Source organism: Pipistrellus kuhlii, unplaced genomic scaffold, assembly GCF_014108245.1.
Source record: "Pipistrellus kuhlii isolate mPipKuh1 unplaced genomic scaffold, mPipKuh1.p scaffold_m20_p_7, whole genome shotgun sequence".
Classification (NCBI taxonomy): domain Eukaryota; kingdom Metazoa; phylum Chordata; class Mammalia; order Chiroptera; family Vespertilionidae; genus Pipistrellus; species Pipistrellus kuhlii.
In genome coordinates, this window is record NW_023425573.1 from 36,464,326 (window position 1) to 36,608,504 (window position 144,179).

The following is a 144,179-nucleotide window of genomic DNA, read 5'->3' on the forward strand; positions in this document are numbered from 1 at the left end:
GGGTCCTTGGTGATATGTTCAGTCAATAAGCTATTCATGACTCTAGCAAGTAGCTAGGCTTTTAAACCAATAGGAATTTGGTGGACAACTTTCCTTTGCTACCTTTAGCTACATGGCTAGAATCTATAAACTATTCTTTTTCCAAGAAACAAAGGATGAACAAGCAGCTAGCAGGGTCTGTGGCAGACCCATTCATTGCCCTGTTGAAGAAGCACGGGCACATATTTACTCTTAAATGTAACTAAAGTGAGGTTGCCCTGTGATAGTTGGCGAGAGGGTAGGGAGTAGGGAGGGGGAAGTGGAATACCACGATAAGTGATCAGTACAGTGTTAGTCCCCCAATTTTTTTTTTTTTTTTTGATGTGTAATTTTGAAGAGCCACATGAATTTCATTGTCTTTCCAGAATGGCAATAAAGCCTAGAGAAAGAACTCTCCCCCTCAGTAAATCAAAGGTTCTCAGACAAAAGGTCAAAATGCCCAAAGCCACAAGAACATTAACACTTTGGATATAAAGACTCCTTAAGAAACAAATGCTCGCCCTCACTTTGGGGAGAGCAGACACCTTATCTTTGTGAGTTTACAAAATGGAGCCAAACTGTACCCGTGGCCACTTTAACTAAACCAAGGCCTGGATCTTTTAGCAGCCCACAGTCATTAAAGCTCTCAGAAAGCCTCCCAGGAGCTGATGTGCTTGCTTAAGTATATGCTGTAAAAGGTCCCAGAGATTTACAAGGGACTGCTCCACGCTAAACCAGGCACCATCTGATAAACAAGCAATTTTAGCTGCAGGCTAAATGATGCTCTTTGAGGCTTTGATTTACAATGCTGAAGATGATGTATTTGTAGTTCGGGGATAGGTTCTGCTAGGAGCTTGCTGTGATTACTCACCCCGGAGCAGAATTCAGGGCTCAAGCCTTCAACCTGGAGGTCAGGAAATTGTTAGTGGAATGAAGCATGTTGATAAGGTTTATGGAGATGCTAAATAGATAGATTAAAAAAAAAAACTTATTAAGCCAGTGATTTTGAACATGTCTTAAACTTTCTGGGGACTACAGTTTTTGTTAGTTTGCTTAAGTCTCAAAGATACGAAAATAATCTGTGCAATTGATCTGGTGGTCTAATTTTACCTTCATTACGTTTTAAAGGCAAATGCAGGCTTAGTTTATTATTGCTGACATCTAAAAATAAGACAGAATGTCCAATTTAGCATTTATGCAATTGCATGAAAGCTAAGAAATCTGAAGGCAACTTTGAAGCAAATCTAATCACCTTCAAGAACACTGAGGAGCAGACTCAGAGTACTCTAAGCTGCATTAGGAACTGCAAAAATGCTTTTAAAATTCACGGTTCCAAGAAGTGATTTGGCAAACTCTTTTGCCTGAGAGTTTTGTGTTTAATAACTATGTGGGTGTTGACGAATTCTGGCACTGTACTAGTACAAAGTTAAATAAAATATAGTCTCTCTTTAAGAAGTTTACTGTTCAGTGGAGAAAACCATGGATAATGTCAGCAAAATGTGAGAAGCCTTAAGGAGCTCTGTAAGAAGCTGAGGGGGCACACGAGAAGAACTAACTTGCTGGATTTAAAGGGAACATAATAGGCAGGTCTTACTGGGTACCCTTCTTCCTGTTTCATGATTGGCCGGGCAGCCACGCACGAGAGAAGACCAGGGGAGGAGATATTTAGCACCACTGGTATTCTAGGCTTCAGCACATTCAGAGCTGTGGCCCCCTGTGTCTTTACTGAGAAGCCTTCAGGCTCCTGGAGTTCTGGTTCAGGCAACACAAGGCAGATTCAGACATTGCAGACACAACTTACTAGTAGAGGAATCAGTGGCTAATCTATGTATTTAAAAGCCTAAGTGACCATTCCGATTGAACAATTGGATGACTGGAATGACCGATCAACTAGTTGCTATGATGCATACTGACCACCAGGGGGCAGATGCTCAATGCAGGAGCTGCCTTCTGGTTGTCAGTGCACTCCCACAACCAATCTCCTGTGGTTCCCCCACACCTCCTCTCCGTTAGCCAACCTCACACGCCGCCCCCCTCCCCATGCCTGGCTGGCCCCTGATCAGCCCCACTGGGGGGACCACCCAGGCAACCTCCTGGAGTTCCTCCCCATAGCTTGCTGGCACCCTGATAGGCCTCGATCACTGGCCAGGCCAAGGAACCCCACCCATGCCTGAATTTGTGCACTGGACCTCTAGTTATTCATAAGGCAGTAGGTATAGCCTTAAGGTCAGAGCTGGCTCTAGGCTTTTCGGTCCAACCTTGGCTTTTCGGTCCATCCTTTCTTTGGAGGGGACAGGGAATAGTCTCTCCCTCTTCTCTCAGGAAAGGACCTGATAAAGATTGTGGCGTGCCTGCCGGGCACTTGGAATGGTATATATCTTTCCCAGGCAACTTTTATTGTTAGAGAGTCCAAAACCACAGGACTTAGATGATACCATTAGAGCAGAGATTTTTCAACTGGTGTGCTTCAAGAATTAAAAAAGCAACAACAAAAACTTTGTTGTTGCAAGTATTACAGATGTCCCCTGTTTTTTCCCATTGATCCTTTCTAGCCCATACCCACCCACTGCCCCAGGCCTTCACCATACTATTGTCTGGTCCATGGGTTATGCATATGTGCATACAAGTTTTTGGTTTATCTCTTCCCGCCATCCACCCACCCCCACCTTCCCTCTGAGATTCATTAGTCTGTTCCATGCTTCTTTGTCTCTGTATCTATTTTAATCATCAGCTTATGTTGCTCATTAGATTCCACATGAGAGTTCATGTGATACTTATCCTTCTCTGACTGGCTTATTTCACTTAGCACAATACTTTCCAGGTCCCTCCATGCTGTCTCAAAGGATGCTGCAATAGTTTTTAAAACATGTAATACCTGACTATTTAGTGAGGAGCATGGACCTATTTTTTCTTAGTTTGTTGAATAAAAAAATAACAACAGCCACCACAACAATAGCCACCCACTGTGAATGAATCAAAATTTATATATATATATATATATATATATATATATATATATATATATATATTTGTCAGATTGGCAAAAAAAAATTTTTTTTGGTGTGCTGCAGAATTTTAGTAATTAGTTTATTTGTGCCATGAGATGAAAAAGGTTAAAAATCACTGCAATAGAGTATGATGGAACTGCCTTTGGGGGAGAGAGAAGTAATTTTAACCAGAGTGCACTATTTCTTATGGATAATATAGCCCTGGCCGAGCTGAAAGGTTAGTAATAAGTGCTTACTATGTGCCAGGGACTGTTCAAAGGGTCTTAGATTCAGTCATTTAATATTTAAAGCAACCCCATAAGGTCGCTACTTTGTCATCTCTATTTTACACATGAGGAAACTGTTAAACTTGCTCATGGTCACACGGTTGATGAGCACACTCAGCCACCTCCCAGGACAGTGACTGCAGCAGCAAATTTTGCAGACAAGGACCTCTAGGTTGGAAATTCAGGGCATTCCAGCTTGACTCCCTAACACCTGAATCTGTAGATTGGAGTTTCAAGTCAGCAGCCAGAAAGCCATCCTTTTTATTTATTTTTATTTTTTAAATTTTATTTTACTGTTTAAAGTATTAGAAATAGTACATATGTCTTCTTTGCCCCCCACCATTGACCTTTTCCCTGCCTCCCCTAACCCCAGCGCATACCGCCCCCCCCATGTCTTGCGTCCATTGGTTATCCTTATATGCATGCATGAAAGTCCTTCTGTTGATCTCTTACCTCTCTCCTGCCCCCAACCCTCCCAGTGTTCCTGCTGTAGTTTGACAGTCTGTTTGATGCTTCCCTGCCTCTGTATCTATTTTTGTTAATCAGTTTATAATCTTTATTATTTATAAATTAGTGAGATTATGAGGTATTTTTCTTTCATTGACTGGCTTATTTTGCTCAGCATAATGCTCTCCAGTTCCATCCATGCTGTTGCAAATGGTAAAGGTTCCTTTTTTATGGCAGCGTAGTATTCCATTGTGTAGATCTACCACCGTTTTCTAATTCACTCATCTGCTGACGGGCACCTAGGCTGTTTCCAAATCTTAGCTATTGTAATTTGTGCTGCTGTGAACATAGGGGTGTATATACTTTATGATTGGTGTTTTTGTTTTCTTGGGATATATTCCTAGAAGTGGTATTACTGGGTAAAATGGGAGCTCCATTTGTAATTTTTAGAGGAAATGCCATACTGTTCTCCACAGTGGCTGCACCAGTCTGCATTCCCACCAGCAGTGCAAGAGGGTTCCTTTTTCTCTGCATTCCCCCTAGCACTTGTCGTTTGTTGAGTTGTTGATGATAGCCATTCTGACAGGTGTGAGATGGTGCCTCAGTGCTGTTTTGATTTGCATCTCTCAGATGATTAGTGACTTTGAGCATGTTTTCATATGTCTCTTGGCTTTCTGAATGTCCTTTTTCGAAAAGTGTCTATATAGGTCCTTCGCCCATTTTTGGATTGGATTATCTTTCTTTTGTTATGTGAGTTCCCTGTAAATGCTGGAAATTAAACCCTTATCGGAGATAACATTGGCAAATATGTTCTCCCATGCAGTGGAAGAAAGCTGTCCACTTTAGTCATCCCTGACCCTTCGCCACATTGCTTCTTTAAGCCTCAATTTTAGAGTCTGGGGGAAAAAAAAAAGCCCCCCTTCTACTCCTAAAATAATTGGAACATCAGCTGTATAATGCCTGTAAAACACTTAAGACTATGCAAATGAAGGATATTACAGAGACACAAGGTGATGGTATTTTATAGCAGCCCATTAAGACATATCATTGTAGAGATAGTGGGTTGCACTGAGTTGCACCTTTAGCCAGTTCCTTTCCTGAATTTTAGTACGGGATTGCATATGCTTTTAAAATTTGCCCAAGCTAATTGTCTTTATGAACACAGACTTCTGCACAAGCTTGACTAAATCTAATAAATTCCCCTGGCCAAAATGTTTTTCAAGCATTATAGTGTAATTCACTTTATCATGTCCAGTCTCAGCCTAATAATGCACAGCTCCCAGGAGCCAAGTATATTTCATGAAGCTTACAATTACTTTTATAAAACTTGCAGTAAAGTATAATGATTTTTAATGGCATCAATGATACCATTGTATATATCGGTTTCAGTTTTGAAGTAGACTTAAGTTCAAAGACCCAAGGGGACCATTCTCCTCTCGATGCACTTGTGTTACTCCCATTAATGCTAATGGGACAGACAAATGCTGCTCTGGAGGAGAATATATCTGCCCTTAGGAAGGTAACAGGTTTTAATTAGTAATGCTTTGAATCACACCACAGCAGCTTGCCCTCTGTAAACAGCCAGCGTTCTCAGAGATGGGAGCAGGGATCACAACCCGGGGTTGCTTACGGGGAATCTTCAAGTCTGAGCTTTGTAAATGGTGAACATAGGGCTCTTGTCAACTGAACATGAAAGAAGGGGCCTTGATTTGTTGAAATAAAATCACAGAACTAATATTTGTTATATTTCCACGTGCCTGAATGCCAAGCAGATCTCTGTAGTGGGTTATTATAAGGACTCTGTCTTTAAAAGGGAAACTCAGCTAATCTGATTCTCTGGAAGTGATTGCCTGATGGGGCAGGGTCCATCTTTTATTTGATCATAGGCTTTAAACATTAAAAGTGAAAAGTGTAGCAAGACATAGCCAGCTGGAGGGGTCAGGGGTGGATATGCTAAAGCTTGGGCAACAGAGCACCTTCCCGGGAAGTGATTCTTAGGCTGGAAAAACAGACACTGGGCGGAGGAAGGAAAATACAAAAGAGTGAGCATTTTGGCGTGTTGGCTGCTCTGTGTCACTGTCTGGGCAGGTGTCTCAATCCTGGCTTCAGAGTGAGGAGGCTGGAGGGTGAGTTTCCACCTCTGAGTAGAAATATGTAGCCTGCTTTCAAGAAATCTATAAATTTTTTATTTTAAAAAATAGAAATATATTTGGCATTGGATTTGTAAATTTAAGGTGTACAACATGTTGATTTGATAGATTTATATATTATGATATGATTGCTATTGTAGCAATAATTAGCACCTCTTTCATGTCACATAACTATAATCTCTTTTTAGTAATTGGAATAATTCAGATTTAACAAAACTAAATAAAAACACATATAAAAGAAACATATATGTGAAAATACAATTTTTAGGTGTGACTATTCACCCTATATAATACACCACAGATTTCAGTAAGAGTTTCAAAAATATAATATTTTCAACACTGAATTTTGGAAGTACCTTAAATCTGTCACGAAGTGAGATAAATTTGTATGTGTTGCCTAGTTTAGATTTTGTAAGGCTAGGTCCAATTTATCATAGATTTTGTGTTGACATTTAATGTACCAGCCTGGTTTTATCTCTGAACAAGTAGACTGAATTAGAATAACAATAATATAGAAGTAGTTATATATCTTTCCTTTTAGTTTTTTTTTTTTTATAAAAACTTTTTAGATAGGGAGAGGTTAACAAAAAGCAGGATTCATTATGCTTGACTATGAGGACTGGAACAAGAAGCTCAGTGTTGGAAAGAATATTCAAAGGAGACTCTGATTAGAATAACATTCTACTGGTTATAAGCATAACTTTTTTCCATATAAATATTTGGGGAATACTCTGCTTTAAAAAGATTTTGAAGCAGTTCAGTTATGGGAGAAGATACTTTTTTGCCATTTCACAAAGAAAAATATAAATATGAGAGGTGAACAGTGTTTCTGTGTGCTCCTGCTGCTGTCTCTCTTCCCCTCTTGCGCCTCTGAAAATTGTCCCATTTATGTAAGTGTTAGCTGATAGTAGGAGAAATGTCATAGGCACATTCTCGAGCACATGAATTTGTTATCATACATATTCAGGCTGGAGATGTGAGGTGTAATGTCCTTTTCTCTGGGGCCCCCCAAAAGATACACTCTGCTGTCAGGATGATTTCATTTAGACCTAGCTTCCCCAGATCTTTGGATGTTGCAGATGACTACCTCTGTTCTCTCCACATTTCCTCTTCTGACTTTCAGGAGACTATAAATATTATTAATTGGAAGTGTCTCTCCACAGTCCGTCACCCTCTCCTACCCCCCCGTCCAACAAAAGTTGAGGTTTTAAGTTTGCACATTGGAAACAGCCCTGCAAAGTCTTTTCAAGCTTGAAGCAACCCCCCTGTACAATACACCACAAGAGGCTGAACGCAAACATCGGTCTTATTTCTGCCCCAATAGCAGCAAACCCCTTAACATAAACTTCTTGCTGCGTTTCAGTATGGTTGTGTCCTTTACGCTACTTTCCATTGTTTTTCTCCCTGTTTAGCTTTGATGTTTTCCACGCCAAATGTTCTTCATCATAACATATCAAGTTCTCAGGGGAACTCGGGGACATCCTGTGAAAACACTCTGGATTACAGAATTCATTTGGATGTGTGGGGATACACATGGTTTGGGATATTTAAGCAAACTCAAGGCCATGGTAATTTCTTCACCTAAACATTGGACACCTTAAGATCGTGATACCCAATTTATTCTGCCATTGCCATTGCTTGCGGGACTGTAGCAATGCATGAAACTGCATCTGCTCTCTTGGATCCAGAAATGGGATCCGAGCATAGAGAATAATAGAACTACTCTACCAGCCTCTGGACTGTTATTACATTAAATAAATACCTAATTCTGGTTTAAGTGACTCTAGCTTTTGGGACTCTGATACCTTAGCCTGCACACTTATACAATTCATATGAAAACTGAGTAGGAAAAACCATGTTGTGGATTGTGCACAGTGTTTGAGTGAAGGCAGGAGTTAGATGGGCATATGGGTATCTGAGGCTGGGGGCAGGGGTTCAGAACTACAGATCAAACCAGCGAGGGTGTGTCTTCTCATACATAGATTAGCTTGGCTCTCACTGACTTGGAGTTTGGAAAGATTTAGCTGCTGGAAGGCAGCTCTTAAAAACCTGCGGCTGTGCCAAGACCGGTTTGGCTCAGTGGATAGAGCGTCGACCTGCAAACTGAAAGGTCCCAGGTTCGATTCCGGTCAAGGGTATGTACCTTGGTTGTGGGCACATCCCCAGTAGGGATTGTACAAGAGGCAGCTGATCGATGTTTCTAACTCTCTATTCCTCTCTGTAAAAAATTAATAAAATATATTAAAAAACAACAACAACAAAAAACAAAACCTGCAGCTGTGCAGTCAGAGACTGACACTGGTAGCCACTTGTGCATTGTATAATGACACCACTTCACTTCATGTCTTGTTTCATCATCTCAGCTAAATTGGGAGTTACCTGAGGGCAGATTCCATGACTCCCACTTTGGTATTGCTTATTGTGCCAAATATGTTTTCCATTTAATAGGGGCTCAGTAGTGATGGTCCGTTAAATTACTTAAGTGGGTGATACATACATTAGAGCAAGAGTTAAATAACTGTAAACACCCAGGCGCATTACTGTCTTTCTCATCCATAGAGCTGAAAAGAAACAACTTACAGGATCCTCTATTTCAGCCTTCATTTTACAGATGAGCAAACTGAGGTCTAAAGGGTAAAGTGATTTACCCAAGGTCAAGTAGTTAAGAGCAGCTGAGCCCCACTACCCACACCTTCTCTCTTATAAGAATAGCTGTTCATTCTGACTGTGGTTCCATTCAGAAGCTGCTCATGGGTCAGCTCGCAGGTGTAGAACTACCCTGTTCTGCCCTTCACATTTAAAGTGGCAGCCATATAATAAAACATATTTAAAGGGAACATTCTTTTTAATATTTAAGCAGGAGAAAGTGATTTTTTTTTTTCCAGAGTAGCTATAATTTGGCAAAATTAGAAGGATTCTTTGGGGAAAATATTTTTATTCCTTTGGAAGAGGACTTACCTAATGGGCTCTTGCTTTATTTATACTTAGCTGGATTCCCAGAGAAGAAAATCTCTGAGGCACCCTTAAAGCAAGAAGGACTCCTGAAACTCTTAACATTACAATGCCAATGTTAAAATGTTGAAGGATGGGGGAAGGCAGTATTGAACTCATAATCAAAATATTCAAGATAAAGTTTAGTAACAGTCCAGAGATAGGAAGTCAGACTGTGTCACTTCAGACTCCTTAGGAGGAGCCATGAATAGTATCATGTCTAATCATTGAAAGGCCCCCACTAAACACGAAGCTATAATCTAGGACTCTGTATTTCCCAAAGCATCCCGCGGTCTCTTTAGTGGGTTCTGTCTTCTGGAAAGTATCAGTGCATTAAGGAAACAATGAACTGTTACTTGGATATATGACCTCTGAAGGGCTTTTTGAAAATCCCCACTGGACCTTTATTTCTCAGAGACTAACTTGGCTCATATGAATATTTAAATGTTTCCTAAAACTTGATAACACAGGACATGGTTTACAATAAAAAAAAAAAAATTTAAACATGAATGCTTTCTTACAAAGGGGTGTTGGTAGTGGGCAGTGCTGAGGAAAGAGAACCAGTGGGCACTTAAAACCTTAAACTTCAACAGGAAAAGTACATCCTGTCAGTCAAGCTTCAGGAAAATTAGGTATCCACCGACAATGGTTTTTACAGATATGAGCATGTCTAAGTGAAATCCAATTATGTAAATGGCAAAGCTTTTTCTAATTTGCTTTCTCATTCCATCAGTAAACTTTGGTCTAGTCGTTATTGCTTTTGGCCAAAGGCCAATGCATGACTTACCGAGCAATGAGCAGGTTCAGTGTGATCTTCAGAAGAAATGACAATTAAAACAATATGGTTGTGCAGTGCGTTCCAGGGACTAAACTAGCTAATGGGTTAAACAGGGTACAGGTTTTTATTTCAACTAGCAGGCTTATCCTACGATTGGCCAGGGTCCTAGCAAACATGGGTTAACAGAGACTCAGGGGCTCCCAGTGGCAGAGGGATCGCTTACAGCAGGGAGGGAGATTTGCTTTTCTTTCTCTTCCTGTGGGCTGACCCCGTCCTGGCTGCCAGTGTATGTCAGCAAGTTCACAGACTCTAATTCATTGTAAGCCCCAAGTTATTGCAGAGCAGCATACTTTCAAGGAGAGAGATCACAGAAATCCAAATTATATAATGGGATGCCATTACTAAACAAATCTTATTGTAGTGGTACTGCCCCATAGCCACTAGGATGATGCTACCAAGACACAGCACTTCTACAATAACATTTCCTACATGATTGGACACAATCTGTGAGGTATTCTTCTTCACAAAAGCTTACCTTCAATATGTGGCAAAAAGGACCAAGTCTGGGCTGTCACCCAGGGCCTTCTAAACACTTGCTGTTTTTCTTGGAAGTAAAATGTGCGTAATGGTGTCAAACACGCTGTGGTTATAGCTGAACACTACTGCTTCTCAGTGTTGTGGTATATGGTACGCCAAGCCCAGGAGTGGCTCAGAGGACCCAGACCTTGGGGCATGAATCAGTGAAGACTACGAGCTTCTATTACCTTAAGAAGAAGATAATGTTGGAGACACCTCATCTATCTTCAGGAGGGATGCCAATTGTTAGATTCTGGGTGGTTGGGAGGACAGTGAATTTTTATAACTTGTCATCCAACTTGTTCTTCATTCTTAGGGAGAGAGGTGAGATGTAACCATCCTCTTCAAAACTTGGTGGCATAATGTAGCAATCATTTCATTGTGCTCATTGATTCTGTGAGTAAGGAATTCAGAAAGAGCAAAGGGCTCTTCTGTTTAATTTTGTCTGAAGTATCTCAGACAACCGGAGATGTCTCAAGTGGTTGAGGCGGAAAGAGCTGGGGCTGAGGATCCACCTCCAAGGTAGCTTCTTTACTCACGTATCTGGCACCTGGCTGGGATGATTGAAGGATTCCCTCCTGGGATTGTTGATAGCATATCTGTGTGGTTTCTCTAGCATGGTGGTCTCAGGGTAGCTGGAGTTCTAACGTGGTAGCTCAGGGCTCCATTGTGACTGTTGTAGGTAACAAATGGAAGCTACATGGCCTTTTATGAACCCCCCACCCCTTTCTGAGGGCACGAGCATCACTTCTGGAATTCTTTATGAATCAAAGTAGACACAAGCCTTCCCCTACTCATGGAGAGGAGGCATAGGTCCTATCTCTTGATGTGAGAAATGTCATAAAATTTTCAGTCATATTTTAAAATTTCTATATGACATTTCAAGCTGGTCTAGGAAATCTCCAAGCACCTGTGGTGGTTTTGGATAGAGCTGCCCATTCATAAACAAATCTCTTTTCTAATCCTACCCTAAGGTAGGGGACTGCCTCCCATACCTTAGGGTACTAGTTAGGGTAAAGCCTGAGTTATTGAAACATAAACATTCCAGAATATGATGACTCAGCTAAGATAGTTTATTTTTCTCTCATAATGGTCAGATGCAGGTAGTGAGATCCAGAGAAGTTGTACCTCTGCTCCATAAAGTCATTCAGGCATTCATATTCCTTCCATCTTATTGTTTTATCCTTCCTCAGGGTATTAGTTTCTCTTGTGTTGTCAAGGGTAGCCTCTCACCAACCGCTTTGCATTCCAGCATTTGGGAAGGGGCAAGAGAAAGTGGAAGGTAAACAACTTCCTTTTAGGAAAGTGACACAGAAGTTGCACACATCACACCGAAACCGGTTTGGCTCAGTGGTAGAGCGTCGGTCTGCGCACTGAAGGGTTCCAGGTTCGATTCCGGTCAAGGGCATGTACCTTGGTTGCGGGCACATCCCCGGTAGGGGGTGTGCAAGAGGCAGCTGGACGATGTTTCTCTCTCATCAATGTTTCTAGCTATCCCTCTCTCCTCCTCTCTGTAAAAAAAAACAAACCAATAAAATACATTAAAAAATACATACAAAGTTAAATTTTAAAAAATAAAATAAAAAAATAAAAAATAAACATTACTTATTCTTAAAAAAAAGAAAAAAAAAAGAAGTTGCACACATCACTTCCATTCATAGTCCATTGGCAATAATTTTGCCACATGGATATGCTTAGCTAACAAGGATGATAGGTAATACAGTCTCTGACTGGGTTTCCATAAGACCTGCTAAAAATTGTGTGTGTGTAGAAACCTATCACTAAAAAGCAAAAAAGCAAAATGTATACTGGGAGATAGTACTTTCTGCTATTAGCTTTTGAAATATCTCTGGAATATTTGCGAGGCATATTCAAAAACAGAAGTTGGCAAATTTTTTCCGTAAAGGAGCAAATAGTAAATATTTTAGGCTTTTTGGGTTATATGGTCTCGGTCTATATTAGTTTTCTATTGTTGCTATAAGACATTACCACAAGCTTAGCGGCTTAAAACACAAGTCTTTACCTTACAGTTCTAGAGGGAAGAAGTCGGACACAGGTCTTGAGGGCCAAAATCACAGCTTCGTTACTTTCTGGGGGCTCCAGGGGAGGAGTAGTTTCCTCCCTCATTGGGGTTGTGGACAGAATTCAGTTCCTTATACACAGGCTTCTCCATCTCAGGTCCAGCATTGAGGCATCACTTCCAAATATTCTCCACTTTCAAGGACTCAGGTGCTTAATTTGAGCCATGTGACATAACATATTAGCAAGTTCTGGGTATTATGAGGTTGATACTTCTGGGGAGAAGGGCAGGCATCAACTTACCTGTAGTAGCTAACAAGTAGCCACCACAGCCTGTAAATGAATGGGCATGGCTGTGTGCCAATATAACTTTTATTTACAAAAACAGACAGTGGATGTGCTTGGCGGTTGGATTGTAGTTTGCCAACCATTTTCTCACGAGTATGGAAACCCGTTGTTGACTTAGGGCTCTCAGGAAGGCAGAAAGCTCCCTGGCAGTTGGTGTGCCAGCTTCTGTGTTATCAGGGCAGCAGTCAGTTGCTTTAAGTCACCTTTATACTGAATTGTAATGTCTTCCTTCAGTGTCTGTTTTTTGTCTTCATATTGTGAGCATATTAGAAGCAGGAACCTTGTCTAATTCATCTTTGTACCTTCCCTAGTGCCTCAAAACATCTAACATTTAGTAAATACTCAGTAAATATTCATTAAATAGAGGAAACCTTAAGTAATAATTTAATGAGGGAGACATGAGTTGAAACATGAAAACATGGGTATTTTGTGTGTGTGTGTGTGTGTGTGTGTGTGTGTGTGTGTGTGTGCTGGGAGAATATATTTTCTCTGGGAAGGTATTCAGTTTTGATAAGGTTTGGCTGTTTGGGTTTTATGCTACAGATTAAGTCTGACACCTGTGAATTTCCATAATGAGTTCCAGAAGATAGATCTTTAAAATAAGTTTAAAACCAATTTTTTGTTGTTCTAATGAAAATTAAAGGGCAAAGCCAGAATTATACATAGCTGCTGGAGCCAGTAGTATGCATTTGACAGACATTTAATTTCTGCCTGCTTTTGCCAAAATAACAATGTGACCATAAGGAAATTTGAAAATGGAAATAATTTTCCTGAGTGTTTTCCCAGATATTGGACTTCAGTGTGGGTTGAAAAGTGCACAGAAAGGTTTTTGACCTGCCAAGCCATGGGTTCAGCTGTTGTAGGATCAGAACCCTGATGCCATTAACAACATCTGAGGCTGAAGGGGGCCAGGAGTCCATCTCTATCTTATCACTGCAATGTATTCTCACACTCAGAGCCTGTGGCCAAAATAACAACTTTATAGGTTTATAGGTATTTGGAGTCTTTAACCGAAAGGCATCTTATATATCATATATTATAAGAACAACTCCTTTTTATCCCAGATGTTCAATGAAACTAATAGAGTACTTTATCCAACAACCAAAGACCAGTCTTGGGTTGGAACTCAGCATGGATGCTTATTATGTTATATAACTATGTAAGACACGGCCATAAGTGTACTCTACCCAATTGAAATCGGCCCAAGTCTCTTAGGTAGACTGAAGAAAAAGAGCCTCGATTCTCAGTGTGAATGTTATGCATTTAAAAAGCTCACTTATACTTATCTTTCCACTTTAAAGTGGTAGGTCTTGAATTCCCTAAGCTCTCTCCTAATCTAAGGGAACCTTTTACATATCCTACCTGCATACTCTTTGCTTTCCTAGCTTCTATCAAACAAACCTCTTGCCTCAAATTATCGTTGGTGGCACAGTCAGCATGCCCATTAAATCATGGTGCTTGGTAATAAAATCGGCAAGATATCAGACCAAAGGCTGGCTTTTTGGGAATGCTGACATAAACCACTTTATGCTGACATCAAACCACTAACATTACATTTTGGAGCTCAGTCCTAAAACCAACATTAGGGCCCTGCTCATGTCATAAAAGCTTTTATGCTAAAATGATCAGCCTCACTGAAGTCCACTTATATTGTTTCTGTTGCTCTCTCTGCTTTCCTCCCTAGTCCAATAGAATGCCTTGTACAGAAAATGAAAGTCAAAGCTCTTTTTACAAAAAGCCAAAGCCCCATCTGATATGATTTACCCTTCCCAATACTTTATTAACTACCAGCCAGCCCCTTAACCCCTTCTGTGAATTTTTCATGAAGTTGATATTTTTTTCTGGCATAGCTCAGTCCAGTGATTTGCAGGGCATGCTGTGTTGTATATTCCATACCAACTCTTCTCCTCTCAGTTTCCCATCATGTAGACATGCTCTAACGTATTATCTGTTGAACCTGGATATTGTGGTAGATAAATCTTTGAACTCCTATGATAGATATGGGCAGGCCATATTGATTTAAACATAACTGGCTTTTCAGCCCTGGCCGGTGGCTCAGTTGTTTGGAGCATTGGCTGATACACCAAAGGTTTCAATTTCCAGCCAGGGCACATACCTAGGTTGCAGGTTTGATCCCTGGTTGGGGTGATATGGGAGGCAACCAATCAATGTTTCTATCTCTCACAGATGTTTTGTTTCTCTCTAAAAAAGCAGTACAAAATATATACCCTCAGGTGAGGATTAAAAAGAAAGTACCTGGCTTTTCAAAAATATCTTCCAACAATATCCTTACTAATTTTAGTTTGATATTTTACCTTATTATGGCAGGCTTTACATTTTTATTATTTATGATCTTAAATTATTTTTATGAGCTAAATGCAATTAAAAGAAGAGACTTATTAAGTTTTTGTATCTGTAGGGTCATTTACTATTAAGGGTTGAATTTTGCCCTCCATCCCTCAATTCATGTGTTGACATCCTAACCTCCAGTATCTCAGAATGTGACTATATTTGGAGATTGAACCTTTAAAGTGGTAATGAAGGTAAAATGACATTGTTTGGATGGACTCTAAACTAATACGACTAGAATCAGTGTAAGAAGAGATTAGATTAGGGTATAGACACACACAGAAGAAAAACCATGTGAGGACAAAACCAGAAGACTGCCATCTACAAGCCAAAGAGAGAAGCCTCAGAAAAATACCAACCCTGCAAACACCTTGATCTTGAGCTTCCAGTCTCTAGATTGTGGAGAAATTTATTTATTTATTTATTTATTTATTTATTTATTTTATTATTTTTTAAAAATATATTTTATTGATTTTACACAGAGAGGAATTGAGAGGAATAGAGAGTTAGAAACATCGATGAGAGAGAAACATTGACCAGCTGCCTCCTGCACACCCCCCACTGGGGATGTGCCCACAACCAATGTACATGCCCTTGACCGGAATCGAACCCGGGACCCTTGAGTCCCCAGGCCAACAATGCTCTTCCACTGAGCCAAACTGGCTTCGGCAAGAAATTTATTTTTTGTTGTTTAAGTTATCTGGCCTGTTGTATTTGTTATGGTAGCCTTGGCAAACTGATAAAATTACTATTAATTTTGTTTTTTCTTTTCTAATGAACATTGATTATACTTTTAGTGTTTATAAATTACTAGAGGCCCTGTGCACGAATTCGTGCGTGGGTGAGGTTCCTCTGCCTGGCTGGTGATTGGGGCCAATTGGGACCATCTCACCTAGTCCCTATTGGGGCTGGCCAGCTAGGGGGAGTGACTGTGGGAGGTTGGCTGTGGGAGCACACTGACCACCAGGGGGGCAGCTCCTGCACTGAGCATCTGCCCCCTGGTGATCAGTGCAGATCATAGCAACCGGTCGACCAGTTGACTGGTGGTAAGGGTCACTTAGACTTTTATATATTAGAGATGCCTTAAGAGACTGGACAGCATGTACTAGGCACAGGGAAGTGAGACAATTTCAGGTAGAGCATTCATGATTTGTTTTTAAGGGCGCCCAGCAGAGTGACCAGAAACTTCTATCATTACTAGTATCATTATAATAACAATGACCTTAAACCATAACCTGAAGGATGATTTAGTATGGACAATACTTTTCTAGACAGCATGTTTTATAGAATGAGTTATAAAGTGCTATGTTGGGGAAGCTCAAAGGCCATTTTTGTGACACACATGTTTGGCCCACAGAGCAGTTTAAAACAAATTCAGCCACTTAAAAATCCAAATTTCCTGCTGCTCTTAAAAATTTGGAATGTCTATCCTATTTTTCTATGGACAAAACAGCTGCCCTCTTAGTTGGATGCTACTCTGTTCTACTCTCTAGAATGCCCTCCCCCTCCAACATTTACACTTAAACCTATCCTCTTTACTCATTACCCATGCTGCAGATAAAGAGCTTCACAGATAAGAAAAAGCTAAAGGAGTTCATCACCACCAAGCCAATATTACATGAAATGTTTAAGGGTATGTTTAGGAGGAGGAGGAGGAGGAAGTGGAGAATGAAGAAGAAGAAGGAAAAGAAATAGGAGAAGGGGAAGGATAAGGAGAATGACAAAATGGCAGTTAATACATATCTACCAATAATTGGATCTAAAAATAAAAATATCAAACAAGGAATCTAATGAACAAAATAAACATGAATAAAATAGAACTAGAGACATGGAAACATGGAACAGACTAAGGAATCTCAAAGGGAAGGGGAGAGGAGGGTAGAAGAAATTAACTAAAGATCTTATATTTGTATTTGCATTATCTATAGACACAGACAATAGGGTGGTGAAGGCCTGGGATGGGGTGAGAATCATGTGGAGAGAGGCAATGGGAGGGAAGAAAGGAGATATCTGTAACACTCTCAACAATAAAGATTAAAAAAAATAAGTAAATAAAAGTGAAATGTTTTGCTTGTCGTGAAATAAAAATAGATTTTAGCATTGAGAGAACTGTTTTCCAATTACTTCTGTTGTGCTCCAATGTCTTTGTTATTGCACCACAATGAATGCATCACTCTCTTCATATTTCAGGTTAATGATCTGATTGGACTGTAAACATTTTGTTAGACAAAACTTACACTTATTATACTTGCATTCATTTAAAACAAGGAATATGTGCAAATGAACCCAGATATCCTTTTGTATTAGCCATTTTATTAGAGTAATAATGCGCAAATCCTGATTTGCATATTCAACTAAATGATTGCAAACAGTTTTTGACACATAAATTCACCGCTGTTCTACTTGCCTCCACTAAGTTTGACAAAAGTGAATTGGTCTATTTGAGTTATCCTCCTTTGATTTCTCCAAGAAAATCAATATAATAAAGTAATTCTTTCCTGCCATCCTCTTCTTTGCTAAGCTCTTCTGAGAACAGTCCAAAGGTATTTTTCCTTCAATTATTTCAAGCTTGTTTGCATTAAATCCTTTCCAATAGGCGCCAGTAAATGTGTTCCCTTAATAAGGATGCCTCCCTTTGAAATAAGCTAAATAAAATTTTACATTTAAGGTGAGTAAGAACCAGTTATGGAGAAAATTGTTCAATATCTGTTCTATTCTAATTTCTTTTTCCATGCAAAGCATGCTGCAGCTCTGTATTGAGGAACAAGTGTGATGATGTGACATGCATAATTCATGCTTCTGGCCTTCTCCCTACACTTATTTTTCCATCAGAATTCCACATATTTAGATAAGGTCAAAGATTATTCTTTACTGCTATCAATAAAAGTTATTTTTAAAGACAGTAACATAAAAAATATAGACATTTAATTTCTCAGAAGAATGTTTGATTGTGGTACTCTCACAATACAAGATTTTTCTTATAGACACTTTAGATTCTGTTTATTTTGTGAGTTTTTGCTTGTTGTGTTTTATCACAAGACAGGATTTTATTTATCTTACTGGATGACATCCTTGTTTGCAAAGATTCCTAAGATGATAGCTCACTTATTTATTAGAAATTAAGGCAATAATTATGCCACTTCATTCCCAAAGAGTTCATCATTCTGTGTAATTTCTTATATTGTTTTCTTTGCCAAAAAGGTATTTTAATGATACAAAAGTTCAAGTTTTATACTACATAAAGTCCAATTTCCTGTTCTTCTTTCTCAATTCCTTTCACTTCTATTATGGCTATTTTTATACCTCATTAAGACTGCTGCTCTTCTCCATCTAAATAACCACAGGCATTTGCAGCTCAGTATGTTTATAACTAAATACATCATCTTCTTCTCCAAACATGTTTTCACCATGTAATGAGTTGTAGAAAGCCAGAAGCTTGAGTGCCATCTTTGCTTCCTCATTCTTCTTTGCTTTATACATCTAGACAACAGCCAAGTCTTGTCAATTCTGCTTTTTCAATGTCCCTCAAATCTACCCTCTTCTGCTTATTTACTTTTAATTGCCACTTCCTGGCCCAAGCCACCACAATTTCTTTCCTGAATTACAGTGTCACCTCACATTCACACATGTGTGCACATTTCTCCTGCCCACAAACACAGACTCAAAAATCTAAGCCAATTGTCAAAGTGGTTGGAGGGACTGGGAGAACTTCCAGTCTGGCACATTCCCTTGTCCAGCCTTCTCAATTAATCACATTTATAGAATGTTTGCCATGTGGACAGGGCGACTCTATTAGTAGTTATGAAGAATCAAAGAAGTTGTGATTTCTGCCTACAGATAATTTAGATAACCTCGTAGGTTTTTAGTGGAGGGTGTTTGTGGATAGGTATGTATGTATGAAAAGCATTTCTTGTGTCTTAAACACTGTGGTAACATTTCTGCATTTATACTTTTGCTGGAAAAACATTGAAAGGTGTGTATGGCCTTTAAAATGTTCCTAATTTGCAACCTACTACATAGTAATATTCTTAATCATAAATTTTAATCTTTGCAATTATGACCTCAACAGTGAAGGTTGCATCTGATTTCAACAAACATCCAAAGGTCAACACAATACTAAAATTGTTTTATCTCTGCTCTGGTGGTCTGGGGTTATAAAAGTCCCTACTTCATTCTGTTTTCTTTTCAAGATAACTCAGGGCTCTGAACTACAGCAACATCTAGGGAGGAAGATTTTGGGGTCACTTTGTGCAATTCTCTCTTAAGATGCCTTCCCGATAATAATGGATTTTCCTGAGGATCCTGGACATATAGGCACACCATCAGATTTAAAAAAAAATAAAAAAAAATAAATATATATATATATATATATATATATATATATATATATATATATTATTGATTTTTTACAGAGAGGAAAGGAGAGAGATAGAGAGCTAGAAACGTCGATGAGAGAGAAACATGACCAGCTGCCTCTTGCACACCCCCTTCCGGGGATGTGTCTGCAACCAAGGTACATGCCCTTGACCGGAATCCTTCAGTCCGCAGACCGACACTCTACCACTGAGCCAAACCGGTTTCGGCTCAGATTTACATACTAGTATTTCTTCTATACGGTTTCCAAATTATCAGGGAAAGCTTCTTTTTTTTTTTTTTTTTTTTTTTTTATCAATCCTCACCAGAGGACATTTTTTTAGAGAGAGTGGAAGGGAGGGGAAGCAAGAGAGAGAGAAACATCTATGTGAACGAGACACATTGATTGCTTGCCTCCCGCACACACCCTGACCAGGGCCAGGGATTGAGCTTGCACCTGAGGTATGTGCCCTTGACCAGAATAGAACCTATCCTCTACCCTCTTAGCCCAACTGGCTAGGGCTCAGGGAAAGTTTCTTATCTACAGAGTTGTCAGCTTACCCATCTCCTCCCTGTACCCTGACACACACTGGCCACCCTCCCTTTCCTCTCTGTTCAGAGGACTCCAGGAATAGAGCAGCACCATTCCCATTAAACAGGAGCAGATAACTCAGATCAACTCTCCATGGTAAATCAGCTTCTCAGCATCTGGTGCCGTTCCTTTAATGAAGCCTTTTTCTCTCCATGATATGAATCCATTAGACACTGAGAAGCTGGAGTATGTAAAATATTTTGTTTATCTGGCCCTTCTCTAAGGTACTGTCTGTCATCGTGGATGTCTCAGTAAATATAGCAGCAGCACTGGATGTGTGAAGTGATTAGATTTATGAAGCACATAAACTGCAAAGCTCCTAATAACCATAATTCCTAACTTCAATCATAATACTGGTATTAGTGTCGTGCTTTCTGGAGGATTTTATGTTTCTAAAAATATCCTAATTGTGGTTATCATGTTTACCCTGACTTCCTTTAATTTGAAAGTGAAAGGGCTCTGCCAGAGAGAAGCTAATGAAAACAGCCCATCCTTCCAGTGTTTGTATGGTCAGTGGGGCAAGATGGATGGCCTGTCTCACGTGCTCCGCAATTAAATGAGATAAATTTCTCTGGGAAAAAGAGAGTCCACACTAATAAGGAACAACTGATGACAACATCAAATGTGTGGGTGGGGAATAAAGGGTAGGATCTTTATCTTGGCTCCCACTTTCTATCCCCACCCCCATCCCAGGGGGATTTTGTCTGAAGGCCTTTAACACGATCTTCTAATTATTTGGCATCATTTGAAAAACCTTTGAAAGGATGTAAACCAACAATTTTCCTTTTGACCCCAGCCTGAGATACTAGTTCAGGTGGTTGATATGATTCTCTATTTGCTTTTTAGGGATAAAAGGAAGGCAGACCCTCTGAGGTTTATTAGAATATACACACACATGCACACATACATACTAGCAATGGCTATTTTTGCATCTTTGTAGAATTTGGCAGATTTGAAGGAGACTCCAGATTTAGCCATTAAAAGATGATTTCACACATACATCACTGAGTTTAAGACCTGACAAGTGCAATGATGGACTCTGGCCAGAGATAGGGACACTTGTTTAATGGATATTAAAATAACAACAACAAAAACATTTTCTTCCTGAATAGAGGCAGAATAGAAACTTGTCATGTAACATTCAAATGACAGATATGTAAATACATAATTTTACCCTCTAACGATAACCACTGTGAACAACTTGATGTATATCATTTAAAGCTCTTTTGTAATTATGTCCAAACACATTATCATTTTAAATAAATGGAATAACACTATACATGCTGTTTTATGGCTGTCTTTTAAATTTAATAATATTTCATGGACACTTTTTTAGAGAAGTGAATACACACTTGTCTCAATCCTTTCAACTCTTCTATTGCTTTCCATATCATGGTTGGGACAGAACTTATTTACTGGTAAGTATTATAATGGCCTTCAAAATTTTTGTTCTTGCAAGTATTGTTTCTGAGAACATCTTGGTCTATACATCTTTAGATGCCAATGAAAATGTTTCTGCAGGATAAATTCCTAAAAGTGAAATGAAAATATTTATTGTAATTATCAAATTTATAGGTTGGTTTGTGTTAGAAAGATGCTTTAAAATTGTGTACTTCTTTTCAATTTTGCCAATAATATATGAAAGTGCTGTTTCTCCACACTCCAACATGGGGATTAGTCATTTCTGAGGTTATAAAACTCTTAAGTTATCCTCTTACTTTTTTCTAGATGCTCAGATAAAACGATTTCACTGTTGGATTATTACTTGGATTAATAAAAATATGGTGCATTTTTCCAGACAGTACTTGTTCATTCTTATTCTTTATTCATATCCCTTTACTATTTTTATCAGAATTTTATCTTTTCCTTATTAATTTATAGATACTTTTTTCTGTTTATGATAGGAGCTGGAAATTATTTTCTAAGTGTTTTATTTATTTTTCAATTCTATGGTGTGCTTTGTCATAAAGACAGTTAATTTTTGGGAGCAAAATCTGTCAGTCTTACACTTTATGATTTCTTACCTTTGTGTCCTGTTAAGAAATATGTTGTTCACCTTGAGGTGACAAGCATATTACTTCCAGTAATGCTCTAGCTTTTTAAAAAATGCTGAAATCTTTAGTAAATCATTATTTTATAAGAATAAAATAGATAAAAACCTAACTTATTGTTTCTCTTCTAATGGTTCTGAATAGCCTCCACATTATTTAGTGAGTTAACCCTTCTTTCCTTGCTACATTTAAATAATCACTAAAGGCCCATGTACTCATGAATCTGTTTCTTTACTCCTGTTCCATTAATCTCTCCACACCAGTGTCATGTTTTAGTTATAGCCCCTTTAAAATGTATTTGAATCTGGTAGTACAGATTCCTTCTCATTATATTTCATTCAAAAATTTGTCAGGTATTCTAAACATTTACTATTTCAAGTTAAACTTTATTATTAATTTGTAAGGGTTGACTAAAATTGGGATTTTTGGAGTTTTATAAACACAATTAATTTTGAGAATCGTCAGTTTCTTCTAAGAGTATTTCTCTGTCTTTTATTGAATATAGAGGCCCAGCACGTGATTGAAATCCCGCGAGGAGGTGCACCGTGTCCCACCATGCTAGAAGGCACCCCACAGGGGGCCGGGATCCGTGCCTGATTGGCAGTGTTCCCCGGTCCCCTCTGCTTGTGTCTGCTCCCGGGCCACCTAAGCTGCCATGCCAGCTCGGGCAGGCTCCCCTGCCTCCGTCTCCGTCTCATCCGGGCCTCACCTGCGTGCACAACTTCTTCCTGTCTGGTCGTGGCCCATTATAGAGTCCTGGCCTAATTTGCATATTACCTCTTTTGATATATACTATATATGTTGTGGGAACATGACAGATAAGTAAAAGCAATAGTAATATGGGGAAGTGGAAAAGGGCGTAAATGGAGGGAAGGAAGTCTAGAGTGAGTGTATAAAGTGAGAGTGAGGAAGAATGGAAGTGAGTGAAAAAGGAGGAAAGTGAGAAATAAGAAACCTAAGAGAAAGACTGATTGAAGGTAGAAACAATAACTTATGGCTGGATGGGCAGAGAAGGGCTAAAGGGGCTGTAGTGGATCCTATAGTCTCATTCAGGTTGGATTGGACTTTTACAGAACTTGTTGAGCAAGTGGCTCTGAGGTTACAAAACCAGTGGTGGAGAGTGAGCCTGGGAAGGCAAGAGGTGAATGTGGCCCCTTTGCCTATGCTTTTGCTTGTCCAGAAACAATGTTGAGTTCAATCAGCATAGGGAGAAAGATAAATGGGCCAGAGTGGGGCAGGGTAACATGGGCAAGTAAGAGGACCCAGAGCAGAAGATGGAGGAGGGATTTAGATGGAGATACAGGCCTGGTACAGATCCAGCCTAAACACTAGAGTCAGGGGCTTAGTTAGGAACATTTCTGGCCATAACCTTTGTTAAGTCCCCCACCCACTCTCCACTCCTGCCCACTTCCCATTTCCTGGGGCCTGCTCCAGGGTTATATGTGTGCGGTGTAACTTGCCCAGGCTAGTTGACCTGATTTGTGCAGTGGTGTCACTGAACCAAAGCTGGGCCATGCACTCACTTCCCAGGAGAGTTGGCATTGGGACAGAGGGAGCAGATGGACCTTCTCCAGAGCAACTACATTTCAGTACCTAAAGACGGTGACTGTTCTTCAGCAAGAGCCCTGAGAGACAGAGAGAAACAGTCTACTTTAAGAAAGAATAAAACATATATACAGGAAGAGCAGAGACCAATCCTTCCTTCCGGCTTGTTTTTGAGGCTCTGCTGCATTCTATACTTTGAGGTCATTAGGTTACTCTAGAATTGCTCCTTTGATAAAAATGCTGGCTCAAACTGAGTTTGTGATTATATATATATATATATATATATATATATATATATATATATATATATATATATATTCCTAGAAATCTTAAATAATACAGGGACTATGGAATATAGGGTGGCAAAATTATGTATTTCCTTTTAAATAAAAATATACATTCTAAAGTAACAAACTGAAATATCATTGGTAGGACTCCAGAAAGCAGGGTCAACAAGTTAGATCTAGAAATAGAAGTTAGGGCTCTGCATTCAACTAGACCAATCTAATAGTTGAATAGTCCCATAATGGTTTATGAATGTTCATCCTGGAATAGGAATAGTTTAAAAGAAAGAGCACTGGACAGAAAAGGAGAAAGCCAGGCCCAAGGTCATGGAACTCCATAGCCTTGAATGAGAATTACTGGATCCCTATGGACAAAACAGGGTAACTGTGCCTGCTTTATGGTCCTGGCCACGGAGGAATTTCTTGAGATGTGTGGCAGGGACGAGGTGCACTAAGTGGGCTGTAAAATACTGTTTTCATGGAAGTCATTGTTGCAACTGCTTTGTATTATAGAACCTGTATGGTGACTCAGTGCTCTCTAGGGTCAAGGCTTGTAGGTTCAGAAGCTGACTGATGTAGGAAGTAGGAAAAGCAGCATAGGATAAGGCTGAGGTCCGCTGCACCACCTCTGGGTAGCACATCTACAGAAGGTGCCATTCTTACTCTACACAGTTGGAATGGTGCCCTCTGGGACACAACAAAGAATACCATGAGAATGAGCCCCTCCCCCCCACCTCTTCCCCCATCCCTCGCCACCGCCCCAGAGTTGTGTGATGTGGCAGTCCCGGTTCCAGGGTCACATCTAAAGAGAATGAACTCTCATGCTTGGAGTTCTGGCTATGGATAAATGTAAAAACAACCCTCAACTGGAAGAATTTCTCTGGCAGCCTCATCACAGCTGTGTTGTCCAAACCTTTGGGAAAAGGCGAAAACATTAGAAAAAGCATGGATCTGGCTGGTACTTGAAGGCATGCACCCCATAAACCGTGTCAGCACCCCATAAACATGCCACTTTTAATGACGAGTGCATATCCCTATTCACCACCATCATTTATTCTACCACAAAATCTCCCGGAACTTTGTTTCCAGAGCTCCTTTTATCTTAACCATTAAACGAGCCTTGGGGAGATATTGAGGTCAGTAGTCCTGGACCTGAGTCATATCTCCCTCTGACCTCACCTCAGGAGTAATCTAAATAGCAACAAAGGCTGTTGAGTAATACTAACAACTTTGTAGAAGGCTTCCTGACCAGGCTGGCATATGCAGAGAGCCAGACCCATCAATAGTCCCATAATGGTTTATGAATGTTCATCCTGGAATAGGAATAGTTTAAAAGATCTGCTTTGGTGATAATTAACATGTTCAGGTGTCTGGAATTTAGAGGTTACATTAAAAGGACATGCAGAGCATGAAAAGAGGGGTGCTCAGCCAAAGATACACATAAAAATTTGGTATACACTGGGGAATGGTGTCAGGAAAGCTCAAGTTGGAGGTTATAACTGGGAAGGTTGCAAAAATAATGTAAAACAAAGAAATGCCCAATGAAATGAAATGTACCCCTAAGGAAAAATAACTCAGAAAGAAAAATGAAAACTAATTTTTTTGGTCAGTGGGGAGCAAAGAGAACAAAAGAATGGGCCCCCTGCTGATTGGGAAAGCCTGTCCCGGAGCTGAGGTTTGTCCTAAGAGCTGAGTCTCTGTGAAGGACAATGAGCTTCAGACAACAAGGCCCAGGTAGAGCTTGGCTTGGGGGCAGGGAACTGATGTTCATGGGGGACGAGCAAGTCCGCTCTCAGATAAACCACCTGGATTGAGGGGTCCAGGCCCAGGCTGATGACGCCAGAGCACTAACAGGGACAATGACTTGCAAATGTGAGGTGAGAACACTAAAACGGGTCAGCCATTTTTGAAAACTCACAGAAGACAGCAGAGGTGTCAAAGATGAGGGAACAGTTCTGTCTTGATTTCAAAAAAGTTAATTCTGACAAACATAGAAGACAAAAATTGCTGATCTCTTGCCTAATTTTGGAATGGATTCTAACGTGGTGTATAAGCCCCTTGAAGTAGAAAAGACTTGTTTATTAGGAAACTACATGGGTTCATAAGAATAATTCATTTCAATGCATCCAACCCTTCTCTCCTTCCTCTCCTTTGTTTTTTAAAAAAAATATATTTCACTGATTTTTCACAGAGAGGAAGAGAGAGGGATAGAGAGTTAGAAACATCAATGAGAGAGAATTATTGATCAGCTGCCTCTTGCACACCCCCTACTGGGGATATGCCCGCAACCAAGGTACATGCCCTTGACCAGAATTGAACCCGGGACCTTTCAGTCTGCAGGCCGACACTCTATCCACTGAGCCAAACTGGTCCCAGCTCCTTCCTCTCCTTTTTAAGTTAGAAGTTGACCAAGGGAATTCTGGAGATAAAGTATGCTTACTTTTTGCCAAAACCGGTTTGGCTTAGTGGATAGAGTGTCGGCCTGAGGACTAAAAGGTCCCCGGTTCGATTCTGGTCAAGGGCATGTACCTTGGTTGCAGGCACATCCCCAATAGGGGGTGTGCAAGAGGCAGCTGATCGATGTTTCTCTCCCATCGATGTTTCTAACTCTCTGTCCCTCTCTTCCACTCTGTAAAAAATGAATAAAATATATATATATTTTAAAAAAGTATGCTTACTTTCCTAAAAGGCATTTAATATCATTCATATTTTTGTGAATAAGTTGGATAATATATGGGCAATATATTTGTGTATACTAGTTATATCATTTAATTAAAACAATATTATCTACTCAGTATATTATCATAATAATAAAGAGCTAATATGCTAATGGTCAGGACGCCATAACACATATTGACCAACTGATCTCAGGAGGCTGCCTGTGCAGGGCATTGCGCTGGAGATGGGGCGTAAGTGGGATGGTACCTGGAGGAGGTGGAACCATCCTGTGCTGGGGTGGGCGTGGGTGAGAGCCTATAGCACCCCCCTCACCAGTCCTTCGCCACCCACCACTGGCACTCAGAGTACCTCGCCTGCCCACCTGCCAGGGGAAGGAGCACAGCACAGCAGGTGGGAGGCCTCCACGCTCTCCTTGGGTGCCATGACAAGGCAGAGCTGCTGTGCTGCTCTGGAGACAGGGTGGAAGCAGGGAGGCAGGACCAGCCCTAGATGACTTGAGGGACTGAGGGTAGGGCTTGAAGTGGCTAGAGAAGGCCAGAGAGGTAGGGGGCTGGGCCAGGTGCGCTGGAACTTTGTGGAGAGGTTTGAGTGTTAAGGCAGGTGGCAGGTGGGTGGGCAGGGCCACGAAATTTTGAGCTTCTAGCAGCAACATATGCTTATTGCCATAGATTGAATGTTTGTGTCCCCTCCATATGTTGAAGCCTAATTCCTAAAAGATGGTATTTGGAGGTGGGACCTTTAGGAGGTGATTAGGTCATGAAGACAGAGCCCTAATGAATGGGATTGTTGCTTTTACAAAAAAGATACTAGAGAGCTCCACTGTGTCTTTTACCATTTGAGAACACAGTGAGAAGACATCTGTTTACAAACCAGGAAGTGGGTTCTCACCAGACATTGAGTCTGCCAGTGCCATGTCTTGGACTTCAGCATCCAGAACAATGAGAAATAATGTTTGTTGTTTAAGTCACCCAGTCTATGGTATTTTATTATAGCAGCCTGAATGGACTAAGACATAAATATTATAATATATTAAGTATTTTAGAATATTACATTATATGTTATTGACAATAATATATAAGCTTAACATATGATTAATATTTTCATGTAAAAATATTGAAAATATTTGAATAAGATGGAAAAAATTATAGTTAAGTGGCTAACAGGCTGCTTAATGGATTTTAAAAATCCTAATTGTAGGATTTTTTCAAAACCATCTGGGGAACTAATTAGAAGTACAGATTCTGCCCACACCAGACCTATTGAATCACTGGGAGTGGGGCCTGGGAATCACCATTTTAATCATATCTCCAGGTGATTCTCAAGCACACTCACAAGTCTGCATCTTTAGACTTGCCTTCTTCCCTGAGTTCTGAGCTTGTATACCCAACAGCCTTCCCAACATATCCACTTGGGTGTCTAACAGGAATTTCAAATATAACTTGCTCAAGATAGAATTCTTATCTCCCCAAATCTCATCTTCCTTCAGTAAATGATACCTCCATCATTTAAATACTTGGCCAAAATCTAGAAGTCATTCCTCTTTCTCTTAAATCCTATATTGGCTTTACCTCTGAAGGAAATCATGATTCTGCCACATCTCACCATTGCCGCCTCCACCACCCCTAGTCTAAATCATCACCATATCTCCTCTGGGCTACTGTAATTACCATCCCCAATCTCCCTGTCTCAACTTTTGTCCCCTATTCCTTCTTCTTAGAGCAGCCAGTCTGATCTTTGGTACCCTTCAATAACATCTTACTACATGAACAACTGATCCCTTATGTCTTACTTTGGTCTATAAGACCTCAACTTGGTTCCTGGCTATCCTGATTGATGGCCCACTCTCTGAGTGCCCAGGTGCCAGATGGCCAAGTTTGTTTTTGCCTCAGGGCCTTTGTGCTTACTGAACTCCTTTGCATTTAACACAACAACCTCTGTTTTATCATTAAGGCTTCCCCTTAATGGTCATCTTATCAGAGAAGCCTTCCTGACAACAATTCACACTCTACCTCCTTATTGTTTTCTTTTACTGCCTAAAATTCTTAATGATCTATTTATTTGCATGGTTGCTATCTGATTTCTCGATGGACTATATACTCCATGAGAACAGGAAATTTATGCCTAGGACATTGCTTAGCACATCATAGGTACTCAATAAATATTTATTCATGAATGAACCACTGGTGTAACAGGAGGCTGGACTTTGCCATCAGACCTTGGTATAAATCTCTCTTCCATGTTGGTTAATGCTGAGCCTGTGTAAAAACCTGGTTCCTTTGAGACTTCTGCTGTACTGCACCCACCATCTAAACATTTCCTGTTCCTACTCCATGCAACGCCTCTACTAAAGACTTTACCTGCTTCATAATCCTCTCTTTTTCCTAGGACTACCATGACCCTGGGGGACTTCACTGTGCTCATGTTGAAACAGCCAGCATTATAGCATCATTCTCCACAGTGGCCTCGTATTAGAATCATCAAGGGAGCTTTAAAACAACACCAGTGCTGAGGTACCTATTGTACAATGTGGTGCCTAGAGGAGTCTTATAAAGAACGGTTGAAGGAACAAGTTGTACATGGCATGGAGAATAAAAGGCTCGTGGGATGTAAGGAAGGAAATGAGCCATAAGGAATGTCTTCAAGCCTTTGGGGGATCATGATGTACAAGAGAATATATTCATGATAGGTTGCTCCAGAAAGTAATATTGGAGCAAATGACTAAGAGTCATGGGAAAATATTTACACTCTGCTTAAGGAAGAGCCTTTTGGCGATAAACACAAGAAGAGACGAGGCTGCTCTAAGAGCTTTCTGCCCTGAAACTATTAAAGACGAGACTAACTGACTCCTGGGCAAGTGATAGAGGTCTCAGCATTCCTAAGACTAGGAGACAATCCTAACCCGCCATACAAGGGGAAGTGGTTAAACAGGGACATCCCTGACTTCTGCTGCTGGGGATGTAGGTGTGTTTGGTGATGTTGCACAGAAGACAGTTTCTACATAATGAAGAGATCCCATTTTCATCTTTTATTTCAAGCAAGATGTGACTGTTCTCAAACTAGAGAAACTCTAGGCATACAGTTTATTGATACAACAGACAGAGAAGGTTGCGGCTAGAGCCAGAGATTGCTGGCCTAGAGAGAAGAACCAGATATTAAAACAAACAAAAACCAAAACCCAGACAACAGCACCAGCCCCCAGAGCAGTCAGGTTGGAGGGCTTGTTGCTGCCTTCAGCAGAGCCTTCTATGGAAATCATCCAAGAAGGCATTAGCATATAAAGATTGTGCTTCCCCAGAGCACACACCTTTACATGAAGACTTAGCCACAGTGGCCCTCCCAGAAGCAGGCTGTGAACTTGGCCGTGCTGAGTGTGGTGAGATCGATGGGATGCAGAAAAGGACCACACGTAACAGTCTTCTGGGAGCCCTGCAGACTTCCTTGCGGGAGAAGATCCATAGACTGCAAAACCTCTTCATTGCTTGTTGTGGAAATATGAATGACAAAACTTGATTAAATGAAAGAACACTGGTTTGTTTTTAAATCTTTGGGGAGGCAAGGGAGTCCTTGTGGGAATTTCTAACACTAGCGTTAATTTTCTTGTAACCCAGAATTAGAATCCAGTTTAGCAGTTCTCCTTTTTTTCCTCTCATCGGTTCTGGGATTTATTAGGCCCCTGTTCAGGCAGAGGGATGGGCCATGCTGCTTATCTTTTGCTCTCCTTTATTTTTGGACAAGGTTTGCCTCGGTACATTTGAGAGCCTTGTTAGGAGATGATATGGAAGAAGGAGCAGGACTGTGTTAATTACCTGCAGGTCTGCTTAAATGAGCTGCGACACTTGTTTTTGTTTTTTCCCCCTCTCTAGATGCCAAAAATCACTAATGAAGCCAGAAAAGGAATATGGTGTGTTGATTACTCCTTTTTCAATCTGGAAAGAGAAGGCAAACAGACAAAAAACCAACCAACCAAACAAAACACACACCAACCAAACAAAACCCTTTGTTGATCTGAGCTCTTACGGATATTTTGTCACTGCTGATGGTTAATTACTGTCAGATTACACTTTGGGTGATTAATTGACCTTTCTTAGACAAAACAATAAGGGCCATTTTACTAATACAGCAGAAAGCTCAGAGCATGGTTTGTTACACTGTTTTTCTATCACGGGTGATTCTTCCCTTTGCCCCCCTTCTCCTCACTCTTGACCACACCCACTTGGGAAATAATTCTACAGGCACTTCCTCCACTTCATCACGGGTCCTTATCAGAAGGCTTCAAATCTCTTTTTGGAGTCATTAAGACAGATTGTTTTATTCTGAGGACGAGTTGTTTAGTACTAAGTGAAAGAAACCTAGTAACAATGCACAAGACAAAACTATTCTTATTCTCATTTCTAAAATATTTCTGGGTAGCAGTTCACCTCTAACTTTAAGCTGGCACAGACTTCACGTCAGAGCCTGAACCTGTTATCTTGGTGCTGCTGATAGCTCATATGGAACAGTTTGTATATGCAGAATGCTGCAAGGGATGAAACTATGGACTGCCTTGATTTGACCTTTCTACTAGTGGAACTCACCACGTAGCCATGAAGACAGATATACACATAGAGTTTATTTGGGTTGCCCAGGGTCCTCACTCAGGCAGCCTGCACTCTGGCATGGCTTTTCTTGTTGGGTAACAACTGCCTGGTCAGAATGTAGGTAACTCTCCATGTTAAGTTTGGCCCTAGCCTTTCTTCTGAGCTCCACATTTCCAACTGCCTCTCAGCTCTCCAGTGGAAAATGGCTAACATGGAACTCCCATGTTCCCTCCAAATTTGCTTTTTCTCTTGATTTCCTTACCTCAGTAAATGGTGCCTCCAGTCACCTCGAGCCACCTGGGTGTCTGAGACACCACTCTACTGCAGTACGCTTTTGGATTTATCCACTAGTCTTGTCACTTCTCACAGCTCTACCACTATTTCTGCCTTATTTCATCCTCTCCCATCCTCCATTATTTCTCACCTTGACTTCTTAATCTAGTCTCTGACTCCTCCAATATACTTTTCACCTTGCCTGTGGAAGAATGATCTCTGAATGGAAAATCTGATTTCATTATTCTGTGGCTCTTTAAAATTCTTCAGTGATTGTGGACAAAGTAAAAACTCCTTTACAGAGCATAGAAAATTCACTCTGATCTCTCTCATACTTACCATGCATGTGGAACTTTCTGCCTTTCTAGTTTTGGACTCTGTGCCTGGCCCTCAGTGCCCTACCTTTCTACAATTCCATTCTCCATCGTCCACCTTTCATGCCCTACCTTTCTCTCCCATCCCCACCACTCTGATGGATGCCTTTCTCATATAGAGTCACATGAAGTGTGGTCTCCCCGGCGAGCACTTTCTGAGTCCCTGTGTAGATTTTCCTTCTTATGGTGCTCTGCTCCACCTGAACTTGCTTCTGGCACAACACCCTAACAGCACATGAATCTTATTTGTGGAAGGTCTGATTTTCTCATCATCTGTAAAGTCCATTATTGTGGGGTATTACTTGCAGGTTTATCCCTATAATACTAAGCACAATACCTGCACCTAGTGTGTTCAATTAACACATTACTATAGAGTAAGCAATGGATTAATAATATTTTACAAGGCCAGTTTTAAAATAGTAATTTTTAAATAGTAATTCTTAAATAACAACTTTTCTTCTTGTTCTTTTTTCTTCTCTTTTCTTGCTTCAGAGCCTAGGTATTGAATACTTTTCTGCCAGTTACATATTATTTCTTCACTCCACATGCTGTGATGATAGCTGAAAAACAAATACAGAAAAAACCCCACCTCAAATTATATAAAAATAGGTATCAAGATTTAAATGTTTTATTTGAAAAGATACTATGGATATTATATCTCTTTCATTTCACATTAGGCTGTAAAAACAAAAACAAGCAAGCAAACAACAAAAATCTTGGAATGGGCTTGTCAAATGATGAAAATTCATCCTTTCCAGGGAAGCAGAAGACAAGATCTTCTTGCTTCACTGCCTTTTGCATTCTGCTGGGTTTTGATCATTCTTTGAGTCATAGTCTGGATCATTTTCCTTATCTTCTTCCTCTTCCTTATCTACTTCTTCACCTTCTTCATCATAATCATCTTCTTCAGTTGCTGCTCCAATAGAGTATAATATTGATCTTGTGATTATATCATGTAAAAGTGACCAGTTTCAAAGTCTGCAGCAAGGATAGCTTTAGCATCATCATCCAGATCCCCACTCTCAGGTCCTATATGTCAGCACTTCATTTGTGAAATACTCGTTGGGTTCAAAGTGAAATTCTAAAACAAAACTCATAAGCTGGCCAGCATCTGAGAACTTCACTTTAATATCTTTCAAATGCTTCAGAATTGGTTCATCATGTTCCTGAAACATATTACTGAGTAAGTCACCATTCTTAAAAAATCAGTCAACTGAAATTCAGGAATTCCCTGGGGTCTTTTTTATCCTCATCCCTTTTCTCATCTTCAATTTTGGTCTTTTCTTTCAGCGCCTCTGAAATTACATCTTCCTCATCTGGTTTCCATTCACATTTTTCTGTAGGTTCATAAATTGCATTAATGATCTTGAATTGCTTATCAAATAAAAGCTGATAGAGAACAGCATACTTTCTTTTAAGATCATGAACTTCCTTATAGGAGTTGGCTTCTATCTGTGCACATTTAATTTTAAGATTTCTGATAGCATTTCAGTGGATCCTGTTGGTGTTTCTACCAGACCATCAAGTCGTTCTTGGAAGGCTGCAAGAATCTAAGACTTTTGCATCATCTGTGTGCTTTGATTTTTGTTTCTTCACCATTTTTTTTATCTTCTTGTACTTCTTCAACATCATCCAAATCTCCATCAAGTTCAGACTGTTCCTTGTTGTCAGTCTGTAATGTTGTAAGAACTCCAAGTATTGGAGGCTAGCACAGGGAGCCAGGCAGTGGGAGCTGGGTAGTCAGTGACTGCATATGATATCTTAATTCAAAGGTGTTATGAACTAAGTGTTTGCATCTCTCCTCCTCCCCCAAATCCATATGTAAAGTTCTAAGTCTCAAAGTAATGGCATTTGGAGATAATTAGGGTTAAAGGAGGTAATGAGAGTAGGATCTTCATGATGAGATTAGTGCCCTTATAAGAAGAGATATTAGAGAGTTCTCTCCACCCTGTGCATGTGAGCACACAGTTAGATGCCTGCCACCTACAAGCCAAGAGACAAAGCCTCAGAATGAAATCACTTTGTTGGCACCTCGATCTTGGACTTCCCAATCTCCAGAAACATGAGAAAATTCTGTTCTTTAAACCATCATATCTATGGTATTTTGTTGTGGCAGCCTGAGAGAACTAAAGCAAAGGGAATATTTTAATTGGAGAACATTATGTATTAGGGTAAACTGATGAAGAAATGTATTTTTCCAATAGCTCATCTTTCTGTTCCTCTCCTCAAGTCACACCATCTAGGGAGTTACCTTGAATTACTATAAAATATAATTTGATATAATATCCACTAGGATTACTAAATCTGGCCGAGTCCGAGAAAAAAAAGTTAAGTTCTCATAATTCTGAACACATTTCTGGGATGGAATTTTTTGCACTAGCCTAAGAGTTGATCAGGAACCACTTTCTCTTAAACAAGTTTAAGATGACAAATGTATCCCAATGCTAGAAATATCTCTGAAGTGGTCTAATTGTGTAACTGCTCTTTGTAAGCTCATTACTCTTGGGCTTGGGATAGGTCTGATTTCTCTAATCAAACCTAGAGACAGTGAGGACTGCTCTTAGCTTAACAGAAAAATTGACAAAAAAAGAGACAGAGAAAGTTTGCAAATCACAGGATATAACCTTTCAATGTAGATTATTACAAGGTCATGACTGAGACATTCTTTAGAAAATGGTGCTCATCTCTTCCTACTTCTTATTCAGCTGTGGTGATGACAGTAACTTTATTTGTCCTCTACATTGACCACCCCACCTTTCTCCTGCCAAGAAAGCAACTTGGTAACAGGTGTTGGGAGGGGGGAAAAGTGGAGCAAGATTTGAGATGTCCTTTTGTGCTTCAGTGTGAGCCAAGATAGTATTCCAGAGCCAGCAGAGACCACAGGGGATTAGCACGGCTTTCTTGGAGCCATGGTGAAGAAACAGTCCATGCCAAATAAACAAGTTACATTCTCAACTTCTAGCTTGAAAGGGCAGATATTTATGTCATTTTAATGGCAGAGTCCAAATGACATTCGTTGTTATTATCATTAGATCTTCCTTAGACTTGGAAAAGAATTCACCTCTCTCTACCGCATTTGTTTGACCGAAGCGTGTTCCATGTTTTTAGTATTGCTAGGGAATTAATACACAAATAATGGCAATGCATTTCTCACACACATGCATACCTGTTTATTACGATCTATTTAAACTAAAAATCATTAGGAATTATGTATCATAGCACTCTCAAGTCTCACTGCAAGCAATTCAGTTTCTTCTGGTTCTTTTCAACCAGTTCTTATCAAACTGTAAGTGGTGAAGGACCATTTAAAAATTTCCAATCCTTAGTAGATCCATGCTTTTGTAAAATACAATAAAAATGAATCATTAGGGAAAAAGAAATACAAAATACAAATATCAATTTTTCATTATTAGATTCAGCAGAATATCAAATCGCTATAAAATTTTCTCAATGTCTGCTCTCCACTTTTCTTCTTACCTGTCCTTGACCTGTACCACATGTGCAGATGACCACATCTTGAGTAGTGTAGACAATTGAGTGAACAAACAGGTCCATAGGGCTTCTCATTTGCCTTGTCATATGGGCAGAGGGTTCATTATCTTAGAATTGCCCAGAAGTTTCTGGTCTGTTAAAACCTGGGGGCTTTCCTCTGGGCTCCCAATCTCTGGAATCCCTCTTTCCACAGAAGAACAGTGCTTTGGAAACATTGTTCCAGACAGACCGTTTTCAGTTCTCCTTCATGCGGGAGCTGATTAAACGAGGCTGGCACCCAGGTAATGTCGGTGAGCTGTGCCCTAGGAAAATGCAGCAAGGGTGGTGTAATGTCAGGTGCCTTTTACTCCAAATGACCTCTTCTGTGTATTGAAGGCTTTTCAGAAGGAAAACCAAAACACACAAAAGTGATAAAAACAGCAAGAGTTAGTAGCTAAAAGTTAGATTAAGAGTGAGGCCTCAGGAAAATGGGACAAAGGTCACAAGTAGCAGGAATTGGGGATTCACGCAGCAGAGAGAGCAGTGGTGACAAGGATGTCGGGGGTTGATTTTATTAGTAAGGATTTTAACACTTTTTAATAGTTTACCTCAGTGGTATGAAAGCAAGATGCAGTCCACGAACCAGGCCTTCACCCACAGCCCGAGGAAAAACATGGGGTTTAGACAGCAGAAGTCATCTTCTATTGTATTTGGGAAAAATTTAAAAGGGTATATAGTAGCCTGACTCCTTTAGTCCAAAAAAATGTTACTTATCAGATTCATGATATTCTTTACTGTCCATCATGTACAATAGTTGGGAAGCTATTCTTTAATACTCTTGCTTTCAATTTACTCAGCACATTTTATTTTTAAGAATTCCAAATATTGCCTTGGCCAGTGTGACTCGGTTGGTTGGAATTTCGCCAGGTGCACCAAAAGGTAGTGGGTTCAACCCACAGTTGGGGCTCAGAAGGCAACCAATTGATGTTCTCTCCCACAGCGATGTTTCTCTCTCTTTCCCGCTAAAATCAATAAGCATATCCTGGGGTGAGGATTAAAACAAAAAGAATTCCAGATATTTTTACCAATGTTATTTCATTTATACACACATTGTTGTTGAGATATAATTGTTATTCATTGATATATCCAGGCAACAGTTCTTTATAAAGGTTAGCAATCTATATAAAGTGGTAGGAGCCATATCAATTTCTTCCAAATTTGTGAGACTAGACTTCAAGAAGGAAAATATACTTGATGTTTTATATATTTTTAAGATTTAAAAATCCATTATGGGCTTTGATACATGTTCTGAAGTAAAAGCAATAAGACCATCTGTGCTCTTTCCATATGATAAACACTGTTTGCTAGCTTCATAAGGAAGCCTATGAGGTTTACCAACAGGGAAAAACTTTCGAGTGTTTTGAAGCAGTTGCTAAATATGTGTTCCTGATTGCTTTGCATTCGTTGTTAATGTAGGTTCTAATGACATGGGACCTGTCAGTATTAAGGAGATTTTGGCTGAAATTTGTTTTCCTGTGAGAATCACTTCCCCCGTGTATACCCTCGCCCTGATTCAGTGCATTTCCACCCAGTTCTGTGAGATCCTCATCATCCACAGAATGCTGTTAGGTGTTGGGTTCTCTCCTGAAGTTAGGGAGCAATGAGCAGGATCTCCCAATAAAGAGATTAAATGAAGTTGAAATAAACGAGTGCAATTTTCAATTCAATGCATATTAAATTTTGTCTTATACCCAACTAATGCTCAATATGTGTACAATTATAATCATAGAGGGAACATTTTTATTTTTTGGCTTCCCAAATCTGAATCCCATCCCTGTGTTGGAGGAATTCCCCATTTTAGGAGGCAAGGTGAGAAGCAGAGCCCACCCCCACTGTGATGCTGAAAATGCTGAATACCTTTTCTCTCAGTACCCCTGGGGCTCAGCCCATCAGGCACTCCCGCCTGAAATTTGGCATTCTAGGGTCAGGGTGCAAAGAAGCAGGCATGGTGCACAAATCATCCTAGTACAAGTGCTCGTGATGGCTGGGGAAGGGGAGGCAACCAGTGTTTAATGACTGTGGCAGAAGTGTGTTTGGCTGATCCTAAGTGCCATTTTGGTTCTTGTCCTGGCTGTGGATGCACAGTTTTCCTACCTGTTTTCTGAGTGTGGTTTTCCAGTCTTCCCCATGATTCTGTGAGTGACTTACTACATTATTTTCTGCTTTATCTTTTGGAGTTGGTTTCTAGTGATAGCAATTAAGAGCCCTGATACACTATTAAATATGAAAATTATGGGAACTTGGTTATTGGTAAAATGTGTATTGTCCTCATTCCAAATAAACAGAAGGAACACTTGTTTTTAGGTGAGGTCACTTGAGTCTGTGGTAGCCTTGGATGGCAGATAAGTGAAGACCAATATATTTGGGATCAGGAAAAAGAAAGATAAAGCCCTAATACCACTATTCCCTTCCACCAAAACAACAACAACAAAAAACCCAAAACCCCTCTCAAAAGATAAAGCCCACACTCCATAGCTTGAGTAGAAAAGTCTGCACAATTGGAGTCAAATCCAATCATTTTGGTCTCATTTCTAAGAAGGTTCTCCTGAGCCATTCTATCACTCCCTTCAATCCTTCAGCCAATATTTACTAAGTCCTACTGCGTGCTAGAAGCAGTGGCCAAAATAGTTGATTCCTAGTCCCTCCCACATTTTGTCTCCCACTCATGTTCTTCCTCCCTGGAATGAGCCTCCTTTCTACCTCCTTTCTTCTCAAATCTGCTCTTAAGATCCATCTTTATCATGTAACCCTTTATATTTTAATATAAACTCTTCCTGCTCTGAATATGAATACAATTATTTTTGGTGCAATTCATTGGAAAATAGACAAAACTATTTCATTTTGAACTGTTATAAAAATGTTCTTTTTGACTTTTTAAAAACATGTTTTATATTTCTTTCATCTCTCCACTGGATTATAAAATATGAGACCATGTTTTCTAATATTTAGGTATCCTTTGTGAATGCTTTCAAAATAAGCATGAGATGTTTGCTGCTTACAGTCAAAGTCTTAGCTAGTGATATTTGTAAAAAAGGGAAAGGGATACCTTGGCCCTTGTCATGGTGGCAGGCATACAGATTCAAAGTTGAGACACCTCTCCAACCCAGCAATGACTGCTTGGGCAGTATCTTCTTCTAAAGAGAAAGAAAACTTGCTCAAGTGGTCATAAAGGTGATCCCTAGCTTAAATTCCTCTGGAAGAATGAAGAATAAATGAAAGGGAGTGGCTAGCAGGGCATATTCCCAGAAAGCAAGGCCTAATTAAAGTTCACTCTGGAGTTCCTTTTAGAAGCAGTGTTTCTTAATTGCAAGAAATACATAAATGAGTTTCTGAAGGAGCTTTAGTGCAAACTAAAAGGCCAAGTATTGAGCAGAAGGAAGGAAAGGAAGCACATTATCCTCCTTTTCTGTGTGCTCGCAAACCACCTAGTTATCTGACAGTTTTACAATTTCACTTAGAGGTCACCGATGATAACTCATTTCCTAATGCTGGCCACTTAAGTAGAAGCAGATTACTGTGGAAGAGTAGAGTAGATAGAAATACTAATAAAGCCAAGCATCTATTTTTCATTTCCAGCCCGATCACTAAACTTTTACCAAAACTGCATGTGATACATTTTAAAGTGTCCTTACATATCAATAAAATTGATTTGAACAAGTTGAATCAAACCTACAATTAGAGTAAAATTGGCAACACTAATATGTGTTAACGATAGGTGGGCCACCTAATTTTGAGAAATAGTAATGATTAGAATGCAGCCTTGACCTTGTCTGTTCGACTTTTTAGTAAATTTAATCTTACTTCTAGTTTTGGCTAAGGTAACACATGTTTGATAAAAGGAGCTCTTTCTCTGGGTTATAAACGGAATATTCTGCTACTGCTTGAAACCAAACTACTCAATGAATTGTTTTCCAGCTAGAACAAGGATGAAGTGCCATATTTAATTTGGTTCACTGCATTCTCTTTACAAAATCCTTGTGACTAGATTTCATTGGCCAAAGCAAGTCATATGGCTGCTCTGGAGGCCAACAGGGGTGGAGATATATAATTCTCCCAGGAGGTGGTGCATCACAAGTCAGGTGTCCAACCCTAACATTTGTGGGCCAGGTTTGTAAAATCTTTTCACAGAGAGGGCAAGAACATTTTTAAAATATAAAATCTGCCATAAAACATGAATCCATTTTTCCCCCCCATCAACCTTTCAAAAGCTCTTCAAAAACATACTTTTTTTCAAAGCTATAAGTTCTTCATTTCTTTTATTGTTTTCTAAGACATAGTTTTTAATTTCTTTCCATCCTCTGAGCATGCTCTATTTGCATTTGCTGGCCTATGAAGCTTCATGTTTACAGGGACTGTTTTGAGTAGTTTGGTTTTAAGCAGTAGCAGAATCTGTTTTGTTCTCCACCAGATCATCAAGGCCTAGCACAATACTAGCACATAGAAGGCACTCAGTAAATATATATCAAATGAATAAAATGTTCCTTTTAGGTTGTGACCTGATCAATGCACATTGTAATAGAAATATCACCACCCTATTGTAGATCTTGTGTATCTTTTAATATAGTTTAGAATCACATGCATGTGATAATATGACCCTGATTCCATTATTGGCTAAAACATTTTCCATAGTTATTTTCAAACTTTGGTCATATATTATTGTAAGATTAGGTTTTTGAACATATATATACATCTTGACATTTTCCTACTTATAGTAACAGCTTATTCCATTCAGTTCATCACTCTAACTGCTTAATATTTTTTATAATCTTGATTTAGTTACCTGATATATTTACTATTTTCATAAGTGTCATATGCAATCACATGAAAATTAGGGGACTTTACCTTCCATGGCTTTGTTCAACATACTAAAAAAAACAAAAAAAAAAAACAGAGCAGGAAACATCTTCTGTTGGACTGTTTTGTGGCAGGCTATCTGAAATGTCCTTCCAATCTATCAATTTATTATTGTAAACTTAGTTTTTTTTTTTAGAGTTTCCCAGACAAGCAAGCCTGTATGAGCCCTTGGCACTATAGGAGTCTGACTCTGGGCTCCACCATGTACTAGCATATATTTAACATGTGTGAGCCCTGGCTTTCTCTTTGTATAATGGGGGATGATGTGATTGGAGAAGGTAAGTTTGATTCTGTACAGTTATATATGTGAAATGCTAAGCTGAGTATTAGGTTCCTAGTGGGTTCTAGGAACCATGTTTCCTTCCTTTTCTGCTCCTTTGAGTATCCTGTTTGCAGCTCTTCTTGGGTTTATTTTCATTGGGTTCAGAATTACTAGTAGAAGGCAAATTTACTGAGTCGCTTGATTCAAGTACAATCCCCACACCCAGAAATATCCACTCTGGATGTCAGAACATAAATGTAACACCATGCCACTGAAGTGTCCATTTTCAAGTAGCCAGGAATCTTGGAAAAGTTTTCAAATCCATATATAATCCTAGGAATGTCCCTGGATATTTACCTAGGAGAATAACAAACTCTAATGAGACTCTTGGACTATACTATTTCTTTTCCTTTTTAAAAAATAAGACTCTTTTATATCATTGTACTTTGCTCAGGTAGATCCAAATTAGTCTGAGCTGGGTAACAGAGGGAAACACAAGAGGAATTTGGCTCTGGAAATCCATGTTCCAGAAAACCCACTTGTAGCTATAAAGAGGAGCTTAGATGAGATAAGAGTGGGCTCTGGGGATTTCAGGATGTCCCCCTTCTCTTTTAGTCTCTTGATCTCAAATGTCAAGTTAATTTTAACCTAAACTTCTGACTCATTTTAACTAAATGCAATACCTACATGTATTTTCAAGATTACACCACACTAGTAAATTTATGGTCTAGCCATTATTCTTCACTTCAGCTGGATATGGAAGTATATTAAAGGCATTGCACCTCACTTTAAGTACCTTTTTATTTGTACTGGTTCGGTTATTCAGTCATTAGCCTAGTTACAGTCCTTCTGCTTGGGCTCAAACCACACAACTGGGTCCAAGGACTCAGACCTACCCTGGGTCCCGGTGATAAAGGTGCTTTAGAAAAACACATTGGCAGACTTAGCAACATATAGCTTGAGACAAAGGTCGAAGCATTTCTAGCTGAAAGGAAAGCACAGGAAATAAGAAGGCTGGGCCCGGGATTACCCAGGATGAAATGTTTAAGCTTGCAGGATGTGACGTGGATGGGAGGGAAAGTAGCTTTGAGCAACTGAGAGAAAGATCTGTTAAAGTGAAGAGCAATGGGCGGCCTAAAATCTGTGCTGTTGATCTGACAGTTGCTATTATTTTTGTGCCTAGTTTTAGTGGATTCAGAAATTTTTCTTTTCTACATTTTTGAATTAAGTTATATGAGATTATGATGAATTATTTTGTGACATTACATTCCTTTTGTGATAACGAACAAACAACTAAGCAAAAAACACAGTAGGAAGAGCTACAGACCATATCAGATAATTTAAGTCAGATTACAATTGTTCAGAAACATCATTTTATTATATGATAGTTGAACTTCATGAATATGGACTCCAGGAACTCAAAATTTATGAAATGGAGGCAGAGCCGTTCTCCCCCCCCCCCCCCCCCCCCCAGTTTATCTTACATTGAAAGAAAGAAAAAGGATCTGGGGAACAGAAATGATGGAAGTGGGCTTTCATATGAACCTCATTAGGAAGGCATGCTGTTTCCAGTATTTTAGGAGCAAAAATTTATGTAGAAAGTTACTAGGATACTAATTGAAGGCATTATTTTCTATTCATCAGAATAAATATGTAAGCATCTCTGTTTCTGATAATTTGTAAGCCTCTGTCCTTTATTGGGTGTAGTAGTTTTTATTTTATAAGATATTTCTTTTCAGTAGGGGTGGGCTAGAAGGAGTCAATAAGGAAAAAAAGGGGACATCTGTAATACTTTCAACAATAAAGATGAAAAAAAATAACTAATTCAGACTAGGCTATCATGCATTAGTCCAAATCATTAATATTTTATCTTACACTAAAGTGTCTATTGAAGGGTTTATAAACAGACTATTTTTAAAGATATTTGGGATGTGGTCTCTCCTACACAATGGAATAAATTTCTGTACATGGAAATGGAATAAATACACTTATTACAGAGATTATTCTAGAGCATTTAAGAGATTATATTAAGGAAGAGGCAGCAAAAGTGAGAAAAATAAAACAGGATGGGAGGTAACCCATGTGAGGTGATGAAATAAGCCTGTTAGAGAGTTGGTGAGAAACCATATATTGTACAGTATTTTGGTAATTTAAGAATGTACCAGTGAAAAGGAAATAAACTAACAGACGAGAATGAGAAGAACAGTGTCCTTAATAGTACCAGGAGTTGAAGTGAATTTTAGGGGAAAGTATTTAGTCACATACCTGGCTGTTCCCTGAGATATCACATTGCAGCCTCCATTTTCATTTCAAGTAACGGAGTGCAGATGAATGCTTTGGATAGTGGCAAGGGATTGAGAGCATTATATAAAGCGGTGCTATTGAAACTCTCAGTGCAGAGATGAGTTCCAGTTGTCTAGCTTCCATTCTAGAGACCAGAGGAAAAAAAAGAAAGAAAAGATGACTTCATTACCCAAATGCTCAAGTCAATGCAAAATGTTGGGTAGGCTGACAGACGTCATCTCCCTCTCTTCCTCGCTGGATGAATTGTGAACCACATGTGAAAAAATTAGAACCAGATGGCTCTAAAATTAATGCCTCCACTTCTCTGGAATATATATATATATATATATATATATATATATATATATATATATACACACACACACACACACATACGTGTGTGTGTGTGTGTACTTATATTCTGTACATGAATACAAATATGGCTTTGGCATAGTACATATTAAAGACCTATCATTTTATCTTTTAATTACAGGTATGTAAAATTTCAAACATGCACAAAGTAAACAGAATAGTAAAATAAACTCCCATGTACCAATCACTCATTATCATATTTTGTCCTTCTTGCTTCAGATCTACCTCTACTCAATCCCTATCCCCTATTCAATAATTTTCAAGTTTTTCAAGATAAAATTTACATACATCAAAAAGTTTTAACTCTACAATTTTGACAAATGGGTATACCCAATGTAATCCACAGCATCATTTCATTTTAAGCCCCAAGGTTTTCTACAGGGGTCTGAAGACTGAATGACTTGGATCCCACTTTAATGTCAGAATGGCCAACTCATGCCAATGGCTTAGATGGCATGATCATGTGGTACTGGATACATTAAAGGGATGGCAGGGCAGGGAGGGATGAAAATAAATATATATGCTAAAAAGAATCTAGGAGCAGAAAGGAAGAAAATGTACCCTGCAAGAAAAGAAGTTGGACATGGAATAGTCTATAAAGAAGATAAGCAAGCCACGAGAGAGAAGCGACTTCATAACTTTACAGACTCCATGAGGAAAAGAAGACACTTCCTACTTTTCAGCTTTTAGATGACAATCACAGGAATCCCAAGCTTAAGATATTACTTGGACCATAAGTGTCTTAAAGCTTCTCCACAACCTGTTGAAAAGGCCCAGGATAGAGTGTTGCTTATGGTGATACAGAGACTTCAGTGCACGTCTCCCCTCCACCCTACACACCGCACCTTTGGCACGGGCATCCTTTTTATTTCCCGCCTGACTCCCTTACCTGGACATGTTGTTGATCATCACTGATATTCCTATTGCCTCTCAAATCTTAGAGAATTTGGGGAAGATAAGACACTAGCAGATGCATAGTCCAGGAGAAGGCCAAATGCCCACTGTTAGGGTGCCTTCTCTCTATTCTCCTCCTTCCCACACCAATTCCATTTTTAAGGCAGTTGTCTAACCTTCAAGACCCACTACTCTCTTCTACACAGTCCAGCCAAAGCAAACTCCCAGAGGGAATGCATCAAAATGCTGCATTGCTTCCTGGTGAATTCCATCACCCTCAGCTGTTTTCTCTGGATCCCACATACATTTGCCAGGTGATATCTTTGTCTTGGCTCCAAGACTATTCTGGTGATTGGACCTGAGTGCTGTAGCTTGGAACTTTACTCAGGATTGATTCCAGATGGTCCCTCAACTTCTAATTTTTAGGTTTTCCTCTCTTCCATTTGGTTCTGGATTGGTGGTGTGGGCAAAAAACCATTTTCACTGGTATCATCTTCCTTAATGGTAGGCAAAGGCAAGAAAATTTCGGCAAATTACTATAAAAGTTTAAGAGTAGGAGACAAAACCATTTTTTTTTTGTTGATAGAATAATATTAGAGTTTTTTTTCTTTAAGGCATCTGGTTCCCATGTCTGTTGGTTTCCCCAAAATAAACATGTTGTGGTAAAGGTTTAATATAATGCACCCTATTTTTTTATACACTAAATGTAAAGTCAAGTTCAAAGACTCTACTCTATGTCCTCAAGGTGGTACCTTGCTTTGTAGCTTGAGGAAAAATGAGCTTTAATGTGTTTGGTGGGGGAATATGAAGAACCAATATTGATCAATGAGGTGTTATTCATTTTTTAATTTGTTTTTATAAGCTCACACATTTGGTTAAGAATATTAGATTTAGCACATCGATCTAATTATAGCACCTAAGCAGAATTTTGGAGGCTAAGCACAACTAGTAGAAATGTATTTATCAATAGAACAATTTTGGTTTTCTTCAGTAAACTCATTTAGCAATGAAAACGTTAAAATTTTACTATATATATATATATATATATATATATATATATATATAGTAAAATTTTAACAATATATATATATATATATAGTAAAATTTTATAGAAAACAAAATAAACTCATATATGTATATATGAGTTTATTTTGTTTTCTTCCAAAAATTCCAAGAATTGCAGCATTTGGTAAATTGTTATTCACTCTACTTATATATTTTTTCTTTTTAATGTTTTTGTTTTGTCTCTTCATCCCCATTCCAGTCCTTGACTTTCTAGATAAGTACACCCAATATTTCTTGGTCTATAACCACCTAAAACTCCTCTAGCTCCTTGGCCATTTTAAAGAAAAGTCTGGCGTTTTGTTTTGTTCTATTGTTCTTTGTTTCTTTCCTTGAGCAACCCTGTGGTGTAGTTTGTTCTTAGTCCTCCTTTCCTGCTCCCAGTACTTCAAAAGTACAATCAGATCTTTGCTAAACTTAAAATAGATCTTATTTTACTACTCAGTGATACTTATCATCTTTTATTTTTTACACTGCTTACATGTTTCTCTTTTTTTCCCCTCTGCAAGGATTGACTTTCATGGTTTTTAAACTTCTTTATTCTTCATGGTATCTCTTCATCTCCTCCTTTAAAAAAATTCTGGTGCCCACTGACTGCTGGCAGCTTGATTTCTGATGGATTTACTTTATATAAACACACAGTACTGAAGCACTTTTGAATTGTGCATGAAATCTATGTCCAGATTTAGAAAAAAATAATAAATTCACCAGCCATGTGCCTTGAAGGATCTGCTTTGTTTATTCCTTTCTGTAGCGGAGGACCACTGCTGATTTAGTTTGGATTCATGGGGGCAAATGAGCCTTTGAGTGTAAAACTGTATGCCAGTTGGAACTGAGCTGCTTTTACACACTTCAGGTGCAAAAAATGCAAAATAATGAAAGCCTGGCATTGGGGTATTTGCTGCGGTAGGATTGCTGAGCCAGCTGAAGGCTGAGGGTCTAAGTATCCCATAAGTAATTTCTTCTTTATTTCTACCTGATTCCCCCCTCCCCCACTCCCCTTTCTGGTCACTAATGCCATTTTCATAATGAGCAGTGACACTGATAACATGTATATATTTATATGTTAAATCTGAATCTATCCATATAATTGTTAATAGCAGAGTAGAATACATACATACTGGTGATAGTGTTAAAATAAGTTTCAGGCAATCAAATTTTTACCCAAATTTAATAATAGCAAAAACTATATAATTGCTCTACTTCTAATTTAGGAATATATGTGCAAGTGGGCGCAAAATCATGGTTAAGTCTTTCCATCCTTGGAGGAATTTTTCTTGAATACATTCTTTAGAATGCTTAGTAAGAAGAATCTCTATATCCAGCCATTTGATATTCAAAAAAAAGCTGCTCTCCTCCTGTAAGACTTCTTGCTTTATTTGGAAGAAAGATTTTAGGGGAAGTTGGGAGGATCTTGACGTTGCTGCAGTGGAGATAGGCCTTCTTGTCCTCTAATGCAAGGCAGGCATGTTACAAGGAAACTCAAATTTCTCTCGGCATGGATCATGAAGACAACCCTTCTAAGAGATATGCAATTACCGAGGAGTTGATTGCTGCTCCATCCTTCACTCAAAATCCATCCTAAAGGAAATGAGGTAGGCTTTTGTAGCACTGAGTCTGTTCTTTTTCTCTTCTGAATAAAGAAGGTGGAGGACACTGTGGAAAGACTGCCAGTCTGTTTTTATTTATTTATTTTTTAAAATGTTATATTCTGGAGAACTTTTTCCAAGACCCTTCACCTTCAGATGCTGCCAGCTTCAAGGTCAGGTTTAGTTTAGTTTATCAGCTCTAGAAATGGGAATCAGGCAAGCCAAAGCTACAAGAAACAATTGCAGCCACTGCTCTCGCTCTGCCTTTGTGAATTTGGTAGGTCCTATAAAGCCGGAGAGGGATTTGGAAGCCGGAAGCTGGCACCTCCCTTTCATTCAGCCCAATCTCCCGCTAGAACAGGGCCCCGCATGGACCCGGTTTACAGTGAATGAGGCACTAGTTTACTTTCATTCATGTTTCGTTCATTTCTCTGATCAGTGTCCAGCCTCTTTTACTACATTTTGTGTCATTTGTTACTACTGCCCTGAGTATAAACTTGATACAGACTTTGTATGTTTATGGGCCTGAGCTGCTCAGGACGATAGTATTCAATACTCCCTGGCCTTCTTCCAGAAGTTTGCTTTATAAACTTCACAATTATATGACATGAGCTCCCAGAAAACCAAAGCCTTCGTGTCAAACAACTGTGTCAGGTCTTATTGCTCATTTTTGCTTTTCTCTTCTAGCAGATGGCAGGGGAGGGTGGATCTTCTCAGGTGGGGGGTCCAAGGAAAATCCCATGTGATTGACAGAGGCCCATGTGGGGTCACTCAGGTCAGACTTGACATATGATCAGGTGAAAATTCAGCTCCAGAAACTTGGAGAAGACCTCAGCTCCGGAAACCATTTTAAAAGAAAATTAAACTTTCTAAAATGGTTTAAACACATGTTTTTAATACTTGTTAAATGTCTTTTTCTTTCTGGAAAAGACATGCTTCAAGAAAATGAAGAAAAAGGTAAATATTTGGCAAAATAATCTTTTATACAAATGCCCCTGGGTAAAAAGCAAATGAAAATTGTACATATTACCCAGCTGGGCTCTGTTCTACACCTGCATTTTGTTTTTCTTTCTTCTCTCTTTATTGTCTATACAATAGTTTGCTTCATGTGATTTCTTAATTAAATATTTAACAGCACACAACTGTGGAGGTTGGCTGATGTTGTGCTGTGTTTTATTGCAGCAGTTTAATGTTTGTATTTATACTTTGTGGTGGTATGAAACCTCACGGAGCACTCTCTTTCATGCCGAGAACTGAATGAATCTCAAAGAGAGGAGTTCAGCCTCTGCTAGCTCAGAGAACCCACCTGCTGCTGTGCTGACATGGAAGCCCTAATGTGACCCGTTCAAATACTTCTTTAGGGCAGAGCTCCCTTTTGCTTAATGGGAAAGGATGCTTTGTTGCTTTGTCATCTATTTTACAAAGGCTTTTTTGTCTTTATATATAGAGTGGAAGAGGTAGGGATAGAAATGGAGAAACACCCTGCAGTGACAGGGCAATGAGGCGGCTGATTATTGGCAAGAGGGAAATCGTCACTGACCTAGCATGAGTCATAGACTAGCCAGCTGGGCTTGAGAAGGACTTGGCAGCTTGTTGTGTGAGTGGTGATAGGAGGGTGTCAAAGGGTGAAATGCCAAGGGCCTTTAAATTGGCCCAAGGAATTGAAAATCAGGTAGTTAGGGAGATGGTTTGTTCAAAGGTGAGCTGGCATTTGGACAGGGATTTTCCTCTCTGCAGATGGTGACTGCAGTGGCAGAGCTAGAGAGGAAATTGGGGGGCCTTGCCCTGGGTGCAGGTGGAAGAGCCAGACAGGAAGTGAACATCAAGCAGGACTCTTGTGGCCTTTGACCAAAGTCTAGAGCTGTGCTTCCTAAACTTGTTTAGGGCCTTGGCACACTGAGAACGTGATGAAGACTTGCTGTGGGACCTCACTCTAGAACAGGGTTTCTCAACCTTGAATTAGTGACATTATGGACCAGATAACTCTTTGTGCATTGTAGGATGTCTAGCAGCATTGCTGGCTTCTGCCCACTAGATGCCAGTAACCTCCCCTCCCCCAATAAACCCCACTCCAAATAGTGATACCACTAATGTCTCCACATGTTGCCAAATGTCTCCTGGGGGGGGGGGGGGGGGCAGAATTGACCTTGTTTTGAGAACCACTGCTCAAGAAATATACAAATGTGTCCAAAATTTCCCAGAAATGAGAGTATGCGGCCTCTTAGAACCTTACTCGTGATCCTTCCTGGGGTTAATAATATTAACATATCTTCCTGGGGTTAATAATATTAACTTCCTGTTCTGACTCCTCAAAGAAGCTAAGTCTTTAATGTCACAGAATGGGTCTAAGAGTCACAAGGGACTCACTTTACCAACTTTTGGAAATATATGGACAATCTTTATCCTATAAAAAAGGGAGGCTGCCAAAACCAGTTTGGCTCAGTGGATAGAGTGTCAGCCTGTGGACTGAAGGGTCCCAGGTTCGATTCCGGTCAAGGGAACGTACCTGGGTTGCAGGCACATCCCCAGTAGGAGGTGTGCAGGAGACAGCTGATAGATGATTCTCTCTCATTAATGTTTCTAACTCTCCCTCTCCTTTCCTCTCTGAAAAAAATCAATAAAATATATTTTAAAAAAGGGGGGAGGGAGGCAACTGAGGTTCTTGAATTTAAATTACCCATTCTGGCCACACCTACATTTCTTAGCTGCAATGTCATGGGGTACAAGAACCCAGATTCCCTATTTCCTGGGACAAAGACATCCTTGTCCAGTGGTTCTAAGGCTAACAGCTTATGAAACTTTGGTATAGTCACTGTGGTTAGTGAATACATAACTGCACTGCACTATATCATTCTTCCATGCTTCTTTCCTTTATACTCTACTCAATGGGCTCTCAGGTATGACTGTCTTTCTACCAGGTACTCCACATATAGAAGTGAAGGGATTTTCCTGTTTGTAGTACTGTAATGCAACATTTCCCACAGGGAAAGCGGGTACTATTGTCAGTGATTCTTGTAGATGAACAGAGACATCAAGGTCTGTAATGATGAGTAGGGTGGGTGCCAGCTGTGGGTGTGTGGCATGCTGCTGGGTTAGCCTTGATGTGGGAAGTTAGATGTGGCCAAGGGGCAGGTATGTGTATTTCTCTTCAGGATGGTTTAGGGTAACTTAGTGACTGTTCAGCTCAGTCCACAATACTTGTTGCCATGTGAAGAGCTGAATTGATGACCATAGTAAATGATTTTGCTTATGTTTTGTGTAATAGTGTTTTATTACCTAGGTTATTGCCAACTCCCTTTCAAAAACATGGATGCTGTATATCAATGCTTCTTAACAATAGTTGTACTGCCTCTGGTGGAGAAAGGGGGCATTTTAGAGATGGAGGGGAACAATTTTGGTTGACATAATGAATGGGAGACTGAGCATTTATGAGCAGAGGCCAGGGATACTGTATATTAAAGATTGTGACATGAGCTACATGAATTTTGGATGTCTCACAAGATTTGTTTATAATTATCTGAACTTTGAACCTAATTCAAGTTAATATGGGAGCACAAAGTAGTTTTGCTCAATCTTAATGATGACTGAAATTTCCAGGCATACAACTAGTATTTAATTGAGAAGAGATTGTCCAAAAAAGAGATTTTTGTTTGGAAATTTACCAAGAAGTTTTCATTTCCAAAAATCATGTTACAAGTACTGATTTGAGTTACTCTGTATAATATATTGTATTAATCTGTATCAGCATAGTCCTATTTATGATAATTCTGTATATGTTAACATAAATATACAAATACTAGAGGCCAGGTGCACAAATTTATGCACAGGTGGGATCCCTCAGCCTGGCCTGTGATCAAGGCCGATGGAGGTCATCTTGCCCAATTCTGATTGGGGCTGATTGGGGCTGGCCGGTTGGGGAGAGGGACCATGGGAAGTTGGCTGTGGGAGCGCACTCACCACCAGGGAGCAGCTCCTGCATTGAGTGTCTGCCCCCTGGTGGCCAGTGCGTGTCATAGTGACAGGTTAACTGGTTGTTTGGTCATTTGGTTGCTTAAGTGTGTGTGTGTGTGTGTGTGTGTGTGTGTGCATGCATGTGTGCTCTGTGTGTGTGGCTACAGTGGAGGGACCATCATTTCAACATAGGTTCCTAACTCTCATAATTATTTTGAATCATAAAGAAACATGATAGCCCTGGCTGGTGTGGCTCAGTTTAATGGGTGTCATCCTGGGCACCAAAAGGTTGTCAGATCGATTCCCTATAGGGCACATGCCTGGGTTGTGGGCTCCATCAAGTAGGAGACATGTAAGAGGCAGCCCATCCATGTTTGCCTCTCCTTCTCCCTTCCTCTAAATAAATAAATATATTTTAAAAAAGAAGCACAATAGTTTTCATCACAGAGTATTGTTTTGTAGTGACATGTTTTCACCTTTAGCTATGTAGCTATTTTTCTGTAGGGAATATAAAGATTGCGTAATTTTTTTAATATGAAGCCAGACCTTCAGCTTCAACCACACCAGACAGCAAAGTGGAATATTCCGATGCTGAACTGAAGGAGAATAAGGATTTCTCTAGCTCAGTGAAAGGAAGTTTCTATTTTTCCTAGCACCTCTCTCTTTTTCTCCCTTGACCCATTCTGGGCATGATCACATCTTCCTCATTGTCCAACAGCTCTCCCATTTTCAATTTCCAAACAGATGAACTGCTCATGTCAAATATCAAAATTAATGAGGATTATGTTCCAACAACTCTTACTTTTCTCAGAATGATCCCATTATATGTTTCTTTTAGGTTTTATTTTTTCCCATTTGAAGTTATTTAAACTTAAGAGTACCATCCTCATTGGTCTTGGGAAAGTAGAAGTTCTTGGATTCCAGCACATGATAACCTTTACATTTGCCATGAATACCTAACTCTTTCTTTATTTGAGATTTTCTTTCTACTTTTAGTGACTTCTTTACTGGTATCATTAACTTATTCTCCTGGATCTAGTTTTAGCTATGATTTATAAGAAGAAGTCTTCAAATAAGATTGCTTTTACCTGATAATTGAAAGGACCTCTAACCATTTCTCTAGCAAGAATAAAAACAGTTCACTTTATTGAATACTTTACTATATGTTAGGCACTATTCCAAATTCTTGATGTCTATTGATTCATTTAATTCTCATAAATAACTGTGTGAAGTAGAGGCTATTATTATTCCCATTTTGTAGATAAGGAATTTTGGAAAAATTAAATAAGTTACCCAAGATTTCACAATTAGTTAATGTCTTTCTCTGTCCTTCAATTGTAAATCATTTAATACTCTAAATAGAAAAGCATCCTACAGAAAAATAAATTGAGAAAGTATAAGACTAAATCCATCACCAAGACATTCCATCAGAGTTGTGGTTGTGGTAGGCCTAACTTTTCCCTAAATATTGGCTTACAATCACATTCTCATTACTCATATCTAAACTATATATAGCAGCAATATATCATCTAAGAAGGATGACTATAACAGTTGATGCTAACAGATTTCAGTGTAGGTTTCTTTTTCCTTTGTCTGCTGTCCTATTTAATGGGTAAATTATTCCTAATCAGAGAACTAAAAAGAATCATATTTAAAAGCAAGTTATGAAGTTTCTCTGAGGATAGATATATGATCATAAGCATATGACCCTTGCTTGTCTTATATTTAGGGCGAGGAGGTTGGTTGTTTATTTTTGCTCAATTATTTATTTAGATTTATATGCACTCATGGATATTTATTGTATATTCTATGGATTACAATCCACTACTGTTATGATTATTTAATTTTTATTGCTCAAACTGTCCCATCTTTGGCCATTGGGAGCTCCTTCAAGTTGGCTTCTGTGTCCTTTCAACAGGATCATGACTTTTTAAACAAAAATATTTCTTTACTTCCTCAAACCATAAGATGCTCCAGGCTCATCTTATATTTTTCCTGTCCCAGCTCCAAAGCCAGCCACTTCTCCAAGGAGTCCTGGTCTCTTTTCTTGGAGATTTTTGCGGCATTTTCCTAGTATTTGTGGTTTTGCTTTATTCAGTTTCAGTCACCTGCAGTCAACCATTGTAAAAAAAAATAATAATTCCAGAAATAAACAATTCATATGTTTTAAGTTGCACACTGTTCTAAGTAGCACGATGAAATTTCTCACTCCCTCACACCATCAAGCCTGGGAAATGAATCTTCCCTTTATTCAGTGTATCCATATTGCATAGGATACTCACTCATTGGTCACTTAGTAGCCTTCTTGGTTATCAGATCCACTGTCAAGGTATTGCAGTGCTTGTGTTCAAGTAGCCACTATTTTACACAATAATGCTGCATTCACATATCTTTTATTACAGTATATTGTTATAATTGTTCTATTTTATTATTAGTTATTATTGTTAATCTCTTACTGTGCCTAATTTATAAATTAAGCTTTACTGAAGATCTATATGTATAAACAAAATATAGTTTCTTAAGTTATAATATATGTATGGTTTGGTACTATCTGCAGATTTAAGCTTCTACCAGGGGTCTTGGAACATATTCCCCAGGAATGGGGCGGGGGGGGGGGGGGGGGGGAAGGGGCGGAAAGGGCGACTACTGTATATTTTTAGAACAAAAAGGAGTACAACAAAACAAACAAAGCCCAAGAAAAATGACATTAAACTATTTTAGTAATCATATTGTATGTATATGAGTTGGTATTGCTTTCCAAGACTCTTCTAGAGCATTATGTGATAAAGCAAATGAATAATTGTATTGGTATCACTGTGTATCAAGTTTTTCAGAGTGAGATACAAGTGTAAGACCAATTAGGTTAAGTTAAAAATTCTGAGTCTTGAATTGCAATTGGAATTAACACTTTAAATTGATGAGATATTTTATCTTTAAAAATATATTTCTTAGCTCCACCCACTAAAAAGGCTAAGAAGTAATGACCTATCTATTAGGAATGAGCACATTTAGTACACAGATTGTCATCTCTAAATATAATTTCCCATATTTAAGAATGAGCATTTCTTGAAGAAATGGCTGATAGCCAAGGGGCAGGAAATGTACAAGATACATCTGGAACATCTTGCCATAACACAGAGCAGGAAAGTTTATCAAGCACCAACTTGTGTTGTGCCAAAAAAAAAAAAAAAAAACCCTCATTGGTCAACATAAAGAAGTTTCCATCGGTCAAATATGGATCAATTTGAACAATAGTAAGAGTAATAACTAATGAATCAAAGCACATAAAATTATATGAGACTAATAATTAAAAACATGAAACATCATTGTTCACCTTTGGAAGATGCTAAGGAGCCAATTCACATAGTGGATGAATATTTTTTTATTTTGCCTTTTTTTAAAAAAAATTCTTTATTGTTGAAAGTATTATATATGTCCTTTTTTTCCCCGTTGACCTCTCCCAGCCCGCTCCCACCCCCAGCTCAGGCCTTCACACCCTATTGTCTGTGTCCATTGGTTATAGTTATATGCATATAAGTTCTTTGGTTGATCTCTTCACCCCCCTCCCCACTCCTTTACCCCCTCACCTCCCATCCCCTGCCCACCCTTCTCTGCCTTCCCTCTGATGTTTGACAGTCTGTGCAATGCTTCTATATCTCTGAATCTATTTTTGTTCTGCCTTTCTTTTATGAGTTCTACTAGTCTACTAGTATCTTGAAGTAACCAAATAAATGATTAAAAGAAATTCTCTTTATAAAAGCATACTAGGTACTAAAAGAAGGAAAGATAGAATTAGAATATCCCTAATAAATTAAGGCAGTGATCATCTAACTTTCTGATACCAGTTCCAATGTGGATGCATGTTTGGTTGGGGGGTTCTCCACATAACACAAAACATTTCTCAGACAGCTGGGTATCCTACAAATAAATTCGATTCTGACACTATCTACTTGGAGGTAGCAGCAGATACCATAGGCTAAGGGTTCAGTCCTACAAAACTGAGTCCACCCCACCCCTCAAATGCCAATCACAGGCCTACTGTCTGTAGATAAGGGGTTCAGACCACCTTCTCCTTGGGTTCTATTAATTTTCTAAAGAAACATTTTACTTACTAGATCATTGGTTTATTTTAAGAAGATATAATTCAGGAACACTCAGATGGAAGAGACGCATAGGATAAGTATGAGGAATAGGTGATGAGCTTCCTTACCCTCTTTGAGTGAGTCATTTTCCCCACCTTCTCCACGTAGTCAACAGCCAGAAGGCTGTCTGAACAATGTCCTTTTGAGATTTTTATGGAAGCTTCTTTACTCAGGCATTCTTTATGAAATCATTGGCCATTGGTGATTGATTCAGCCTTCAGCTCTTCTCCCTTCCCTGAAGGGGTGGGGTGTGAGATGAGACTGAAAGTTTCCGCCCTCTGATCTTCTGGCAACCAGTCTTATCCTTTGTGCTTTTCAAAAGTTACCTCATTAACATAACAGAAAACACCTTTGTCTCTCTCATCAGTTAGGAAATTCCAAGAGTTTCAGAAACTCTGTGCCAGAAATAAGAACAAAGACCATATATATAATATATTTTTTCTTATTATAAATCACAATATCACATCATCAATGACTGCTAACGTTACAAAGAGTAAGCCAGATAGTATGTTGAAATACACAACACTATGTGTAACACATTCTTGCCAAAAAATTGAACCCAAGTCTAATAAATCCACTAAAACTAACTACCAAATTACAGAGAACAGAGAAAATGTTAAACAACACCATGGAATGAATTCAGTAAAACCTAGACTGTGGGTTTTAACATGTGCATAAATTGTATGTGTACATAAATTGTAAGAACAAAGCAAAAGTAGTAGAGGGAAATCCTATAGATTAAAATAAACTTAAGAAATATTGCATAAATGCAATGTAGAGTCTTATTTAGATCCTGATACAAACAGAATCATGAGACAATTAGGGAAATTTCAACAATGACTACATAATTGATTATATAATAAATTATTAATTTTATTTTGGGTCAATAATAATTTTTTGGTCATTTTTAAGAGCCTTTTACAGTGTGGAGGAAAAAGGGACCACATACTAAACCTGACAAACTCAGGAGAGGCCTGCATGGTGTATCTTTCTAACTCAGAAATATAAAGTAACTACATAGGATAGTCTGAAATTAAAACTTTCTAGCTAAAAGTGAGTCTTGGTGGGTAGTCATGTCCTAGGCCAGTATCTTCCCTGACAAAAGTCAATTTTTCCCTTGAGTGAGCCTGTCTATTGTCTTTTTGCATCTATGATTACATACTTTTGGAATGTTAGTGCAATTTCCTTTTCTCCAGGGTACAGTCTCCCACCATATCCAGAGACTATGGAATCCCTCATTATTATTATCTGTTGTTAAGTGTTAACTGTTTTATATCCACCTATGTAAAAGTGGTACCATTGTAATTAACCTCGTTATTAATAATAGGAAAGGAGAAAAGGGAAGGCCAAATAGTATAGGCATGTCATTTGGGCAGCTTCACCAGGAAGCTAAGGGTTTACATTGCCCAGGGAGCCACGTGTCTTTTCCCTACAGATCACTGGGGCAAGGGACTAGATGAGGGGAGGGGGAATTAGATGCATGCCCAATAAAGGTGGGTGACATTGAAAAGGTACTTGACTGTCATTCACAACTGGGAACAGGTCATTGGCCAGAATGAATGCAGCCACTGCTAGGGCACAAAATTTGGAATATTTAATCTCCTAAACACTCTTTTGGCTCTTGGTGTGTTGTGCTTAGTATGTTGAGGGGCTCTCATGCTCCTGCTCACTTGAATTCCCCCACTTGCCCCACAGCCATGCAGCCCTCATACACATGGACTAATGGATTGTAATTAGTCTGATAATGAACTGAACCTAACTGATACATGGAAAGAAAACTCTAGACACTGGCTTTGCTTTTAGCTTTACTGAATTCCCAGCTATGGTTCTTCTATAACTGGATTTAGGGAAATGGTACTTTGGAATCCCAGGGATGAATTGCAAATAAAAGTCACTCATCTTGCTGTACAGTCTCAGAAAATTCTTTTTCTCTAGATAATGGAAGGAATCCACCCCCCAGCACTCAGTGAAGAAGATGATGCTCCAATTTCCCTGATACAGAAAGATGTGTCTCTTTGTTTTACTTTCTATACAATCCCAGAGATTCCCCCCTTTGCTGTCTCCTGCCTCCCTAATCTGTCACCAGTGGGTTTTATGTAACCCCCTTACACCCCCTCCTTTGATTGTAATACATAAAATGAGGTACAAAACTACCATTCTCTGGAGCATTTTATTGATCTGTTGAGATTTGCTTTTTGGCAATGTTATTAGTTTGGCTCAACTCCTATATAATAAAAGCCTAATATGCAAATGAGCCAAACAGTGGAATGACCAGCGGAATGACTGGTCACTATTATGTGCACTGACCATCAGAGGGCAGACACTCAACGCAGGAGCCATCCTCAACCCACAGGCCCCAGGCCAGCCAAGGCGAGTGCCAGTGGGGAGGCCTCCTGATCATCCTGCTGGTCACTCCACAGATTGGCCCTGATCACCAGCCAGGCCTAGGGATCCTATTTGTGCATGAATTTTTGCACCAGGCCTCTAGTAAACCCATAAAAATTCATACATGTTTAGACATTTCTTACATTGACAATAGATACATACCGAAGTAGTTGTAGAGGGATGATGCCTGGAATTCGCTTCAAAATAATCTAGAGAAGGAAGAATTATGAGAATATGTTAGAATAGAAATTGGTCAAGAGTTGAGTTTTGGTGAAGCTGGTTGATATAGGTAGAGAAGCCTCAGAAAGAGTGTTTCAGGTGATGACCGTAACAAGTTGTCATAAATGATGTGGCTTAAAACAGCACAAAGTTATTATTTTATAGTTCTGGAAGCTGTAAGTCCACAACCAACAAGTTTCACTGGACTAAAAGCCTGGTATCGGCAGGGTTGTGTTCTCTCTGGAGATCCAGGGAAGAATTTGTTCTTGCCTTTTCCATCTCCTAGTGACTGTTTCCATTTCTTGGGTCCGATTGTTCATCATTCTGATCTCTGCTTCTGTCTGCACATCTCTTATCCTATTGCTTTTCTATCCATGCATAAAGACCCTTATGATTACATTGGTCCCACTTGGATAATTCAAGATAATCTCCCCCAAAAACTTAATCATATCTGAAGAGTCCCTTTTACTATGTGAGATAGCATATTCAAAAGTTCTAGTGATTAGATGTGGACATATTTAGGAGATGATATTCTGCCTACTACAAAAAGAAATGAAGAAGTTGGGAAATCCTATATAATAAAAGGCTAATATGCAAATTGACCCCTCAACTGGGAGTTTGACCAGGAGCCAGAGCCCCTCCCCCTGGCTGGCCTGACCCAATCAGGAGTGATCAGAGCAGGCCGGCTGGACCCCATCAATGCATGAATTTAGGCACTGGGCCTCTAGTAAGATTAATAAGAGAAGGTATAGGTATCAAAATTCAGCCAGGAAATAGAAAACATTTAAATATTTTAAACAGAGGACATTTAATATGGAGAATTTGTTACACAAGAAATGGAAGATTTGAAAAAAATCAAAGGATGGTGAAGTACCTCAAAACTTGAAGTACAGTTTTTACTGAATTTTTGTCACTTTTGTACCATTGTAAAGTCAAAAAAAATCTTAAGCCAAACCGTTCTAAGTCAGGGACTGACTGTATTGATGTTGGGGTTAGAAAAAAATCTTAATAAGTAAGGGAGTTTGTAAATATGGAAGTTATGGGTAATGAGGCTCTACTTTATTTCCCAGGCCAGAGAGATGATGTAATACCCTGGAGTCTCCCACCCTCTAGTCTTCCACCAGGGTTCTCTTTGGCTAACTGTGTTGCATGCCAGTCTGGGAAACAGAGTTAATAGGAAAGGATGGAAAACACATCTGATTACAAAGAGGTGATGCACAGCACAAAAGGTTTAAAGAACTAAGATTTGGTGGTGAAAGAACTAATGAGAAGTTATTCAAGGAACTTAATGATTGGCTTTAGATTTATAGACTTTATTATAGAGAGGATGATGACAGGCTGTTTTTAATTTCCATAAAGCCAATGTCAATTGACTTATTAAATTAAATAAGTCAATTGACATTGGATGGAAGATTTATGACAACTATTCTACCTGTAAAGATTGAAAAAATCTAGAAATACTTTAAAAAGAATGGATGAGGAATTACCTTCCTAAAAATGGTGGAGGACTAGGCACTTATTTATCTGTATTTCTTTGGTAGCCAGCTTATCTGGTGCATGCTCTATGGGTCTGAGCCAGCCCTCCCTATAATTCTGTTTGTGGTTAATAGCATCTTGAACTCGGAAGACTGGCAAATGCCACTGCAGCTGCTTTGTTGTCTGGGATCTGAGAAAGAAAAAAACAAAAACTTACACCAAAAAATACAAACTGTTGTGGCAGAAGGTTGGTGAATAGAAAGCAAATCAACCAAAACATCATTTTAGCACAGAGCTGGTGGCTTACTTGAGTAAGTGATTTATGACACAATGTTTTTATTTGATCTGGCATTACAGGGATAAATTATTGAGTGCTAATTGTATGTTGATAAGCTGTTCCTGCTTAAATTTATTTCTTCCTCAGTTTGTGTTAATTGGGGCATATTGGAACAGAAGGGGAATTGCCCACTTACTGCCTGGTTTGGTTTATGCTGTTGCTAAAACGCCAAGTTGTAATTGTGTCTTCACTCTTATTTATACTCAGTGAAAAAGGGAGCTCCTACGGTGGACTTTTTTTCCTTTCCATTAAGGCATATTTCTTTTCCTCATGTTAAAGAATATCATTCCTATTTACTTGTTCAATTTACTCGACTTGTAGCAGAAGGTAGGGTCAGAGGTGGACTGGCTGAAGCCTAGGGAATTTTAAATGCATATTTTATTATTTGAAATTTAAATCCTTTTTAGATAAAGCCGTCATGGGGTGGAGGCAGTAATCCTAAGTTTTTCCTGTATTGGTGTCTTTATTTCTAACTAACCTCTCTCTCTCTCTCTCTCTCTCTCTCCCCCCCCTCCCCATATCTTCTCTCTCTCTGACATGAAAGGACGTGAGTGGCAATGGAGTGGCAAAGGCCAGCAATGAGAATCTATGTTCCATGTAGAGATGTAGGTGTGGGTGAGAAGGAGGGGGAGTGGAAACTGCCAGATATTTGGGTCTTGTCTCTCAAGGATCTTTATAATAATTATTCTAACTCCAGGGAGGTTGAGTGAGTCCAGATTTTAATAATTCAATACAGATACAAAACAGAAAATGGCTATTATAAGTAGAAAGGCTGGGTTGAGATGAAAGAAAATTAATAAGAGCAGAGGAAAGAGTAATATTCCAAATAGGCACACCAGATTCAGGGCACCCAAGGGCTGTCCATGTGAGTTACTACACATGGCCCAAGGGTGGGCTTGTAAGCACTAACCTCAGACACAGACCTCACTCTCTGCCATGGTTTTATGAATTCCACTGCATGTGGGCAGGTGTGTACCTGGCTGTAAGCCAGAGAGAGGTAGACCCTGCAAGTGCCAGGAGCTCCTGACTATGACAGGGACAGTGAGTGCCACTCTCTAGGCTGCTCCTGGGACCCAAATCCCCTCCTCCACATCTTCATACTCTGCTATAACTGTCCTCCCTCTCCCAGTTTTATTCTTTTTTAAAAAACAAAAAATATTCCTATTGATTTCAGAGAGAGAGAGAGAGAGAGAGAGAGAGAGAGAGAGAGAGAGAGAGAGAGAGAGAGAGAGAGAAACATCAATGATAAGAGAGAATTATTGATCAGCTGCCTCTGGCACACCTCCTACTGGAGACCAAACCTGCATCCTGGGCATGTGCCCTTACCAAGAATCAAACTGAGGCTTCCTGGCTCATAGATCAATGTCAACCACTGAGCCACACTAGCTGGACTCTCAGTTTTGTTCTTAGATGTTGTATATAATTTCTTTCTTCTGGCTCTTCTCCCTCAAATCAAAATAAAAGAGTTCCGTTTAAGTCACCGTTTGTGCAACTTTCCTAGTCAAAATAGAAAGAACCTTGTTGGCCTCTGTGTAGAGAGGAGAGTTAAGGATTGGGTGAGTATAGTTACCTAAGGATATTTTTTTTCTGTCAGTACATAATTGGCTAGTTTACCCACCAACCTGTCCAACAGGTATAGATTGTGAGGGCAAGATCATGTTCAAATTTCAGGGATAGCTCCAGCTCATTTACACAGCCATTTGAATCTTAGCTAGTTAATTAAAATAGGGGTAATAATTATAGGGAGATTAGTTAAAATGCCACTGTCACTGTGATGTAGTTCTTTGGGGAAGGAAAACCAACTAGGAGTTGGTAGTTCTAGTCTCTACTAAAGCATGCTATAGGTATAGCATTTTTTAGAGGTCATGGGAAGTAATGGAAAGAGAGTAAAAGAGGAGACAGAGTCCTGGGTTCTAGCTCAGCTTTCACTATTGACAAGACTCCTGCCATTTTCCTAGGAATTTAAGAGTCTCCCAGGGGAGATTCTGGTACGTAGGGAACTGGGGCCAGGAGCTGGAGCCTTTCAGTAACAGGACTGCCTGAGTGCTGAGACCTGGAGGGGCAGCCACACCAGCATCAGAAGACAAAGCATTTGGAGGAGAAAACGGGGGTTCAGCTCTCAGAGGTGGCATCACAGAGTTGGATGGGAGACACTGGGACACTGTCAGTAGGTCCCACCACCCATGTTATTTTTTGGTGTTTGAAAGATGAGCCAATGGCCACCAATAATGTTTGATTGAAGGTAGGAAGCCAGAATGAGAATGAAACTCAGAAAGGTGAAGTGACTTGTCTAGGGGCATGTGGTGGCTGGAGGTGGCAGAGCCAGGACTAAATCTAGTTCTCTGAACTTCCAGCAATGCTTTTCTGATATAACCTACAGCCCACCTGTGACATCTCCAGGTTCATTCTGACCTTGGGTGAAAGGGTTGCTGAAATCACCCCAACTAACCAAACAAGGAGACAGGAAACTAAAATAGAATGCCCGAGTTATTTGAACTCTATATGAAACCTTTTATTCTATGTTTTAACTTAGGTAAGGATTATAGGTGATGCTAACAAAATTCCTGAGAAAAAAGCAGGTAGTTATCATTCTAGTAAATAGAAGGTTGTAGAGTTCCTGCTCCATAGAGCTAAAGATTGACATTGCATGGACTCCTTTGGTTTTCTTGAGAATTCCTAACCTTCCTGAATTGATAACCTCCTGGATTGTCGTGGTTAAGATCTGGCAGGTGTAAGTTTGCTAGACTTTGCTTCTCAGAGTGTGATCACCAGACCAGCAACATCAGCCTCATCCGGGAACTTGAAAGAAATGCAAATTCATAGGCCTCACCCTGGGCCTATGAAATCAGAATTTCCAGGTATGGGCCCAGGAATTTGCCTTAACAAGTCCTTAAGGTGATTCTGATGTACACTGAGATTTGAGAAGCCCTGCGATGGAATAAAAAGGAAGTGTACAGTAATAGACTATGCAAAGCAATACAAAATAATGGTTCAAACTCGGACAATTACTAGTGAGGAGATCTTGGGCAAGTGACTGTCTTTCTGTGTCTCAGTTTCTTTGATTGTGAAATAGTTGGGTCTCCCACAGGTAGTTGGGGAGCTCAAATGAGGTAATGAGAAAAAGTCTGTATGTAGTACCTTGCCCAATATTTAGTGGTATTCAGTACATTTCACTTATTAGTCCTATGATTATTATAACCCCAGATATCTCTAGCCCATGGTGTGAGTTTCAGGCTCTTCCAGATTCTTCCTGTGCCCTCTCTTCCTCCCTCTTTCCTCCCTGAGCTTCTGTAGCTCCATCCACACCTTGCAAACGCTATGGGGTGAGCACTGTGGGGCTGGGCAGGTGGGCTCCTGAGCACCTTGGAGAATGGATCTCTAGCACCTCACTGCTTCCTGATTCTCACCATGAAATCAAGATGGAATTAAACCATATTCAGTCTTACTTCATGCATTGGGAAACAGATAGTGGGACCTCATATTCTGAGCCAAAGTCATGACCCATTAACAACAAATATGAATTAACAACAAATGAGGTAGAGAGGGAGGCCCAAATTTCAGCATTGGGACTGTCCGTAGAATCTCAAAGTATCTGGTCATGTTGGGTTAGATGATCCCATTCTGGCCATTCCTTGTGGCTTCTGCCACCATGTCCACACAGCCACTTTCAGAGCAAGAGGCCAGCCCCTCCCACGAGCAGAGCAGCCTGTCTTTGCCTCTGCCTCACAGCATAGACACAGGAGTGGCAGGCTGGAGCAACAGCTGCCGCCTCCCTGGGGGCCACCGTAATATCTCTGGGGGCCAACCCAAGCCTGGATGAGCCTTAGTAAATTAGTGAGCAATTCTGACTAGTTTAATTTTTCTCTCCGAAGAAATTGAGAGACCATGTCCTCTTAATCATCTTTTGAGAAGAAAGACAAGAGAAAAGAGAGACATTCAAGAAAACAGAGCAATTAATCTGTTCATTCATGTTCAGTAAATGACTGTGCTCTGAGTGCATCCATTTCTTTGTTTTACAAATGTTTATTAGGCACTCATTCTGTGTGGAGCGCTGGGGACACTGGGGAAAATTAGGAACATTTCTGTCGTGAGAATTCTGCAAGCTGCTGGAGAGGAGGAAACTACCATTTGGTGAGCATTTTCTGTGCCCCAGGCATTGGGCTAAGTATGTAATCCTCACAAGAACCCCATGAGGTCTGTATTCTTATTCCTATTCTATAGATGAGGACATGGAGGCAGAGGGAGGTGAAATGATAGACATGGAGTCACCTGTTTATAAAGTGGCAGGGCTCTGAGACACAAAAGCCCTTCCTTGCTTTACTCTACCATGCTGCTTCTGTGGGAGTGTGCTCATCCCTTCCAAGCGCAAAGAGCAGGAATGTTAAGTACCATAAGGAGATGAAAGTTCAGAGGACCCCTGGCAGCTCAGTGGGCAGGGAAATGGCTCCTGGTTGCCACGTGTGCCTTGACTCAAAGGGAGGATATGGGACTGGGGAAGCAGGCGGAGGAAAGTTCCTAAGCAATCCTCTGGAGAAGCCGGCAAGAGATGGGATGGGACAGGTGGGCCCGGAGTGTGGGGAAGCAAAAAGACCAAGCAGCCATTACCTTGGGTCAGGCCTTGCCCTCAGCGTGATCCTGGCAGTACGAGTTATCAAATAGGACAGGACAAAACTTGAAATGTGACTTTCTCTTCCAGATAAGGCTGCAATAAAACCTTGTCTATGTGTTGCCCTTGCTTTCATTTATCACCATTGCCTGCCCACCTACCTATATTCTAAGTGCTCACGTGTACATGAAATGCTTGACATTAACACAGCCCCTCACACAGCCCCGTTCTCACCAGCATCCCATGAGGACATAGGCAGGTCTCAGGTGCTCTGGCAGGGATTATGTACCCTCACACAACAGTGAGATGATTCCCACTTTATGGATGTGGTCACTGAGGTTTAAAGAGGCCCAGGGGGGAAGGACCTGGCTTGTGACAGTGGACACTCGTTTTCCAAAGCTGGCACCTTAGGAGCCATGTGGGCTGTCGACAGGCTTCTGAGACAAATATAATCTGTGGTGAATTTAGTTTATTTAAATTAATTAAAAGTTACACAACTGTATTGCCACAGTTGAGGCAGCATGGGAAAGGGGCAAAACGGATAGGCCATGATGGATACACAGTCCTGGGTTCAAATCCTGTCCCTACTTAGCCTTTATGAGCCATTTCTTCCTTCATTTGTAAAATCAGAATAATAGTCCATACTCTATAGCAGTGTTTCCCAAAGTGTGGTACGTGTACCCCCAGGGGTATGGGAAGAGTTTGGTGTGGGTACGCGTTGCACTGGAGTTTGGCGGGAATGTGCACTGCACTGTGCTTAACTGCGCCTAATTCTACGTTCTCCTGAGTATGAGGGGTACTCGGTGATACGAAAATTATAGAAGGGATACACATATGTCAAAAGTTTTGGAAAGACTGCTCTATAGGATCATCAGGATGGAGTGGTAGACTTTATGTTTAGTATGTACTTCTGTTCTTGACAAAGAATATATCCTCTTCTGCCCTGGATTATTTTCCAGCAAATGCTTGCTTCCAAATTAACTTGTTTGGACCCATAAATATCGAGCATTTTGATCTGCTTGGCAGTATTGTTTTATTTATTTGAGATTGTATGGATAACCAAATTCCAGCACAAGGAAGCTGGAACAATTAGCGTGGTGCACAGTTTTCTTTCAGGAATGCTCAGTGACTTAAGTCTGCATGGTTGGCCCTTTGAAATTGCGTTAGCTTCATAATTTCATGGAAGTTCATGTGGCATAGATTGACTGGTGGTTCACCGACCCTTTTCCCTTTTCCTTTCAGCTAGACTACATTTCACAGTCTCCCTCGTAGTTAAGCGACCATGTGACTGAGTTGTGGCCAACGGAACCTGGGTAGAAATGATGGGGGTGTAAAATGTGAATGAAAATCCTGGCCTTTAAGAATCTCCCACAAAATTTCCCCTCTTCTCTCATCTGCTGCCAAATAGAGGATCCTGTGCAGGACTCCAAGTCTATGGAGGATGGGGAGCCACTAGATAGATGGAACCTGGGCCCCTTAATGAGTACATGGAGCAGAGTAACTGTCACACTCCACAAACAGCATTGGACTGTGAGTGAGACATAAACTTTTATTGAGCCGCTGAGAATTGGGGGGCTAATTGTAAAAGTAATTAGCCTGCCCTAAAAAAATATAGCTTGCTTATGACTTGCTATATTTTTCAGCCATCATTAATACTCTCTCTAAATGACCCTATGTAATCTAATACCCGGGGAGAGGTAATATATTTCTTTGCATTAGCTTAAGTTAATTTATAAGCTAAGCCTGCCAGGTCCAACCAAGCAGTACCTTCCATATACATGGCACAGTTTGTATCTGGAGCTGAGGTGGGGAGATGGCTCCCACAGTGGTTCTCAAAGCATCAGAATCTCACTAGCACCTTGTTAGAAATGCACATTCTTGGGCCCTATCTCAAATCTACTGGGTCAGAAATTGTGAGTGGAGCCCAGCATCAGGTTAATATTGGAGAACAATCGAAGAAGGACTGCTGGAGACCAGGAGATCACATCCGGGAACAGCAGAACAGAGTGAGGGTCACAGCCACTGCTCCCATGGAGACCGAGGGCACTGGGTGATGGAGACAAGGGGAGAGACACAAAGCTGAGCACCTAACAATTTTGTTTATGGCTATCTCATTGACTGTGGCATAGAGTTTCAGAATTTGGCTCGTCACTGCCATGAGAAATACCAAGGTGCTGCAGGGTTGGCTTCCTCTGAGGACACTCTCCTTGGTCTGCAGGAGGGTGCCCTAAGGCCGCCTCTTCACATGGTTGTCCCTCTTTGCATGTAACTCCATATCTCTTTTTGTGTCCTAATTTCTTCTTCTAAGGACACCAGTGGATTAGGGCCCCATCCTAAAGACCTCATTTTAACTTAATCACATCTTTACAAGGTCTGTTTCTAAATACAGGAGGTACAGGAAGGACAGGGGAGGAAAGGGGATGGGTTGAGGGAAGGCTTCAGCATATGAATTTATCAGAAGTCATAATTTAGTCCACAACAGCTATGAAAACTGGAGTATTGCTACCTTATTATATATATATGTATATATAGGTGTATATACATAGGTGTATATATATATATTCAAACTAACTCCTTTGAATAATCCTGGAGCCAAAGATAGCTGCATGCTAAATTTAACCTAAAGCTTGCATTATTTTATTCTAACAGTGAAATTAGAACTGAATTAATACCTTGGCAGTAAGTTGGCTGATTAAAAATCGATCCCATAAAAAGTAACTCGGAAGTAAAGGGGGCTTGTTTTACATAGAGTTTCCTGTGCCTCCTGGGCAGCTGGATATTAATTTGTAAATGAATGTAGAGTTTTTGGCAAATAGGGGCTGTAAAACAATCTTAGAATCTATTGGAAACTTGCATTTTGTCCTGAGTTGACAATCCGTTGATGCCATGGTAATTGGAAAATTATTTTTCTTAATGTTTTGGTCTTCGGAAATAAACAGGAAGGTACTTTTGTTAGGATAGAAGAAAATGCAACCCTTTGAGATGCTTTTGAATCTGTTTCACTTGTTAGTCAACTCTAGTAATTATCTTAAATAATGACTGAGTAATTAGCAGAATTTACAATATATAGTATGTAGAAAAATAGAACTGGGGGGAAAAAAGTGGCAACTCTTCTTAAAACTCATGTTTCTCAAGCTCGAATGTTTTTTCCCAAAGAAGTCTTCAGCGTGTCAGGACCCCTTCTCTTTCATCTCATTCTCTATTCACATTGGTCTCCCCTTACTCTCCTCCATCCCCTTCATATTAACTAGCAGAGGTCATGGGCTGGGTAACCTTGCTGCCAAGATGAGCCTTACCTTAAGAGCTTCAGGTAGTCTAAATGTGGGGCAATTTAGCTGCCTTTAAAGTCCCACTGAATGAACTTTCTTATCACTTGTTAACTGTCAGGGCAAAGTTCACTGGAAAACATTCTCACTGCTAGCCTGTGAAATGGTGGCTGTGAAGTCCTCTGCATATGGGCACATTAGCCTGTGCTCAAAATATGCTTATGGGGCAAATTCTGATATGATTCATGTTGGCATCATTGAGCATACATTAGTGGAATTTGCATACATATAAATTTGAATAATGTTCAAGGACATTAAATGATTTCAGATTTAATGATAATCATAGCTAACATTTATTGAAGTATTTTATGCCAGACACTGTCCTGAATATCTAATATAATATTAATTAATCCTCAGGACAGCTCTAAGAAGTAGGCCCTATTGTCAGACCCATTTTACAGATAAGGAAATTAAGGCACAAAATGTTCAATAACTTGTCTGAGATTGCACAGCAGCTCATAAACAGCAGAGCTGGGGTATGAGCCAGGTAGGCTGCCTCCACCATCTGTGTTCTCATGCCTTGGGTTCCAACAGCTGTAGTTGTCAAGTGCCCTGAGGCAGGAAAATGGCTTGGCTTTGCTATGACAGGTTGTACAAGAGTTGAATGGAGTTTTCTTTCTTAAGAGACCTTTGGCAAACTGATATTCACCTAAAAGTATTATTTTGGGGAGTTTGAAAACAAAGATGAGTCCATAGGAGGGGGAGCTGTGGTTCGTTCCTCTGTCACTTTGGAGAAACTTTTATGTATTTGTGCCAGTGAGCATGAAACAAGTGTCTGTGGAAGGCTGTTTGCTGGCCCCCTGAGAGCTACCGTTTGACCTGGAGCATGGCAGTGGTGAAGGGCCCAGACTTGATGACATAAATGACAAACAGTACAGTCTGACAGCCCTGAGAAAGGGAAGGTCAGAGTGGGGAGCTAAGTGAGGAGATGGGGAGACTTCACAGTGGCAGTACTGACTGAGCTGAGCATAAAAGATGACTAGAATGTCACCTTGGAGTAAGGAAGGAGCTCCTTGGAGTAAGGAGGACATAGAGGGGAGGGGCAAGGGTGTTCCTCACTTGGAAGTAATGAGTCCTAAGGGCTGGGACTTGGACTTTGTCCTGGTGGGGTGCAGAGTCAGCAGAGGTTTGTAAGCAAATAGTATCCCGATGACACATTTGCTCTTTGTGCCAACTGGAATGTGGATGATTCATGAAATTATATTTATTATTGTAGAATATCTTATATTAACATGGAAGAAGTGGCAGTCTTGGTGCCCCAACTTCTCTACTCCCTCTGTCTTACCTGTTTGTTGGTGTTTGGAATCCCACAGTTAGAGATTTATTCCTTTGTTAAATCTTCTACCACTTATAGGATATTTTCATAAGTCACTTAAACATCACCACAGTAGCATGCATGAGCAGCTTTCCCAAGAGCAGGAGTTGGTGAGATATGAAGGGAAGAGGGAAAGGAGGAGAACCTAGAGGAATGAAACTGGAAGTGTGGCAACATGAAAAAAAATATAGCAGTAATCCAGAGCTGACTCAAGACTCAGTCACACCAAAAGGTAATGTAGTATCAAGTCACCTGGAAATGATGTGGAAATGTGAATTGTTTTTGAATCTTTTACTTATTAAATACTTTAAAACACAAATATTTATCTTATATAAAATAAATCCTGGTCAAGACTGTAGCTTTTAGGGGCTCTTAACAGTTTTGAAGGGCTATCAAAGGGCGACACAGTGCAGACAACAGAATTCAATCTTGGCCAATTTCAGCCTAAAAGGAGTTCATTAAAGGAGATTCAGCAGCTCCTAGACTCTCCAGGAGACTTGTGAACTGGCATGGAAGCTCTGTTTTTAGCCATGAATGGTGAACAAAACCATGCAGCAGAACTGGTCTAGTGGAGATCCCTCTGCTTCAACTTTGGGCACAGATGCTGCATCAGGCACTGCCAGCAGCACTGATGTTGCTGCTGAAAAAATCCCCCAGAACTGCCAAATTGCCTCTGGATACTGCATCCACTTTCACCAGAATGGATTCCAGAAAATGCATTTTCCTTGATTCAGCAGCTTCCATGGTCAAGTCGAGCAGGTTGCATCAGATCAGTGAGCTTAGGCTGCGTGTCTGCTATTGGTACGGGGGCTGAAAGGTGAGTATCTGGTGCAAATTGTGATAGGTGGACTCTCTGACCAAGACTTCTGAGGGGGGCACCCTCTACCCTGAGGGACAGGGGCTTTGATGGGAGCATGAAGCCCAACAGAATAACGAAGGCCAACCACAAAGAGGAGCTTTTGCATGTGCTTCTGATGCTGCCTGAGAGTTGCATAGGACAAAGGGAACTTCGAATCTTGCTACTAATAGCAATGCTGTTAAATATTTGAAATGTAGAGCTTTTATGTTTTTCCTCATCCACTAGTCAAAAGCCAGTGCAGTGATGTCAAAATAAGGGAGTGGGGGATATTACTCAGTTTTAAAATAAGGCTTATGCTTTAACTGTGGACTTAAGAATTTTCTTGCTCTGTCTTTGTCTTTAAGTGACTTTTCTGCCATAATCTTGAAACCTAGTGAGAAGTATACAGGTAAGCCTTGAAAAATATATTGTGTAGCAAATAGTTCTCTGTCATCTTATATGTCTAAAAATGAAGCCATAGTTATGGCAATAAATTTTGACTTGATTGGCTAGTAGCTCCATCAGAAGGGACATGTCATGTGACTATGATGGCAGGCGTTCATTCATAATTTGATGATTTCTTCTCCCAGAATCTGGCAGTCTGACAGCCCAGCACCTGCTCAACCCCAGCAGTCAGCAAGGAGTCCCGCACAGTAAATGAAAAGCTAGGGGTATAAAGCAATGTTCTATTAGTTGACATTTTTAAAAATTTCATTGTCCAAGTTAGTTAAATTCAGCCTGAAACCTTCAAGGTCTCAGAACCAAGGGCTTCATCACTCTGCACAGAGCTCAAGGAGTTGTCTGGAGGAACAGTTTATTTTCTATAATTTTACAGAGGAATACAATGAATAGGTTGTAAAGAACATTTATAATTTAGTGTCACAGTATCTCTAAAAACTTCAGTGTGCATACCCACTTTAGGAAAATCTATGATACAAAACTGAAAGCATCAGTATTTAAGGATGTATTCACAAAGCAGTATTTATTTCAGTATTGTCTGTAGTAAGGAAACAAACCCTGGATGTCCATTAGTAGGGGAATAGTTGAGTAATTAGTGTACATTCTTACCGTGAACTATTTTGTGTATGTTTAAAAAGAATGATTTATATCTGTATTGTTTTCAAGGGTGCCCATGTATATTGTTAGATTTAAAAAGCCATTGTAAAATGTGTATAAAATAAGCCCATCTGTATGCATATATATGTTTTTGTATGTTTATATTTGCTGGGTGCATTGCAAAGTATGTGGAAAAATGCAATACAAATTTTCACTTTTGCTAGGGGTTAGGGGTCCAGGGGCTGTTTAATGTATTACAATAAGCATCTATATGATTTTTTTTATTGCAATGCAGTAGAGAGAAGGAAAATCTACTGAACCATTTAGGATTTGGTGAGGATTAAGTGAGATAATATTTATAAAATGCTTATTGTAATCCCTGGTATCTAGTAAGCATTTGAGAAATGCTGGATATTATTATTTGATTTTTTTTTTCTGTCTGGACTGGTGTAGCATACAGCAGTCTGACCCTTGTCTTCCTCCACAATGTCCCGGACTTCCTTCAGTGTTCCAGGCGGCTTGTGGTCTCTGTCATCTTAGGCCTTTACTCATACAGTTTCCATTCCTAGAGCCTTAAATTGCCCCTGCTTCACCTGCTTAGCTGCTTTGCATCCTTCAGGGCTCGGTTTAAGTTCCTTCCCTGACCCACAAGTGAAAGTCAGAGAGACCTGTCCTCTCTGGGCTGTCTGCCCCACACCACAATACTCACCACTCTTAGTCTAGTCTGTGGGCTGTATCTATCCATCTTTGCTTCCTCAGCACCTAACCCAGGGCCACGGATGTGCACTCGATAAACATTGATGGAGTAACTGAACAAGGAGGACTTAGGTTGCCTGCATGATTATACCAGAGAAGTAAGAGGCAGGCTGGGCTCCTCAGGAACAGCTCAGGAAGCTGGACAGGTCACCGTGTTTGTGTTCTAGGCACCTGCTTGGGTTATCTAGTGTTTCATTTCTCAGGTTTTTGCAAATTGAAAATGGACGAAGGTGCTGCTGCTTTTTTAAGTGATTAATTTGTTCAGATTATCATATAAGTCCCTCCAGTTTAGAAGTTATTAACATGCCAGAACGGTTAATAATGACTCTTGATTAACTTTCTGCATAGGTGCAAACACCTCCATTTAACCAGTGTCAGATAAAAGCGACAGAGAAAATACACTGCAGGATGGAAACTGAAAATAGCTTTGCAGATGGTGATTGTAGCTACAGCATCAACAGGGGGTACAGTCCTTAATGGCAGATGACTCATTTCTTGTCCCTGTTTAAAATACAGTTTTCCAAAAAGGTCAAAGCATGATTCTCACACAGATATAAAATAAGTACATGTTAGAGATCTTTCTTAACTTATTAATCAGTGAGGGAACACAAAAAAATGTTATAACTGATTTATTAGAGTCCAAAGGACAGACACAGTGGAGATGACCAACATAGAAATGAATGAGAAATTGAGGCAAAACTATTTTGTTTTTTTTGTTTGTTTGTTTGTTTTTAAATAGGTTTAATTTAACATCTTCCCAATAGGGCAGAGTATGCATGTCTATAGACAAATTATTTTGCTAATAAATTTTAGTATAAATATGCTCCAAATATTGCATGGTACATATTTATACTAAAAAATGTTTATCTGTGCCAGGACCGGTTTGCCTCAGTGGATAGAGCATTGGCCTGCAGACTGAAAGGTCCCGGGTTCGATTCCAGACAAGGGCATGTACCTTGGTTGCGGGCATATCCCCAGTGGGGGGTGTGCAAGAGGCAGCTGATCGATGATTCTCTCTCATCGATGTTTCTAACTCTCTGTCCCTCTCTGTTCCTCTCTGTGAAAAATCAATAAAATATATTTAAAACAAAACAAAACAAAAAACAACAACACATAACAAAAAAGTTTATCTGAAAATAAAATTCGACTGGTAATCCTATTTAACATTTTTGCTTTTCCCCCCTCTGAATCTGTCAACTGTACATGTCATTATAACAGACCATTTCTAAATCCACTAGACAAATACCTTATCTCCCAAATGGCAAATTGTTATGTGTACTGTACGGAACCTACTCCGCAATCTATATTCCACAGTGTAGCATGTGGTGACCTCATCTACTTTTACCCAAGGTCACACTCCCTCTCCACACTTACTGTGGGGGCCTGATGTGGCTGGGATCTCCCTTTTCCACATCCCGCTTGGAAAGAGAGATGAATGAACCGGTTCTAAGTAGAGGTGCCCAGGGATTGAGAAATATTAGAAATAAAGAGAGAAAACATAGAGATAGATTTCAAGCTGGGAGCTGGGAGGGCGGCTGAACTCCTCTGCTGGAGAGACAGACTGACGACCTCCTAAGCCACGCAGCGCATCTATTTATACTCCAATCCACCAAGGGGGTTTCACAGGAAAACAAGGAGCCTGGGAGGGCCCAGGTTCCACCCACTCCTTCCTCCTGGACAAACAAGCCAGGAACTAAGAACATCTCTGCACTCCCAGGGCGGGAATGCAACTGACATGATTTTGCCAATATCCCGGGCCCAGTCAACAACAATCTAAAGAATGTCCATGTGTCTTCCCATTTGGCCCTCTACATCTCACCCTTTCTTTTTTTAAATTAAACATTAAGAATAAAACTCTAAATTAAAACAATTGCAAATAATGCCAATGCAAAACTAAACTACATACATGTTATCATTTTCAAAACTTGAATGTCAAGAGCAAAACTCTGGCTATTAAATTATAACAAAACAATGTCAATGCAAAACAACAATATGAGAAATCAGAACTATGGACATATTAACATTTTTAGCTACCAAATGAAAGAAAGTATCTTTTGCTGCTGGTGTATATTTACTCAGAGTCCTTGGACTTGGCTGTGCAAGACTGCAGAAAACTGGAAGCTAACAGATGCTAGCATGAGCAGGAACATGGTTGAAGATGTAGCTTCCATTTCAGTCTTTAACTTCTTCAGATGACTCCATGTTGGCACCACAGTCCCTTACGTAGCTTTCAGTTTCTTCTTCTTCCACTTTGCTGTCAATGGGCAACTCTCAGTCGTTCCTTGCCCTTGGTTCTGGGCAACCTGCAAGCAATGCACAGATGCTAACTGCTATCATGGCAAGGCATCTTCACTATTTTTATTTCTGGACTATTTCTGCTCTGTTCTTGTGAGCTCCTTTCTTATTCTGTGGCTGGAACAGCCCTATCAGGTCCTCTTTAGGATCCATTGTTGCAGGAATCCATACAATCTTGGAGTTTCCTGGAAATATAAACATATTCTCAAACAAAGGTTAATAAAGAAATCTTTTCTATAAATTAGACTTGGGATCCTTTTTATTTTTTTGCCCAAACGATTTTCCTTTGGCTTATTCTGACATCATGTGTGTTTTTACAAATGAAAATTAGTTTTTTTTAAAGAAAAAACTTTCTGGATATGTTTCCTTACATAATATTTTCCCACTATCCCCCCTTTTCGATTTATGTAATTATTAGGAGACTTTTTGGAAAATGTTTATAATGCAATCTTCAAATTTTTAATTTTTTGCACAAAAATATGACTGCTTTTAGGTTCATTACATGTTAAGCAATTTTACCATGAAATGAACTACCAATAGAAATTTTTGTTAATACTTTAGGAACAGCTTTTTGTACAATTAAATTTTCTTGAATACTCACTTTTTTCAATCAGTTGATTAAAATTAATCTGAAAACTTGACTATTTTATTGTCAAATTTAATACTCTAACAATAATTTTAGTTTACCATGTAAATATTAATGGAAAGGATTATTTGCATCCTTGAGAAAGTTCTAAGCATTCCTGGATTTAGGCTAGATTTAGATATAGGGCAGCTGCCATCAGCTACTTCTCTGTTGCCTGGGTCTCAATATGAGCTGGACAAGTCTCTGTTTGTTGCCTGGGTCCCCATCTGAGCTGGACATGGGAAGCATGAAGCAGCCATGCCCTCTACACTTACCATTGGTTAGCAAGGACTATGGATTTTGTCTCTAAAATATTCTCAAATTTATGCTATTGTCTTCATCTCTACTGCCCAAGTTTCTGGTCAGGCTCTCATGCTCTCTGACCTAGTGATTTGAAGATTTCTTAAATTAAATTTTGTTTTCATTTTCTTCCATTCATTCTCACATTGTCAACAAGTTATATTTTTGCTTTTTTCCAAGAGAAGATGACTCAAATCCCTTAGCATGGCTCTTCACAGCTGATCATATTCTACTTCTCTCGTCACAACCATCCTTGCCTTACCCTCCCTCTGCTCCAGACACAACAGTCATTCACAACTCTTGAGTCTTTGCTCATGCGGATTGCTGTGCTATGATGCTTTCTCCTTCTCTCTTATACTCCCAATTCCTCTTTAGGAGCCTACTTACATAGTACCTCCTCCCTGTAGCCTCCCTATGTTCCCAAGCTTTCCCCTTCCAACCAGTTTAAGCTAGCTTTCCTGTGCTTCCATTATAACATATTATTAAAGCACCTGTCAAATTGTGTGGTTGATAATTGTACTGTTTCTGTTTTGCTCACTAGACTATAAGCTTTTCTCAAGTTCAGGAATTATGTCTTAGTCATTGTTTTAAATATACTATATAGCACATAGCCTAGTGCATGACACAGAATGCATGCAATATCAGAATAAGAAGTACATATTTATCACTCTGTTATCATAATCAGTGAAAGAAATTGTCACGGAGCTCCTGAAGATGATGTTGCAGCACATGGAGATGATATGAAGTTAGCCAGGGATGCATACAGATGTTTATTCTTCTGCTTCACAGGGTTGAACACAAATGGTCATGCTCACACATGCTTTAGCAGGAGCAAGCGCATCTTTATTGAGGTGCAGAGGTCTAGCACAGAATGGAGATAGCCGGGAACAGACTCCTGGGAACTAGAAGTTACTAGATGCTCCTTCATCACAGCCTGAAGATGCACCAAGTCTAGGAAGTTGGGAGTTAGGAAAGAGCCTGCCTTGCTGTCCTTTATAGCCCTGTAAGTGTGTGTGAGGCACAGATGAAACTTTTCATTGTAACGAGATACATCTGATCACCTTCAACATAACAGCATACTTTTCATCTCTTCCAGAACACTTCTGAATACATTCAACTTTTATACTCCTGAACAGTTTCCCTTGTAGAGTTCATTGTCTGGCCATGGCCTACATATGAACCCCCAGCTCAGCCCCCAACAATATCTGAGAAGCCAAGAAGAGAACAATTCTTTACAAGCATAACAGTATTTAGGGCTTTTGCTTATTTTATTTCTTCCATCAGGACTGTAACTCATGAGTTTCTTATACTAGAATTAAAAATTATGAGTCAAGATGTTATAAGTGAAAGAATGAGAGAGAATGCAATTTTTAAAATGTAGCCCAAGGATCACTAGCATCCGGACCCTTCGGTGTTCTTGTTTAAAAGCAGGTTTATGCCCTAGCTGGTTTGGCTTAGTGGATAGAATGTTGGCCAATGGACTGAAGGGTCCCAGGTTCAGTTCTGGTCGTGGGCACATACCCAGGTTGCAGGCTCAATCCCCAGTAGGGGGTGTGCAGGAGGCAGCTGATCAATGATTATCTCTTATTACTGATGTTTCTCTCTCTCCCTCTCTCTTTCAGAAATCAATAAAAAATATTTATTTTTAAAAGCAGTTTCATGAGCCAAGTCTTGAATATCCAATAAAAATTGTTAGCATTGGGTTTGGAAATCTGCATTGTAAATGAACTCCATAGCATGTTGTTATAATCAGTGTTTCCCAAAGTGTGGTACACGTACCCCCAGGGGTACGGGAAGAGTTTGATGGGGGTACGCATTGCACCAGAGTTTGGTGGGGATATGCACTGCACCATGCTTAGTTGCGCCTAATTCTACGTTCCCATGAGTACGAGGGGTACTCAGCGTTACGAAAATTATAGAAGGGGTACACATATGTCAAAAGTTTGGGAAACACTGTACAGATAATAAAGACTGAGAGCTGGAGGAACAAACACATGCAACAAGGCAGATCCCATCCGTGGGCACCTGAGGCACTCCCCTCTTGTGTGAGATGGATGACAAAATTCACTTTCAACAGGCCAAGCTCTTCAGACCATCACGACAACCATATTCTGGGCAATTGCTGTCATGACTCTGCAACTGTCCCAAACATCACCTGGGGTCAGTGAGGTGCAGAGCTGTTGCCTGCTGGCGGCTGCATCATTTGAGTGGGAAGAGAAGCAGCAACTCTGTGCACTGGGTTAAGGATAGATATTACCAAGAGAACAAGACTGAGGATAATACCTAGGATATTGGACATGGAGTGGAGCGAAGGGCATATTTCGGAATAGGGGCTAAAGTGCATTATGAAGTCTCATGTCACTGGACTCAGGTGAAATAAACAAGGTTTTGTTCCTGAGGGCGGGTTGGGTCTTCTTAGACACTCTACTAGAGAAAAAAAAACAAAACAAAAAACCCCTGCACATTTTTATACTCGTGTGCAGATTCTTTAAAGCCTCTTTTTATTCCTACAATGTAAGGAACTAATTAAATACTCATCACCCACCCTTGTATTTCAGGTTTAACTATACTGGCATTTGGAGCATGACCTAAAGAAATGTGACACATGGTGCTTTCTCTTCAAGCTTCAGGCTAAAACTTGCGTCTGTAGCTTTTGTTGTTTATCCGAATCCAAAATAGAAAAGATGGTTAACACACGGTGCTCATCCTCTCTCTTCTTACGTACCTAACCTCAGGGCCTTTCGTTCCCAGCTGGCTCCAGCTGCAGAACTCACTGGGAACAGCCACTCTCTGCTCCGTGGTGAGCCATTTTCTTACTTCTCACTTCCTTTCTGATGGACAAATTTACTCCAAAATATTTCTCAGCTCCAGCCCTGTGTTTTGCAAACCTTGTATCTTAAGAGGCTAAAAGCTTTTCTTTCCGTTGTGAGTGAACAAACAGCTGAAACACTTGTGGTGGTTTCCTTATCGACCTGTGGGAAAAGCACTCTACCTCTGGGGTAGGCTTGGCTTATAATGATCACAATAGGGCTGCATAAATATAGCAGAGACTCCTATGGATTTGGTGCTGTTTCTTTTAATACTTCCAGCCTCTTCAAGATGGGTGATGTTATTGCCATTTTGCAGATATATTCAGACCCAGAAAGGTTAACTGACTTACCCAGGACCATACAGCTAGAGAATGGTGAAATAAGATTTGAATTCCAAGTCTCTATGGCTCCAGAGTTTATGTTCTCTGCATCAGCCAACAGATTTGGTATCGATAGAAATGACTGATAAATAGGGCTTCTGGAAAGCTCAGAGCTGAGAACGAGTTTGTTGTAGCTAACCTACCTTTGCCCTTTCGTAGCCCAGGGACAACTAAATTAGGGCAGATCCTGCAGCTATTTCCGGTTTAAGTTTAGTGTGTGTAAAAGAAACAGAAGCATCCAGGATGTTAGAGAGAACAGTGAAGAATCCAGAGTGAAGTTTAAGGCAAAGGAAGCAGAGGAATGAACAGGTAAACACTCTGTAAGAGCAGAATAAAAGATTTCTGCTGTGATCATACCTAATTAATAATGACTGAGTAAAAATCTACGTTAGAGTCATTTGCTAAAATCTCTTTATGGGTGGATTATTACCTTAAAAAAACAAAAACTAAACTGAGTTTTTAGGTTTGATTTTTGAAACTACCTACAAGGAACCAAAAGATAAAATTCAGTGTTATTTAAATAAAACGAAACAAAACAAAATCAATGGAATTCTTGTAATGATATTAATGTAATCCAAATTCCTATATGAAAGCTGACCTGTCATCTCATCCTACCAGTGACTCCTGAGGCTCTCCCTCAGACTTCTAGGCTCTTACAACATAGACTGTAAACACTGACTTAGGAGAAATATTGATAGAAGGTGATTAGCGTTCAGTAGTCCTGTGTCTCATGTCTGCTCTGTGATCCTAAACCTTGGGCAAAGCTACACCTCAGCCCCTCACTCTGAAGGAGAAGATGATGACTCTTGAGGGCTGTTGAGAACTAGGAAACTGGAGGTCCTGTGTGGGTTTGGTGACTCACCAGGAGCACTCACACACACTCACCGGACTCACGTAAGATTTATTACAGTGAAAGAAGACAAAGCAAAACCAGCACAGGGAAAAGGTGCACGGGCCAAAGTTTGGAGGAAACCAGACGCAAGCTTCCAAGAATTCTCTCCCTGTGGAGTCACACAGATGGTGCGTACTTCCTCCAAAATCCAATTGTAACACCATGTGTGAAGTGCTGTCTATCAGAGAAGCTTAGTAGAAATTCAGTGCCCAAGGTTTTTACTGGAGGCCTGTTGCATAGGCACACTCTGCCTAGCATGTTTCAGGAGTTCAGATAACCTGATGAAAAGCAGGTGTTCAGCATAAACCACATTGTTTCTACAAATAGGATGGGCTCAGTGAGCCAATGTTATCAGTTAGGGAATGGTGGGCACTCGCCTGAAATTCTAATTTCCAGATGTCAGCTAAGGACCAAACTTGTAAGGACCATAGCAGTCTCAAAGCCTTGTGTGCTAATTATCTTATGCTCAGTAAGCTTCACTCTCCCTTCTTTCCCTTCCGCCTCTACCCCCTGCATCCCCCACCATCTAGTTACCTAGTTAAAACAATTAGAGTATAAAAATAACTCAGGAAAAGTTGGAACTATCATTTTTAGTCGATGATAGCATTTCTGAGGTGAGCATTCTCATCCAAACTCTTAGAACTCAGGTAATTTGCTTTTATAAGAGTTTACAGTTGTATAATTAAATGAAATGATAATAAAACTAAAAAAAATCAAAACAATCTAGTCATGTTTTAGAGATGTTATAGTAAAACATTATTTTGTAAGTTTTTAAGTAAGTTTTATTAAAACATCGAAATCTATGTCTACTCCTGAAGCTCAACCTTTTTGTGTATAAGAAGATAATGTATTAATTGGATAAAATGTTAAGCTTCTATAACAAGAGACTCAAAAAATAAGGTAGCTCACAAAACAGAGATGTTTATTTCTCTCATGGATAACATTTCTAAAATGAGGGGTTCGGTGAATAGGAAGCTCTACCAACTTTATCAGACTCAGTTGCAGTCCTGCCATCTGCATGAATTAATTCTGCACCTATTGTTTTCCAAGTTCTGGTCCTTAGAGCCTGAAGGAGAATGAAGGTCCAAGCCAGAAATTCCCTCTTGGCAAGTGAAGTGCAAATTGCTCACTTAAATTCTGCTTATATTGTATTGGTAAGAGATTGGTCACATGGCCACTTCTAGCTACAAAGGAGGCTGAGAAATGGAAGAAGGAATCAATAACTTTTGGTGGACTGTTTGCCATATCCCCACAGCCCAAAATAGTTTTTGTATTACAGATGCAAATGAGGATATTTAGTACTCTATTTAGAGATTTATAACTTTTCAATTAATTTCAGATCAAATCAAGAAAATTGTAGAATGATATCCCAGGTAGTAGTTTAAAATGTGCTATAGTAATCTTCAGCATGAGAAGATTCCACAATGGAAAATTCAAGATGGCAATTGAATGGAATGCTTTCAGTACATTGTATTATTCTTGTTAGTTTTACTCCAAGTCTATTTGACGTGTTATTTCTCTTTAGCTTGCTCTTTTGAGCAATATGTAATGCTTCCCATCCAAACCATTCTTCAGCTAAAAGGTTTTCCTCTGTTGAACACCTTTTAATCTCCATATTATAATTATGATTTCAAAGTTCAACTGTACTTCCTTAATGTAAATCTAGGGAAATTGAAAAATAAACCACCTCATTTCCAGTTTCTACATTTTACTAGATCTGTTATTTTACTTAAGGATATAATATCCAATTCCTTAAGGGTATTATGCTTATAATTGAACTGCTTATGTTTTTATTCCTGACGTGCAAATAGTAGAATTTGATTTGTTAAACTTAAAGTTGTATTTTAAAACTCTTTAAGAGATTCTTGTATTGTTTTATTATATAATCTCCTATGAATTCTATATCTTTATTTTAAAGTTTGTGTGAGTGAAAAAGAGTAAACACTAGGTACTGATGACTGGTAATAAGAGCCATATATTTCATTGGCTGGAAATGCATCAATACTGGGCAATGACTTGGGCATCTGTTTCCTCCCAGTTTCATATTCTGGGATTTTTGTATCTCACATATACACACTGTACACCTGCATATATATGTGTATGCTTATGTATATATTTTCCACTTTAACTCTCATCTAAATGTAAATTTCCCCCACTTGCAGAAAAGTATCTCATTACTAAGAGGGTAGTCCTTCATGTTCTGGGATGATGCCACTATGCACAATGATGAAGAATTCCATGTTGAGTTGTTTCCTGGTAGTGGAGATGGCTTTGTACTGAGCTCTTCTAATTCTCTCCTGCAGTCTCTGATGAAATGAAGAATAACCATTCACCAGATGCTAGGTTTGATTTGGGCAAAGAGCATGTGGTCAAAGGATAGAGTGCAATTAACTGATTTATATGTATTAAATCCATGATCTAGAATACATACAGGATACTAGGCCAAACTGCTACAAATAAATCATCCTTCAATGCTTTGAATTTATAAAATGCTTTAAATATATGTATTTCTCTTCCCCCAAACTCTTGCTAATCTATTATCTCATAGTAATTTCCCAAAAGTCTAGGAGGTTATGAAGAAACATGACTAAATCTATTTTTCTTATCCTCCTTTTTTCATGTTTTCATTTTCCTTCTCTTTCTTCTTCCATCCATCCTTCTCTTCCTTCCTTTCTTATTTATAGAAAAAGAAAATAAAGGGACAGAGATATAAGTAAAATGTTTATAATTCAGATCTACCAGCTAGCTATAAATTCAGTGTAATTGCTATAATATAAGGCTATAAATGGAGACAGGGGAAAAAGTGTGTTTGTGTGTGTGTGTGTGTTGGGTGGAGGGAGTGAAGCAGTTCATAAATATTTCCAATTCAAACTTTTCCTTGATTACCAAACATTTGCATCTCAGGAGGCACCCTAGGAGTCATCTGGGTCAACTTCCCACTGTTGCACAATACTGCTCCTTGATCTGGCTCCTCTCTATCATTTCATGGATGAGATGCTCATGTGTCACAATGCAGCATATGCTAGTTTGGATCATTTATGTAGTAAGAACATATATTGGGTTGAAATTTTCCTCCCTGTGATTTCCACCTCTTATGGGAATAGATAAACAAATGTAATCTTTTCCTTGACAATCTCTAATCTAGACATCTGAGAACACCTATCAGTGCTTCACCAAGCTTTCTACCATCCAGGCAAGCATCTCTATTTCCTACAGCTTTGCCTCTCTATGTTTATATTGTATTTGATTCTCTGTTCCCTTAAGATGTATAGAGAATTAAGAGCTAGACTCTAGCCCAGACTCTAGCCCAGAGAACAATGGGCCGTTACTTTCCCTGAGCTAAAAGTCATGGAAGTGGAGATTCAGAGCATCTCTGGGAGAAGATGCTGGCATAATTATCCTGAATCTGCCCCAAGATAAGTTACTTACCTCTGTGTTTCTTTTTTGTTTGTTTGTTTGTTTGTTTGTTTTTACCTCTATTCGTAATGATATCCTATATAATAAAGAGGTGATATGCAAATTGACCATCACACCCTCACAAGATGGCTGCCTGTGTCCAGGCTGGCAAGGGGTTTAGTAAGGGACAACCAAACAATTAAACAAGCAAGCTGCATGGGGTGACCAGGTCAGCAGTGGGGTTAGTGAGGGGCGATCAAATGACTGAGCAGCAGGCTGTGTAGGGCAACCAGGCCAGCAAGGGTGTTAATGAGGAGTGACCAAACAACTGAGCAGAAGGCTATGTGGGACAACCAGGTCTATGGAGGGGGGGGGGTGCCAGTTGGGGTGGCCAGGCCAGCGAGGGGGGCAGTGAAAGGTGACCAGGCTGGCAGAGGGGGACAGTGAGAGGTGACCAGGCCAACAGGGGGAGGGAGACAGGGGTGATTAAGCAGGCAGGCAGGTGAGCAGTTAGGAGCCAGTGGTCCCAGATTGTGAGAGGGGTGTCCGACTGCCTAGGGATTGGTCCTAAACCAACAGTCAGACATCCCCAGAGGGATCCCAGATTGGAAAGGGTGCAAGCTGGGCTGAGGGAACCCTCTACCCTGTACACAAATTTCATGCACCGGGCCTCTAGTTAGGGATAAATATAATAATGCTTGTGAATAGTTTGGAACAATGCCTGAAACATAAGTCAATTTGTGAGGTGTCATTACATTCAGATTTTTGGCAGTCATGCCACACAGTACATTCTGAACTTTTAGTCAGCTAAAGACCATGGCCATTTATATGCAAACCAAGAAACATTACCCCCCCCCCCTTCTCTACACATGCGCACACACACACACACACACACACACTGTACATATATATATATGTATGTGTGTGTGTGTGTGTGTGGTTTGTATATGTGTGCATTTGAGCTAAAATGAAGGACTCTATCTTTTTAAAATTTGTATGATTTATTTTATTATGTTCCAATCTATTAAGTGTTTTGAATCTTGATAGTGTCATCCAACATATCTAGTCTCCCTCCCAATTTTTTTTTTGTTCTCTAATAGGCATTCCTTTTATGACTTCAACTTTATTATTGAAAAGAAAAAAAAGCCAAATAAGATGGTAACAATTACAGAGCACTCTAGGTTTATATCATCATCCATTCTATACTTACTTTTCTCATCCAAGATAGTACAAAGTAGTTAATTTCATGTTTATCTAAAATAAAAATGTCTATTTTGCAAGGGTTCTATATTGACTTACTACTGAGTATCCATATACTAACCCAAGAAAAGGAGGTTAGTTTGGCATGACTTATTTACAAAGCAAATTTCTGGTTTGCTCCTTTCCCATTCTCTTAGCTATTAATAAATCACATTAAATACTTGTGGCATTGGCTATAACATGCACAGTTACCACCATCATTTGGTTTATGGACTTGGCTAGAACCTATAATTTTACTATTTGAAGACTAAATTAAACTGTGTGTTTCTGGCTTAGCAAAAACTAATTACTATTAATCCAACCATGGGTTTTACTTTACATTTATAAATGACAAAAATTCTCTTTGCTTTTTTTCAGCAGTCTTCTAGTCTTTACAGAACATGATTTATTTATCTTCATAAATAAACAACCCCAACAAACAAACAAAAGAAAACAAGATGGAAAAGCAAGTCTAGAAACTCCTAGTTAATTCTCTGGGATAATCCAAGGGGTGAGTATAGAACCAGTAAAAATCGGATTTCCTCTCTCCTAGCCCAGTTTTTCTCCCCGAGGCAACCCTGCATTGCAATGACCTTTGCATCTCTCATGGAAGCACCTTATCAGGTAATATTTTGACTACAGCCTTCAAGTACATACGTTCACATGAGGCTTCATATGTTTGAGCTAACAATATGATTCTTTTGAGGTTTGTCTATCATTAATTTGCAGTAATTGTTTTGACATTGTTGATCTCTCAAAACATAAAAAGTATTCCCTAACAATAAAGAGGTTGTAATTTCATTAAGGATTTGTTACATTTCAAGAGGGAATAGAATATTTTATGAAAAACAAAAGGAACCTTGTCATATTCTATTAAAGCAATTGCCTAACCCCCACTGAAATTGCCTGAGGACTTACATGGCTCCTAATTACACAGCGTCTACCTTGGATTTTCACATAATTTAAATGAATGGGTCTTGTACTGAATGTCTCATTTTTAAATTATTCAATGTATCTTATTTAAATTGCTCAAATTCAATGTTTTAACCTCCTTCCTTAAAGAGTCATCTGAGAGAATAGAAAATTCTGAAAAAAATAAGAGAACCCATCTTTCAGAAAGTTATCAAATTATTCTCCCTCTCTTTTTTCTAGACTTGGCTAGCTCATAGTTTTTTACTAAAATACATATAGAGGGTTTGCCATAGGAGGAGAGAAAGAGATGGATGAGTTGAAGAAAAGGTTTTAGTTCCCTAAAAATTTCATTTCTCAGAGAGATTAAAAATTGTTTTTTATTACTACGTTAAAATCTGATCTGAGGGGCTTGCCCACTGCTATCTGCACAGGAGGGAATAAGCTGCCAGATTGTAAACACAACTTGAGGTGCCTCCTTTCTGAGGTTCGAACTAAACTTAAGTCCCCTTGGGACCTGAATTTAGTTTTGACAAAATGCAGTTCTCTGTTTCCACAAAGCATAAAAGGAAATCACCTTATAATGTATCCTTCTTAATTGTCCTTAAGGTGGTCATTTTAATGAGAAAAATATTCAAAATCAGTGAGAATTTTTGACTCCTTGGTTTAGGTGAGCTTTATTTAAATGTTTTAAAGATGTTTTCATAGCTCAGTTGGACTGTGAGGTGAGGAAGCATAGGGTGGGATTAGAGAAGGTAGTGAGTATTAATTATTTCCTGGCTGTCCTTAAAGACAGGGGTCAAAAAAAAAAGAAGAAAGAAAATCAAGATTTTGGTCAACTTAAAATAGGTTCTATTTCATGTCATATTTTATTATTATGGAGCTGCTGATTCTGTTGTGCAAATCTTTCTTTACATTTCCAAGTCCATTCACAGTGATTTCCATTGAAATGTACAAATAAGGATGAGCAAAAATTATAAAGTGTCATTAACATTAATAACAAATCCTATATTATAAAAACCTAATATGCTAAGTATCTGGTTGTCCGTTCAACCAATCAAAGCATAATATTCTAATGATATGATAAGGCTGCTCAACTGCAAACTATGATATGCACTAACCACCAAGGGGCAAACGCTCCGATCGGTAGATTAGCTTTCTGCTGGGATCCTGCTGATTGGGACTGAGCCTGATGGGCTGGACACACCCTAGAGCCTTCCCCCACCCTCAAGTCTCTCTCTGGCTGCCAACCTCCTGGGTCCTACCCTGGCCCCAATCATCCACTGGTGGAGTCCCTCAGCCTGGCCTGTGCCCTCTCACAATCCGGACTGAAGGAACCCCTCACCCCAAATGCATGAATGTTGTGCACCAGGCCTCTAGTATACTAATAATAACCGATATTTATTGAAGACTCACTATGTGCCTGATAAGAGTCTGAGTTTTTATATGTTCTCACTCACTTAGTTCCTACTGCAGCCCCATTAATAATATAGGCACTCTTGCTATCCTCACATTTCAGATGAGGACACTGAGGCAAAGACAGGTAGGTAAATTAATCAAGTTGCCCCAGCTTTTAGGCTAGTGCTACTTACATATTTTGCTCTTTCTGTAGCATGAGCCTGGATTTCTGGAAACAGTTCTGGCCAGTAGCTCACAGGAAAGGCATTCCAAACTGACTAGACTGGAGTCATGTCCTGGGGGGTTGTTTTGGCGCTGCCATATCAATTACCAACCATAGTTTGGGGGAGGGACAGTGGTGAGGAGTGGGGACATGGCTTTATCATTGTCTGTGAAGAACTGAAACCAAAACAACATATAGGGTAGACATTTGAGAAATGAGTAGGACTTGGATTTTGGCTGTTTGTTGATTCATTCAGCAAATATTCATTAAACATTTACTATGTGCCTGGCATCCATTCTGAGCCAAGGAGACACCAGGGTGAACCCAACAGATAAGGAAGGCCCTTCCTCTCTTTGAAGTGACATAGCCTCTTTTATGCAAAGTTACTTTCCACCCGCATTCTCTGGATTTTCACGATTCTCTGCTACAGAGAATATTTGTTCTGTGTTTCAGCTACTTGTCTGGAATCTTCTCCTTATAAACAGGTTCGTTTCTGAGGCACGGAAAGGGGTTATACACACTCAGTCTGTAAGATCAGGGGAGCAGAAAGTGCCTGCAGGTTATTTAAACTCTGCCCGAAGATATACAAGCATGACTTACATAGTTGTAGGCTCCAGCCCAAGAATGTGCTGATCATGCCCACAACTACCAAACTGCGTAAAGACCCACATTAAAAGAGTAATAACAGAAATTTTTTTTTAAAGTTGTAGAAACAGAGCAGAAAGGTTTCTTGAATTAAATCACTTTTATCTAGGCTCATTCGCTTAAGGATGCAATCAACTCACTATTTCATCACCTTGGGACCTTCGAAATGTATTTCAAGAGTAATTATAAAGCAAATTCTTTAAAATGAAAAAATATACTACTTTCCCATTACTCTTAACAACAAATTCTAGTTAATAAAGCCCTGAATCAGTTTAGTGGTTTGACTGCCACCTACTGTTCAATTTTCAACACAACTCTTATCTTGCTTGGTCAAGAGGTAAGAAAAAATGCCTTGGGCAAACCATCTTTTATAAAAGTATTTTATCATATGTGCTGTAATATAATTATTTAAAAAATTTAAGAGATTAAAAGAATGTGATTGATTCTACGATATTTCAAATTACTGTCTTAGTAGTTTATGACAGTCACATTGGTTAAAAATATAAACTCTATCATGTTCAAAAATGCACACACACACACACACACACACACACACACACACACACACGGCATGTCATTTAGTCCTGACAAGGTGTTATAGTTGAAATTTATAAAAATAGTCCACAAACACGAATGCATCAACTTGAAAATATCAGCTCATGAAGCTGGTGTCTGATATTTAAAACAGAAAAGAGATCTCTATCATCTACTTTTATGCTTACACGGCTTGCGTAGACTTCAAAAATGTAAGCACTTCTGTCTAAATAAGGAGATCAAGTACTGTACATACCCAGCTATTTCAGAATAACCAGGCTTCTGGTAGAAAACTGTTCAGTTAACATTGTAGTCCCAAGATTCTGTTAAACGCTTAGAACTCAGAAGGCAGGATGAGTTAGTTCATTTCTCTCTCACATCTAAACTACTCAGTTTGAAGCAATAACTCATTTTCTGGCTGTTACAATGCTATTTACTGTGTAAATATAGAATCTTGGCAAAAAGTATATATGTGATCCTAAGATACAGTTTGAGTTACTTTATTTTTAAATTGAAACTTTTCAAGCATTTGCACTAAATTATTCATGTAAAGAAAAATTGTAAACTGTTTATATGTTTTTTACTGGTACACTACATATATGTACATGCTTTTGTTTTTAAATGTTTGTAATTGTTTTATTCACACCTAAATCCAATTATATTTATTATGATTTTTAAAGCATAAAAAAATCACCTAGAATATTTTGCCTTTATTAAAATGTGCTTCTTGCAAAATCTGTGGTGCAGGTTTTAATATAAGATTGTGTCAAGAAATTCTAACATTTTAGAAATCTTTTCAGCTAACATTTCTTTTCTCTACCAGGGTCAGGTATAAAATAGTGGTAGTTTTACAAGACAGTATTGGTGAAAGATAACATAAATATCCTATTTTATTTTTTTTGCCATAATGGTATTTTTTCCTCATATATGAAATAGAAATCTTACATTTAAAAATCAGTAGGGGTTCTGCCACTAGACCTCTCTCTCTATAGTTTTACAAATAAATGCACATATTTGAAAAGCTGTACTTTATGGTGCCAGTGATATAAATACAAAACAAAAGCTACTCATGCGGCTTTATTTACAGTTGCACTGATAGAATTTATAAAAACAATGATAAGATGATATTAAGCAACATGAGTAAGTTTGATCAAATGTTAGTTTTATATGCCCCATCCCTCCCCCCACCTCAGTGATTCCATCCAATAACAATGACACCAATCCAAAGCCAAAAATAATTTTACCTAAAATATTGGGGAAGAAACTGAAACAAATAAAATTCAGCTGACCTTTTAATAAATGTCTGTTTATTGATTTAAATTCCCTTTTTTCCCCCCTTTTTTTTTCTGAGCAATGCTGACGAGGCCTGTTAGAATACAAGCATGTATAATAACTTGGACACAACCATTTTTATTTCTTTTGTGTGTCATTACTGAAAGATTGAGGCAAGCTTCACCTAAGTGTAGTGATGCAAAAATAATAGTATCCCAGCCTGGCTGCGCAAGAGCGGAGGCAAACAAGGGCTTCATATTAAAGCGCCTTCTAGGTAGCTGACATGACGCATCTAGTCAGACGTAAATAATGACAGACGGAAACTATCATGAGGTCTGTGAAGCATCAACATACTGCTATCATTTTCTCTCTAACCTTGCCTTGCTAGCAGCTCTCAGCCTTACAGGCTGAGAGATCATTTAAAAAGCAAATCCTAATGACTCTGCCCACTGTAACAACAGTCAGCAAGATTGGCATCAATTTAGCTCAGTTCAGAAACTCAGGACAGCAGCCACTGCTGACTTGTGACACCCTAAACTCCAGCTGTTTTCCACACACCAGCCCCTGCCCCCAATGCTACCCCTTCCCCGTGGCTATTTCCATGTCTTGCAAAAAAAAGAGTCTCCTCTCTGATAGGAAAATGGTTCATCTCAGCCTTTTGCTTGGCACTCTGTGTATAATCTCTTAGGCTGCACTTCTTTTTTCTGGATTAGCTCATTTGGCACAAAAATGCTTTAAGTGATCCCCGCCCCTTTCTCACATGGCACACATTGTTTTGTGTACATTATATATGCACAGGGAACAGTGGGTAAAGAACATCCCTGTTTCCTGTAGCGTAAGACTAACATGGCTATAGTTCAGATAAACACGTCTGTACATGGCTGCCATAATCAATGTGGAATGGCAGAACAATTTTGCAGATGCGGTCCCAGGAAGATTAAAAAAAAAAAAAAAAAAAAAAAAAAAAGCTGTCTTGTCCAGATTCAATAGAATCTATTCACCAAGAAACCTGAGATAAAGCAGTTGCACGATTTATTTGTTAAGACAGTGATGACTTTGCAAGCCGGTGGGAACTGAAGCTGATGTACAATAGGATAATAGCATTATCACTTTGCAAATCAGCATGTGGCTTTGCTTGGGTGCTGGCAGAAGGGCATGGGATTCTGAAAGCTCTAGCTGGTAACCTGAAAAGGCAAGGAGATCAAACTGCCTGGCTGTGAGTGTAAACGTCTGGAGATAAATTGCCATGAATCTGCTTTTGCTTGGTTAAAAAGACATTGCCTATGCGTGTTTTCACTGTTTTATAAGGATCTGGGAGGGGACTATATGGACCTGAGTTCGTGCGTGAGTGTGTGTGTGTGGGGAGGGGGGCGTGTTAGGAAGCAGAAAAGATTAGGGAAGGCTCACAATAGCCACCTCAATGGAGGGCTATTGATCTCATTTCACAACACTTTAATCTCCAACTAAACATCTTACTTACCTTGTGTAAAAAGAGATGCCAAGTTGAAATAAATAATAAACACACTATTTTAAGGACTTTTGAATTTTGCATGGTAATAAATATTAATGCAGCCTGTGACTCCCAAAGAAAATAGAAGGCACTTAATTCTGTTGTTGATATCAGGTACCGTGCAGGTTGATTTCCCGAGGCGAACGTGAAAAATGCACTATTTGGACTTAAATTTAGATTTAATAAATAACTAATTTAGGATCTTGTTCTGTATGCAAGGATATAATCACAAGGCATTCGTTTTTAAAAGGTTTCATTTATTCTTGTGAGTTTAATTATTGCAAGGAAACTGTGAGCAATTTGTTTTTTTACCAGTGTCTGATTTCTGAGAATGGTTATTAAATATTAAATGGATGCATAATTCAGGCAATTAAGAAAGTAATCACACAAAGTAATGTAATGGAAGTTAATTATTACTGCATAAGCAAATAGTTCATTAATGCTTCTAGTTGCTATGGCTGCATTCTTAATACATGCAGAACTGAAGCATGAATCCTCTGTGTATTCAAGGAGCTGGTAGGAAGAGTGATGCTACAGAGCGAGCACCACTAATGAAAACCAGAAGCAAATAAGGCCATATTGACCCCTGACTTGTCTAAATAAGGTGGGATCATCATTACTTAAGAGAGTTTTATCGAAACCTCGACTGCACTGGCTGCTTATAATTTTGTTTTGTTTTTTTCTTTTGTAACAAAAGCTATGACTTAAAGGAAGGATAAACCAAAAGGAGTTGAGCTTGTTAAAACAAAAATCACCACTAGTACTTCCCCAATGTTTTCTTTGAAAATCAACTCCTTTGTTGAACAGCTGAAATAATCATTTGTAACTTAAAAAGACTCCATAGAAGTGTTTTTTCATAAAAGCATTACAGCTGGTAAAAGACCTTATTTTGTCCTGCTGCTCAGCCCCAAGTTAAAACTCTGACATTTCTTTACTAACACTATCTCCTGAAAGCATTAAGCTTTGTAAAGACTATTTTATATTAATTCAACACATGTGGGTTCCCTCGCTCTCCCGAACAGGCAGGGCCAGGAGGAGACCAGCTCCTTTACTGGTTTAGTTTTTAACTACCAAGAACTGCCTAGGTCACCTGCCTCATCTTGTCATAGAATTGTACAGAGAAAGGCAATTCTGTTAAGCCAAGTTGCTCTTCCATCACTAAATCTTCGAAAGATTTAGGCATTCACTCGCCACACTCCTGAGAGCTCTTGCTTATCTACTTACAATGCCATCGCTAATCTCTACCCACCACCTCTCAGGCTGAGGGCTGGGCTAGGTGGGCACAGTAGGAGACAAGGAGACATTCCTATCCATTCAAGGACGGTCTCCTCTCTGTTAGCTAGCCATCGGGGAAAATAGGGAAGATATATAAAACAGACTCAATATCTGCTCCAAGGAAGCAATTTACAGTCTCCTTAGAAGAGTGGTTCTTTTAATCTTTTTGGGAGGGCACAGAGCTCTTGGACACTCTAATGGCCTGGGCATTTACAGAAAAATTTGCATTCGATTTTAGAGGGTTCATAGTCTCTCTAATCCTACCCATGGATCTCAGATTTAAGACCCTCTGCTTAGGCCCAATGTCTTCAAACATACTGAATCACGTTTAGGAGATAATCCCTTTGGCTTTTTGGCATATGGGCCAGATATACAGCAAAGGAGTAGGTGGGGTCTGAAGTAGTTTGGAGAAGGTTTTATGGAACAAATGAGCCTTGAGATTGATCTGGAAGGATGGATAGTATTTTGAAGCCAATTCAGAGTATTTTGTGTGGAACAGCATGAACAAAAGAGGAAAAGGAAGACTTCCTTCATTTATTCATTAAAACATTCATTCACTTAAAACATATCAAACACCTACTGAATTACAATAAAGATAAGGCATAGTTTCCTAACCTCAAATAATTTAAAGTCTATAAAATAGAACCCAACAAACATATAAATAACTGTCACCAGGAAAATATAATTGTTCTCAGCAAAATACAAAGAACTGTAGGAGAAGGATGAATTCAGCCAGGGGATTTATAAATGCTTGATGTAGGGGCCATGTTTTAGGGGCATCATTGCAAGGAATCTGTGCAATAATATGGGCATATTATTGCCTTTGGTTTGGATGTCACACCTCAAATAGAGGAGGGCAGCATTCTGGGAAGTTAGGTAAATGGGAAAATGTATATGTTTGGAAAACATGTATAGCTTGACTTTAGCACAGGTAGTGAGCAGAGAAAGCTTTTTGAAAGGTGAATGAGGGTCAGGTCATGGATGCTCTTAAGAGAGTTTGAGTAAATCATGGCTTATCACAAATCTTCCTTATTGTAGTGCTTTAGGAGGGTACAGCTTGCTACAGGGGGCTCAGGGAATGTCTGAGTGGAGTGGCCTTAGCAATTGGGAGACCGCACAGGCTTCTGCAATAATGTATAAAGGGCCCCTGAGTGACCCTTGTTGGTGTGTGTGTGAGGGAATCACTTGGTGAAGAAGAGAGGTTGGGCAGTTAATGGGGAGCATGGGAATTTCTCATTCAGATCCACCTGCTGGGGCAGAGTTGGAGCATGACTTATGGGATACTTTTCCAAAAAGACACCATTTTACTTCCCAGGAAAGAAGCAGCATGTCTTCATGATGATGGACTTCCATGGTGCCTCTGCCTCTCTCTCTCTGGAAAAGCCTCTCCATGTGCTCCTTGCTTCGGGACAGGATGTGCCTTCGAACTGCTTTTATTCTCCATAACACAGTTTAGTATCTCCTTGCTCAGACCAGGCTTCTCCACACACACAGTACCTAGTGCATGTGTCCTAAGTAATTTCCATAAATCTTTGACCTTTAAGCAAAAGTCTGTCAAGGGTCAAGGCCATTTCCTTGAGTGGGGCTTGAAGCTTTCAGAATATGGGCATTCTCTCATTTAGGAACAAGCTGTTTTTTCCATTTTTCTTCCCCCCTCTCTCTTTTTTTTTATTTTTGAAGTAGAATCTCCTACAAGAACCTAATCTCCATGAATATAAGAAATTGGAAAGATATCATTATTAGTTTTAGTTTGCAGATGAGACTCAGAGGAGAGAAAAATGCCTCGCTTAAGACAATATAGCTAGCAAAAGCTAACCCCACGGTGAAAACTTTCCACCTCAAAGGGTATTGATGTTCAAACAGCACTGATTGAAAGGTAGCAGGGCCTCTATTTTTTCTACCCTGATCCTTAGAATTTATTCCAGGAGCTTTAACTCTAACATTGATAGTCTAAATTCAAGTCAGAGTGAGGCTGGAGATAGGAAAGTTTGAGGTTAGCCTTCATTTTAGGAAAAACTTAATTTCCCACTCAGCATTAGATTACAGAGATTGTGGCAAGCTTGTCTTCCAACTCTGCTGCAGTTCTTTTCAAACTCTAAGTCAAATATCATTTCTTCAGAGCTCCTCTACTCGGGAACAAACCTTTCATCCCCATCCAAGTCGCTGGCGACATTAAATGTCAGCACTTACCCAGAATAAAATGGGCACTTTGCTTGCTCATCTGCACATCCAAATCCACCGAGAGCCTCAAGGCCAGTGGTTTGTTAAACTAACTAGAAGTTCCCAGAGTCCCAGGGGACCTCAAATTTTAGCTGCTTCTTCATCACCGATGCGGTGACATGTTATCAGTTTATAGAATTTTGCTGTCATGTTCGACATTGTTACGTCTGATGCCACAAAGCTCTCCTTAAATACATGCTGAATTAGCTGCTAACCAGCTCCTTTCACTTCACATTTCTAAATCTTTAAGCCCTAAAAAAGCCAGCAGCTGCAATCCGGGCTGAGGATGTGTGTGTTGGACACTAAGCTGTTATAATGGACCTTTATGATGTCTCTTTAGGACTATGCCCGATTCTCTTTTGGCAGTCTTCATTGTGATGGGGATGGCAGGTGAGGGGCAGGGTTGAAAGGAAAATCCCCATCTTGGGTGAACTCAGGGCTGGCCTGCACAGCTCTCATTAGACAGCGTCTAAGCTGCCAGAGACTGGCTCAGCTCTCACACCGGCGTGCTCACGTTAACCCTCCACATCACCACAGTGGGAGAAAAACATGCCTTATGGGGACTAATGACTAATTCCCTACATCATGTCTAATGTATCCCAGGGTGCTAACTTCAGCACACCTGCCTCCACCGCTGGTAAGGTAATGAGAGCACTTGTGAGTTACTGGTCACTGACAACATTTATAATACTCTTCAGCCTCAGTTATTGCCCAGGTCAGTGTGCCGTGCTCACTCAGAATGGGTGAATTCTGTCTCCCTGGGAGCCAGAATTTTATGGGCAGTTGGTTGGGGAAGTGGCTCAAAACCCTTTATAAATGAGGTGGATGCGTTTGGAAAGGTTCTAGGTGTCCCGTGATACTCTGTTAAATTTTGTTACTAATTACATCATCAAGAAGTAATTATAGCACTCTAAGGCCAGAGATTTTAAAATCATAACCATCCAGAAAATTCAGCCCATAAAAAAGGTATGCGTTGGCCTGGATAACGGATGACTGAGGGAAAGTGTAGGGGCACCATGGGACAAGGAGTTGGGAAATCCAGTTCGCTTGATTTCAGTTAGCACCTAAATGTATTCGTAGCTGTCACCTTTCAGCCTGTGCCATAGAGTCTGAGCACAGCTGCCTTAGGGACACACTTCTCAATGTCAGAGAATCAGAAATTACCTAATTCATTGAGGAATGCATCTAGAATAATCATTTTATTTATTCTTTCTTAGGTCAAGCTATTTATTTATTTTTTTGGTGAGTTCTTAGAAAATAGCTGACATTCAATTTAAAATGAGAAAAGAAATGCAAACTTCCTTTGACCAGCATTTCAAGATAACGTTGGGTTGTTTGACATCAAGTGGGCAAAGAGACCTACAATGCAGTGAGGCACAAGTGTGCCTGGACTCTCTTCAGAAGAGCTCTTTCGAATTAGCCTCTTAATCCTATCTCTTCCCCACTTTGCATGTCTGCCATGAGTGAGCTTCAGTGAAGAGCTTGCTGCCTCCTTCCCCTGAGAGCCACCCCAGTGGAGTGGGTAAGAAGAGGACTCTAGAGTCAGAATCTCTTGGTTTGCTTTCTGGCTCCTCCAGATTAATCTTGTGTATTACCTAGGAGAGCAGTGGTTGCTGTCACAAATAACCCCCCAATGATCAGTGCTTTGACATACTGGAAGTTTATTTCTCACCCATGTAACAGCCCAAGGCTCATGCTCCTGATAAGCAGGCTTCCATGTTGTGATTCAGAGGTGAGGCTCCTTCATCTTGGGTCATGCATCTCCTAGAACCTCAGCATCTTCTGCATGCAACTAACAGATAAGGAGAGTGTGTGGAGAAGGACAAGAAGTACCCAACAGAGATAATCATGATTGCTATCTCACACTACTCTAATAAAAATAACTAGCCAAACAATATATCATAAGGCTTGTGTTTGTCTTCTGAACAAAGAGACTCTGTTTGACGGTTTGTAAAACTACTCAGTGTGTCAGTCAGATGGACATGGAGCCTGCGGGTAAAATCGAGTTCCCGCCCCCACTCCTGCTGCAAGTTCTACACACAGAAGGAGGAAAACGTTCAAATCACCGATGACAGAATAGCTCATCCTTTCATGTTATTTTTTTATATTTATTTCTATACCATTCCATTAAAAACTATAGGCAGCTTCTGACTTTCAGTCTAAGTCTATATGTACTTAAGATTCAAAAGGGCACTTTCAACCATTGGTGTGAGTCAGTTCTATTTTATGAAACCACTTCATGAATAGCAACCAATTCAGTAAGGTCAGTGTTCCTTGCTGCTGAGTTCCTCTTTCAGAATGCAGAAAAACTCCATGGTTGCCAACAAGAATCCTGAGAAAGTAAAAAGAAGCTAGTGAGGTTAATTGAGAAACAGTTTTATACACTGGGGAGGGGGGTATGCTGCTGATTAGAGTGTCACACTTTCTAAAGGGTTGCTTACTTTTATACAATTCCATACACCAAATCCAAGCTGGGCCAGATCACACCACACCTGACCCAACCCAACCCAGCTTGGTTGGAAACAAATCTTGCACAATCCGAAGCCAGGGATGTGTCTTAGAACCATACTCTGAAAATTAGCATCCGTAGAAGACATAGACATTGCACTGCCCTGGTGTCACATTCTGTGCAAAATGACGGTTCTGATGTACTAGAGGCATTCGAGTCATAGAAACCTCCCGCTGAGTCTCAGATTTGGGGTGGAGGAAGGCTGCTGCTGCAGAGACGCTCTCAGTGTGATGGGCCTATGTCAGTAATGTGCGTGCAAGGGTGGTTTGCCAGAATTCAGCGCTGGCCCATGTAAAACACATTTTTATCTGACTTTCTAAAGCCACATTTGGTATTCCATTAGCAGTGTGTAGGAGGCCCGAGTGTCCTCTGCATTACGCTAATTGTTTAAGCATGACAGGTTATTACTTCAGTCAGAAGGGTAATGTAGACTGGGTGGGGAGAAGTAGGACACAAACACAATTTTCTAGTTTTTGAGAAGCAATTATAAATAGATGAGAAGCCATAAAAATATTACACATGGGATAGCTTATCAGGAGGACTGAAAAGGCAGCTGGAGCCCGCGCAGCCAAGAGGAGGAGTGGTTCAAAGCTGACAAGCATACAGTGATGATTTAAAAATAGCAATGGTAATTCTGCAGCAAAACAGAACAATGAGACCAAGAGTCACCGTGCTCAAAAAAGACATTGGCCCAACACAATGCTCTTTCATGGGGTAAGCTATTTTCAAGCAAACCCAAATTTCAAAACGTCAGCCTGATAAATAGAGGAGATCTGAAAGGATAAAGTCAAGGTGTTCTGTGTTAATACTCAGAAAAGAAACTTACTCTTGTTTTGAACAATCTTTTCAAGCTTTAAGGAAAGAGGGTGTCGCGCTTTGTAAAGAGATCAAGTTATATCCTGTCTAGATGCTGTTTGAATATAAACAAGCATCAAGTAGGTTTTAGATCATATTATGAGGCTCATTTTCCCCTCTACAATAGAATTAATATTGGTTAGAATTTGATAACCGTGAAGAGCTATAATAGTTAAAGTATAATGTTTTACTCTAATTTCCACTTTCTCTGAATGTAAGTGTTATCTGGGTGTGGTAAGATTAGATAGGGTCTACTAGTATCTGGTACAATATGTACCAACTTGGCAGGGTGGTGAGAAGCATAGGTTTTAGAGTTATATCTTCCTATGTTTGAGAACCATTGCCATTTATTGGCAGGTAAACATTGGACAATAATTAATGCACGTGAGGTTCCCTTTTCTCATTTCTAAAATGGAATAATTAACATATACTACACAGGATAATTTTGAGGCCTAAATTGATGAATGCAAAGCATGTTGTGTGAGCAAAATAAGTATAGCCACTATTATGGTAAGTATTGCTGCTATTGCCTGTAATCTTGAGCTGGCTGTGTGATATTTGGCAAGTCTCTTGATCTCTTTGACTCTTGAATCTTTCCAGGGATTGGGCTAGGGGGCTTTGAGCTCTCTTGAAGTCTTGGGATCTGATTATATATAGATATCGATGTAAATGTCAATAGAGGTATGAGTATACAATTCTTTATAGAAATCTCTTGGTAGCTTAAATCAGAGGTCTAAGCAAGGTTTTCTAAGAACAATGAGTCTCTTAGAAATTAGGAATTTTCATCCAAAGTGTTCCTCCTGCTAGGCATAGATCCTCTGAAATCCAAATTCTATATCTGAGGTTAGAAATAAAACCATAGCTGATTTTTAAAGTCTAGGCAAATTGGCAGAGCTGGCAAGAGCAGTTTAACTTTATTTGCCAGTTCTGTCTTGAAAGTACATTCTTATTTACTAATTATTTAAAAATAAAGGAAAGATGTTTCCAGTTCTGTCTCCTTCTGCACTGATCCTCAGTGGAAAACCCACCTGGAATGAAATGGACTCAGAGATCATCACAGTGCAGTCTATCTTGGTCTCCTCAGCATTGTCATTTGCTCTGTGATGAGAGAGAGAAAAGCCATTCATAAAGTTTTCAGTGAATTAAAAAGTGGCACAGCTGCCAGAGTTCAGGGCCCATTTCCAACTATATTTTGACATTGATTTTGCCTGCCTTTGCTATTGAGTGTCATTCAGTCAATGGGATTGCAATGGGGAGCACAGAGAGAAAATGACACTCAGAAGCACAAAGAAAGTAGTAAAAGGAAATGCTTAAGGAAAGATAAACTATTAATAGTTTGGGACACTTGGATTGAAAGGTCAGGTTGGGATCCCCTATCAAGGGGGTAATGGGAACACCAGACCATCTCTCTTGCCAAATCCTGCAGTTGTTACAGAAAACCCAAGATCAGTTTTCTATTTTTCACCTTCCCATTCTCATTTGTGTTGAGATAATATTACTTATACTTAGAAATTGTTTTATTTCAAAGATCTTAAAATATTAAATTCATGAGGATGTGGAAGGCAGAGAATTAAGCACTCATTCATGATAATAATAACATTACTTTTATATTCTACTTAATGCTTTTCTATATATTTTATCTGCTTGGGCCCTTACAAATATGCTATGATATTATATCCACTGTATCAGTTGGATGTATTCGATTTCATGTAAAAGAAAACTCAACTCAAAATGTCTTTAACAATAAGTACATTCATTCTTTCAGTTTAGGTCTGTGGGAAGATTCCAGAATTGGTTGATTCAGTGGCTCAACATTGTCATCAAGATCCCCAGTTATTTCTATCAAACTGCTATCATTGGTGTTGCCTACCTCTGCAAGCTGGTAGGAAGATGGCTGCAGCAGTTCCAGGCATCACAGCAGAGCCCAAATACTGCCAGAGGAAAATGAAAGGTCATTTCTCCCCAGTTGTTCTCTCTCTTAGAAGTGATAAGTTTTGTCCAAAAACCATTTTGCAAACTTCCCTTCATGGCTCATTGGCCAGAGTTGCACTGCATGCACTTCTTGAACTACTCATTGGCAAGAGGAATGGGATGATTTTCAGACTCACTAGGCCTATTTCTAGGATGCCCTGAGGCACATGGCTGTATGGAAGGGAGGCGAGGGAATACTAGAACAGAATGAGATTTATGTTAAAAAGGAAGAAGTGGGGAAGGGACACAGGTAACTCATATATTTACCCAACATATGGATAAAAGGACACTGAGATTCAGAATGGTAGAGGGATTGGTTGCCTAAACAGTGGCAGAGGCATGGTTGATAAAAACTGTTTTTTTTATAAAGCATATGTAGAATATTCACAGAAGATAGAATGTTCTGGCTAGAAGAGACAATAAATGTCATCAAGACCTAGACCTATCCTGGCACTTTGTGAGCATGGACCTTGGTTTTCCTAGCTCCTCAGTGAAAAGACCTTCCTAATGATACCTCTGAACTGGGCTTGCCCCCAAGTCTGTTGATCTTCCCTTTGAAAGGCCATGTGGGCATGTCCTATAAAAGAGGGGGCCAGGAGAGCTCCCAGACTCTGAGGTTCCTCCTGGTGCCGGGGAAGAAGAGTGTGGGAGGGCCAAAACAGGACAGAAGCTTGTTTCTAGCTGTGTCTTCTATGAGAACCGGAGGTGGGAATAGATCCCCCCTCCTTACACTGGGCAACCTTCCCATCCACCTATGTCCACCCCCGGAGATCCCTGTAATATTCTTCTCTCTTCTCTATTCTTTATAGTCCTCTCTTTTACTGTACCCCCCGCCCCAAGTTCTGCTTCTTTTTCCTATTGTCATCAAGTCCAGGCATTAAGTTCCATTTGTTTCTACCTTAATAAACCCAGAGTAGGAGCTGGGAATTGTTTTCAGGTTCTGCAAGTAGAAGGTTAAAAAACTGGCATTGCCTCTTCTAGCCTCAGGAGAAAGCATCTTCAAGATAAGTAAACCTTTCTCTTGCAAAAATCGACCAACTGCACAGAGCATAATTCTGGTGTGTTAGTATGCTAGCTGAGTCTTTGTCTCTTTGCTGAACCTTATCAAATATTCCTAAGATTGTCTACCTTTTAGCATAATTGTAGACATCTTAATGCTTTAAAAAAGGCCCTTTCCTTCCCTTATCAAAGGCATTTTTTTATTGAAACTTGGCAGGGGCAGGATTAGTATGCTCATTAACACCAGGCATGCTGCACACTGTTAGGACTGTTGGCCCCAAACTCTCCCTGGCTGGGCCACTAATCATTTTCTCTTGGGTCTCTCTCTCTCTTTCTCCATGACTCAAAGTCTGAGTGGCAGTGTCTGTGTGGTTAATCTGAGTCAAATGTCCTTGCTTTGGTGTGTGCTTGTGTGGAGAGGTTAGGGGATGAGTGAGGGAGGGAGGAGGACATTCCTACTTCAGTTTTTCGCCTGGAAGTGGGTGTCCTATCTCCCACTAAGACTAATCCAATACAGAATTTAGATGTTAGGGGTTCAAAGGTTAGGAAGACAACAAATGACTGGAGTCCATGACATGGGGACATGAATTGCCTGAGTTTCTAGAGTGGAAGAAAGGCTCAGACCCAGGAGAACAGAAAAAAATCAAGTTAAAGATAACTTACTAGTTAGCGAGCAAATAAAATAATCAAATGCTTCTTAGAGCCACTTATGGAAATAGTTCTCAAATTTTCAGGTGTGTCACAAATAGTAAAAATACCATTTCTAAACCTCACCCCAGACATATTGAATGCTGCTCCTCTGGAGGTAGGGAGCAGGAATCTACACTTTTCATAAACTGGGTGTAATTATGATGAATTGGGAGTGTAGAACTCCCCTGAGAACTTCTACAGTCCTCGACTGCTATGTGCAGCTTGGGAAAAGTGATTAACATAACAATAAAATAGCTAAATTTAAGTAGAGCTTTCTAAATTAGGTATTTTATCCAGGTTATCTCATTTTAAACTAGTTTTAAATAGCAATAGTTTTAGCAGTTGGTACTATTTTGCCCATTTTACAGATAAGCTCAGAGATATTGAATAGCTTGCCTACGATCACAAAGTTGGTAAGTAGTGGGTCCAGGATTTCCAAGCTCTTAAGCAGAGGGCTCCCTGGTAAGGACAGAGAATCCAGATACTGAAGTGTTCACCCTGGGTCTTACTGAGGTTTGTGGATCCTGGGGATTGGTCCTATGGAGAATGCAGAGCAAGAAAGATGATTATCATACCCAAAGGGGACAAGAAACTTGAAGATAGAAACACGAAACCTATATAATAAAAGGATAATATGCAAATGAACCCTAATGGCAGAACAACTGGGAACAACCAGTTGCTCTGACACACACTGACCACTAGGGGCAGATGCTCAATGCACGAGTTGCCCCCTGGTGGTCAGTGTGCTTCCACAGGGGGAGCACCGCTCAGCCAGAAGCTGATTCATGGCTGGCCAGCACAGAGGCTGTGGAGGGGAGCAAGCCTAAGCCAGGGAGTTGGTCTAAGCTGGCAGGTGGACAACCCCCGAGAGGTCCTGGGGAGCCAGAGGCTTGCAGATCAGGATGAGGAACTCCCCCTCCCTCTGAGTGCATGAATTTTCATGCATTGAGCCTCTGGTATAATTATAATGGCTAATATCTACCTTAATGTCTTTTAACATTCTAAAATTTTATCCAAAACCTCAAAACAAAAAAGAGGGAGTAAAGTGGGGTGGGGAATAGATTTTGAATGACACTAGCTAAATTGTATGGTCTTGATTTCCTTATTTTTATGGGGGTAAAATTAGCTAAGATTCTTAGACTCCATTCCAGGCTAACTAATAGAAATCCTCAGATAACTGTATTTATTTTTCCTGCTTTTAACTGGGGGTTGCGGGTGGGGAAAGACAAATGATAACCAAAGAGAATCTCATCTTCAAGAATTTCTTCTGAGGGCCTGTGCTGTGGGGTGGAAGCAGGCAGGGAGAGGTCAATGAGGGGAAAAGGAGACATATGTAATACTTTCAACAATAAAGAATTTAAATAAACCTTTTTAAAAAATCATCTTTTAGGGCATGTTTTCAGACTGGTACACATGGAGCCCGATTCCTATGTGTTCACATGTTGTCCAGAGAGACCTAACATTTGGAAAGACGGCACCACTGCCCTATAAATCACATGCCAGGAAACACATGTTTGTGTACCATGTTGAACTTGTAAAGGAATGAAGATAGCTTGAAACACAAATGTTTAACTTTAGTTGGCCAGAGAATTCAGTTAACTAGAAAATCCTTTTTGTTGAAAATACAGCACTTTCCCCAACTGTCCTTAATATATCGTAGTTTCAGTATCTGGTAGGAGGGCACAGTGTAGGAGGGTCTTAGTAGGGCTAGGGAGAGGTCCGTCTCTGTAATGATACACTTTTGAACAAAAAGGAGTAACCAATTGTTTCTCATACAACAAAATATATCAGTCACCTTGATGAGTTTGGAGTCAACATAATACTAAAAACCAGAATAGTTTCAGAAAAAGAAGAGTAGCTTTCTGTCCATCTGAATAGTGGGTCTCATCAGGAGGCAGAAAGATGTACAAAAGTCTTTCTGTATCCATAATCCTTTGATCCTTTATTTTTATAGGAGATAAGATAGTAATTTTCCCACTGACCCACAGAAAGATTCCTAAGAGAAGCCCAGAAACCACCCTGGATTACAGTGAATTTACAAAGCTGGCAGAAAGCATATATAAAGGTGATTTCTTTCACCTTATTGTAGATATAGCTTTCCATTAAAAAAAATCACTTAACCAAATACTTTCTATTCCATATCCTTATGAAGTGTGAGGGAGAGATATTGTGAGTATTGTTTCATTGATGGGGAGTACGGGGGAGGGGGAGGGTGTCTACCTGGCCTGCTCAGCTGGGATCAGAGACGGGTCAGAGGAGGAAGTTCAAGGTCAGGTGCTGCTCCCCACCTCCTCTCCTCCACTCATTCAACTCAACCTTTCATTAACCATCTATCATTAGCAATGTGGCCTCAAACTATTTTCTGCTTAAAGTCCTATCCCAACCTCATATAGCCTCCTGGTCAATAAAAACTGATATTGAAAAGATGATTTATTGGTTCCAAAAAATGATTAGCCACATTTTGTAAAAAAAAAAAAAAAAAAAAAAAAAAAAAAAAAAAAGTTATACACACACACACACACACACACACACACACGTGATTTTACTATAAAAATACTAGTAGACTCCCTCCTTGAAGGGAGGGAGGTAAGAAAGAAGGGCAGCTGTGGAATTTTCATGGATGTTTGCACATGCAGGTGTCTTCCTTTTTCAAGGCAGGTAGCCCTTGGTGTGTCTCAGAACATCCACTGGATTTTACAGACTTTCTCAGTGGGAGTTTTTGAGATGTGGGAGAGAAAGAGACTTACTGACCTTTAAAAAGCGGCTGATCTATCTGTAGTCTCTACTGTCGACTTTGCAGTGGCTTCAATATTTCACTGGAGGTTTTTAATAGGAACGAGGTTCAGGAGCCACACATTTCCTTCTGCTTGACCCTTGGGAATTACCATATTTGACCATGTGGGAGGTATTTTAAATGCTCTTTAGTGTCCCTTTACTACCGGGCAATAAAATAATAGAGCTTGTTTTGAGGAAGGAAAAAAAAAAAAAAAGGTAGCAGTATAGGAACTAGTTGATGTGAAATGAAAGAACCAGTGAAAAATTAATTTTCCTGCAGAGTTGAAATAGACAAATGAGTCTGTGGACTCACCACCTTTGACAATACACGTGTCTGGCTTTCATTTTTGAAGGGACAGACAACAGGCAATGTTGGGATAAAAGTTGTTCATGTCCTTCTTGGCTAGGATAAATTTCCCATATTGGAAAATCCTGAAAAATAAAACTGTTTTCCTTTTAAGGTTACTTTTAGAGTGCTGGTTTCAATGAAATAACATTCGGCTTCCGTGGTGGCTAGAAGTGAAAATGGGACAGCGAGAAGGAACTGTTCATGACAGGGGCCCCTTGCCCTCCCTGCCACCAGGACAAGGACCCCTTGAGAATCCCAGGTAACCTATCCATTGCTTTTGAATAACTGAAAAGAATACATCAGCCGAAACCGGTTTGGCTCAATGGATGGAGCGTCGGCTTGGGGACTGAAGGGTCCCGGGTTCGATTCCGGTCAAGGGCATGTACCTTGGTTGCGGGCATATCCCCAGTGGGGGTGTGCAGGAGGCAGCTAATCGATGACTCTCTCTCATCGATGTTTCTAGCTCTGTATCTCTTTCCCTTCCTCTCTGCACAAAATCAATAAAATATATTTAAAAAGAAAAGAAAAAAAAAGAAAAGAATACATCAGGGAAAAATAAACAACAAAAAAAACAAAACAAAACAAAACAAAAAAAACACCTTTAGAAATACCTAGAATTAGGGTTGTGGGAGGTTGTGGGAGGTAATCATCCAGGGAGATCTGATCAGAGCTTTGCCCAAAGAACAGAGATGAAGGGAACTAGAAAATTTCAGGAAGGTACAGTTGGCAGTATTTGAAGAGACCAAAATGTAGAGGGAAGGAGTGTGGAAAAGATAACATTAATTTGGGGATTTTGGCTCCCAGGCTCCAGATAAGTACATCTGACTTCCTTCTGGATGTTTCTTACTTGCCTATCCCACACACAGATCCGTTTAACTCAGTATAACAAAGGTCACATCTATAGTCTTTCCTCCCTGCTCAAACTTGCTTCTCCCATTGTGTCCTGGCAGAGCGATTACCCAGGGAGCAATGTGAACGTTGACCTTGACTTTGCCCTTTTCCCTCTCCCTGACCATTCAATCAATCCCTGACTGTCAGCTCCTCTAGTTCTCTTCTTCAACTTCTCAGACATCACCCTGCCGCCTCTCTCCAGGGCCAATGTGGGTGCACCCCCGCTGGCTTCTTTACTTCTAGGTTTGTTTCAGTCCTACAGCTTTCTGGATAGTCTAACACTGAAATTCTACTTGATCTATCACTTTCCTATTGCCCTAGGCACTTACACATGCTCTAAAGTCATGATTAAATCTTTTTTTGTTTGTTTGTTTTAATTAAATGTATTGGAGTGACATTGGTTAATAACATTATGCAGGTTTCAAGTTATACAGATAATGCATCATAAAATTGTATGCTTGAAACACAATTAAATCTTTATTTAAAATTCATCTTTATTGTTGAAAGTATTACAGATATCCCTTGGTTTTTTCCCCCCCGTTCACCCCCTCCACCCTGCACCTGCCCTTCCCATCTAGCTGCTAGCTGCATCTCTCCTCGGCTTTCTCATATTTTTGTGTGCCAGCCACACTGAGCTTTATTCATTTTCTCAAATGCCCCCATGCTTTTTCTCATTCTTTCTAGGAGCCCATCCCTGATCCTATGCTTGACAAAATCCCCTCCTCAATGTTCCCAGGGTTCTCTTTATTTCCACCACCATATAATACATCCCAACTGGCACCACTACATGTTCAAGATTTGCCCTCCTTGATAAAATGCTGGATGGCAGGGAACATATCTTTCTTGTTCAATTGTATGATTATTGCCTGGCATGCCCAGTTCCAGTCATTGCTCAATAAATATTTATTGGATATTAAAATGGATAAATAAAAGGCAGAAAATAATATTATTCATTGTTTTATTTTGAAATTTTCAGATCATCAAAAAGATTGAGCTGCCCTAACCGATTTGGCTTAGTGGATAGAGGGTCAGCCTGTGGACTAAAGGGTCTCAGGTTCGATTCTGGTCAAGGGCATGTACCTTTGTTGTGGGAACATCCCCAGTAGGTGTGCAGGAGGCAGCTGATTAATGTTTCTCTCTCACTGATGTTTCTAATTCTCTATCTCTTTTCTGTAAAAAAAAAAAAAAAAAAAAAAAAAAATCAATAAAATATATTTTTTAAAAAAAGATTGAACTGTTTTAGTATGTGTTTATTGGTCATTTGTTTTTTGTTACTTACCATTTCCCATTTTGCCTTATTTTTTAAAATTAATGTTAAGAACTTTTTATAAATTGGGGATATTAATTTTTAAATATTTTGCAAATAATTTTTACATTTATTCTTTATTTTTTACTTTTGGTATTTTTTTCTTACAAACAAAGGCTTTAAATTGTTACATACTCAAATTGGTCAATCCTTTGTGTGAGATTTGAAAGAGCTTTCATAGAGGCAAATGTTTACATTAGCAAAGCCAGGATGTATTATAATTAAATATCTGAAAACTAAAGATAAAGTCTTGAAATCAGCAAGAGAAAAACAATGTGTTACCTATAAGGAAAAGGTAATGTAAATGACATTGTATTTCTCATCAATAGAGAATAATAAACTGGCAAAATATTTTTCAAGTGCTGAAATAAAACTATCAATCCAGAATTTTATACTCAGTGAAAATACCCTTTAAAAATTAAGGGAAATCAAGATATTCTCAGATGGAGAAGAAATGAATTTGTTTTCAGAAGACCTGCTTTAAAGAATGGCTAAAGGAAGTTCTATAACAGAAAGAAAACAATTTTTAAAAATGGAGCACTAGAGAATCAGGAAGGCAGAAACAATGCAATAAGTAAAACTATGGTTAAATACAAAGGGCTTTCCTTCTCCTGAGTTTTCTAAATTATGTTTGATGATTAAAACTATAATCATACCAATTTCAAGCATTCCAAATATTTAAGCAATCCTATATAATAAAGAGGTACTAGGCAAATTGACCCTCACAAGATGGCTATCTACAACCAGGCCAGCAGGGGGGTTAGTGAGAGATGAACAAACAATTGAACAGCAGGCTGGAAGGGGGAGTAGCTAGGGTGACCAGACCAGCAGGAGTGGGGCAGCTGGGGCAACCAGGCTGGCAAGGGGGGGAGTAAGAGACAACCAGGCCAGAGGGGGGGGCAGTTAAGGGTGACCAGGCTGGCAGGGGGGGGGGGGGGTGAGTAAGAGGCAACCAAGCCAGCAGGGAGGGTGCAGTTAGGGGTAATCAGGCTGGTGCACAGAGGCAAGGAGGGGCGATCAAGACAGCAGAGGGGGACAGTTAGGGTTGACCAGGCAGGCAGGCAGATGAGCAATTAGGAGCCAGTGGTCCAGGATTGTGAGAGGGATGTCTAACTGCCAGTTTAAGCCCAATCCCCAGGATTCAGACATCCCCCAAGCCCAAGGTGTCCCAGATTGGAGAGGGTGCAGGCTGGGCTGAGGGAACTCCCCTCTGCACAAATTTTTTGCACTGAGCCTCTAGTTATATTATAAATTGGGGAGGTTAAGAACATGTAAAGAGAGGTAAAATTTATATACTTCACTGAAACTGTTAAAATCACACCACCAGTAAACTGTAATAAGTTATGTATATTTAAATATAATACAGTATTTAGAACAACCACTGAAAACACTATACAGAAAGATATAATCAAGAAAATTATAGATAAATAAAAATGGAATCTAAAAATATATTTAAGTAAACCACAGGAAAGCAGAAAAAGGAAAACCAACCGACCAGTAAACAAACACAAGAATAAACAAAAAATAAAGTGGCAAACTTAAGCCCAACAGATCAATAATTGCATTAAATATAAATGGTCTAAATATACAAATTAAAAGACTGGCAGAGTAAATATTTTTTAAATATATTTTTATTAATTTCAGAGAGGAGGGGAGAAGGAGAGAGAGATAGAAACATCAATGATGAGAGAAAATCACCAATTATCTGCCTCCTGTAGGCCTCCTACTGGGGACTGAGTCTGCAACCAAAGCATGTGCCCTGACCGGGAATTGAACCATTGACCTCCAGGTTCCTGGGCTCATGCTCAACCACTAAGCCACATCTGGTTGGGCCAGAGTAAGTTTTTTAAAAAAGACCCAAATATAAGTTATCTGCAAAAAAAAAAAAAGAAAGAAGTATTTTAAATATGATATTCACATGTTGAAAGTAAAAGGATGGAAAGAAATATATTGGTCATGCATTAATCAGAGGAAAATAAGAGTAGTTATATTAATATCAAAGCAAAGAATATTACTAGAGACATAGAGGGACATTACATGATAGAAGGTCAGTCTACCAAGAAGACACCATAATGCTCAATGTTTATTCACCAAACAGAAGAGCTGAGGATCAGTTGTGTCTACGATGGAAAAACTTCCATGCTGGAGACACCCTTATGAGACAAGGCTTGAGTCAGTGGGGCTTTGGTGCTCATGAGTCTACCCCTTGAGTGTGTCCCTTATGGATCTGAGGAGTTGTAATCTGGATGGTCCCACTCTGACCCCTGGGTACACTGGCTCTTAGATCTTCAGGGAGGTGCTAATTTAGGAAGTGCTAATCTCCAGCAGGAGCTAAGGAGAGATCTGCAAATTTCTCTTCTTTGTTTGGTTTTGGAGGTACCCAGATGAGGCCCAGCTGTGAAGCAATGCAAGTTGCTGCAGGGCCTTGGGCCTTCTTTTGGATGTTCTGGATCTCACTGACTCACCTGCAGTTTGTTAGGTAAGTTTAAAATTCAAAGGACTAGGCCATTCATATGCAAAAACCTCTGAATTTAGCTTGGAGCAATCAGCAAAGGTTTCATGGGTAGGGATCTCAGGGTGGAGCAAACAGGGATGGCTTCCCATCAGCCCTGCCCTAAGAGGCCCCTGATTCTCAGTGTCCCTTGGTAATCACTGCAAGCACCTCTGAGAGAAAGCTGGAAAGCTGTCCTCAAGTTTCGTCCACTGCCAGACAGTCCAGTTTCTCCCCATATGAGTCTGGGTCCCCACAGTCTTGCCTGGAACTGGAGTTCAGAGCTGTTGGGAGCTTTTGTCTCCCTCCCAATTGAGAAAGCCATTTGCGTACTCAGTTGCCAGCCCTGTCCACATGTACCTCCCTCTCCATACGTGCACCTCTGTACCTCTGCCTTCCACAGCTCCTATGAAACTCAGTGTGCTTTTCTCATTCTACAACGTTGTAGAATGAGAAAAGCACACTGTAGAATGAGAAAACCACTCAGCCAGCCTTCCTGTGGTTCTGGATGATGTCCGTTTTGTCTTTTAGTTGTAGTTTTGAAATTGTTGTGCGAGGCAGCAATTTAGGTGTTTACCTTTGCCACCATCTTGGTTTCTCCCCAACAAGATTTTTTGTAGATAGAGACAAGGCTATTCCAAAACTCTAAAAAGGAAAATTAATTAAAATAGTTAAATCAACTTTGAAAAAGATTAATTAGGAAAATAAGAATAATTTTAATAATTATAATATAGTAATTAACTCTGTATGTTATTGGCAAAGGAATAGAAAATGAAACAGAATGGAAAGCTCAGAAGTATGTTCAACTGATTTTTAAAGGAGCTGCAAAAGCTATTCAAAAGAGGAAGCACAGCCATTTCAACATATGCAATTGGACATTCCCAAGCAAAAAAAAAGACCTTGATCTAAGTCTTACACCTTATATAATATAAAAATTAGCTCAAAATAGTCATGGATGCAAATGTGAAAGCTAAAACTTTAAATTTTTTAGAAGAAAAAAAAAAAATCTTCAGGACTAATGGCTAAGGGCATAGAGTTCTTTGACTTAACACCAAAAGAAAAATTAATAAATTGGACTTAAAAAAAAAAAAAAAAAAAAAAAAAACTAAGAAAGAGCCTAAGAGAATTAAAAGACAAGTTACAGAGTGGGTAAAAGTATTTGACAATCACATATTCAGCAAAGGACAAGTATTTAGGATATATTTTAAAATTGTCAAAACTCAAACAAACAAAAAAATATAATTCAAAAATGGGCAAATGCATGAAAAGATATTTTATCAAAATGTCAACTAAGCACATGAAAAGATGTTCATCACCATTAGTCATTAAGGATATGCAAATGAAAACCAGATGAGAGTTTACTATACATCTACCAAAATGGTTAAAACAAATTTAACAATACCAAATGCTGGTGAAATATGGAGAAACTGGATTACTCATACATTGCTGATGGAACTATAAAATGGGGACAGCCACTCTGGAATATAGCATAACAGTTTCTTAAAATACTGAACAGGAAACTACCATGTTACCCAGCAACTGTACTCCTGAGCATTTACCCCAGAATATGAAGGCTACATCCATATAAGAACTTGTGCATGAATGTTATAGCAGCTTTATTTGAAACTAGAGGTCTGGTGCACAAAATTCATGCATGGGGTAGGGTCCCTAAGCCTGGCCAGAGATCAGGGCCAATCTGTGGGGCAACTGGCAGGGTGATTAGGTGGGTCCCTATTGGCACCTGCCTCGGCTGGCCTGGCGCTGCATGCTCACCAGCCCTGCCCACCGCCGTTGCCACTGGTTGTCTCCCTCTACGGAGCGACCGATGAGGTGATCAGAGGGCCCCCCCCCTCCCCCAGGCACCCACCTTGGCTGGCCTGGGACCTGAAAATCTGGGGCAGCTTCTGCGTTAAGCGTCTGCCCCCTGGTGGTCAGTGCACATCATAGCAACTGGCTGTTCTGTGGTTCATTCGATTTGCATTTATTATGGGATGATAAAAAACTGAAACAACCCAGATATCCTTCAGTGGGTGCATGGTTAAACAAAATGTGGTATATATTTATACCAAGGAAAAATCTCCAGAGCATTAAGCAGAGTGAAAAAAGATTATATGATTACATTTATATAACATTCTTGAAATGACAAAATTATAGAAATGTAGAAAACACTAAAGGCTGTCAAGGGTTAAAGGGGGGTACAGGTGGAAGGGAGATTGGTTTCACTATAAAAGTGCAACTTTTAGAATCATTGGGGTGATAGAAATGTTTTGTATTATTACTGTCAATATCAAATGTCAATATCCTGGTTGTGTCGGAACCAGTTTGGCTCAGTGGTAGAGCGTCAATCTGTGGACTGAAAGGTCACGGGTTTGATTCCGGTCAGGGGCATGTTCATTGGTTGCAGGTACATCCCTGGTAGGGGGTGTGCAAGAGGCAGCTGGTCGATGTTTCTCTCTCATTGACGTTTCTAGCTCCCTATCTCTCTCCCTCCCTCTCTGTAAAAAATCAATAAAATATATTTAAAAAATATATATATATATCCTGGTTGTGATATTGCACTAAAGTTTTGCAAAATGTTGCTTCTCTTTTACATGGAGCTCTCTGTATTATTTCATATACTAGTAATTCCTTGTGAATCTATAATTATAACATAATTAAAATATAATTTTAAAACATTAAAACCAGATTTTAAAACAGTTTAATACTTTCACAATAATAATACATGAAAAAATAATTTGGGTCATGTTACTAGTAACAGAGCTAAAACAAATTAAGTTTTGATGGTATAAAATTCTTTTTTTAAAAAAAATATATTTTATTGATTTTTTACTGAGCCAAATCGGTATCAGCGGTATAAAATTCTTTTGACCCTACATTTTTATTTAACTTACTATTTCTAATGCAATCGATTTTTTAATATATTGGGTTTTTTATTTTGCTTTTTTTGCTTTATTTTATTGTTTCTGTTGAGAAATTATGTCAGAAAAAATCTAGAGATTTTTAAAATTATAATGCAATACTTGAGAAAGACTCATGTTTTTTTGTTTTTTTGTTTTTTTTTACAATTGAAATAGCAATTGGCCTCTCTCTCTGTCCCAAGTTAAATCTGTGTTAAAGAATTAGGAAAAAGTATTCATGGCTTGGAAAAGACTAAGTTCAGATAATTGTACTCTTGACCATAATGAACCTTAGCTATTTTACAAAATACTTTGTTCTTGACTACAGGAAACAAAACACAGAAAACCCCGCTATATCACCTATGTGTTGTCATGAATGTGGTTATGCTCGGAGTAAATCACATCCCTATGTACATCTCAGGACATAATCTTTATTCATCGAGGCCCCAGACGTTTGTGACATTGCTAGTTTAAGTTCGATAATTAACAAGAACAAGACTAAGCCCCAACTCTGTTCCACTAGTGCCCCAGTTAGTGAGGCCAGCAAAGTGGGCTGTAAGGTATGGGCCTTGAGGTCATGGGGTCTGGATTCAACTCCACTTCTCTCATTTATAAGCCGGGTGGTATTGGGAAGGTCAACTGGAACTTCCTGAGCTTAGAAATTTTTATTTGTAACAAAAGAAAAATTACATGTTTTACCTAGGATTATGAGAAATAGAGATAAAATATATAAATAGGCCTGCTCATATTCTGAGCTCATTAAGTGACCAGTCTTGCCATTGCTATATGGGCTTCATATATGCTACACTGTATTCTTACCCTGTTTCCCCGAAAACAAGACAGTGTCTTATATTAATTTTTGCTCCCAAAGATGCGCTAGGTCTTATTTTCAGGGGATGTCTTATTTTTCCATGAAGAAGAATATGATACACATTTATTGTTAAATGAAAATAAAGGAAATTTATTACCTGTATACAGTACGGTAGTACGGTAGTTGTCAACACAAACCAGACAAACTGTGAATCCTACAGTATCAAGAATTTACTCATTTATTCAATGACAATCATGTCATCATCTTCTGGAACATCATCATAACAATCCAATTCCTGAATTTCCCGGTGAATTTCTTGTGACTCCATTTCTTTCAGAATCAGTGGACCAAATCTCTCATGTTTAGCCTGGGGGGGGGGGGGGGAGCTTATTTTCAGGGGGATGCCTTATATTCCAGTCAGAAGGAAACCTGTAAGCTGGTCTTATTTTTGGAGGATGTCTTATTTTCGGGGCAAGGTATTTATCTTTGACTTATCTCTCCACTCAGACTGTGAGTGCCTGGAGGGCAGATGTGCCAACACTTCACCTTTGTGACCCTCACTTCCCTCGGGATAATGTCTTGTACTCAATAGGGGCTAAGTAAAAACAGTAGTTGACTGTAAAGATGATGCTAAGTGGAACAATCAAAGGCAATAGGTCAAGCTGAAGTTCCTTTAACACAGCTGTGCACAAGTTTTAGCGCGTTGAAACGAACCAGGGAGCTCAGTAAAACAAATTTTGTTCTCCACCTCCTACCTGAGAGAATCTGACTCGGCCGCCCTAGCAATCTGCATTTTAGCAGGCTCCCTAAGTAATTATGACGCAGGTGGTCCGTGTGCTGATCACATTTAGAGGAACCATGCTTTGGAAGATATACCTGTGTCATGCTGAGTGTTAAGTTGTAAAGAGATGCCCATGTAATGCATAAAGCGGCAACTGATGATCGTTTAAGTGAAAATTTGGTCTTCAGGGTCATTTCAAAACTCCACTTTATCACAGAGGTGCCAACAGATATTATAAAACTAATCAAAACTTACTTTTTAAAAGTTAATTAACATGTTTTATGCCCTAGGTATCGTAGCCAAAACGATATATGTACATGCTGTCTGTTTGGCTCCAACTTGCCTAGGGAAGAGAAAATAGAAATGGAATAAAATGCCCACCGGGCATTATGCTGCAGATACACTTATCCCGCAGCAAAGCATGAATTTATAAAGATAACTGCAATGCATTATGCATACAGTCCACCCTCATTTGGCCCCCAAACTGGTCTCTTGGTGGGACATTTCCTTTCTCTAGCTGCTGCTATTTAGGACAAAGGCTTGGAACCAGGAACAAAATGATGTACTTTCTAGGAATGCTACTCTAAAGCACTTCTTTTTAATATTAGAAAGAAGTGAAACAAAATTAAACAAATAAGAATTGGAGACAGGAGTTATGTCCTTTTCTCATAGTAGGGACCACTTAAAGTCAATAAAGTAAAAGTGATTTTGTTCTTCATGAGAACAGGTAATATAGAAAAGAGTTGTTATTGCCTTCTAGTTTTCATCTAAAGACTTCAAAATATTGATTAAGAATAATGCTCATTTTCAGATGGGTAATATGAAAAACTAGAGGAACATTTTCTTGCTCCACTATAAAACTGAAAGTAATGATTTTGATGTCTTCTCCATGTTTACATTACTTACAAAACGACTTCTATCAATATGTGGATTATGCAAAATAAAATATAAAATCAGGGTACTAAGAAATCACAGTTCTGTAGAAGGTATTAGTATATTAAGTTCGTATTCTGGATTTCAGTGATAATTCAGTCATCCTTGACTCTAACATGGGTTCTACGGTGAAATGAACTGACCCTTTCTTAGGCCATCTCAAACATTTCCCATCTCAAGTAAATATATATATTTAAAAATTGGGCTTTGAAAAAAAACAAAAAAACTATGTTCTTAGATCTTGATTCTACTCCAACTCTGCAATAATTACAGTAATTACAAAGATAAAGGGTAAAAGTCACAAAGTGCTGGCTGGGACATTCCAGAGCAGGAGAAAGCTTGGCGCCATTTTTATAGTTATGCCTGTTAAGATTTAATAGACGGAAAGTTTCATTAGTGAGCTGTGCTGCAATTAACTTCAAGGAGGTTCCAGACTACTGTATGTTGCTGTTACTGACAAAAAACTGTTTAGATTTTCCTCTTGAAAGAGTGTATTGGATTTTTAACACTTCAATTATAAAATCTAGTAAGAGGCACAATTTTAAAAAATTTAACATAGAGGAGTGATTTTTTTTTTCTTATCATAGAATATATAGTAAAAACAGACTTTTATTCTTCAGTGGGCATGCCAATTGTGAGTTGTTTTGGGGGTGATTATGTCTTATCACCATCACCGTTATTTTAGACAGAATGAAGGTACAAATATCTGTGTACTTAATTTTTCCATCTCTCCTTCTAGATCATAAAATCATGTCCTAGTGAAATTGTGGCATTGCTGGAAAACATTGTTTGCCTAAATCAAATATATTCCTAACTCATGTATTCCACTTTTAATATAAAATGCTTGCTCTCAACTCTGACAAGTAGGCCAGTGCCAGAGAATAAAGACTAGGGAAGTAGCTGATCAGATTCCGGTCAGACTTTCGGAATTTTGAGTCTAGAGCTTAGAGAACAGAGTCCTCCTCACTTGAGGTTAAGCTGGTGTTCCCCTTTAAATATGTAAATTATTGAAGGTCATCCAAGGTTATTCTCACGAAAATCACTGCCATGCTCTAGGTTTTGTGTCCAGTAGATTTTTCTCTACCTAACAATATTATTTAATTTCTCTGTCCTATTATGATACTGCTAAATTGTTATGTTCCTCACTGTTATATTTTCTTGTATCCAACAGTAGGCTGCTTTGGCTCTCTTAAATGACTTGAAGGAGACCTGGATTTTATGACTTTTAAATCCTGTCTTGATACTTGTTTTTCCAGTTAAAACCCACCCACCCCCTTTCATTCTACATATGTTCCATTAATAGGCTGCAGATTTTTTAGGTGTGGTAAGCATGTAACCATGATAAGCACTTTTAGAGGCATGTTAACGTTTTCAGCCATAAGGATACAGTTTTCAGACCATAAGGAACAATAGTTTGACAAGCAGTCATAGAGCACCTGAAAGACTAGAGTTTTCATTACATGGAATTATCCCATAGACCAGTATGTTTGCTGTTGTCCACACAGCACAAATGAATCAATTTCTACTTGAGTGTAAAGTCTGGAAGTGGGTGACCTACTATTTTACCTTGTGTCCTGTGGAAGCACACTGTTGCTGAGTTGTAGGTGTTTGGGAGACTGTGGTCTGTCTATTGGACTAAACTTCTCCCTGAACTTGGAGTGTCCCCCTAGTACCACCTCTCCTTCAGGAGACGCTCCTCCATGAAGTTCTAGACACTCCTTATTTTCCTCGTCCTTGAATTCAGCGGACCTAGCCACACCATGTCCCAAAACGTAGCAGGTGTGTGAATGGAAACACGGTCATGGCAGGAAGTGAAGCTCAGAGGTTCTGCTGTCCCTCAGGAGGTGACAGACCTGGATTCAAACTGTGGCCCAGGGGCCACATCAGGACAGGTCCCCACGCCCTTTCACACACCACAGCTTACTTCGATTCCATCTGATGTCTCAGAACGGTAGATTCTGTTTCTTGGAAAACCTCTTTTGGTTTAGTTCTGAGAAAATCATTAATACTTGGATTAACGTTGGGTCAGAGTTTAAGAGATCATTATGTTTATTTGGGTTTTATATATTTATGGTTGATTTTAGTCTCTGCTCTTAAAAACCAGCAGCAAATTCTTGGGGTATGGGAAGCATTGCGTCACTTTATGTTTTCTTGCGACATGGTGTTCTGACCACGCAGCTAGAAATCAGACAGAATTAAAGTCTCTTTGTCACGGCTGCTTAGGCATTGACCTCAGGTGCGGTATGTTTGCATGATGTTATATATTTTTTAACTTCTCTGTTAATCAACTTGTTTGTTTATCAGTTCTTTCACAGGAGGGTAGTTAGAATTAATTAATCTTTAAAATGCAAGGAGGCTGTGTAACATTATCAGAACCGGTTTGTGCATGTCAGATGGATAGCTGCACTTTGCATATTTAGCTATCTTTATTGGTCTGCATTCTCATTTGAAGAAACATTTAACTTTTTATAAGCAAGGACAGTATAATATACAATACTACCAAGCCTAATATTCAAGAATGTTTTCATACATGTCTTAGTATTAATTAGGGAGCAGTTCTTGTTTGACATGTTTACTTTTAATTCTTAATAGGTTTCCAAGTGGGGTAATGCAGTAAGTACCCAGAAAAACTAACAATTATCTAGTCTAAAGAGCTTTGGATTTCACTGTAAAATTAAAATTGTGGGGAAATTGTGTTTTCATTCTACTCATATTAACCTTTTCTTATCCATATTAGCTAAAGGTTAACTTGTTCTTGCCATTTTTATGAAGTGAGAAGCAGGAACTTTGTCTTTTTATGAAAGGAAGCACAGGAGTGCCAAGCATTCATTAGAGATTGAAATTAGAAGCAACTGTGAGATTAAGGTAGAAGGTAGCTCATTGTACAAGTCCAATTTGGACTTTTGTAAGTGCTGATATTAGGAAGAGTGAACATGCGTGAAATTTACCTTCATTCTCTGTCTGATGCCGGTGCATGTTGGGAGACACAGGGCTGTGCTGTGACTAATTCAGGCGTCCTCAAACTTTTTAAAGTGGGGGCCAGATCACGGTCCCTCAGAGAGCTGGAGGGCCGGACTATATGAACTACTAATTCCTACTGTAACACCTCGGCTGCGCTCACTGCCCAAAAAACCGGATCAGACTCCTCTGCAGGCCGCATGTGGCCCGAGGGCCGTAGTTTGAAGACCCCTGAATGCATCTCCACAGGCGGGCGGGCGGGCGGGCGGGGTGTCACCGCCCCCAGGCACCAGAGCTGGGGGATCTGCCTACAGTGTAGCTCAATGGCCAAGAAAGATTAAGTACTGAGTTTGTTTGTTTTCTTTTCATTTCCCTCACCCTCTGGATTTACCACTGTGTTACCACCACGTAGCTAACTCAATTTCTTTCTCTGCCTCACACAATTGAACACTACAGCCAAAGGAAGTGTTATCAGTGTCTTCGCCAAGGGCAGAAGGGAGAAGGATTGTTAGGTTTCCAGATCTCCTTTAGAGCAGCTCCCGGGAGTGGGAGCGTCTGAAGGGGGAAAAGCAGGAGTGGCTGGCCCTCCAGCAATAGCAAAGCTTTCCGTAATGGACCTTCTCCCAGGAACCCGAGGAAAGAAAAATGGGGAATAACTCCTGTTTGTTATATTTTTAAAAAAGCAGATTGGAAACATTTTCCACCTCCCCACAGAGAAAAAGAGAACCCCAGTCTTTTAAAAACACTAGTCCCTAGTCAGTGGGGTGAACCTTCCTTTAGAATTTATCCCCGTAATTTCTAAATGAGTGAACAGAAATAAAAAAAAGTATTATGCCACTTTATGCTGAATTAACCTCACTATGTACCGCTAAAGATCTACCTCTGGAGACACATCATAAAAACCAAACACTTTTACCACCATGGCAGTATTAAAAAGTATTTCATATTTTACTATTAGGGTGTAAAATTACTAATCAAGGGTGGGAAATGACCAGAAGAAAACATGAGAAAAAGAGTCTCATTGAAACACGCTGAAATGTTACCAAGTCTTCATTGAATGCTTTCACTTGTGTTTTCCCCTCATCTTTTCGGGCCAGCACCTTATAAATAAAAGGCAATCTGTTTAGAATAATAGAAGAACCCACAGTAAATAACTGTTCCTAATGAACAAATTCTGTTTTGTCCAACAGGGTCATCAAGGCAGAAGAGCTTTTCTGAATGCATCATTGACTTCCATGAAGGCCAAACTTCTTTTCGGTTGTGGACCCCCTTTTAATATGGCAGAATTGCTTCTCAAAAACTAACACCCCAGGATTAAGGGAATGATTATGTTGCTTCTGGAAGGAGGGTGGTGAATTGATGTCTAGTGTTTAGTAAATAGAATTTAAAAATTCAAAAATTACTTTTTGAATTAAAAAAAATTCCTAAACATGCCATATGTTTGGTAAGCTCTAATCTTCCGGAGAGTATTCCACAGGTCCTGGGACCCTGCAGTGTTTCCCTAGAATGTGCAATAAGAACCACCCTTCTCAGCTAGAGCCTATTCCATTTTGAGTTCCATCCTGCTGTGTCTTAACTAGACTGTGAGCTCCTTTAATTCTCCCCTCCTGTTATGGTCCATTTCTTCTACATGGCAAGGAAGCATTGGGTGACTTAGGTGGGAACCCTTTCCTTCTCATGAAAGGCAGTACAGGCTCTGATGTCAGACTGCATGCATGCACATCTCAATTCTACAATGCACAATGCCTCAGTTTTCTCATCTGTAAAGTGGGAACAATATGGTTTCTATCATGCAGGGATTAAAAATTAACATATATGGATTTAGAACAGTGCCTGGCACAAAGTAACTAACAAAGGGATGCTATTATTATTATTGGGTGATTATTGCTGTCTTTCAAAGCTTGCCTCCTTCTCTGAGCTTTTCTGGTTCTACTAGGCAGAGTGCATAATCCCAGTAGAGCAATTTGGTTTTTATTAACAGGCGTGTTTTTTCCTATTTATTTCCTCACCAGACTGCAATTCCCTTAAGTTAGGGACTGGAGAATAGTGTTTTATTGGTGTATTCCTAATACTAGCACAGTTCCTGGCATTAATTAGGTATCCAGTGTCATGAATGAATTAATAAATGAATGAATACATGAATGAATTAATATTTTACTTGTTCTCTCTCAATATACATTCTCTCTCGCTTCCTTTCTTTCTCCCTTCCTTCCTTTCTTTCTCCCTTCCTTCCTTTCTTTCTTCCTCTCCCTTCCTTTCTTCCTTTCTTTCTTTCTTTCTTTCTTTCTTTTCCTTCTTTCTTTCTTTCTTAGCAATAGAGCCTCAAAATTTTAGCATGCATATGGTTGTCCAGCTAATGACCACATTTTCTAGCCTCCCTTTCAGCTAGGTGTGGCCATGTGATTAAGTTCTGGCCAAGGGGATGGAAGTGTGGTATTCCATTTATGGATTATGACCTTAAAGGATTAAGGTATGCCCTCCTTTCTCCCTCTTCCTACCACTGGCTAGAATGGATGTGGAGGTGAGATCTTGATAGCACTTGTCAGCATGGAATTTGTTGAGGATGTCAGAGCAACAATCTAACAATTCCTGGATTCCTAACGATATTGAGCTGCTGTAACAACCCTGGATGTGTCTGTTCAAATTTCTCTCTGTTTTGCTATTGTTTATTTGTTTTGCTGGTGGATGAGTCGTTGTTTTACCAGCTGAGTCTGTTTACTAATACACTGCCCACAGAGCTATATTTACTGGATCCCTGCCCCTTAGTAATTTTCTCATTTTAATTGATAAAAATAGATGTGAATTAGATTATCACAGCTGATTAGAATGAGCAAGTGTGTGAATTAAAAATGGCAACAAAAGGCTTTAGTGCAACTATTTTTAAAAAATCATTTAAATCTTATTATTACTCTATTCCCAGTTGCCTCATGGTTGCTCTGACTGTGTTGGTAGAAGAGGGATGAAAGGTGGGACAAAACCCGGGGTTACAGGACTGAGGCCACGGAGCAGTACTTATCCCAGGAAGTGTTTCTATTAAAACGTCATTTGGTTGGGCAGGAGGGGCAGATTTTTTGCTGAAGCAACTCTCCTCACCTCAGCACTGTACTTGCTCTGAATAACAAGGTCAACAGGGAGAGAGTAGCTGCCTCTTTTCACCGTTCTATATAATAAAAGCCTAATATGCAAATCAACCAAATAGCAGAAGGACTGGTGGAACAACTCATCGCTATGATGCACACTGACCACCAGGGGACAGATGCTCAATGCACAAGCTTCCCCCAGCCTGCAGGCCCTGACCAGCAGCAGTGGTGGGGGGCAGGACCAGTGAGCAAGTGGTACCAGGTCAGCCAAGGCGGGTGCTGTCAGTGGCCTGCTGATTGCCTGGCTAGTTGCCCTGGAGATTGGCCCTGATTGCTGACCAGGCCTAGGGACCCTAACCATACATGAATTTTGTGCACCAGGCCTCCAGTCTCTTATACTTGTAATGGACTCCTTTTAGACCTTCTAGGCAAGAGTTACTAAACAGCCAGCTGTTTGGGTCTCTGTATCAGGGATGTGGACTTGATGTACGGTTACCAGTTTTCAAGTGCTGACAAAAATTTACCAAGAGATTTACCATGATGATGTTGCACATGTTTTTATTGTAAAGGAAAACAATTCTGGGGAAAGTTAAAAGGAATAGTAACAGCTTTATGATTATTTGCAGGAAAGTATAGAGAATATAATAAAACACGAATATGCATTTACACATAGATATACTTTTAAAAATTTTTTATTAACATATGCATGTAGGAAACTGTCTAGAACCTAAGTGTCCAGCCTTGTGTATTATGTTATTATGTATATAAGGGTACATGATTTTTCATTTTCATGAGAGCTAAACACATCCATTTTACCAGCATGCAAATAAAAAATATGCAACAGTATTTTTAATATCTGGAGCTATAATGGTAAAATGCTGAAATACAAATAAATATTTCTCATGAATAACAAACATTTTCTCCAGGGTTTCTATAATTTTACACTTGTAATTTGGAACTAGGAGGAACTCATATTTTCAGATGCCTAAATATTTCAGCTCAAAGTTTTAACAGACATATATAAGAGGAATAGTACAACTGTATCCATAGGTCATGAGAAGCCAGAGTAATTTATCTCAGCCTCCTTGGCAACGGCCTCTGTCAGTTTCACATACATTTTCTCTCTCTTCAGGCAGGTTCCTTAACCTTAACCTGTCAAGGCCTCAGTTTACACAACTGTAGATTGGGAATAATAAGCTATCGATATATAAAGGATTGTGTTAAGTGCGATAATCTGTAGAAAAAGGTTTACATGATGTTTGCATGTAGGGAGACCTCAATAAATGGAGTTTTGTTATCATTAATGCCAATATCATCTAATGCCATAGCTTCTGGGTTTGGGAAAGCCACAGAAATAGCTTTATATAATTGTATTGAACTATATGTTTCCCCCACCCCTCTGGGGGATGGCCTGTGCCCGAAGTGAAATTGCCAAATTTATGTCCTCGACAGATGAAATGTGGCTCCTCTAGCAAGAGGAGGTAAGAGAGGTACGGTTTACATGCGGGCTTCTGGTTAGGACTGTTTTTAACTGATGAGTTATCATGTTGGAATCGGTGTAACCTGAAGAGAATATTTCCAAATGGTCTTAAAGGAATGTCATGTAGCATTTATTAGAGTCACTGCCACAGGGACGCTTCCCACTTGCTTTGATTTAGTGACATTGCCTCTGGTTAAAAGCCGTAGGTAAGGCCACACACAGTGGCTGGCGATTCGGATAATTAGAAGGAACGGCGGAGGCCTGTCTCTTTACGAGGAAGTTAGCAGTGACATGCAATTAAAGCGAACCATGGGGGGAGCCGTGTAGCTGGAAGGATTGGCTGAACTCAGACAATATTTACAGGATTCCCTCTCCTGCAAAGGACTTCTGCTTGCTTATGTTGAATAAATTATTTCAGAGATAACTATACTAGTTTACAAAAAAAAAGAACAATAAGGGACAATGTAACTCACTCCATCATTATTTTCCTCATGATTTTCTGTACTTCACCTGCCAGTTGGGAAAGCTGTTTATCCACTGGCATCCTGATGAGGCATCTGAGTCGTAAGTGGTCATACATTCATCGGGGTGCTGTTTTCTGCTTTAAAGGACGCTTTCACATCCATCACCTAAATCTCTGCAACTGTATGAGGCCAGGGGAGGAGCATTATAAGGTCCATTTCAAACGTAAAGAAATGGGAGCTGAGCTGGGAGAAGGGCGTTGCACGGTTCACTTACGGTAGAAGCGGAAGTAAAACCGGAGGCACATGACTCAAGGTGCAGTGCTCTTTCCAACACAGGACTGTCTTCTCAAGCATAAATGTGCATGCATGCTTTCTGAGCTTTTCAAGAATATGGCTTTCTTTCTTTCCCTGAGACACGGAGGTGGTCAGTACCTTGGAGAATAAACTGGAAGCTCTAGATCTTTTCTTCAGAATAATGCACAGAAGAACAGACATGTGAAAACTTGCATCACCATCAGGGCACCTCCTTCTAAATCCGTATGGAAAATGGTTGAGGGTGCCGAAACTGGTTTGGCTCAGTGGACAGAGTGTCTGCCTGCGGACTGAAAGGTCCCGGGTTCGATTCCGGTCAAGGGCATGTACCTTGGTTGCGGGCACATCCCCAGTAGGGGGTGTGCAGGAGGCAGCTGGTCGATGTTTCTCTCTCATCGATGCTTCTAGCTTTCTATCCCTCCCCTTTCCTCTCTGTAAGAAATCAATAAAATATATTTAAAAAAAAAAGAAAATGGTTTAGGGTGTGTGGAATATACTAGACTAGGGGCCGCCTGGCATTCTCAGGGAGGAAGAGTGAAGTAGAAGACTCAGTACCATGAAGGTTTACTCAGCCCTTACTCGGCAGTAGGTGTTGCAATGCACTCGTCGTGTTAGTTCAAATCGCACAACCTTCAGTGGTGAGTGCTACTATTGGATCCGTTTTACAGGGAGGACACTCAGAACACTACCAGAGTTTGAAGCCTGATGGACGCTTTTTACCACAATGCAGCACGGCCTCCTAAAGCGATAACTATGTGTCAGCGTAGGGCTGTTTCCCTAGCAGCCGGCCCATGCCTGTGTGTGGTGGTGTGGCCAGGAAGTGGGGAAGGGAGTTTATAGAAGCCTCTCAGCAGCAAGGGTTCCTTGGGGAGAGGCTTTTCTTGGGAGTGATGGGTTGGAACTGTTAATGGCAGTAGAAATGTGAAGTGTGAAAACTGTTGAGATACAGGGATAGCAAAGAACAGGGCAGCATCCATTGGGTGGTCTGTTCCTCTTGGGATGTGTGTGAGATGTCCAGCTGTTGCATTAATTTTTATAGATTCCACGCTACATTCTCTTGCTAACTTGGCAAATGATTCATGAAGTTACTGGAGTGGGGTGAGTAATCTGCTCCCAAGCAGAGCTGGGGCTACGGGAAGGGGAAAAAACTAGTCCTACATTTGGGCTTTCCTGAGCCATAAATAATGGCCGCATTGCCATTCCCAACAATATGCTTCTGTCATTAATTAACTTTTATGGAAAGCTATGGTGTTCATGACTTTGGCCTCTCCCCACTCTTGATCTATGTGGTGTTATGTGGTGTAGACAGCAGTGCTCACAGGTGGGATTTGTCTAATGGGGGAATCTGAGTGAGCTAATGTGAAGTGCCTGCTAATATACGGCATGCCGCTGCATTGGGGGAGCAGCGGGGGAGAAAAGTGATGATATCCTTCCTGTTCCTGCTGATGGTTTTCCCAGCGCCTACACATGAGATTGGAATAGTCAGTTGTTTGGTTAAATTTTAGGAGTGAGCTTTCTCTGGTGATGATGAGAGTCCTGAGTGGCCCCCTAAGATTCGGTGATGTGGTGCTCTATACGTGAGAGAGGGAATAACGAAGGTGGAAGAACCTTCTAGATTAGGGGTGTCGAACTCAATCAGAGAAGGGGCCAAAATCTAAAATCCAGCCTAAATCGCGGGCCGAATGGTTTACTGAACAGTCATAAACTGTCATTGTGATGGAAACGCAGTGGAGTGCAGTGATGACAGCGCGGTGCGGGCCACATTGCAAGGCCTGGAGGGATGGATTTGGCCCGCGGGCCTTGTGTTTGACACATGTGTTCTAGATCAAAGGGCCCCTCCTGTTCATCAGGGCTGAACAGGGAGACCCAAGCCCAGTCTTTGGAGATGGCCCAGATCAGTTTAATGATCCTGCTAGAAAATTATTCTTCACCTTTGACCTAAAATCTTTCTGCTTGGTTTCCAGACAGAGGTTTTGTAAACATTAGCACATATCAGACTCATCTTCTAAGGCTAGTTAAAACACGGATTGCTGGGTCCTACCCTCAGAACCCACCCCCTCCCTTTACTGAGGTATTATCCTATCTAATAAAGAGGGAATATGCTAATTGATCACCAGGAAGTGGATCCTCACGAGATACCAAATCTGCCTGAACCTTGATCTTGGACTTGTCAGCCTCCAGAAATGTGAGAAATAAATGTCAGTGATTTAAGCCATCCATTTTGTGGTATTGTGTTATAGCAGTTTAAATTGACTAAGATACTACTCTTCCCTCACTTCTATGGAAGAAGTAAGGATGCCATGACACCAGTTTCTAAAACAACAAATTCTTCGCACAGTGTTCTTTTTGAAAGATAACTGAATGTGGAAAGTCTGTACCTAAGATATTTGCCATATTGGAAGCCTCCTTTATCCCAGTTAAAGACATAAATCTACAAGGCATCCTGGGCTATTAATTGCTCAACATAATTAGTCTAAAGAAGTGAATCAGTCAAATCCTGGGACATCAAAACCTTACACGGGGCAGGGGCACCACAGAATCTGGGGGCTGTATCCAACTACACTCGTCTAAGCTTAAGCACAGGCATATGTTCAAAGGCATCAGTACTATATTGATAGGCAACACATCAGGGAACAGGCTCTTCCTGAGAAAGGAGATTTTCTCCTACGATTGATTTCATTACACACTTTAGGATATAACCAATATTGTTTAGAGATCTTGACTTCATTGCTAGGAAGAGTTTATAACTTTTCATTTGAGCTATGGTGTTGTTCTACAGGCTACATTCTTCTTAAGGAGGGAACCTCTGGTATTGTGAGGGTAGCCAAGAATCCAACACTATCGGGTGAAATGCCTTTGGAAGGAAACTGAAGTATATGTTTAAAATTAGGTTAGAAACCAATATCATTTGACATTCTAGGCTGTTGGGTCCAACATGTGATAATTTTTTTTCTGATTGGCAGTGAAGAAGCTCAACAATGCTTGTCTCTCTTTGGTGGACATGAAATACAGTATTAATTGGGTATCACCCAGGCCAGCAAAGTCAATTGGACTTTTGTCTCTATTGGGCATTGAGGTAAGGCTCACACTTTGATCTTACAAGGGGTGCCATTTCCAGGCAATATCAGGTCATTTGGGTTTTTCCCAGCCTGGCCTTGTAGGCAGACAAATTCAAAGTCATGGGAAAGCTGGGCACAGGAATGTTGGCCTCTCTAGGATGCTGATAAATTAATGACAAGAATTGGTAAGTGTACTTTTGGTAAAATAAATTTCTTACTGGGAAAAATATTGTCTTCTTTGCTAAGCAATTTGAGAATTAAAATAAAAATCCAAAATTCTTATTTTTTTAAGCAGTCAGCATAATACTGCCTAATCTCCCTTTGCCAGAGAGGAGAACAAGAAGATGACAGGAAAATGAGAGTGGATAGAGGCCCACATTGTCAGGAACTGTACATCTTACAATTGTAAAAGGAAACATTGAACACACTGCATGGTCCACCCCACACACCTGGCCTGCAGCAGTGGTGGGATTCAGGACTTAGCAAAGTGCAGGCTGAGCTCCTCAAGTGGTGGTGCCTGAAGCATGTCTCGGTGAGGTGGGTGCTCTCATTCCTGGTTGCAAATTGTTCTATGAGAGAAACCTCGAGTCCTCATGCACAAGACATGTCATGGCAATAATAGTAGCACTTACTCACATTTACATTTATACGTCTGGTCTTTTCTCGATCTGTTTCTCAGACAGAAAACTCAAACACCAAGCTGTCTGGTTTAAAACCAGACACATGGCAACTGTATTTACTACCACTTCGCTGGCTGCCAGGCGCTGTGCTATTTGTGTTCTCATGTATTACATGTGTCATGTCTTGTTAAACCCATGTAATTGCGCTGTGAGTATTTTATTATTATTGTATAGATTATAAAACTGAAGTTCAGAGAGGGTAAGCAGGTTGCTTGCAGTCACCCAGCTAATTGTCTAATAAGGTAGTGTGGCTTTGGACTGTCTAATTCCACAATTCTTTATTTCCCTTTTATATGTGATGCATTGAAATTATTCACGATTTCCTGAAATCTGTCATTAAGTTTTTCCTCAATGGGTCTCTGGATATGAATCACTAGAAAACTGAATAGCATCCTTGAGCTCTCGGAAACCATGATATATATGAAGTATTGGAAAAAGATTTGCAGAATATTATCAATAATCGACTGTTGATAAAGTTGATTAAGGACACATACACACACACACACATCCAACAATCTATGAGAGACAAGAATTAAATGCTTTAATAATGAATGGCGTCTCTGTGTCTTGGTCAGAAGTCATTTCAAGGCCTCAATTTACCATTAAGTTTCAGGATCTGCCTAACTGGGGTCACCAACTGGCTACTGGGTACCTTGCTTGATTAGACTTTTACTCTTTACTATTTTTTTCAAAACTTTAAGTGATTTGTTGCAATAGATGGAACCAGATGGAGAGACACTGATGCCTCTTCCATCTTCCTAAGAAAATGCTCAGGGAAATCACAAGATAGTTTTCAGCCCATAGATTCATAGATTTTACAACATGTTATGGTACCAGGTGGTGAGAACTCTTCCTCCACTTCATTTTTTAAAGGTGTGAAGAATGCATAGCCTGGCTTCCCTCAGAATCTGTACTCTTGGACCAATGGATTTGTAAGCAGAGCACTGACAAAATCCTGACAGCATGAGTAGAAGTTCGTTTACCTGAGATGATAGGCAGGATTTTTGGGAATGAGTACTTCCTTTTAGTAAAATGTAGAAGGTCCATGTATTAGAAGCCTCCCCTAGTTTCTGAGGCTAGTAAAGCTAGACTAGGATACTTTATTGGGTCATTAGAAATATGACATTAGGATTGGTTGAGAAGCTCAGAAAACCTCCAGACAGTTAGGTTAAGAAAGGGTGCAGTTCTCAGTAATGTAATGCACCCATCAGTCTGCGAATTCTTTTCATTAAATTTAAGTTCCTTATCAATAATTGATAGGGCAGATAATAATCACTTTTCAACTAACATGATGTGTTTATCAAATGCCCTCATCTTAAATGAAGCAAGAATAGTGAGATGCTTTAGAAAAACATATGTTGTGCCTGACAGATGTTCAGAATCACAGCAGGAATGTGCTTAGGGTAACTTTATCTTATATGCTTCAAAACACAAGAAGCCTCTCAGCATATGTGAATGCTGAGGACTCTTTAATTCATAAGAAATAGAAACCTGCCTCAAACAAGCACAAACACCCAAGGAGATATATTAGGTTCCAGATCTGGGGAAGCCTGAGGCTGGTGCTGTCTTTGTCAACAACATTGACCACATGATGTCACTGGCTTGCCCTCTCTTCTTACTTTTTCTTTCTAAGTATTAACTTTATTGCTTTACACCTTCAACCTGGACATTTCCTTCCTTCAGGTAGACAGCTTTAGGCTTACATCACCCAGTTTAACAATCCCATGAAGGAGTAAAAAGAGCTTTTTTTCTTTCTTTTTTTTTTTTCTTTTTCTTTCTCTTAGTGTCTTATATAAAATTTAAAAACAGAACTCCAACTGTTCCTGTGGTATCATGTACTCATTATTAGTCCACTATTTCAACAAATGTTTGAGGCACTGGTCCAGCCAGTACAAGGAAATGTTTAAAAATATTTTTAAAGATCTTTGACATACAAAATGATAGGAGGTGTAGGATATAAAAAGTAATATAAAAAGCCAGCGACTGGAATGCCATAATGAACATAACAACCTGTTGCTATGATGCCCACTGTGGCCAGCAAGCCAGCCCAATAGAAGGTGGGGCATCCAGTCCACTCCCCGCAGACCCTCCCTCTGGCCAGCCCAATCCTAATGGGCCCCCATCACCCCATTAGCCCACAGTTCCTCCCCCAGGCCAGCCCTATCCCTAATCAACCCCCTCACTCAATAGGGGGTGGGGCTGGCCACCCAACAGCCCATGGCCCCTCCCCCCAGTCAGCTATGCCCTGGATTGGGCGTCCCTTCCCTCACCATTCAAGGGTGGAGCTGGCAGGCCAACCTCCCATGGCCTTACCCTTCCCTACCCCCCCTCCACCCGCCACTGACCCCAGATCAGCCCCTCACACCCTATTTGGGGGCAGGGCAGTATGACCCACCACCTACAGCCCCTCCCCATGTCTGGCCCTGCCCCCAACCGGCTTCCCTACCCCAATAAGGGGTGAGGCCTGCTGGCCAATCACCCTTGGCACCTCTTCCCAGCTGGCCCAGCCCTGATCCAGCCCTGATTGGAGCAGGCCAGCCAGCCAACCTCCTGCCATCTCTTCCTCCCGATAGGCTCAGCCCCGATCCACCCCTATTGGAGCCAAGCTGGCTGGACCCCACCCATGCATGAATTCATGCACTGGAACTGTAGAATAAAACAATTAGCATGTGATATTGAGACAAGAAATGTCTAACATGTGATGGAAATCAGATCAGTTTGATGTGACCCAGGCTCTTTCATGAAGACAAGTATTTGATGTGTGTTGGTGAATAAATTATTTATCAGTGTGGGGAATCCGGGCAGGGGGAGAGTCATATTAGAAAAAAGTAATGGTACAAAGAATGGCAAAGAAGCAGGAAAAGGGGAAGGGCCAGGAGCTTGGTTTGAATAAATGCAAGTTTTATAAAGGAAGAAATGTGAGCTAAATTAAGTCAGAAAAGTTTACATCAGGTGATAGAGATTTTGAAGTTTTTAATTTCAACCTGTTTCCACTTTTTCCCCCAGAAGACTGTGTAGAGCCAGCGATGATTTCAGAGCAAGAAGAGACAGGATCAAATCGCTCACTAGAGAGTTTCAAATGGCAGTCCCAGTGAGGAAGGACTGGATGGGGTATTTACTTAACCTAATTTCAAGAAATGCAACCTAACTGTGAATGGGTGAGAACCAGCAGGGCAGGCGCCGTGGCTGTGTGAGTAGAAGAGATTGCTCTTCTGAAAGTAAAGCTCTAAGTCTCCTGACAAGCTATAAATTGATTACCAGATTCAAACTTTATTTGTATCACACAGTCCCATCCTCTCTCCTAAATTCGATTATATCTTCAACCAGTAGCTGGCCATTTCCTTGTAGGTCCTACCCTACCTCACATTCAGCACTGTCTCTCCCGTCACCATTTTGTGGTCATATAATTTTCTTAGCAGTTCAGGCATGGCCATTCCTGGCACTAGGTGACAACTTAGATGAGTCACAGTGATATACTTGAACACCAATATTTTTATGTGGATAGAAATCAAGTTAAAATGAGCATGGAGAACATATTTGAGAGGGGAGAGGAACCACATACAAGTCAACCTGCTACCTCACAGCCTGGAGATCAAGGAGCAGGGATAGCCTTTCCTTCTCTGCAGGTGAAGTAAGCTGATGAAATGAGCTAAAAGCCTAATTGCTGCCGGCAAACTGGCAGACAGGAGCCCCAGACCACTTTGAGCTGTGGGGGTAGAGACTCTTCCTTCACCTCTAGCCAAGTGCTAGAGACAAACAGTCATGCTATAACTCAGAAATTTCCAAGAGGCTACATCTGGGCTTATGATAATCATGTGTGTTAATTTGAATAGAGGTCAGCTGCTATAACAAAGATACCCAAGTAATAGTGGCTTCAATTGTATAGAAGTTTATTTTCTCAGGCAATAATCTGAGCATAAGCAGCGTAAGGTTGATATGGCAGCTTATTGTGTCAGCAACGCGGGCTCCTTAACACACAGCTTTCACCTCTTGGAATCAACATGATCACAATGTCATCAACAGGAAGGGGAAGAGTAGCCCTAAAAGGGCTCCTAAAAGTTGTACATCACTTCCACTTACATCCTAACAACCGTAAGTTAGGCATGTGCCTTCACAGAGCTGGAAATGCTAGGGCAGTGTGCTCAGCTAATAATAATAGCTGGCACTTGCATAGTGCTTCCTAGGAACCGAACACTATTCTAAGAGCTCTGCGCATACTGACTTATAGCAACCCCATGAGATAAGTTTCAGTATTGTTTGCATTTTACAGATAACTGAAATACAGAGAGGTGAAATAACTCACCCAAGGACATGAGAGAATAAATGATGGAGGTAATATTTAAACCCCCACAGACTGTTTTCAAAATTTATCATCTTAACTATTCTGCAACACTCTCTCTAAAATTCAGGGTTCTGTTAGCAAAGAAAGAATGAGAGAATGAAAATTGGGAGACAATTATTCTTACTAGAGCATCCAAGCATCCATGTTTGTCACACAGCATTGACTCCAAGCTTTGGGATCCTCTCCCTCGTTGCTCTGTTCTTTCCAGTTTTCCAGCAGATTGCCACCCACGGCAGCCTACAGACCCTGCCAGCTGGCACGGTAGCTTCTGGTCTAGCCTCCTAGCTTCTAGATTCTTCACACTCCAGCCTCCACTACACTTTCCCACCAAATGAATCTTCTCCACATACTATCTTCTCCATGCCATGCCCCTCATTAGAAATTAAAAGGGGAAAGGCACTACTTAACTGAATTAACTTCCTTCTTATGAGTCTGGCCTTCAAGGTCCTTTACAATTCGATTCCAAACATATGTTCCAAATGTATAGATTCTTCCTCAGAGCCCACACAAATCCTCTCTATACCCATCAGATTGGTATACCTAAGCCGTGTGTATTCCTATAACTCAGCTGTCTGGGTAGAAAAGGAAGGGTCACCTCTGACCACTGAGGATGGCTGCACTTTGCCCCATTTGTTTGTATAAAGTCTACCCACTCAGTTTGCATCCTACCTTCCAAGTGGCTAAACTCAAGAGTTCTGCACTAATGTGTGCTGGCTGGCTGGCTGGATATATGCTCAGTGGCTCCCCTCGCTAGCCCATGGCATCAATCCTCCCTCTTCTCTCAGTACTCTCTTCCCACCCCTTGGTAAGTGTGTGAGCCATCTTTCTATGTATGGAGCCTTGCAACTCACGAGACAGAGGCCAAGTAATGGTTGGTCCAAAGTGTCTTGTTTAGTCAACTTTGAGAATTCCTGTAAGTAACGTAACTTGAATAACAAATATCTATCTCCTGTCCTACAAAAAGCAAAAATGGCACATGATGTCTAAAGGATTATCTAATGTTAAATGCAAAGAATAAGACTGTCACATCTTTTCCTCTGCCAAGGGTATATAGTGTCCACTTTAGATTGGTCATGAAAGGCAAATATAAATTTATAAGGATGTTTGATCCTCAAATGAACACTTTTCTGTATTGAGCAGTGGTGGGTAGAGAAGTATTGAAGTATTGAAGAACTCTTCCAGCTCTCTGTAATGACTTTAAGCTGAAGGTAAACTCTAGCCATCTCAACATCAGCTTTAAAATAGGGGGAAGAAAACCAGTGGGCGTTAATGAAAGATCTTTATTTCATAAAGCATGGGATCATGCGTTTCTGGAATGAAGGAGGAGGAACGCACTTTTCAAAGGGGAACCGATCTGAAACCTTCTTTGTCCTCTTGACTCCAGAGGAAGAGGGAAGAGGTAGTGACAAGAATATATTTTAAAGTCAGGGCGTTGTAAGCTTGTCTTGGACTTCTGAGCTTTCAGACTGTTTGTTCAGGAGGTGGTTTCCAAAGTTTTACAACTTTGCTAAAAACATTCAGTCTCCTCTTTAGATCCATTCAGCTGATATCATTTTTAGTGACTTCCGAGAGGCAGTCTTGTTGCTGAGAATTGATACAGCAATGAATCTTTACTAGCGCCCATCAAAATGACTTTTGTATCTCACATTTTACTTGGACGACTTTTAGAAATTCCCTAGAAAACAGCTTTGTCTTGTCTATTGAATAACAAGCATGGAATTTCTATAATCCCTGCCTTGTCACAGTACAACTGATTTGCATCTTCTGGTTAAATGCAAATTGCCCATCCTTAAGTTCAACTGGCATTTGCCTCTCTTTAAATGGATGGCACTAAAGTGGCATGTAGACATGACTGTTTGTTTAGCTTGGCTTCTTTCTTTGATCTCATGTTAACATACTTTAATGGCAGGTAATGATTGATAATAGAGTATTGTAAAGTTCAGGTAATAAATACTGCTTAACTCATAATAATGCTGAATAATGTACTTTTTATGACTTGATTTGATGGAAAATTTCCTTGTCAGCTTGGTCTAATTGTCCAAACAAAACCACCCATTACTTGAAGAAATACATGTCCACCTTAGACACATTAATTAGGGTCATGGCTGGGCTTTACAAAGGAATATAGTAACACTTCAGTTATCTTTCAATGTAATCTTTGGACAGTCTTACTAATGCTAAACTCAAGTTTAATTAGAACTTTTGTTTACACTTGCCCTTGGAGGCTCACAGGCCTATCTGGAATCTATGGTGATGGCTGTAGCCACATGTACACACACCAGGGTCTTTCCTTGGAGGCTTCAGAGGTAATTGATTCTAGTGGTTTGAATACCAGAAGTCACAACAGTGATTTCTCTTTATGTTGGCATGGAGGGTAGGGGATTTGTATGAAGAGAAAGAAAAATCTTTTTAATTTTTTTATTACTGGATATTAGAAGACATGGCATTGATATTAGAATGAAAAGGAGATTTGGTATCTTGATGTTGACAAACTCAGGTGCTATACAGCAGAATGCTTGATGCAGTCCTTCTTGACCAAGTGTGAAATTTCCATGATGCTTCACTCTCTTTCAAGTCCCAGAAATATCCCAGAAAATATGGTACAATCAGAATCCAGATGATCACATGGGCTTTTAACAAAATGACCAATATGATACCCAAGGTTTGACTACAGGGCATATCCATAATGAATCTAAAAACAGTTCTCTAAAAAGCATTCTTGGTTTAAAGTTTGGAATGATTCAATCCATGATACCAAATGAGTGAACTGCTAGTATACTAAATTCAAGAGCTACTTGCCTGCATATCGTGAATAAAAAGTGTGTGCTTAATTTTTCAGATTTTAGTCAAATTGCCATTTCATTGATGATAGTTTCAGATCTTATTTAATACTCAAATTTCTAAGGAAAACCACAGTAGGAAAAATTTTATTCCCACTTTGTTGCAATCACATTTTCTTTTCTGATAACACTCTGTAAATGACTTATTCTTTATAACTTATACATTCATAGTTTTTACTGTCATTAGGTAATCAAACAAAATGGCTCATTTTATGAATAATGTGTACTTTACACACATTACTTGCTGTTTACCTCATCTTATTTTTTTAAGATTAGAATATTTCAGATTAGAATAATTTAGAATTTTAATTTTAAAATTAAAATCTGACCTTAATAATTTTGCACTTTCATTTTAATAATTCATTTCATGTTCTACTTCAGTCTGTTTTGGCAGAAATTCTTGGAAGATTACAGAATCAAAAATTACATTCTTGTTCTAGCTGGTTTGACTCAGTTGATAGAGCATCAGCCTGTGGACTGAAGGGTCCCAGGTTTGATTCCAGTCAAGGGCATATGACCGGGTTTCGGGCCTATCCCCAGCAGGGGGCATGTAGGAGGCAGTTTATCAGTGATTCTCAGTCATTGATGCTTCTATCTCTCTCTCTCCTTCACCCTCCCTCTCTGAAGACAATAAAAAAAATATTTTTAAATGACATTCTTTAGAAATTTAGTTTTCTGGATTTATACAAAGATGGATGTCTTGGTGGGATTTATTTGTATGCAATAAAAAAACATAAATACTTTTTCCATTGGTAAATATGAAAATACAAGCCTAAAACTTTCATATCAGCTGAAGTTTGGGCTTCAGAAAATTATCCAAGTTAACAACCGTGTGCATTAAACAGCAGGTATACTGTGAATGTTACTGCCAATCAACTGCTTTCACTTTCCTGAGCGATGCATGATGATGTTTAGCAAGTTTCACCAATTGACATTTGCCTTGTAAGTTTTCAAGACAAACTAATACAACAGGTATGGTCATTTGAGCATTGCATACTTGGATCACATTTATCCTTTCTAACTTTTTAAAAATATATATTTTATTAAAAATATATTTTATTAATTTTTTTACAGAGAAAGGAAGAGGGATAGAGAGCTAAAACATCAATAAGAGAGAAACATCGATCAGCTGCCTCCTGCACACTCCCTACTGGGTATGTGCCCACAATCAAAGCAAATGCCCTTGTTCAGAATCAAACCTGGGATCCTTCAGTCCACAGGTCAACATTCTATCCACTGTGCCAAACCAGCCAGAGCTCTTTCTAACTTTTTATTAATTTAGATAGAAACCAAGTCTTTGGAATTCTTATTTTTACGTACAGGGGCTGGCAAAAATTTGTACTTGTAATACAAATACATAATACAATAATTAATAAATACAAGAAAAAAAGTGTCTGATACAATTGTAAAACTACTTTTGCCCATCCATATAATCTATTCAAGGGGACTCTATTTCAGTTGTATTTTAATTTCTTTAAGTAGATATAAATAGCAGAGAGACAGTTAGTGCAGGTGTTCTCAACAATGCCTGCATGGTAGAATCACCAGAGGAGGTATTTCAACAATACTGACATGCCAGGTTCACCCAATAAAAATTAAATTAGAATCTCGGGGTTGGGGCTCTGAATTTGCACAGGGTTTTTTTTTTTAAAGAGCCTTCCCAGATGGTTCTAATATGTAGATCAGAGTTTTGGAACGACTGACTGGGTGCAATATTTTGAAAAACAAGGTCAAAGAGAGCCCCTGTGCAGACCTGCACCGGGCACTTGTTAAATACACCTTCCCAAGCCCCACCGGGACCTACTGAAACAATTATTCCAGGGGAGCGGAATCTGAATTTCTTCACCAACTTCATGTGCACACTGAAGTTTGAAATTGCCTGCTCTGCTCCACCTGCTTCATTTTTCAGTTAATCAATCTCACAAAAAGTTAAAACGGGTCTTTTCGTCATCACAACAACTCTTTTATAAATGGTAATGAGATGACCACTATTCAGATGAGGAAACTGAGGCAACTTGCTGGAGGCCCCATTGCTGTCCTGTGGAAGCAGGATTTGAACCGTGCACATAGGCCCTGCTCTGTAGTCCCGAATCTGTGTATGTCACCACTGTTCTCAGGTGATTCCATGTCGCTGCTCCAGGGTCAAGTTTCGCATTCATTAAGCACAGTAAGGATGGTGCCAATTGATACTGCGGTACAGTAGCCCGGCCGTGGTCTCAGTTACTCATGGTCAAACCGTGGTCTGAAAATATTAAATGAAAAATCCCAGAAATAAAACAGTTCACACATTTAAAATGACCTACCTGCCATTCTGGATGGCAAGTCAAAATCTCGCGACACCTGGTCTGTCTGGGACATGACTCGCCGGTCTTGGCAAACCCACGCGATGGTTCACACTCTGCCCCGTTAGTCCCGGAGCAGCCGTGTTAGTAAACAGATGCAGGCATCGGAGCTCGTGCTCAGGGGCCCTGGCAGCAGCCTGACGCCGCCCAGCGGTGCCTGCGGCCTTCTCCCCGCTTCCTCTCATCCTCTCAAGAAGGGGGGTGAGTACAGCACCTAAGAAATTTTGAGATACACCATATTCGCGTAACATTTATGTCGTATATAGTTATAATTGTTCTATTCTGTTATTAGTTTTGTGTTAATCTCTTCTGCGCCTAATTTATACATTAAGCTTTATCCTAGGTATGGATGTATATATAGGAAAAAACACAGTATATATATATATAGGGTTCGGTACCAACCGCGGTTTCTGGCATCTTGGAATGTACCCTGTGCGGATTGGGGGGGCGGGGGGGGGCGCTACTGTACAGATACTGGGGGGTTAATTCTAATGTTGGTGAGGGCTTCACTGAAGACCAAGCATTCGAAGTAACCCTCTAAGGATGGGGTAGGCAGAGTTGGTGCAAACCCAGGCAGGGCGGTGTGTGAAGTGCTGAGAGGGGAAGGGTTCCCTGTGGCTCAGAGCAGGTGGTGCTGGGTGAGACCCAAGGCCCGGACAGCAGGTTTGAGGCATTCTGTGAAGCAGTTGAATTAGATTTGTTTCTTACTTATTCTTATCCCACTCAATAATTTTATTCCAATACTAACCAGTGACTAGTGATTACGGTGGAAAATTTTAAAACTAGAAATCTTTAGTCACTGGCATGCATGAATTCATACCCTAGTAGTCACTCATGGATACTTGAAAAGATCATTAACTCTTGAAGAGGAATTACATTTGTATGAGATAAAAATCCAAATGAACAAAAGGCTGTAAATGAAAAATGTCTCCCACTCACTTCTTAACCACCAGAAACCTGGCCTCAGTTCCAGATGCAACAGTTATTACTTGATTAGTGAAAACCTTTGCTGTCTCTTCCTTTTACCTCCTGCCACAGTCACGTGGTCACATGATTTGTATGGCAAACCCGCTCAGTCCCACTCATCAGGATGCAGCCTGCAGTGTGGTTACCCAACACATATCCAGGATTCTCACATGCTCATTCAGCAAACATTCCTGAGTGCACACCGTGTGCTGACTATTGAATGCCTACAGGAGATAGGGTCAGAAACACTTGCCCTTCAGGATCACACAGAATAATAAGGTAAACTACCAAAAAGTAATTATTGCATTGCACTGTGGGAAACATTGTAATAGCAATAAATACAGAGCTTTATGAGGATAAGTGGACTCAAAAGCCCAAGTTTTTTCTATCATAGTTCCCCTTGCCTCTGGGCAGGGAAGGATGCTGAATCACTAAAACCCTAGGCCAGTGGCCGGCAAACTCATTAGTCAACAGAGCCAAATATCAACAATACAACGATTGAAATTTCTTTTGAGAGCCAAATTTTTTAAACTTAAACTTCTTCTAATGCCACTTCTTCAAAATAGACTCCCCCAGGCCGTGGTATTTTGTGGAAGAGCCACACTCAAGGGGCCAAAGAGCTGCATGTGGCTCATGAGCTGCAGTTTGCCGACCACGGCCCTAGATTAATGTCATTTTTAAGGTGAATTGTATCCTGCTAAACTCACTGTGTTTTTTTTTGTTTTTGTTTTTTCTTTCGCATAATTTGATCCAAATCATTCCTCCTTTTTATGGTCTCCTCCACATCTAGACATTTTTAGATGGGTATTTTCTTATTATTTTATTATTAATTATGACCTGGTGAATGGATTCAAGCACATTGAAAGGAAATTAATTAGAAGGTGGCCAGCAGGGTGGGACTGGGCTAGATAGGCTGGACACACCCTGGAGCTAACCTCCCATGGTCCCTCCCCGGCCAGCCACACCTGGGTATGGTGCCCTGGCTCAAAGGGCATCTGTGGAGTGAGTGGGATCCCTCTGCAGGTGGGGTCCCTTGGCCTGGCTTTTGAACATCAGGTGAAAACCAGCTCTCCGATATCCCTGAGGGGTCCTGGATGTGAGAGGACACTCTGAAAAGTTGCTGTCGTACAGGGTGTGGAAAGCAAATGCAAGTGTGCGATAAACCAGATTCGGGGACAACAGTGCCCCAGCAACCACATAACCCACGGCCAAAGGTGGAATCACAAGGTCCCACAAGGAATTGGGCTCCCTCTTCTCTGGTTTCAGGGTTCATCACCCGAGAACTGCCACTGCCAAGTCACTGCAGGTCTGCAGCTCCTGTATCGAGGGTCTGCCCCCTGGTGGTCAGTGAGTGTCATAGCTACCGGTCAGATGGACACAGCATATTAGCCTTTATAAATATAGATTACTAATCACAATTTATTCTTTATTTTGGTTGATTTATTTTACTTCTAGAGTAAGTACTCTTGCAGTACAATCTTGGGTTTTAGACATCTGGCATAAACCGAAAATTTCAAGTATTGTGCTCCTGGCATGTGGTTCTGAGCAGTGCTGTGTGCTATTTAACTTTTGTGTGGTCCAGAGAAATGTCAATAGTTTGTGAATATTCATAAGATTTGCAGTAACTACTTTTATAAAAACTAACATGTCATGTATTGCATAATAGTTTTTATTCTTTTTGAGACTGCATCCTAGACTATGTTCCAAGGATACATTCCATATAATGTTAATAGATATACTAAAAAAAAAAAAAAAAAAAAAAAAAAAAAAGGATTCTGTGGGTCAGTAAGTTTGCTTATGAAGAAATAAATGGGCATCTTCACTCCACAGCAATTCCCAGAACCTTTAATATGCCAACGTACATTGTGAATTTCTGAATAAAGTATTTTGAGAGAGAGAACATTGTGTGCTGTGCTTCTGAAACCTACTTGACAATGAAAACTAGTTTTTGTTTAGCTGTTTGGTTTCCAAAAGTAAGCCATTGTCAACTTGGGACATTCTGTTTTATTAGTTGACAATGGCTTACTTACTATTGCACTAGATTCTGTATGTGAAATGCCCCCAAACAAATGGCTTTCTATCAGAAGAGAAATACTCTTGAAAGTGTGTGTGTGTGTGTGTGTAGTTTACAAACCACATTTGGGTAACTAAAGTGGTAATTTATTTTTATACATTGATGGAATATTCTGGATTAGCTCTGAAGCTCTTTATTATATCTGAGTGAGGCCTGGAATGTATATAACTCTGGTTTTAACCAGAAAAGAGCCCCTTCCACCCTGGAGCTGATGTTCTCCATTTGATTTCTCTCTCTCCCCCTTTCCCAGTTTTTTAATTTTTGTTGACTTTCTCCTCTTCCCTCTTCTCCAGCTGCTCCCTCGTCTGTGGGGAGATGTGGACAACAGACATATTGACTCTGAAGATGGCAAAACAGGCAGATTGGGGAAAAACTGGCAAAGAGTGCAGAGGTGGAGAATTAAGAGTGAAGATAGGGTGACCATAGGCCTCTAACAGTTATCTTTATTTTTTATTATATTTATGAGGGTGACATTGGTTAATAAAATCATATAAGTTTCAAATGTGCATTTCTATGATATATGATCTCTTAATAGTTATCTTTAAACACCTATGCCTGGTTGTTTCCCCTTGTGGTCAGATGAGGTATCCTGTGGTGTGCAAACTGCATAAACCCAGGCATCAGAAGTGTTCCTGAATTACACAGGAAGGTTTGGCAATAAAGAGGAACATTATCTTTGTTGCTTTTCAGTGAAGACTCTTTAGTAAAGTTCTAGCTAGACAAACATTTCCTTTTGTTACCATTTCCCCTACCATTGAATACTATGCATCTTTCATCTTAGTCTGTGTTCCTAGAAAGAATGAAGCTAAATTGACCTCTTTCTGTAGACATTTTCACTGCATTGCAAAGAATGATAAAAGGATGTGAAGGAGAGAAATAAGCTCAGAAACTAGCCAGAGAATGAGTAGGACAGGAGAAGCTGCAGTCAGAAGTGAGCAGATTTCAAAAGATAGCATTTCTGAGTGTGCATTAGTTAGGATTATATTCAGAAGTGAGTGACAGAAAACCTAAGATAATAGTGGCTTCAACAAGACAGATTTTTATTTCTCTCTCATCTAGAAGTGTGGGTTGGTGGCCTGGTGCTTGTATGATGCTTAATGTGCCTTATATCTTTCCTATTTGGAGGCATGGCCTTGACTTCATGCTTCAAAAATGTTAGCGTCTTCATTGTAGGAAACAGAGAGAGAAAGAGAGAAAGAGAGAAAGAGAGAGACAGAGACAGAGAGAGAGAGAGAGAGAGAGATGGAGGGGCAGAGGGAGGCGCACACATACGTGCTTTCATTTCAGGAAGGTTTCTAGAATGATTTCAACATTCTACTTATAGCCCGTTGGCTATGAATGATATTCTAGCTGCAGAAGAATCAGAGAAATCCAGTGTTTATTCAGGGCAGCCATTTGTCCAATCAAAACTTGAGCACATTTAATATGGAAGAAGGGATAACTGATATTGGGGGGGTGTGGTAGACTGTATGATTATTCACAAAAATGTCTGGCCCCTCAATTGTCACTGGCAACAAATTTAGCCATGTGACTTACTTCAGCCAATGAAATATAAGCTAAAGCTTTAAGAGCTAACCAGGCCCTGACTGGTGTGGCTCTGCTGAGCATTGTCCCATGCACCAAGAGGTTACCAGTTTGATTTTTAGTCAGGGCACATGCCCAGTTTGAGGGCTTGATCCACATGGGGGACATACAGGTTCTGGAGGTAGATGACTCAGAGCAGCACTGTAGCTGGCCTGTGGCAGGCTTGAGACGGGAAAGGAACATAACGCTGAGATTTCTGGTCATTTGTTGCTGCAGTATAAACTACCCAGTGGTTTCAAACTGCAGTCCTCTGACTATCATCATCAGCATTGCCTAGGAGCTCGTTAGAAAGGCACATTTTAACCCTATTCTAGATCTACCGAATTACAAACTTGGGGACAGGGCCCAGCAACCCATAGTTTAACAGGTTCTCCGGGGATTCTGATGTAGCTAAACTGTATGAGCCACTGTCCTGAACTACTTTGACTGATACAAGATAGCAGGAGTTTCTCTCACTCTTAGGCTGGACTGTCGGCCACCTACAGGAAGAACCTGGTAGCAGGGGTTGCCATCTGTTTCTCCTGAGAGGACAGAGAAACGAAACAGACTCAGTAACTGGGGGTGTGGAAATGGCATGTTCCCGTTATCTGGTGTGACTATAGCTCCAAAGGAAGAGACTGCAACTACAGAAGTTGTGCATCACAGCTCTTCACTCCAGTGAGGATATTTAGTTATTATAAGAAGTGGGTAGTTATGCTCATATCCTTGAAGAAGCAAGAATAGACTGATGCCCTAGAAATAGATTTTTCATTTCTTTGACCCTACGGCACGCTATTTATATAGTTGGAGTGCACACAAGTGATTAAACAAGATATCTTAAGCATTAAAGTAAATTACCCTATTAAATGGTCTAATATCTGAGTTTTCCCAGATACTACCTGATGCTATCCGACTTTTCCAGATACCATTTTAAGATAGTTGAAACACCTAAGTTTGTTCCAACAGATGGCTGACAAATCACACTTTGAATTCTCACATGTGGCTCAGTGTAATGTGTCCTCATCCTGTGGGTGGAAAGGCCTGAGGCCAGCCGCAGAAATACCAGAGTTGCTCAGTAGGGCTGGAAATAAGCAACAAACACAGCATCACAGGAAATCTTTGATGCTCCTTTTGCAGAACTTTTGTCATCAGAATTGTTTTAGTCTGCTGGATAGAATTCCATATTCTGGATCTTCCCTAATAATCTAATGTCTCCACTGTCCTGTGTATTATTCTCTTATAACTCCAGGTTCCATAATTACATAGATGGGAACTATATTGTCTGCTGGTAGGCTGCTCTTTTAAATGTAGGTTTCATTTCAACCCTGCCAGCCTAGAAATATGAATCATTTGTCACAGATTCTCCATGTCTGTGGGAATAAATCTTCCTGGCTTCATGAAGGGAAATGCAGCCAAACCAGGGTCAAGTATGGGAGAAGAGGGGGAAGTGTAAATGAGTCCAGGAACTGTGGCACGTGGTAGAGAGGTAGCACTGATGTCCCTCCTTACCTCGGCAACTGACTGTATTTCTCCCTCTGCTAGGCTTTTGTGTGAAATTCAGGTTTCAAGTAAAATACCAAATAACCCTAAGGAGGCAGCAATTTAGCTTGAATCGGCAATATTCTACATGCATTTGCCTCACAGTGTGAACTGAGCAAACCTCCCATTGTGTGAAGGAACAGGCACCTCATTTGCTGCCTTTGGCTGAAGAGTTTCCACATTTAAAAGAACAAACATGATTTCCCTAGGATATAACTTTTAATGTTCAATGTTTGATTCTCAGACTAACCTTTTATATTAGTCATTTGGCATTTCCCTCAGAGCCCGCATGGAAACCCCACTATCTCCATTCTACTGAATGCAACATGCACAATATCAATGCACCAAAGCACATGTGTCAAACACAAGGCCCGCGGGCCAAATCCGGCCCGCCAGGCCTTGCAATGTGGCCCGCACCGCGCTGTCATCACTGCACTCCGCTGCGTTTCCATCACAATGACAGTTTATGACTGTTCAGTAAACCATTCGGCTCGCGATTTAGGCTGGATTTTAGATTTTGGCCTCTTCTCTGATTGAGTTCGACACCCCTACACCAAAGAAATGTCCCACCTCCATGGGTCCAAACCATGGAGGACACAGCTCTGAACTCCAAGCATACTGGCTCCAAACCCAGTGCCTGTGCCTGGTGCCATCTCCAGGACAGTGGAGGGCCCAGAAGAAATCTTACCCTCCACCCCCTAATATATTAATATTTCTATAAGGAAGGTCAGCTTTATATGAAAGTCAAAGGGAGCAGAAAACCAGAAGATGCCAAAAAAATACATCACGATGCCAATCATGGGGGTAGGGCTGAGTTGTAGGGAGGGAACACAGACTTGTAGGTCTATGAACTCCTAGAGTCTTTTGTTTAGCACTGGTTACTTGCTCTTGACAGTGAAACATGAATGTCTTATTTGATATCCTTTCTTTTTTTGAGAACAAAGAATATGCTCTGAGCATATAGTAAGGGAAGTGTGGGAAGAATATGACAAATATGACAGGCAAACAGCTCCTTTAAACTTCTTCCTGTCTCAAATTATTTCAAGACTCCGTACACTTAAAAAAAAAGACATTAGCCCACTCAGCTTTGTTTACATCAGTCTGTGGGAATTTCTGGGCTCTAAGGCTAATAAGCTGACAATGGAGGTGAATTCATAAATGAAAGAGGTCCCTGGAGCTGCTCTTCATTGGGTAGCTCGTTGGAGGGACCTACTCACTCGGGTGGAGCCATGATGAGATGGAGATTCCCCACAGCTGGGCTATCACTCCCACATATCAGGCCTCTAGCCTGCATGTTGCCTGTCTGGCCCTGTCCTTTTCTTCCCCAGGCTTTTATATCTGTCCTCTTCTTGGTCTGGTGTCTACTCATTATTACAAACACCTTTTCTGGGCATATCTTAGCTCCTGACCTAAACGGAACAACTGAATTGTGTGACCTCCTTCACCACTGTCATTTCCTACAGTTCACAGGATGAATTAAAAACTACTTACATATTCTAGTGAAGGTGAATTAACTGCCATTTTATAATTGTTGTATTAACAGGCAAAAACTTTCATAGCCTTCCCAAATCACAAAGGTAGAGACATATCAAAAGGGTAAAGACCCTCCCCACAGGCCCAGCCTCTTCCAGGCTAATAGGCTCTGATGAGTGCCCAAGCCAGGGAGGGGGTGTGGAGGCACCCTGTCCACAGGATTGACTGCACCCAGCACTATGGCTCCTCAGTCTGGCCTCCAGGCTGAATTTTGTTCTCTGCTGGAAGAAAGTACATGCTGCCATTACCAGGCTGCCCAATCCACTTATGTTTGCAAGAAGAGAGTGGTGTATTTGCATGATCCCATCCCTGTAAGTAAGACCTCTGTCCCCAAAACTTCTGCCACATCCTCCCAGCCTCAGCCCTGGCTGCTCTGGATGCTGTTCTGGCTCAGTACTGCCCTGCATTATGCCTTCTCCTTCAATAGCGTTCTCTTTCATCCCACCCCTCCCATTCTGTCTCTCTCACTTCATTCTCTTCCTCCTCAATATGGTATTTCTTCTCTGTGTTTCTTACTGTTCTCTTTTCCCAAGAGATTCCTGTTTTATACAAAATGTTATGATTAAGCAAAGTATAGAACATGTTATTGAGCAAAACACAGTAAACAAGAGGAAGTTTCAAAGTGGTAAATTCTATTTTCTTAAATTCCATATTGGTATCTGTGAGTCTAATTTAATTTTTTCAACTTTTTATTTTGAAAAAATTTAAACCTACCAAAAGTTGCCAAAATGATACAAAGAACATGCATTTGGCCTTTACTAGGTTCATTTTGCCACATTGTTTCTCTTTCAGTTTATGCATATTCATTATGATTATTTTCTTGCTGAACTGTATAAGACAGTTTCAAATATCATAACCCATTATCCTTAAATACTTCAGCATGTATCTTTTAAGAACAAGAACATTCTTTCACATAATCACTACATAATTATCAAATGCAGAAAATTTAATAGTGATATAGTATTATTATCTAGTGAGCCACGTGAGTCTATTTAAATATTTGAAGGAGGAATCTATATTTGGCTTTGATTTACATAGTCTCAAAATAGGGTTTTATTGCATTTTCACCAAAATCTACATCAGTAGGAAAGGATAGAAGTCTCACGGATATGCTTTCCCCTCCCTCCCTGTCCTTATTCCTTAATTTATATCACTTATAAAGCACAGATACCACTAATACATATTAACCAAATGAATTTATCTGATGTGACTGTATTTTCAGCATGTTAAAACCATTGAGAAAGTATTGAAGACTGATTGTGTTCTATACCTACAAAGATCAGAGCCTCATTTGGACATAACTTTCAGAGCCCTTACATGGTATTTTAACATAATTTAATTTCATGAGGACTCACATTTAGGGGCATAATTTCTTCTAGGGATATGTTTATAGGAGCTAACTCATTCAGAACAAGAACTGAAACGATCTTGAAATGGAACCCATAGCTCTTTGTTGTGTTTTTAAAGGGAGAGGTGTGTGCTTATTCATATGTCAACAAGCAAGCATACCCTGTGCAACACTGTTCTTTTAAAAGCATCTGTATTCCTGCATCCCAGACAAACAGCTCTGCCTGACAACAGCTGAAATCCACAGTTTGACTTGAGATTGATTGCAGCAACATGATTGGAATAAACCAAAAGAGGTAACTTTCCTGGTGACTCACCAAACCCAAATCAGTGCCTCTGAAATTGGTATTTTTCCTGGATTGGTTGGTTTCCTGCGACATTAAGAGAGCATCCAGTCTCTTGCCAAAAGGAATTTGTCCTTTTTATCTAGTCAGGAGAAAGCTTTTGCTATTTGCATTTCTGAATTGCTTAGCTGCCCAAGCATGCT

General features: G+C 39.9%; 1 pseudogene; it reads right to left on the reverse strand.

Annotated features, from left to right (window-relative positions):
• Positions 1 to 32,351: 32,351 nt before the first annotated feature.
• Positions 32,352 to 35,233, reverse strand: LOC118709276 (annotated as a pseudogene).
• Positions 35,234 to 144,179: the final 108,946 nt, after the last annotated feature.